Source organism: Pleurodeles waltl, chromosome 4_1 (genome assembly GCF_031143425.1).
Source record: "Pleurodeles waltl isolate 20211129_DDA chromosome 4_1, aPleWal1.hap1.20221129, whole genome shotgun sequence".
Taxonomy (NCBI): Eukaryota; Metazoa; Chordata; class Amphibia; order Caudata; family Salamandridae; genus Pleurodeles; species Pleurodeles waltl.
In genome coordinates this window covers 534,678,913-534,823,091 of record NC_090442.1, presented here as the reverse complement: position 1 = coordinate 534,823,091, position 144,179 = coordinate 534,678,913, and the positions used below count along the sequence as shown (strand labels likewise).

The window sequence follows — 144,179 nt, the reverse complement described above, 5'->3', positions numbered from 1 at the left end:
CCCAACAAGATATAATTATTTGATCTCTGATATGCAATACACTTTACAACTGCTATTTTATCAGATAATTGTAGTGCATTTAATAAACTGTGCATTCCCTTTGAATATGTGATCCTGAAGAGGTCATAAAACCTCTCTGGTGCCATAACTGCTCGAAGCCATGTACAACATCATATCCATATTGGCTATCTGAATACCGGCACTTTGAGCTGTTCAGATACACAGCATGCTCTTGTAAGGGCAACCAATTCAACTACTTGGGCAGAAATGATCCCTTGAAGCCATGAAGCTTCGACTACTCCTGAGATGGTGCAGACTGCATAACCATCTCTCAGAGTACCTTATTGTCTTTTAAATAGGAGCCATCAACAAATACAACTTGATCATTCTCTTCTAAAGGAATATCCTGAATATCAGGTCTGGGTTTGCTGCATAGTTCAGTGACATCGAGACAGTCATGTTCCATTTCAATTACATCATTTGGGTCATCAATATTAACAGGTAACAAAGTAGCAGGATTTAAAGCTGAGCACCTTTTGATAGACAAATTGGAAGAAACAAGAATTAGTAACTCATAATGGGTAAGATAGACATTAGTCAAATATTGGGTTTTGATTCGGGTTAAAAGGACCTCAACTGAATGAGGGATATAAATAGTTAAAGGGTGTCCCATCACAATGCCTTTGCATTGACCAAGATTTACACCAGTGGCAGTCAAATTCTTTAAACAGCTGGGCAAAGCTGCAGCGACAGGATCCAATGTAGCGGAAAAAATGCCACAGGTTTGTTGTTTCCTCCATGCAACTGTGTCAAAAAAGAAAGAGCACAACCATCACATTCATGACAAAACAGTGAAAGCTTTTTGTGCAATCAGACATTCCCAAAGCCGGGGCTCTGCACAAACTCTCCGTCAACTCAGTAAAAAGTTCATGCATTTTCATCAAACGGGACTAGGTCTGTAATTTGTTTGTGTGTTAATTTCTGCAGTGGTTTGGAAATTACTGAAAAATTTGGGATTCATTGGTGACAGTAGCTCACAATGCCCAAAAAGATTCTGACATCTCTCTGTTTGACTGGGGGATTCATCTGTATAATAGTTGCAAATCCCTCTCAGGACACTTTCCTTGCACTTTTCTCAATCTGGTGACCCAAATATTTTACTTCCGTTTGGCACTACTGCAATTTGGTAGGTGAAACTTTATGTCCGTTCTCACCCAAATGATTCAGCAATGCTGTGATAGCTTGTCTACAGGCTTCACATATATTGGATGCAAACATCAAATCATCAATGTATTGTACTAAAGCAGAATGAAATGGCATATTTAAGATGATTCTAAGTTTTTTTTTTTACAGGATTTTATTAAAGATGGATGGTGATTTTGAGAGTGGTTGTGGAGTACGGCACCAGGAATACACACAACTGCCACATTTTAAGGAAAATAAGAACTGGCTTTCCTTGTGCACTGAGACACATGCTTGGGAAAAATCAATAACAGAAAACCACTCTGCTTCACCTGGGATCTGAAATAAAATTACTTTGGCTCCACGGGACAAAAGGATACCACTATTTTATTCACCTTTCTGAAATCCCGGACTTTGCAGTATTTTCCACTTGGCTCTCGCAATCCCATAATAGCAGAATTACACGGACTGACCATTACTTCTATTAGAACTCACTGTTCAACAAAGTCTAATTCCATCAATTACTTCAGGGGTCATGTTGTTTTGTGGCATTCTGGAAAAGACTGCATTTGGTTTTATGGTTACTTTGACTGGCTCAGAATCTCGTATGAGTCCAATATCTTTTCCGGAGAGATCCCAAGTTCTCAACATTACTGGGTCTTGTAATTCATCAGGCAAGTCTCTTACTGTCATAACAGGAAACAGTGAAATTAGAGGATACAGCTCATCAAACGGGCTGGAAGTTTCATCTTCACTGTTTGTTTGAATAGCTATCTCTCCGTGAGTACATGTGATGGAGCATTTTAATTCACATAACAAGTCTCTTCCTAACAAACTCACAGGACTTGAATCGCAGACTACAAATTGGTATAAATCCTCAAACGTTCCTATTTTAACCAGGATGTACTCTATAATGGGGGTTTCCAGATGCTGATTTGCTACTACTACTACTTGAACTTTCCTTCCAGAAAGGGGCATATTAGGAGCTTCTGCATATCCAACAGTGGAACAGGTTGCTCCAGTGTCAACCAGTAATGAAACATCATGACCCATCACGTTTGAATTCTCATAAGGACCATTCTGGTCTACATCCAGTGAGGCAGCCAACACACATTCTTCGTCTTTTGTACTCTCACTCAGAGACTCTTCACTCACTTCATCATCATTGAAATTCATTAGTGGATATTGTGTGATTACCTGATTTACATTTGAAATTGTTCTTTGGTTTGAGTTCTGCGAGGAACGATTACCTGTTGCTGTGCCATCAGAGCCTGTGGTATCTGCATTTGCAGTGGAGCCTGAATTTGCTGTTGGGGAAATTGTACTTGTTGTGGGGGAACTTGCGTTTGTACTGCTCCTGTAGGAACATTCATGTTTTGATTTTGGGGGCAGTGAACCCTTTCATTTTGAAAATGACTGTCAACCATCTGCGCAAACCACCACCTTGCACCAAATTATTTACACTATTATATGGACACTTCTGTTTCCAATGTCCGACATTCCTGCAAGCATGACAAGGAAACATTCTTGTCATGTTTTGAACACTGCCACATTGACATTCTGATCTACTCAAATTCCATGACCTCTACCTTTTAACTGTGGCACCATATTGCCCTGCTGTTGCACTCCCTGCATTCCTCCTCTATTCACCATTCCTTGTGATCCCTGCATACCTGGTGCTTGGGCACATTTAATTTACATCACCATCGCCTTCTCCTTTAATCTCTTCTGCTTTAATTCAATTTCATCACTACATTATTTTGCGTACTGTAGTACTTCATCAATCAGTTTTCTCTGCCAGAAAATCTAATTATTCCGAATCATATTGATGATTTCAGGTTTCAATCCTTGTACAAATCTGAACACAAAATGAATCATATTTCTCAGTTCAATAATCTCTGTACCACTGTATTGTTTAAATGCTTGCAACAATCTCTCATAGTAAGCACGAACAGACTCTTGACTACTGAGCTGTCCTGTCAACTCTCTGCCAATCAACATCTTTGGGGGAGACTCTAGTTTTCAAAAATTCAATCACCTTATAATAACTTTTCATTACCTCTTCAGATGGCGCAACTGTTACCTTATCACTTGGAGGCTCACAAGTTGGCCAATCAACACTCCGCTTACATTCGACCCACAAATCTGCTGGAACCACAATTTCAAATAATGTGTTCAAATCTCCTGACAAAAACTTTGCAAGCTTAACAAAAACCCTCTTTTTGTTGGTATCATTCTACTGGCTTCTCCTTTAACTTCAAATAATCATCTGAATATGTCACTTCTGCTCCATGGGACATGAATAAAGTTCCCTCATGGAATTTCTCTCATTGGCATCATTTTTACCGCTCCCTCAGCCTGCTGTACACCATTTAAAGGTGCAGGCGACTTTTTCTTCTGGTCTCTTTTCTTTACCCATCTGCCTTTCCATTTATCCAATGTGCCCCTTACTTGGATGCTTTCAATCAATTCTTTAATGTGAATCCCATGTTTGCAATGTCTCTAGAATCAAATTCTAATCTGTAACTTCTTTTTAACTGTTTAGATTTATTCATCTGAATTTCTTATTTCTCTGCCAAATCAGCCAATTTTCCATAGATCTGTCCCGCACGATGGTAACATCCTTGGACCTAATGCGCAATTTGTTTTCGTTGTACAAATCCAATCTGTCCAACTCAAGTGTTCCCTCAATCATTTCATTCAATTCCAACTTAAGTCTAGCCAAGATTAAAGCATTTTCTCCCTTTGGAGTATTTCCTGAAACTGATACTCCACTGTCTAACCATTCAGTTAGTTGTTGAGCGGTCAATTCTTGTAGACTAACATTGTTACTACTATCTCGAGGTATAAGCAATGGAATATTACATGGAACTCTCATAGCTTGGTTCTGAGCCAGCACAGATGAACCTATTGAGCATGGGGGAAATATTAGATGAATCAGCAAACCTACTTCATCAGCTATTTGATAAGAACCAACAGGATTCATAGGGGTCATGGCTGGCATAGTAGTGCTCAGTCTTTCTATTTCTGCAATTATTCCAAAAGGAGAATGTACTTCAGATACCGGATTTGGAATTTGTGCACTACCTTCATTATTACCCTGGGCATATAAAGGGACAAATGGACCTATTGTCACAGGAACTGTCAATGCATCTGGTCCTGACAAATTTGTTTGACTTGATGGAAACGTCATTCCTGCACCATGACCAGTTATTACTGTACCAAACACCTGATTTGATTTATTTGGAACAACATTCTATGGTGTCGTTACTGGGGAATACATTGGTATTGTCTGCCTCTGATTCATAATTGGTGCAGATGTCTTTACAGTAGGCGTCGACTCCATTTGTGTCATTCCTGAATTCTGAATTGGCTGTGGCATAGCTGGAACTGTGACATTCTGGGCTGTATTAACAATTGGAACTGTCGAATAAACCACTAGTACCTGTGCTACAGTAGCAGTAGTCACATTTGGAACTATTTGAACCTGGCTTTGCGCAACTGGAGCTGTGGCAATGCCAGAGGCTACATTTGGATTTACTGATTCAACTGCATTATTCGGTGGTGGACGATTCTGCGAAACCAGAGTTATAAATTCATCATGTGAATCACTTTTAGTGGCTGTTGCCCTTTTGTGTTCATCTAACTTCTGCTCTAGATATTCTGCAGGTTTCTTCTTGGCTTTAGATCTAACATGTCCATTACTTTCCTGTATTATTGATAGGAATAATTTCACTCCATGTAATGTATCTGCTCTCCAGATTTCTGTTCCTCATCCAATCTAGCTTCTGCCAACGTCCTTTCTGTTTTCCTTATTTTCCTCTCGAATTTCTGAGCCTTTTTCTGCCTTGCAACTAATTACCAAATGGCAAGTGCTTGGTCTTGGAAGGGGTTTCAATTCATACAACACCCTCCTCAGATTCTCTAATACCCTTACATTGAAAGTTCTGTAACAGGGACAAGCTAAGTTACCTTCCTTCTCAGGTATTTTGCACCACTGTTTTACCCAAAGACATGCTGAAACTCCTCTTTCCTCCATTACTTCAAATGCTGGTGTAGCCTCCGGTGGAATAGACTCACCCTTTCTAACTGGAATAAAAACATCTCCTTTCAAAGCCCTGCTTAAAGCTTTGAAAAACTTAATTTTTACACAAATTTAATTCACAAACACAAATGATAGGACTCCATGAAGTACTTTCAATCCCCACAATCCTCTTCACAAGCTTCCTCAGCTTATAGCAGCACAGTCTTGTCCACCAATCCATGCGCTGCTCTTCTCATTAAACAACCAATCCCAATGCGGACCAAAAGACATCACACTCACTTCACTCTGCATCTTCAACTCACTTGAGAACTGTTTCATAAACCTCTCACGTATACAGCCAGATGCAAATATTGTGAGCACAAAACCAAACCTGTCTGCTCACTGCGGGTAGGAATCAAATGCTTTGAAACTATACGTTTACACTTCAGACTGTGGCTTTCACACATCAGCAAGTAAGATTTGACCCACAAGTCTCACTCTGGTTGATATGGATTCTCCCTGTGCACTCAGGATTCACCTAACACCAACCAACAACTCACAAACTCAAGGAATCTACTGGTATTGTCGCCAGCGCTCAATCGACCAACACCTCACTGCAGACAATAAATTAACCAAGTGTATGGAGACACTTGTGCGGTACTCTAGAGTCTTAGGCCACCAGGACCCATAAACAACAACAACCACGTAGGCGAGTCCGTCAGCTCAAGGTACTCACAACCCTAACTGAACTGTCATGGTTGTGTGTGTCATTCTCTGTGTACTCACCTGTGGTGTTCTAAGACAGAGTGGTCTGGGTGGACTGCAAGCAGCATCATTTGCATGTAACAGAATGCTTGTGATGTCTGCAGGCTACTTATGAGCCTGTTATCCAGAATCACGTCAAGTGGAACATTGACAGGGGTACCTGCTAGTTTGTTCGGAAGCTATTATATATCTGGCACACAATTACAGCCGGAGGCTTTGTCAAATTTTTTAATTGGATTTTTTTTTCTTGTGCATTTCTGGTGTCCTCATTGTGTCAATCATCCGTGTCATTTTTTCACCTTCGCATGGCGTTCTACACATCTTTCAAAATTATGTGCGTCGTTTGGGAGTTGGCGGTCTACATTTTATTAGCTACTTGGTTTTTCAGAAAAATGACTGGAAATCATTCTTTTCGGAACAAACTTTCTGTTGCTTATCAATGCAGCTCAAAGATCATGAGTGACTTGTCTCGCTTTACGCTCATTGTAAGAAATTGAATTATTATTTGTGATTGGTGAATACCCACCTAAAGGAATAATCACAACCCCTGTAAGGGTGAACATTCAAATGAACCACAGCCCAACCTACTGGTATTTGATACAGGCCAGACTGGATTAACTTGGGACAATGTGTAAAGTATTTAAGCAGTACCAAAACAGTAATAAAGTCAAAATGCAAAACAATAAAGATCTTAAACCGAATGAGACAAAATGAGTGAAAATTATTAAACCTTTTGATTCCAACAATGACAAAAATCTGATAAGGGGAACTGAAGATATGGAATTTTAAAGTTCTAGGTAGGAAAAGTGCCAAGAAGCACAAAGTGTCAGGCAATGGTTGCGGTAGACCGGGACCTAGGCGCAATTTGATGCTGACCATGATGGAGCGTGGGTCAGATGCACCAACCATGTTCGTCCCTGTCAAACATTTTACCTTCTAACTTTAGTCCATTAAGTGTTGATCCACTGTTGACGTATGCTTCTAAAGCTGCCAGGACCACAGGGGAGGCACTTAGAGACTCAAAGGGTGTCAGATGAGGCCAATAACAGGGTCCAGGCCAGGTCCAGTTGCCACTGCTAAGGTCTATTGTAGCTTGTTGTATACCTGTAGCTTGAACCGGGGGTCGGTCTGATGACCCTTCGAAATCCACTTATTTGTCCTGGGTACAAGAGGAAGCAGGTCCAGTCCTTCAGACTCTACTCAGGTCACAGACAGCAGGTCCAGTCTTCTTCTGATCTTCCACAGGTCTATGGACTGTTTTGCAGTGAGTGCTTAGAGATGTCACATTTATGCCTTCTACGAAGTATTAGGGGGGAATGACTCCTGGGCACACCCTAACCAATGGGATAAAAGTTCCTGGGGATAACAATACCCAGTTTGGGCATTTTCAAGATGGTGAAAGATTTCAGCCATGCTAAACGTGGGCTCTGGGGGCTGGGGCTATGGAAATTCTAGTGCCCTACCACATCTAAAACTAAAGTCCAATTTGGGGCAGCCACTGTACCCATGGTGAGTCCACTCACCTAAAAAGCAGGTTTTGTGCAGGCCCCCCGACCTCCTCAGACACCCATCAACACTACCTGTAGGTTGCAAGGGAACCTTGGCAGGTGTCCCAAATGGGAAGGGGGTTTGACATAGAAGAGAAGAGAATGGCATACCACTATGCCTTGCTGCCTGGTCCTGCCCGGCACCCAGGTTCGTCGGGAGGGCAGGTGTAGGAAAGTGCCTCTTTTGACATGGTCACCCCCACTTTTCACCTGGTTTCTGGTGTAATTTTGACTGAAAGAGCACTGGGTTCCTGCCAACCAGGTTCCCAGTGCCAGATACCAGGTCCCCAGTGCCAGATCTCTTACCCCCAAAACAGCACAGTCATTTTTCCCAATTGGCAAAACCTAGAGACTGGGGTACTAGGACTGATATATAGCGTACAATTCTGCATATTGACTACTCTTCCATTTTCCTGTAGTGGATAACAACTTCTTGGTGACTAGGTGATATGACACTGCCTTCAAAATGTCTTTTGGCCACCTCCACCTACTTGGCTGAACCATCAGTAAACCATATATGCTTCCTATCCTCAGAGGACAAGGATTCAAAGGGCTCACCTCACAGGTCACCCTTATCTGTGGTACCTCCTGCATCCTCTCATTATCTTGCACAGGGTTTTATGGCACCTGCTAATGCAGGGCTACTGTCCCTGCTGGTCCCACTCTGGCCCGGCCCTGTATGTACCATTTCCAATGTATGATTCTAGCTTCTTGCGCATGTCCTATGCGGTGCGTTTTAGGTGAACTCATTACCCACTGCATTATTGGAATCTCAGGTCTCAGAATCACATTATGACTTAGGGTTATTTGCTCAGTATCCACTAGAGTCCAGTAACAAGCAAGTAATTGTTTCTCAAAGTGAGTATATTGCTCTCAAGCATCGAGTAGCTTTTTAGTCCAGAAACACAGGGGCACCCTCGTTCTTCCTTGTTTTTGCCACATGCTCAATTTGCATATTGCCCCTTAACACTTACATATAACTCAACCTCACCTTCCTACTGGCCATAAGTCTAAAGCCTGTTGAATTGCCTCCTTTGCCAAGTCAAACACACATTGCTGCTGCTCTCCTCATTCAAACTTGTGATTCTTTCTTGTCACTTTGTACAAAGGGGAAAAAATTGGACTCAAGTGAGGGATATGCTGCCTCCAAAAACCAAACAATCCAATAAATCGCTGAGTCTCCTGCTTAGTGCAGGGAGTGGCAAATTCTAAGATCTTTTGTTTTGCCGGCGGCAACACTTCTCTATGTCCCTGATTCCAATGAATTCCTAGAAACTTCACATTTTGAGAGGGTCCTTGTGTCTTATATGGATTAATCGTCGACCCTTTGCACTGCAAGAGTTCCACAACCCTGTCCAACTGAGTCTGCACTTGTTCTTGTGTCTCTCCCTGAATCATCACATCATCAATATAATGGGACAACTGCACCCCTGGAATTACAGATACTTCATACAGGTGTTCTGCCACCAGCTGGTGACAGATGGTGGCGCTACGTACATACCATTGGGGAAGCCTTAGCATTCGGAGTTGTCTGATGCAGTGGGAGGAACTAAATTGCTCCGGACTCTAAGGGGCCAATGGAATAGAAAAGAAAGTATTGGCAATATCAATGGTTGTATACCAAGTCCATTTAGGTTTTTGTACTCTCGCAAAGTGATGGTGTCGGGGACCGCAGCAGTAAAGGGGGTTTATATTTATTCAATTCTCGGTTATCAATAGTCATTCTGTAGCGCCCATCAGGTTCGCCCATGGGCCAAAGAGGATTATTCCATTCAGTGGTGACTGGAGGTACCATACCTGCCTCCATTAACTCCTGGGTAGTCTCACATATTTCCTCATGCCCTCCTGGAATTCACTATTGTTTCAAATGAACAAGTGTGGTTGCTGGGGGCACCTTCAGATGACCCACCCGCACTGGTGCCACTGAAATGGATCTCCTTGATCCAAATTGATAACAATCATCATCCAAGTATAAAGTCATCCCCTTCAGAATGCCAATTCCCTGTATATACTCGAGGAGGGGCACAATGAACAGTATATTCTCTTTTGGTGTTCTCCCTATTTTCATTTGAACAGTAGTCTGCATGGTGTTGGTTGTATTCCACCCAACCCTGTGATGTAGTGCTGACCGGTAAACTTTTGGATTTCCATAAAGAGGACCCTGCTCCGGTGTCGACTAATGCCCGAACCCTTTGAACATTTTTATGCTTCCAGTGAATTTCTAAATGAACAGGGGTCTGTTATCTTTACAAGCCCATCCCTGTACCAAAGCATGGCCCGTTTCCTAATCTGATTTAAACCTGTCAATGTTTGCCCAAGTCAGGTCTGGATCTATGCTCTCATATCTGCGAGGAGATTCCTCTCCTTCCCTGTTCTCAGCAGTTACCAAACGCTGTCCAAATCTTCTTCCTCTTTACCTCGAAGGAAAAATGTTCTCCCTCTCTTTTCTTTCTTTCTGTCTCTGTGGGTGGCCTGGATTCACTGGTTTATTATCGTGCGTGTTAACTTTCCTGCTTCCTTCTTTTCTGTCCAACCCTTGGTTATGGTACATCTCCTGCAAGTTTTTGGTATCTTTCCCATCAATCTGCTCCTTGTTGACACCATCCTTCAGTATGCCATAAACAGGTCTTTCCTCGATTATCTGTGCAACCCTCAGACCTCGAGGCTCTCTCAGGTTTTGTCCAGTCTCCAAGCTCTCCTAACTTGCGAACTGGCTCCTGCATGTCTTTCAATGTCTGCCCTGTCTGATTAATTAGGAGATTCATTATTACCTGTTTATAAACTGGAGGAGCAAGGTGAATAATTTGATTTCATGATGACAGAGGGCGGTACATCTAACAGATGGTGAGCATCACGCAGGAAAATAGCAGTTTTTATTCCCTTCTCCTTAATTCTCTGCATTGCATCCCTTAAAGTGTATCAGGGCTTGTCATTTTGTGGTTAATCTGATTCTGTAGGATACTTAGGTTACACCCCATGACTGCTAGCTGCAATAGGGTGATCTGTTGGTTAGCGTGAAAACCCCTGAACTGCCTTTGAAGTTAGCAAACTTCAAAGCAAAGTCTCAAGTGTTTGCAAGATCCTTCCTTGTCCAGGCCAGGCCTTGTGTGAGGGAAGGCACAGTCCTTTCAGGTGTAAGTAACCACTCCTCCCTCCACTCTAGCTCAGATGGCTCCTCAGGACATGCAGGCTACACCCCAGCTCCCTTTGTGTCTCGGTCTAGAGGAGGTGTGTAAACAGCCCAACTTTCAAACTGACCCAGACGGGGGAATCCACAAACAGGCAGACTCACAGAATGGTTTAAGCAAGAAGGTGGCTACTTTCTAAAAGTGGCATTTTCAAACTAACAATCTAAAAAGCAACTTCACTAAAAGATGTATTTTAAAATTGTGAGTTCAGAGACCCTAAACTCCATATTTCTATCTGCTTTCAAAGGGAATATGCGCTTTAAAGGTATTTAAAGGCAGCCCCCATGTTGACCTGTGAGAGAGATAGGCCGTGCAACAGTGAAACCCAAATGTGGCAGTATTTTACTGTTAGGACATGTAAAACACACTAGTATATGACCTACCTTTTAAACACACTGCACCTTTCCCGTGGGGCTACCTAGGGCCTACCTTAGGGATGCCTTACTTGTATGAAAAAGGAAGGGTTAGGCCTGGCAAGTGGGTACACTTGCCAAGTCGAACTGGCAGTTTAAAACTGCACACACAGACACTGCAGCAGCAGGTCTGAGCCATGTTTACAGGGCTACTAATGTGGGTCACACAACCAGTGCTGCAGGCCCACTAGTAGCATTTGATTTACAAGCCCGGGGCACCTCTAGTGCACTTACCAGTAAATCAAATATGCCAATCATGGATAAACCAATCAACAACACAATTTACATGGGGAGCACGCATTTTTAGCACTGATTAGCAGTGGTAAAATACAGAGACAATAAACCAGCAAAAACAGAGTCCAGTATACCATAAAAACAGGAGAAAAAAAAACGCCAAAAAGCTGCAAGGTCTAACAAGCTCCTATATCTAACATTACTCCAGAGGCTTCTGTGTCAAATAATCGCACCATCCATCTAAGTAATGTTTCCCCAGATCTCTGCTTGAACCTGTTTGTAATATCATTAGCTTCTTGTTGGGTGTAATCTTCTAAGGAGCGCATCTTAATTCCTCCTAGGTTCTGTGGAGTGTCCTGTATCTTCTGTCTAAATATTGGCAGTGAGCGAACCACTTTCTGTTCATGTGGCTCAAGTTGGCCCCCACCTTTTTTAACAGACTCATCACTAGAACCTGAAGAAAAAAAGAAAAAAAAACACAAATCGGTGGAATCCCAGACGTTTGCATCCCAGATTTCGGGATCTCAATTTAAACCTACTGTAGCAATAGCTAAATGAACCTTCTTGTGATTTACTTTACCCCTCCGTTTCTGATACCTGTATAGATCGACTGACAGCTGCCTTCTCAGCGACAGATAAGTATCTACCTTATCTTGCAATTAACTTATTCTGACATGACAGCATGGTTACATTATTTTTGGCTGCCCCTCTAATTGCTGGTTTTCTTGTTCCAGCCACATGTATTTTTCATGCATTTTCCATAAGCAGATAACAGGATCCAACCCGTCTGCCCAAAGTAGATAAATCAGATCCCCGTTCCAGAGGTACTTTCTATAAAAAAGTAAAACATTTTTTGGCTCAGCATCGCTAATCCATCCGTCCCAGCTCTCACATAAACCTCCCCACAACACCATTTATTCGCAAGAACATTATAAGGTGCTTTCTCCCACCCCAGAATCTCATTTGGAACCTGGGAAACTACCTTTGACTTTTTGCCAAACATTTTTCACTTTTAAATATTTCACATTCTCATCCTTATACACTCTTATTAATGTTGCATCCCCTATGTTGTGTTCCCTTGTCTGGTGAGAAAAGCAAAAACTCGCGTGAGAAAATACCCGTGCCACCAATGTGATGGCATTTGAATCTAAGCACACAATGGAATCAGTGGTCAAGATGGAATTGGTAGTTAAATACAGATAACATTACACAGATTGCAATTTCTAACTCATAAAAGTTTAATTTGCATCCATAAATCAAGTTACTCACACATAATAACACAGCGTTGTGTAAAGCTGCTTCCAGGGGTGGAAAGTGAGGTTCCAGTGCAAGAAATAGATATTGAGCTGACATAGGAAAAAATGTTGCCCCACGGGGGTTCATATTTTACATGTGGGAAAAAGAAAGCATGTGCAAAATCCATGTTATTAAACTTTTTTATGTTATCCTACGCAATGTACATTTACGCTTGTTCAAATTCTTACATGTTTTTAAACACACTCGATATGTTTGGTTGATCCTTCTATTTTCTCTCATTTCGCCACTGTGGCTGTCTTGTTTTGTCAATTGTGTTTGCCAGACAGCAACTCTGGTGATGGGGAGGTGAAAGTGGTATTCTATTGAAATTAGCATGGCATTTTTAAATAAGGATGCTAAATGGCAACGTTTTCATTTCTGGCTGCAGATAGAGGAAGAAGGTAAATTGAAGTGCTTTAGGTATGTGCAGGGCCACTGGACTTATGTGGCAGGCAAAGACCACATTATAAGGCAGGGTTGACGAATTTATGTGGTAAGAAAAGTCCAGTTATGAATTTACAATGCCAGTAAAATGCTTGTTTTCCATTCCTCTGTGCCTGTAAACGAAGTATTCTGTAAGATGACTCTGTGTTACACTGCACAAGAAAGTTGTAGGCACATACTTGCAGTTATTATGGCGGGATTTCCCTTTTTACACTGTCTCACTTGATTTTTCTTTTGATGTCTACAGAATCGAGTGATGCACTCACTTGGCTTCACTGGAAGAACCTTCTCTACATCATCCCCGTTATCATGATATTCCGAGTGTTTTACATGTCCTTTTTTATACTGTACCCTACTATGCTATTATTTCAGTTGATTTTATTAACGTACATTAGCAATTTCTACCTTGACTGATTTTTATTTCTCTGAAAATATGGGTGGGTCATTTTGACCTATTCATACAGTTCTGAAGATGGTCTTGTCTATTTATAAACACAGACTGAAACATCAATGCTCACAGTGCATCTTTTTGGGACTAAATAAATGCCACATTTGCAACAGCTGAAGAAACTTTTGGACACCATGTGCCTTTGAGCGGAGTAGTGCATATGTTTCTGAGCATTTCTGTGAGATTACTGAATATGTTGCTAGACATATACATGTCCATGCTTCTAAACACTTTTTAGTATTTAATTAAAATTTTGCATACATAGATTTATTAACACATTATCACTTAGTTTATTCACAAGCATACTATTAATTGGCCTAAAAAAAATGTGCCCCCTGGTAAGTGACCCTTGCCTAAAGGGTCACTCCTCTTGCCTGTAACTGACATAAAAATCAACAAAGGGTTTACGGTGCTAAAATCCCCATCTTCCCAGCTTTCAAGAACAGGCAGACTTAAATCAGAAAAACAAATTTTTGCATTTTACTAGGACATACCCCATTTTTACTTTTTTTTGTGCTTTTAGCCTCCCTCCAGTTAGTGACAGAAATGTGTTTGAAACCAATAGTGGATCCCCAGCAGCTAAACATTTTGAAATGTTACCAAGTCACTATTACCGGGAATCCTTTGCAAACCTCACAATTTAGCAAAAAAAAAAAAAACATTCCTCACATTTCAGTGATGAAAAGTTCTTGAAACTGAGGGGAGCCAAAACCTTCCTCCTACCCACTGTTCCCCCAAGTCTCCCAATATAAATGGTACCTCACTTATGTGGGTAGGACTAATCCCAGCGACAGGAAATGCCCCAGTCTAGTTTTCAAAAATGTCTGGGTTTGGTAGGTTTCCCTAGATGACCGCCACGCCGGGGACCAAAAACACAGGTGGCCCCCCACCCCTGCAAAAACAGGTAGTTTTGTATTAGATCATTTTGATGTGTCCACGTTGTGTTTTGGCCCCTTCCCTTTCGTTGGCACTTGGACCACCCACACAAGTGAGGTAGCTCTTTTATCAGGAGCCGGAGGGAGGGCAGTGTCTGGTTTATTTTTTGCTTCTTGAAGAACATGGTACAGAAATGCAAAACAATGTGTGATGTCAGTCACATTCTGAAGTTTACAGGGCATTGTAGCTAAGAAACTTGTTGGGATCCACAAGAGGCACACCACCCTGTACTCCACTGGGTGTCTAGTTTTCGAAATAATCTAGAGTTGGTACTTTTTCCCTGGAGAAGAAGCAAGCACACTACCAAGACTCTTACTTCTGTGATGTTCCAAACATTCAAACTGTGAAAAGACATGCACTTAGGTTATGCTAAAAAGACTCCTTACCCACCAACCTAGTTGGTAGCATACTACATCACTGGGGTCCCACCTGAGACGCCTAGCATGTCACAGGTGTGCTTCGATGCCCAATTACAGTGAAGCAGGTTTTTTCATTTTGGCATGAGGGTGGGTGATGGTTCAATATATCAAATTTTATTAATAAGAGATTTCACAAAAATGAAATGCACTGGTAATAACTGAGAGGCCAAAAAACTGACCCAACGACTCACAGCCCGTGAGCTGTAAAGCAACGTCAAGGCACCAACCGCTTAAGTCCATTCACACATCTTTCATACGAACATGCACAAGAACATTCACGTCTCCAGCCGCGGGCCTAGCACATTACAACACTCACATTAGACAGCGCCATTCAAGGACCTATCACTTTCATACGCCTACATGCCTCACACAGCAATCACACCAGCTGATGGAGTCTGTGGACTGGCATTTGGCTAGCAATGTGTTGTAGTGGCCAACAGCAAGTCACTATTTAAACCAGCAGGCAAGCGCCACTCCACGCACACCACCAGCCAAGCACCACTCCACGCACACCGCCAGCCAAGCACCACTCCACGCACACCGCCAGCCAAGCACCACTCCACGCACACTGCCAGCCAAGCACCCCTCCACGCACACCGCCAGCCAAGCACCCCTCCAGCCAAGCACCCCTCCACGCACACCACCAGCCAAGCACCCCTCCACGCACACCACCAGCCAAGCACCCCTCCACGCACACCACCAGCCAAGCACCCCTCCACGCACACCACCAGCCAAGCACCCCTCCACGCACACCACCAGCCAAGCACCACTCCACGCACACCACCAGCCAAGCACCACTCCACGCACACTATCACTTTTTTTTAAACAAAAAAGAAAACACTAAATACAAAACTACAAACAAAAATCTCGAACTAAATACATGACAGTAATGCCAACCGTGAAACTTAACAAAAACATATAAAACAATATAGAACAGGCAGTTTACGCTCTTGGTAGTTCCCAATAATTTGTTTGGGTGTGGTAACTTCTGAAACAGCCGGCCACACTCAGCCCAGGATTAGAAGGACAATCGGGGCAGTATATACGAGTCTCCCTCCGGATACCTCTTCAGGTACAGACTCTATATTTCTTAATGGGAAAGTCTTTTTTGGGAGTGGGAGGAATGTGATCAGGAAAGTGGTGATCTTTCAATCTAGCCTAATCCCCACCACTGCTTCTCTTGCCCGTTCCACCACAACAAGGCTCTCTTATCACAGACTCCTGAAAGGTATTTTTGTTTCAGGGGAACAATCCTTGAACAGAACAGAAGCATTAAAAGTTGCTAAATGGAAGAGCTGTATAGCCAACTTTTGTATACCAAACGCAAGACTTAAAAACAGCAGTGTAAGGTTCCAACTGCTGATCTACTCTATCTACACCAGCCATGGGCTTAATGTAGCCTAAAATGCATGCAGGTTTGCGCACTTCAGCAGCCTGACCCCAAACAGTCACAGAAGAAGTACGATCATCATGGATGGTAGTCAGCATGTACACAACCCTCCTGTATGCAACTTTCACAGCTAGCAGGTCATCATTACGCAAGGCACTGCACGGTCCCTTCTCAATGTAATAAAAAAAATTAATGTTTTTTTTTTTTATTATTATTTTTTTTAACACAAGCTCCCTTGGATAAGCCTTTATGGTTAGAGCAGATTGTGCCACAAGCAACAGTTTTCACTCTGAACACTTGCACTCCAGTATTGAAGTTATCTAGGTACAAATGGGGACCTTTGTTAAACAGCTGTCTACCAAGTTCCCACACAATTTTCTCACTAACTCTAAACAAGAGCGGACAACCAGGCTTTTCAATACTGGAATCCCTACCAGTGTAGACCCAGAAATTATAAACATATCCTGTACTACTTTCAGACAGCATATACATCCTAATTCCATACCGTGCCCTCTTGCCAGGAATGTACTGCCTAAAAACCAAACGGCCCTTTAACAGGACCAAAGACTCGTACACAGCTATTTCTTTCCCTGGAACATAGAACTCTGAAAACCGATCTACAAAATGATCAAGGACAGGCCAAATCTTAAAAAGACGATCAGAATGAGGGTGATCTTGTGGCAAGTCTAAAGCATTGTCAACAAAATGCAACATCCGAAGAAGAAGCAAATACAAATTACGACTCATGGTTGCAGGAAATATAATGGCTGCCATCAAGGGACTAGTAGACCAATATGAAGAGAGTGACTGCTTCCTTATCAACCCCATCAAAACCCGCAAGCTTTTGCAACTCTTTCCAGATTTGTAGGAATCCACTGGGTGGCTCTAGAGTGTGGCCTAGGTTTTGGCACTGTTATCCCTCAAATACTGCTCAGCATACAAATTAGTCTGCTCAACAATCTGTTCCAAAATCACATCGTCCACGAACAACTGAAAGAAATTCATAGGCAAAAAGTTTTCCGTATTCACTCTACACCCCGGGAGGCCAATAAGAGCAGGCAACGCTGGCTGCTCAGTGTTTGGGGCAACCCAGAATTCAGGTCTTTCAATGAGAAGCCTTTCAGCCCCAGGATGCTGCACTATTGGCACATCAGTGTCCTCCTCTAAAACAGGTACTTTGTCCGCCTCTAGGACAGAACATTCACTGGCAGAATCTTACACTTCCTCCTCTGCCTCAGATGCAGAGTCAGTCTCAGTCAGTCAGTCTGCTGAGCGGTCACCCAGCGGCTAGCCATGATCCTTTCTAAGAAAAGTATCTTAGCTAAAGCGCTAACAACAACCAGCACTGTGTAAAATAAGTAATAAACAAAGTGTGGCTTTATCACAAAGAGTTATGTACTCAAAAACTATACCACTCACTTGCCTGAAAAAGCTAGACTCACCAGCAACTACTCTGCACAGACATAGCAATCACCAATGATATCCCACTAAAAAGAAAAAAGAAAAGAAAATTATATATAAGACAACGCAAACATCGTGCACAAATCGAAGAACAATTTCACACACAATCCTGCATTTAGTAAAACCATTTACAAAAATGTCATTCATACATGGCAAGAATACTCATCTGGAGTAAATGTTTTTTTCTTACCTAAAACATGCAACTAAACAAACTGCAGGTCAACAACTGCCAAAACCGCAAGGAGGCACAGAAAAGGAAGCACAAGCTCTGAACTAGAACAAAAATGAGAAATAAACAGTTACAAATACAAATTCAAACTTTGCCAGTTGACAAACACCCGCCACCAAACATTTAGAAAATGTCCCTGGTGTCTAGTGGTTTCTGCCCCCCTTTGGGGCAGATGAGCCTAGAAAAACTAGGCTGATCTGTCCCCAAAGGGGGGGTGGGGGAAGGGTGGGGCAGAAATGGCCATCAGTCATGTGCCCCCTTTGAGGGCAGATGGGCCTAAAAAAGATATTATATATGGAAAATGTCACTTACCCAGTGTACATCTGTTCGTGGCATGAGACGCTGCAGATTCAGATGCTGTGCATATCCCGCCATCTAGTGTTGGGCTCGGATTGTTACAAGTTGTTTTTCTTCGAAGAAGTCTTTTCGAGTCACGAGATCGTGGGACTCCTCCCATTTTGGCTCCATTGCGCATGGGCGTCGACTCCATCTTAGATTGTTTTCCCCGCAGAGGGTGAGGTAGGAGTTGTGTATTAAGTAATAATGCCCATGCAATGGAGTAAGTATGTATGTACATAATGTGACAAAGTATTATATTTACAAATGTACAAGTTTAATTTTAATCAACTTACACCGGCTACAGGCTCCCGGGGAGGTGGGAGGGCGCATGTGAATCTGCAGCGTCTCATGCCACGAACAGATGTACACTGGGTAAGTGACATTTTCCGTTCGATGGCATGTGTAGCTGCAGATACACGTGCTGTGCATAGACTAGTAAGCAGTTATCTCCCCAAAAGCGGTGGTTTAGCCTGTAGGAGTTGAAGTTGTTTGAAATAAAGTTCTTAGTACTGCTTGCCCTACTGTGGCTTGTTGTGTTGTTAACACATCCACGCAGTAATGTTTAGTGAATATATGAGGCGTAGACCATGTGGCTGCCTTACAGATTTCTTTCATTGGTATGTTTCCTAGAAAGGCCATTGTGGCGCCTTTCTTTCTAGTGGAGTGTGCCTTTGGTGTAATAGGCAGTTCTCTCTTAGCTTTAACATAACAGGTTTGAATACATTTCACTATCCATCTGGCAATGCCTTGTTTGGATATTGGATTTTCTGTATGAGGTTTTTGGTAAGCTACAAACAATTGTTTTGTGAAACTGTTTGGTTTTATCAATGTAGTACATTAGAGCTCTTTGTATGTCTAATGTATGTAATGCTCTTTCGGCTACAGAGTCTGGTTGTGGAAAAAACACTGGGAGTTCCACAGTTTGGTTTAAGTGGAACGGTGATATAACTTTTGGCAAAAATGTGGGGTTTGTACGTAGAACCACTTTATGTTTGTGTATTTGTATAAAGGGTTCCTGTATGGTAAAGGCTTGTATTTCACGTACTCTTCTGAGAGATGTGATAGCTATTAGGAAGGCTACTTTCCAAGTTAAGTAGTGCATTTCACAAGAGTGCATGGGTTCGAATGGTGGACCCATGAGTCTTGTTAATACAATATTGAGGTTCCACGAAGGAACTGGTGGTGTTCTCGTGGAATGATCCTTTTTAGACCCTCCATAAAAGCTTTTATGACTGGGATCCTAAATAGTGAAGTTGAATGTGTAATTTGCAGATAAGCTGAAATTGCTGTGAGATGTATTTTAATGGATGAAAAAGCTAATTTAGATTTTTGTAAGTGTAGTAAGTAGCTTACAATGTGTGTAGCGGACGCGTGTAATGGTTGAATTTGATTATTATGACAGTAATAAACAAATCGTTTCCATTTATTTGCGTAGCAATGTCTTCTAGTAGGTTTTCTAGCCTGTTTGATGACCTCCATACATTCCTGCGTGATGTTTAGATGTCCGAATTCTAAGACTTCAGGAGCCAGATTGCTAGATTGAGCGATGCTGGATTCAGGTGTCTGATCTGTTTGTGTTGAGTTAACAGATCTGGTCTGTTTGGTAGTTTGATATGAGGCACTACTGACAGGTCTAGTAGTGTTGTGTACCAAGGTTGTCGTGCCCAAGTTGGTGCTATTAGTATTAGTTTGAGTTTGTTTTGACTCAGTTTGTTTACTAGATACGGAATGAGTGGGAAAGGGGGAAAAGAGTAAGCAAATATCCCTGACCAACTCATCCATAACGCATTGCCCTTGGAGTGAGGCTGTGGCTACCTGGATGCAAAGTTATGGCATTTTGCATTTTCTTTTGTTGCGAATAGGTCTATTTGCGGTGTTCCCCAGTTTTCGAAGTAGGTTTGTAGTATCTGGGGATGAATCTCCCATTCGTGTATCTGTTGTTGATCTCGACTGAGATTGTCTGCCAACTGGATTTGAATTCCTGGGATGTATTGCGCTATTAGGTGAATGTGATTGTGATTCGCCCAATGCCAAATTTTTTGTGCTAAGAGACACAGTTGTGATGAGTGTGTGCCTCCCTGTTTAAGTAATACATTGTTGTCATGTTGTCTGTTTTGACAAGAATGTGTTTGTGGGCTATTAGCGGTTGAAATGCTTTCGACGCTAGAAACACTGCTAGTAGTTCTAGCTGATTTATGTGAAGTTGTTTCTGCTGAGTGTCCCATTGTCCCTGGATGCTGTGTTGGTTGAGGTGTGCTCCCCACTCTACCATGGAAGCATCTGTTGTGATCACGTATTGTGGCACTGGGTCCAGGAAAGGCCGCCCTTGATTTAAATTTATATGATTCCACCATTGTAGCAAGGTGTGTGTTTGGCGGTCTATCAACACTAGATCTTGAAGTTGACCCTGTGCTTGTGTCCATTGTGTTGCTAGGCACTGTTGCAAGGGCCGCATGTGTAATCTTGCGTTTGGGACAATGGCTATGCATGAGGACATCATGCCTAGTAGTTTCATCACTAATTTTACCTGATACTTTTGGTTTGGGTGCATGCTTAATATTACGTTTTGGAATGCTTGTACCCTTTGTGGACTTGGAGTGGCAATCCCTTTTTTTGTGTTGATTGTTGCTCCTAAGTATTGTTGTATTTGACATGGCTGTAGGTGTGATTTTTGGTAGTTTAGTGAGAAACCTAGTTTGTGAAGGGTTTCTATGATGTATTTTGTGTGTTGAAAACACTGTTCTTGTGTGTTGGTCTTGATTAACCAATCGTCTAGATACGGGAATACGTGTATGTGCGGTCTTCTGATATGTGCCGCAACTACTGCAAGGCATTTTGTAAATACCCTTGGTGCTGTTGTTATCCCGAATGCTAACACTTTGAACTGGTAATGCACTCCTTGAATTACAAACTTTAAGTATTTCCTGTGTGAAGGATGTATGGGTATATGGAAGTACGCATCCTTGAGATCTAATCTCGTCATGTAGTCTTGTTGTTTGAGCAAGGGGATTACGTCTTGAAGTGTCACCATGTGAAAGTGATCTGATTTGATGTAAAGATTGTGTTCTGAGATCTAATATGGGTCTTAGAGTTTTGTCCTTTTTGGGTATGAGAAAGTACAGGGAGTAAACCCCTGTTCCTTTCTGATGATTGTGTACTAGTTCTATTGCATCTTTTTGTAACAACGCTTGGACCTCTAGCTGTAATGGATCCATATGTTGTTTGGACGTGTGTTTTTGGAGGCACATTTGGTGGTAATTGTAGGAATTCTATGCAATAACCATGTTGGATGATGGCTAGGACCCAAGAGTCTTATTTCCTCCCAATTTTGGTAAAAATCTGTTAGTCTCCCCCCCCACTTGTGTTATGTGTTGCGGATTTGTGACACTGAAGTCACGGTTTGTTTTGATGGGTCTTTGGAACTTCCCTCTAATTTTAGGGAACTGTCCACCTCTGTATTGTCCCCGAAAGCCTCTTCCGATACTGGCTCAAGTATGTGGGCCTGGTTTGTGAGGTTGTGGGTTCTGTGGTTTGGCCCCGAAACCCCCCTCTAAATTGTGCCTTCCTAAAAGTGCCTCTGCTCTGGGGGGAGTAGAGCGCGCCCATGGCCTTGGATGTATCTGTATCCTTTTTCAGCTTCTCGATAGCGGTGTCCACTTCCGGCCCAAACAACTGCTGTCCATTAAAAGGCATATTAAGCACAGCCTGTTGGATTTCGGGCTTGAATCCTGAGGTGCGTAGCCATGCGTGTCTCCGAATTGTGACAGCTGTATTTACAGTTCTTGCAGCTGTCTGCTGCGTCCATTGCCAATCGTATCTGGTTATTCGAGATACTTTGTCCCTCTTCCACAAATTGTTGTGCACGCTTTTGGAATTCTTTGGGCAGATGTTCAATAAAGTGTTGCATTTCATCCCAGTGTGCTCTGTCATATCTTGACAGTAAAGTCTGTGAATTGGCAATGCGCCATTGATTGGCTGCCACTCTTTTCCCCGCTGCGTCGAACTTGCGACTTTGTCAGGTGGTGGTGCATCTCCGGAGGTGTGTGAATTCACCCTTTTACGTGCTGCGCCTACTACTACTACTGAGTCAGGTGTCAGCTACTGCGTGATGTACATAGGGTCCGTTGGGGGAGGCTTGTACTTTTTCTCCACCCTGGGAGTGATGGCCCTGCCTTTTACGTGTTCTTGAAATACTTGCTTTGCGTGTTTCAACATTCCCGGTAACATCGGAAGACTCTGGTACTGACTATGTGTGGACGACAGAGTATTAAATAAAAAGTCATCTTCAATCGGTTCAGCGTGCAATGTCACGTTGTGAAAAGCAGCTGCTCTGGACACCACCTGTGTGTAGGCAGTACTGTCTTCAGGTGGTGATGGTCTTGCTGGGTAACATTCGGGACTATTATCTAACACGGGCGCATCATAAAGATCCCATGCATCTGGGTCATCTTGGCTCATGGCTGTGTGTGTTGGAGACTGCATCATAGGTGGGCTAGCACTTGGTGATGGTTGCGGTGAGTGTTGTGGTGATGGTGGCGGAGTTACTTGTTTTGCCACCTTTGCCTGTGGTTGTTTATCTTTATCTTGGAAAGCAAGTTTCCTCTTCATACTTATAGGAGGGGGAGTTCTTATCTTCCCAGTCTCCTTTTGGATATCGAGCCTTCTCTGTGTATAATCTGGCTCCCCTGCTTCTAGCTCTTGTCCGAATTTATGGCTTTGCATTTGTGTGGAAAGCCCTTATTCCTCGGTGTAGAAACTTGTTTTCGGCTCCGAAGCCGGATGTTTCGGTATCAAAACCTTTTCAACAGTCTTTTTCGGCTCCGAAGCCACTTTTTTGAGTTTCGGTGATCCGATCTCTCGGTGCCGACTCATCTCGGTGCCGGTATCTCGATGTCGAGATTGTTCTGAACCAGTGTCTCGGGCAGAGTATGTTCTGTGCCGGTAACTCGACCGAAGTCGGATGACTTAGACACATGTGTGCCCTTTTTCGGTGCCGATGTACGGTCACCGATTTTTTGGGTTAAGCCATGGCCTGCCGGCGGTGGCGTCCCCTGGGCTTTTATGATTTTTACGTGAGTTTTGGCCGGGGCTGTTTTACTCACGGTTTTCGGCGTCTGTTCTGTTTCGGCCTCGTCAGAGTCCGCAATGGAGAAGGTTTCTTCTTCCTCCAAGCCATGGCATCGTGACGGTGCCGACGCCATTTGAAGATTTCTTGCTCTCCGGTCCCTCAGCGTTTTCCTCGACCGAAACGCTCAACAGGCCTCACAGGTTTCCTCTTTGTGTTCGGGAGACAAACACAAATTAGAGACCAAATGTTGATCTGTGTAAGGATACTTGTTGTGGCATTCGGGGCAGAAGCGGAATGGGGTCCGTTCCATTAGTCTTGTAGACGCACGTGGTCGGGCCGACCAGGCCCCGCCCGGGAATCGAAACCCCAAAGGGCCACCGGAGCTCTTCAAAATTCGGTGTCGATCTGCATTAACTAACCCGATACCGAACGCAAACAATACCGTCAAATTTTCCGTATATCCAACTAACTTTCCGAACCGAAACACGGAGCGAAGAGGAACACGTCCGAACCCGATGGCGGAAAGAAAACAATCTAAGATGGAGTCGACGCCCATGCGCAATGGAGCCGAAATGGGAGGAGTCCCTCGATTTCGTGACTCGAAAAGACTTCTTCGAAGAAAAACAACTTGTAACACTCCGAGCCCAACACTAGATGGTGGGATATGCACAGCATGTGTATCTGCAGCTACAGATGCCATCGACATATATATATACACATACACACACACACACACACACACACCGATCTGCCCCCAAAGAGGGCGTAAACAGGCAACAGTTGGTGTGCCCCCTTTGGGGGGGTGACCCTTGCCCAAGGGGTTGGCCCTCCAACAGAAAAAAATAAAAATAAATTAAAATAAAGAACATTTTTGTGGCTTCTGACCCCCTTGGGTGCAGATGGGCCTAAAAATAAATAGGCCGATCTTCCTCAAAGGGAGGCATAAATGGCAGTTCTGTACTCCCTTTGGGTCGCCCCCAACAAACAAAAAACACACACATCCATGACACCTAGTGGGTTTCGATCCCCATACGGGGCCAGATCGGTTGAATAAAAGGCCGTTCTATCCCCAGGAGGGGCCCAAAACATAGAAAAATAAATAGCCTCCAGGCCAGCGACCCTTGCTCAAGGGGTCGCTAAGCGAATTGAAATTGCACAAATCCCAGGTGTTCAGTGGGTTTCGACCCTGCCCACGGGGGTGAGGTTGATTAAATCGGCAAAAAAAATTGAAAACGAACTTTCCCCCCATTTTCTTGCCTAAGGAGTCGCTCCTCTAAATCACCAAAATATATCCCTGGTGTCCAGCGGGTGGATTCCTGCTCCACGATAGCGGGCTTACATACTTTTATATTGGTATGTCAAGGTTACCTCAGAGAGATCAAAGGTTTTATTCAGATCTGACAATGGAAGGAGTAAATTAAAAAAAAAAAAAATAATGATTTGCTAATAACTTTAGCATAATTTGACTGATATGCATTGGAGTTGGGTTCAACTTATAAACTGCATGTGCAGCTGTAAGATGGCCGCATGGGTGGTTGGCTGCTTACTGGCAAAGGGTTGGGTGCAGAGCTTGCCCAACGACCAGGCTCTTAGATCAACCCACCACAACCCTTGACTGAAGACCATGTTCTGCTGGGCTTAACTACCTATGAAGGGTGGTGAAGACCATGGTCTACTAGGCTTAACCACCTGTGAAGGGGGCGGCTGTTACTAGAGTTGGGTAATCTATCATCAACACACTTCAAACAAAAAAATAATGCAAAAAAAAAAAAAAAAAAAAAACAAAGTACAGTTATAGTTAGCTTTGACCATAACACCATAATGCATGAAAAGTTCACGTATGAAACAAGTTACAGCATTGTATCTGGTGATAGAGTTATTGTTTGCAAGGCAGGAGTGCAGGCTATGGTTTATGGTGCCAACCATAACTGGGGAACGTCAGTTTTTAAAAAATTCATTTTGTAACTATATCTTGCACAGTGGTGGTCACCAGTGTGCAGTTTTACGCAAGTCAGTCTCCATAAGAGCGTTTTCCGATTTACTTAGGACTTTGACGTAGTTTGACGAATCTTCCCAAAAACATTCATCAATCTCAGCTCCTTTCTGAAAAGTTTCTGGGTGATCATTCAGGGGGGTCCCAAAACACTGGTTTCCCCATACAGTTTACATTCCGAAAATTAGATGATCTTACAGAGAAAATGGCTGCAAAGAATTACACCGAATTTGGCAGAAAGCTTGATCATTACTCAGAAGCTTGCTTTTTTTGTGTCTTGGTGTAAATGCTGTTGAGCTGTTTGAGAAATTAAGGTAAAAACAAATAGCAATATCTAGTGCAACGGAAGTAGTGTTGGGAACAAGAGAAGTCTAGTATGGTCCGTGGGAATCTGGCTGGAGCTGCTTAACCACCCTCCCCACACCCCTCCACCAAAAAAAAAAAAAAAAAAAAAGGAGGAATACTTTTTTTTTTTTTTTGGGGAGGGGGTACAGTTTGGCTGCAGGCCCAGTGGCTACCTCCTGTTGCACACACACAACTGAGCTAGCCCCACAAGTATAGTAATAAGATACTACTTTACATAAGAAAAGAAAGAAAGGAAAAAAAAAAAAAAAAAAAAAAAAAAAATGAAAAAAAAAAAGAAGAGGTTAAGGTGAATTTATCTTTTTTTGGCACAAAATGCAGTGATGTAAAAAAAAAAAATACAAAAAAAAACGCAGCAACAAACTCAACAACAAATATTTAAATATTTCACAGGGATATGTGTAATATGGGGAAATATTTCTGTTTTTGGTGAAATATGGGTTTCATCATCGTACTGACAGTCCCCAAACTACACTGCAGATATTTATAATTGTCAGGCACACTTGTATTATGTAGCAATCGAAGACTAAATTGTGTGGCAGTTATGTAAATAATGTCCCATAAAGTAGCATTATGTGGCAGTATTATTTTGATCTATTTCAGCAAGAAACTGTTTTGCTGAATTCTACAAATTAGGCGTCAAACTATGTAAGAAGATCGATGTTCACCAAATCAGCTATCTTGTCAGTCAATATATTTTGGCTCAAAAATTAAAACAATACTAGCAGTGGAAGAGAATTCTGCAAGGAGAGATGAAAGCAGGAAACACAGTGATTGACAAAGGCAGCCTCTAAGGGGAGACAAGTGTGTCGCCCCCCTCAATCAGCCCACACACTCTCCTGGGCCCAGTCTGAAAAATCTTTGGGCTTATGGCTCTGATCAGGATCTTAGCCGACTCCTTCCACCTATGCCAGAATCATTCATGCCTGTGACGGACTCCATGTTGTCCCCTTATCATGCCTCACAGACTTTGTTGTCCAGACTAACACTGGATTTTGTCCGATCTGTAGGACAGGTAATGTTATGTTACATATTTTCTAGTTTGGTGAGTGATTTTCTATTGTCTTGCAAGGGACTCTTGCTCTTGTGTTGAAGTGCCATAGGGTCATATGTACGAACACTTTCTCCCATAGACACAGAATGGGTAAAAACCGTTGATGCATCTGGCCCTTAGTTCTCACACATCTGTGCACCTGAAGTGCTCCTTGCCGCAGCGTACATTTTGGCCATTCACTGCATACAGGTGTGTAGTTTTCACACAGGGCCAGTCCTTAGGAACGTGCTATTTTTTATAACCTTCAATACAACAGGCCACAGACAATCTGTAATCCGTTTCACAATGTGAACTTTATAGCTGCACAAGTCGTTGTTAAATGGTTGATCTAATAGCTCAAGTCTCTACTTATTTGTGCCATGCATATTTAAATATTAGCAAGTATCCATAAGCAAACACCATAGCGGTCTTAAAGAGTGCTGCACGGCCAAATAGGAGATACTTTTCTGACTGGGTAGAGCAAGTGACTACTCTGCATACCTAGTATTAACTATAAAACTAGGAATTTATCTAGAAGTCTAACCAAAACATCCCAGATGTAAGATCGTAGTTTCATCCCTATGTATAAAGGCACAATCTTAAAATATAATATAGATAAGTCCCATAAAACCTGGCTAAACCCTTACAACGAAAACAAGTCAAAACTAGAAATTGTAAACTGACAAAATGCTAGTGTCACTTGGTTTTAATTAGTTGATCTTCCAGAGTTTATTATTCTACTTAATTTGTAACGTCTTGAAGAACATTTTTTTTTTAAATCCAACAACATGATATATTTAATACAATTTTGTTTCTTTATATACTACTTGCTACTAGAGTTTCTTGACCCTCTCCGGCATGTTAAATAACACCGTCTAATGTTATTTTGCTTAAGGCTATTCAATTCATCAACACAAGACGGCTAAGAGGTTTACTCACCCCTGTGGGGGTTCAAACTGGCAGTTGTAGTTCAGCGAGATCTCTGCATCAAGTGTTTATCTCACTGAGTTGGGATATTGGGATTATTAAAGGCGAGTGCCATGAACCTTCCAAAGGCCTAAAGACCTAAACTGGTTGAACTTCCCCCCACTTCGCTCACTTCAAAAGCGATAGAGTGCAGAAAAGAATAAAAACTATTAATGCACATTGTGGCAAGGCCTGACCATGCCCAAACTTCAACCAATGATGAAGGCAAATATTATGTAACAGAACGTAATCCTTCTCATGAATACTTCAATAGCAAAACAAAGAAGCATCCTAGAATACCCTGGTTAACTATCTCATGTTGCAATGCAACTACTATATAGGGATGACTTTTCTTCAAATAGCAATCGTTTTCATTTCAACTCTTTAGCACTGCAAATGGCACTTGCAAAAATACAAGTCAGTCTCACTAGCCCTGGAAGATTTACATTTTGGATGTAGATACACAGGAAAACTGAACCAGAAAGCACTGTTTATCACTTATTGGCATAACATTGAAGGAATTGAATAAAACAAGAAACTTTTTTTTATTTTTTCAAAATTTATTGTACATTATTAATCCACTTGTGTTTCATGAAATGAACACAATGGGTGCCATTTTGACATATTCATCCATAGGATTCATATGGAGTACTATATGCTCTGAAAAGTGCAGAATGATTTAACATACATAAAACAGCACAAAAAGTGAACACAAGACAAAAAAAAAAAAAAAAAAAACATTCATTTTGTTTTCTCTAAAAATATTGCACGTTTTTTCTTAATGGGAACACAGATTACTGGCAGCTTTAAAAGAATGAGGTATTAGTTGAGGTTCAAACGGAGGCTGCAAAGACAAATGGGACACAGGATTTAAAGAACAATAATATAAGATGGAAACATGGATCCAGGAAAGATGAAAAGGTTTCTGCCGTTTACAAAGAATGCTTGGACAATTGTGTGTAAAAAACAAAGCATTCTGTGGCTATATTACAGGTTTTAGAAAAATAGGAAGAAATATTGAGATCCAAGTCTATAATATACAAGTTATCTATATAGTTATTATGGCTAACATTGAAAGTGTTGAGAATATTTCAAATGTATGTGTCATGTAGTTAACTGTTGCTCAAAATATCTACTGTAATTACAAAACTGACAATGCATAAAAGAATACACCCCAACAGTGAAGAGGAGCAACCTATTAAAATCTTAAATCCAGGCAAAAACGTTAGTGTGTAGGTACCACCACACCAGACGCACAGCCAGAACACTATATTCTAGAAAATAACAGATCACCTTGTATTAAATGATGCACGCTGTATCGTATATGAAACATAACTCGTTTCACACTAATTTAATTGTGCCAAAGGATATCTCGTTAGGTAAGCAACTTGAACAACGTCAAGTCCCATGAATATCAACCGGCATGGGGAAGAAGAGTGACGCTTTGCTAGTTTTCAAAACATAAAAACAATAGCATTAAGCTACTGGGTTTCAAACCCATTTTATACAATATTTCAAATTACTGTTTTACAGTTTTGCTTTGCAGTGGCTGTTGATCTGATGGCTTCAAGAAAAAGACTTAGATCTTTTGCATTTAAATAACCCACAAGGTATTATTCTATCAAAAGCATCCACCTTTATATGATACATGCATACTTAAAAAAAAAAGCTACAAAAGTATTAAACCAGTACAGTCATTACAAATTTACCAAAATGAGAAAGCATGAAGCTTATCGGCTGGAGTTCTATTGTTAGGCGGATATGAAAAAAAAAAAAAAAAAAAAAAAAAAAAAACACACACAACATTGATATGATAGCAGCCATTCACCGTGAGGACAGCTGCAACATTTCACCAAGCAGCACAAATTAAATTATATATCTGAAAGCAAAATATAATATAAGCAAAATGTGACTCGGGCAGAAGTAAATTTAGTTTACCAGGTACATCTTATTCCCAGCTATATTCTACTAGTATTAGATAACCAACATCTGACATGGTTGCATCATTCTCCTAGTCAACTTAAAACAATGAAGAATGCTTTCAATACCACAGGCAAACACTGTTCTTTTATGCTCAATTCAGTTTTGCAGCCTTTCAAAAAAATAATTTAAAAAAAATAAAAAAATTAAAAAAAATGATTTGACTGGACACCGCACTCGGCTGCATTGTTTTATACTATTTTGAATTAGTTTAAGTGCCTAAGGGTTAAACATCTAGCAATTAACATGAGCGCATAGAGAACCATCAGCTTTCTCTGCATCACCACCTGAGGATAAAAGGAAGCTACAGCTACTGTCCTGAACAGTCTGTGTAGGTAGTGACCATGTTTCCTCGGCGCTGAGTCACTGTCCGGCAGTGCTTGCTTGACCCATGGAAACTGTTCTCAGTCCGCACTGTGTGTCTCCGTGCGCCATCAAACCCATCAAATGTAAACATTTTCTCCATGTTCTCGAACATATCGTCAAATAGTCCACCACCAAAAGAAAAATCTTGAAAGCGGTGTCGTTGCTTGCTATGAGCTTCCCGATGACTCCGGAAATGGTTGTCAAAATGTTTCTTGGAGTGTGTGTTTAGGTTGTCACCAAAAATGTCAAAGTCTTTAAACATTTCATCAAAGTTAAAATTAAATGAGTGCTGGAATGTGCTTCCCTTGCCTCCTTTTCCACTTGTAAAAGTTTCATGGCCAAATTGGTCATACTCTCTTCTTCTCTTATCATCGGAAAGGGTTTCATAGGCTGCAGAAAGAAACATGAACAATCAGTTTAAAGAGAGGAATTCTCATTAGATTTAACAAGCATGTGCAATACATTAAACCTTTCTAAGTCAAACACTTAGAATCTACAACCCCTTGTTGAAAAGTGTTGCGTTACTTAGTTATTAGAATATTGAGTGGGTGACATGGTATGGTTCTGTGACGAGTAGGGCTTGAGAGAATGTAGAGTGCGAGAGGAGATGAGCGCCGGTTACCGTTCAGACGTATTTCCTGTTTGTGCTATTATCTTTAATAAAGAAGATTAATTCAACATTCGTGGTGGATTTAACACCTCGAGGTGGAAGGAAGGAGTACACAACAATTTGGTGACTAACGGGAAGAAGCGAATAAGGACAGAAATCACATTTCATGAAGCCATGGCAGATTTGAGAATAAATGCAGCATTCAGAACATGAGAAAAGGACATTTACACCTACTTTGTGGAGAGCAGTAGTTCAACGGTTGTAATGCGCGTTGTTTAAAGTTAGCGGATGCATATCTCGAGTATACCGTGAGCATCAGAACTCTCATTTCATGGGAGAGAATGTGCGTGCACATTATCTCGCGTGTAGCCTCTAGGAGGACAAGTGCGGTTACACGACGTACCGCGCACGTCAAACGAGTGTCCTAATTTGGAGGCCATTTTTGGAGTATTAGAGGACATGGCAAATAGAGTGTGCAGGAGGATAAACGGAGTAAATTGAAACAGGTAACAGATTTTATTAAAATAAAGAAATAAAAATTAAAAGTGAAGTGGTAACCATAAAAAACACTTTCAGAACTTTTAAGACTAGAGATTTAATAACTAATATGGCACAACAGAATTTTACAACTAACCCCACCTCCCCCCCAAACAATTTGGGTGGCAGGGTCTGAACCACCAATTATATATGGACAGAATGGAAGGAGTAATTTATTAATTATATAGAGGCGGTGGATGGAAAGGTCAACATGAAAGCAGAACAAAAAGGAAAGAATATTACATTCTCTAGGACCATTAGGACTTAAAACTTACTAGGATGTCCAAGGCAGTAATAAGTGGTGATGTTAATGTATTTGAAGCAGCTTTGAAAGATTTGGACACTTACTTTACACCCAAGGTGTGCATGGGCATTTTAAAAGTATACATTTTCCAACTGAATCAAAATAAAGATGAAACTGTGGTAACTATGTAGCAGAATTGAAGAAGTTGGCCATTGATTGGAAATTTACATGACGAGTTTTTAAAGGATCAGTTGGTCATGCACTCAAATAATGTCACCATAAAAGAAAGGGTATTGATCAATGGAGATGCCTTATTAGAGGAGGTGTTGGTGATTATTCGAAAAGCTGAAATATCGGGGAGATGTGCGTCGGAGTTGAAGCATTCAGAAAAGGATCCAGAAAGTATGTACAAGGTACAAAGTGGAAAATACAGGCCACAAAGATGAGCAAAAACGTGTATCAAAAGAAAGAAAAAAAAAAAAAAAAATTATATATATATATATATATATATATATATATATATATATTTTTTTTTTTTTAAATGGGAGAGGACACAAGGGTGTGGAATTGTCCGTAGGACAGGTTGCTTCTGAAACCTACTTGTCCCGTAAAAATAATCTACTTGTCTCTGTGGTGTCATGTAGTGAGGCCACAAATTATGGCAGCAATCTCATTATGTAAGTGGTCTGGTAATAGCCTCTCCGATTATGCCACGGCTACTAGTATAGTAGGGCTTGAATACTTGCAATGTCATTCCCTACTATAGCAATTTCCTTATTTTGCCACTTTTCTGCAGATCTACATACTGGGGCTGGAGGAAGCAGTAAGCAATAGTTCCAGGGATGGAATGTCTGCAAACCTACTAACTTGCATGATTTAATGATTTTCACCAGCTATTCTCTAATCTTTTCCCATACCGAGAAAGGTTGGACATTTCTTGTGAATTCATGAAAGCCACTAATTCAAATACATATACCATGGGTGTATATTTGTGACTTTCTTTAAAAATTGGGTCCCTAATTAGGTCTGGCATTAACAAAGACATTTTGTTTTTATTAACCTTCTATTTCTCTAGTTATCGGCTGGGTTTACTGTGAGTGATCGCATTCTGCTCTTCCACAAGGAGCATATTGGCATACAAATTAGTTTTGTTCAGTACCAGGAACTACTGTGGCAATCCTTGGCATAATAAAACTTTAGGGGGCTCCCTGCAAAGAAACATGGAGGACCCCCCTCCAGACTCACTCTGGGCACATGCTGTGCTGACGGGGCCCCTGGATGGGGGCTGCAGGCCGTTGTTACACCACTGATGGCAATCTGTGCTTCTGGAGACCAAAAACATTTTTTTCTCCTTCTTGCCAGTGTTTGTTACAATGGCGAGGGCCCGGCAGCTCTCACACAAAGTGGTACAAAAACCATGTCAAAACAAGACACTCATTGACAAAACCAAAAAGACTCACAAAAAATGTTGGATCGATTCGTTTTGCCAGAGCTTGTTTATTCTTGTGCTTCCCATAACCTTGTTGAAAATGGCTACACTGATTTTTACATTAGGAATATTTTGGGGAAATACTAGCAATCATCAATACATTTTACTAAATGAAGCTTCAAAGAATTATCACCTAAAATTTCATAGTAGTGAAACTTTTTTCCGACTTACATTTTTTCCCCACCCAACATTTCTTTTTGAAATCATAGAATCATCACTCTTGCTTACATTCTAGCATTCTAGGAACATTATACTTATCCTCATATTGTCAAACGTTTCAAAATGTGCGCACACTTTTTTTTCCTGGAACCACTCTTAGTAGAGCAGTGGGACCTTAAAACATTTATTTAGAGCGCTCACCCTAATAATGGAGGCTTTTCATTAGTAAACCATAAATACAAGTTCGAACAGCACTAACATACAGGCACTCGTTACTTCAACTGCAGACAGTTCCCTTCTTTGTAAACTGGTAGCCAAAATATTTGTGCTGCATGGGTTTGGGCCTACTTGTCCTAAGGACAAAATAAACATGAAAACTTGTTGCTCTTGACCCCAAACAATATGTCCTGGGCGTCAGGAATTCCACATCCTTGGGACAAAAGAAGTTATAGGTGTGATAGCAGAGAACATCTTGCGTACAGTAAAAGTTGTCCTGCGGTGTAACAAAGATGCAGTAATTGTGGGACATTTTGCTAAAGTGTGTAGAAGAAAGAACCAAGTCAATTGCATCATGGAAAAGAACAGTCCAGATGTGAGTGAAACAGAAGGGGAAAGTTTGAAAGGAGATTATGTTAAAAGTGTACAAATACATTTATATTAAACATAAGGGAAGGAAAGTCCTTAAATAAACCACTGTGTGATTTGACAACTGGAGGAGTATCTTTTAACATGTGTGCTGACTCTGGATCACCATTTACTACTGTGAGTGAGGATGTCTGGAACAAAGATTTCAGGGGAAGAATTGGCTCACATTTAATACCGTCGGATATAACTCCAGAGAGTTTAGCCGGCGAACAGCTTGACATTTTAGGATACAGTTGGTTAGATTTCTCTTTCAAAGACAAAAAGGCAAGAGAGAGCTCTATATAGCTAAAAACAGTCCATCAATTCTTGGACGGGTGGATCAAGGGAATTTACATATCATTTTAGACCCTAATGGTTCGGAAAAAATGCTGATACTGGACGATGATACTTGCTGGCTAAAGAGATGATGAGCAAGTTTCCGAAGGTGTTTAAAACAAGCTTTAAGTCTATTAAAAAGTTTTGAGCACAGTACTGTGTTAAGAAAAAATAATGCAGTACCAGAAATACGTAAAGCAAGGATGACTCCTACAACAATCGATCAGAGAAGAAGTTGGAGAAGTTAGTGGAACGTGACGTGATAGAACCTATTAAAAGATCAGAATGGATTTCGCCTATAGTGGTTGCGCATAAAAGCAATGGAAACATTCACCTTTGTGTTGACTTACACCATGTGAACAGCAACATTATCATAAATCAGTTCCCTCTTCCAAATATCACGGAGATGGTGGCATCACTTAAAGGAGCTTATCATCAAATAGCTCTTACACCAGAATACAGAGGTTTTACAGCATTCATCACACCGTTTGGTTACTATCAATTTAAAAGCATGCTGTTTGTATTGGCAACGGCGGCTGTGGTGTTTCAACGGTTGATGAACAATTTATTTAAAAAAAAAAAAAAAAAAAAATTGGTGTGAGATTTTTCCAACATGATATTTTGGTGTTTGGAAGGGACAGAGAGGAGCATGATGAGAAGTTGAGAGCAGTGTTGGAGACGCTCGACCGTGTGGGGTTGACCATAGAATTGAGTAAGTGTAAATTTGCTGAAAAGAGTGTGTGTTATTTGGGTCATGTCATTAGTGAAGAAGGAATTAGACCAAAACCTTCTTTGGTGGAAACAATTATGGGCACTTCAGCACTAGTAGATAAAGAGGAGGTAAGATCATTCTTGGGAATGGAGTATTCTGCAAAATATATTCTTCATTTTCTTAGACAGGACGTATAATATTCGTCAATTGTTAAAGAAAAATGTCAAATTTGTGTGGAACATGAAATGGAATTCAACATGTTAAAGAATTGTTAACTAAGGCACCTGCTTTGAGTGGGTTTGATCCAAATATGAAGTGTACAATTACAACAGACTCAAGTAATAAAGGGTTAAGTGCGGTGCTATCTCAGGGAGCATCTAGGGGCGGAGAGAGAATTATCATTTTGCTTCATGTACATTGTCACCAACGGAGACAAAATATCCCATTATTGAGAAGGAAGCATTGGCATGTGCGCGGGCATTGGACCATTTTCATGTGTTTATTTGGGGGTACGTCAGTAACTATAAAATGTGACCACAAGCCATTGGTCAAATTATTGACTACGGAAGGATGTGTGAATGCTTCACCAAGAATGGTGAGGTTATCTATAAGGCTGAAAGACTATGCATACAACATAGTTTAGATGCCAGGTAAAGAGAATGCACTGGCGGACTGTAAGGTTTTCCGATGCCATTGGAGGAGTGTGAGGATGATCCTTGGAATGATTTTAAGGTTGCTTCGATTCATGATTCTGGGGAGCCAGCAACAAAGAGAAAGGAATGGGAGGTGGAATAGGAAAAATGTCATATCACAAGGTCTGGTAAGATATTTGTGAGGGTTGGCCTAGGAAAGAACACATTTCAGAAGAATTAAACCCATTTTGGGAGTTAAGACTGGAATTGTCCATTGATAATGGAGTAGTTTTAAGAGGCAGGAGAGTAGTTCCACCACAGGGAATACGTGGTAAGATTTTGAGTTTATGTCATGCCGGACATTTTGGTGTTGTAAGGACCAGGGCAGTAGTAAAAGGGGTGTTCTGGTGGCCAGGAATGGACAAGGCAGTTGAGAGATTTGTAAGGTAATTTGAGTTTTGTTCTAGTGCTGACAAATTTGTACGTACTTTGGAACCTACTATGAGTAAGGGTCTTATTCCAGAACAACCTTGGCAACGTGTGGCATATGTAATTGTGTTGATAGATTTATTTACCAAAAGACCGGTGATTGAAATAGTGGGAAAAAAAAGTAGACAGTGACAGTATTAAAATTTGTGGACGGAGTTTGTTTCAGAAGGGATTCCATCTTTGGTGTTAAGTGATAATGGGGCGCAATTATCTTCAAATATGGCGAATAAATATTTTGAGATAATTGGGGGGGGGGGGGGGGGGGCATAAAACCTCTTCACTCTATAATCCTAGTGGTAATGGAACGGTGGAGAGATTGAACCGGGTAGTGAAGAATATTATTCAAGCGGCAGTTTTAAAGTTTTTCACCATAAGTTGGTTCGGCGAGTGCCGTATCTTCGGACACGTGTTTCTGGCTATTTGGCCGTCATCAGCGAAGAGCAACGTGTAGCTGGCGGGGTTGCTTGAAATGCCGCCTTGAAAGTATTCACAGGTTTAAGTACCACTCAAGAAAGCGCACAGGTGCTTCACCCGAGCTAGTCAGCTCAGAGGTGAAAAACTTTCAAAACTCTATTCAAATTTGTGCTAATGACTGCATTTACCATGATGCCTTGGGGTCACAAATGCTGGAATGGAAGACAGGGTGCTCCCCATTTTGACTGCTGTAATTAAGGCTCCCGTGAGCCTCTGAGCTGACGAGCTCGGGTGAAGCACCTGTGCGCCTTCTTGAGTGGTACTTAAACCTGTGAATACTTTCAAGGCGGCATTTCAAGCAACCCCGCCAGCTACACGTTGCTCTTCGCTGATGACGGCCAAATAGCCAGAAACACGTGTCCGAAGATACGGCACTCGCCGCACCAACTTATGGTGAAAAACATTCAAAACTCTATTCAAATTCGTGCTAATGACTGCATTTACCATGATGCCTTGGGGTCACAAATGCTGGAATGGAAGACAGGGTGCTCCCCATTTTGACTGTCAAAAATGAATACTAACAAACCCGCCGATCTAAGAACAATCATCTTAAAATCCAGAAAAAGGTCACTGTTGGACTTTTTGCCATACGCAGGGTCATCCCCAGTCTTTTTTGCCTCCTTCCTCCTGGTTTTTCTGACCTCTCGCTGTTGGCTCTAGGACTCTGAGCACTTCATCACTGCTGACCAGTGCTAAAGTGCAGGTGCTCTCCCATCTAAAGTTGGTATGATTGGCTTATACCTAATTGACATATTTAATTTACCTATAAGTCCCTTGTACAGTGGTATCTCTATACCCAGGTCCTGTAAATTAAATACTACTAGTGGGCCTGCAGCGCTGCTTGCGCCACCCACTGAAGTAGACTTTCAAACCTGTCTCAGGCCTGCTAGCGCAGGGCCTGTGTGCGCAGTTTTCTGCCACAGGGAACTGGCATCTAAATTTACTTGCCAGGCCCAGAACTCCCTTTTTACTACATGTAAGTCACCCCTAAGGTACGCCGTAGCTAGCCCTATGGGCAGGGTGCCATGTATGTAGAAAGGCAGGACATGTGCAAGTTGAGTGGCCTGTCCTGGTAGTGACAAACAGCCTAATTGGTGTCTCACTGCTGTGAGTGCTGCCTTCTCATAGGATTGCATTAGAAATGCCCTGCCTTATGTGTAAGGGGTATTGTCTGATTTATGAGGGGTAGCGTAGGCATGTTTGGTATGGTTGTGATGGTGATAATAAATGCTTACTGGTGTGGGTGTATTTTTTATTACTATCACAGAAATGCCACTTCTAGAAAGTGCGCATTTAACTGTGCTCATGACTCTGGTGTTTTGCAGCTTTACTCCAATCCACGTCTGGGCAGAGTGACAGTTGGGGCTTTGTGCATTCTTTTCAGACAGCCTGTACACAGGGAGGGTGGAGGTGTCACAGAGGTGCATCTGCATACTGAATAGTCTTCCTGGGCTGAGAGAAGGGAGAGGCGGGGCACACCTGCATTTGTAAAGACTGTGCCCTGGCCTCACACAATAGGGTTGTTAACCCCCCACTGATGTTTGGAGCCTGTGCTGAAAGGAGAGAGGGGGCACTCCCAGAACCAGTTGTAACTGGCTGGAACCTCCTCTCCCTACCATTGTAAAACACTGTAAGAACTGACTATAAGTACAGGGGAATTTCCCCCACAATTTGAACACTCTTGGAACTTGAACCTGGACACAAGACGCTGCTGAATGGACTCACCAGGAAACTGCCTTGGACTGCTGCTGCGCTAACCTGTGACCTGCCTGGTCACTAGGAGGAACTGCCATCATCTGCACCCCTTGTGCTGGCCTGTAGCTGGACCCACCAGCCTTGTGCTCCTTCCTACTTCATTGTTCCCAGGGGCAGGGTGCCGTGGCCCCTGACCCCTGTAACTTTTCCCTGCACGAGGAGTGCTGCTTTGATATCCCCTTTGCGCTGAGAGAGCGCTCTTCTGTGCCCTCAGGCACTTTGAGGCACCTGTTTCATGCTGGAATCACCGCCACAACCCAGGCTATAAGTATGGCCTTAGCGCTTTGAAAAGCACTTCCTGGATGGCCCCCAGTAATCACAGTCCCCGAAGGGGCCCGTCAATAGTCTAGAGGAGGTGCGTGCAGCCCTCTTCTCCTCAAAAGGATGTCAGAGGCCCCCCATTTTGCGCATAGGAGCGCCGGGGGCCCCATTGTGCATCTTCTAGGCACTGGAGGTGCCTTCATCAAGCCAGGTACTGTTAAAGGAACAATATATAGAACATAAGTTCTTACTAGAGACTTCTTCTGATTTATATGTTGCATACCTGTTTTTGATGGTGTTTCATAGGCATATGCAAATGTTCCTTTTATGGGCATGACTTGCTAATATATGTTTCCCTAACTTGCCATATTTTTTCTAATGTTCCTACTATGGGCGTTTATGATATTCTTATGACAAGTGTTCTAATGTGATAACGTGTTTCCTGACTACTGCTTATGTTGCAGAATACGGAGTAACCTGTGTGTTATGTGTGACTACTGCTAGTTTGCAGAGTAACTAATGTGTAACGTTCCGACAACTGCTAAGGTAGCAGGATAGTACTGATATGTGCTTGGTCTGATAATTGCCTTGTGTACAATACAGTATATTTTCATATAATCTGGTGTTGTGTTTCCTTTGTGGTGGGGATATTGCGTCACGTGTGTTGTGTGTGTTGTGCAAACGCTTTACACATTGCCTCCGGGTTAAGCCTGACTGCTTGTGCCAAGCCACCAAGGGGGTGAGCAGGGGTTATCTTGGACGTGTAACTCCCTTGCCCTGACTAGAGTGGGTAAGTTCTGCCTGGCTGAGGTGCATAACCTAGCCAACCAGAAACCCCATTTCCAACATTGGAAGCAGCGACAAAACTCTGCACATAAGAAAAAATAAAATATAAGAATGAGGAAAGTGTCCTCTCGAGTTTGTACAATGACCTGATACCCATTTTAGTAAAACCTTTTCTCTGCAAATAAGAATGCTGGAGATTCCATCCCCTGTAGCATAATTAGCACATTAGAACATAAGAAAATGTGCAGCTCAAACAAACGGAAAGTTACTAAGAAAACGTGCCGCAAGTGGTGGTGCATAGAGGAAGTCACTTTACTGAGGGTAACTAGTTATCTTTCAGATGCTGATTATTGTATTCAGTATTAAACCGGTGCTAATAATGTGAAAAGTTTGGCAAGACAGTTCTGATGTCACCAATTAATGTACTACGGAATGATTTTTGCATGCATCACATAATAAATCCTATTATACTTAAACGTAATTCAAAGCACGTGCTAACAACGACTGCTTGTCATGAAACTGTATTTTTTTAAAAGTATCTCTTTATTGATTTAAATTACAATCCAGCGGTAAACCACCATAGTAGGCAGAAACCTGAGCATAAAGAGACGTTCAATGGAGCACAAACAAGCATACAGGCCTGAAACAACCCTTTCTTCAGTTAAACAGGCTCCAATTGACATCTAAAAGATCATTAACAGAACCATTACAATAGTATGGCAACTAAAACATCACAAAGTATCAGTTACACCTGCCATCAGTGACCTTCACTGTGCCTGCAACTCAGATTTTCAGACTGAGAGATTTGGGCTTAGTCGGCACCCTGTCGGCAGGGGTCACATCAACTATCACACCATCCCATCGCAGCTCCAAGGAGCTAAAGGTCAAACTCTTACTCACCCATATACCCCGCCAAACACTCCCTCCATTGGAGGTGCACTGCCCCAAATGCAGGGTTGGCTTGGTGATGTTTAAATCACTGACAACGTTCCTGCGTGCTGCCCCCAAGGCCAGGTTCAAGAAGCAGCCACCCACTTTCCTTTTAGGGCCTCCTTTTTATAGCCCAAACAGGCCTATTTTAACCGTGCACCAGTAAATCAACCGTCCGAATGTCCACAGCAGACTTGTACAACCAGGTGCCTGCCCGCACTCATCATTAAAAGAGTCTGCAGGAGCTCATACGCAGGAGGCTCTGACTCAAGGGCCTCAAACATGTGGCTAAAGTCTCAAGTGAGAGCACCGTACGTCAGGAATTGAGTACCTGGGAGGTTGTCCTCCGTGCCTCTAGGACTGCACGCCTAATTTAATGGCAAACTCCACCCAGCATCTGAGTGCTAAGTGGAGGAGGCATGACTTACTGGGTGGGTGAAGCCGCACCCCCAACAGTAGGGCTAGAAGTGCTCCTTTCCTGTTTAGATCGTCAAATTCCTCCAGTTCAGCCAAGCTAAGCCCAGCCACTGCAACTGAGCAGCATAGTAACATAATGAAAATGTCACTTACCCAGTGTACATCTGTTCGTGGCATCAGTCGCAGTAGATTCGCATGTTCTGCAATAGCTCGCCATCTGGTGTTGGGCCGGAGTGTTACAAGTTGTTTTTCTTCGAAGAAGTCTTTCGAGTCACGGGACCGAGTGACTCCTCCTTTTGTCTCCATTGCGCATGGGCGTCGACTCCATCCTCGATTGTTTTTCCCCGCAGAGGGTGAGGTAGGAGTTGAATTGTAGTAATAGTGCCCATGCAATGGAGTGACTAAGTATGCACTTATTTAAGGTTGAGATGATACATATATAAATAATTGAAGGTAACTTCCAAACTGCTACAGGTTCCCGGGGAGGCGGGTGGGCACATGCGAATCTACTGCGACTGATGCCACGAACAGATGTACACTGGGTAAGTGACATTTTCAGTTCGATGGCATCTGTCGCTGTAGATACGCATGTTCTGCAATAGACTAGTAAGCAGTTATTTCCCCAAAAGCGGTGGATCAGCCTGTAGGAGTGGAAGTAGTCTGAAATAATGTCCTTAATACAGCTTGACCTACTGTGGCTTGTTGTGCGGATAACACGTCTACACAGTAGTGCTTGGTGAATGTGTGAGGCGTAGACCATGTGGCTGCCTTACATATTTCTTGCATTGGGATGTTTCCTAGAAAGGCCATGGTAGCACCTTTCTTTCTGGTTGAGTGTGCCCTTGGTGTAATGGGCAGCTGTCGTTTAGCTTTAAGGTAGCAGATTTGGATGCATTTAACTATCCATCTGGCTATACCTTGTTTTGAAATTGGGTTTCCTGCATGAGGTTTTTGAAATGCAATAAAGAGTTGTTTAGTCTTTCTGATGTTCTTTGTTCTGTCGATGTAATACATTAATGCTCTTTTGACATCTAATGTATGTAGTGCCCTTTCAGCTACGGTATCTGGCTGTGGAAAGAACACCGGAAGTTCCACTGTTTGATTTAGATGGAACGGTGAAATAACCTTTGGCAAAAATTTAGGATTGGTCCTTAGGACGACTTTATTTTTGTGTAGTTGTATAAAAGGTTCCTGTATAGTAAACGCCTGAATCTCGCTTACTCTTCTCAGGGAAGTAATGGCGATGAGAAATGCCACCTTCCAGGTTAGGAACTGTATGTCGCAGGAGTGCATGGGTTCAAAAGGTGGACCCATAAGTCTAGTTAGGACAACATTTAGGTTCCATGAAGGAACAGGTAGTGTTCTTGGTGGTATAATTCTCCTAAGGCCCTCCATGAATGCTTTAATGACTGGTATTTTATATAGGGAAGTTGAATAGGTAGTCTGCAGGTATGCAGATATTGCTGCAAGGTGAATCTTAATGGAAGAGAAAGCTAGGTTAGATTTTTGTAAGTGAAGCAAGTAACCCACTACATGTTCTGGAGTTGTGTGTAATGGTTGTATTTGACTAATATGGCAGTAGCAAACAAACCTCTTCCATTTACTTGCATAGCAGTGCCTGGTGGATGGCCTTCTTGCTTGTTTTATGACTTCCATACATTCTTGGGTAAGTTGTAAGTGCCCGAATTCTAGGATTTCAGGAGCCAGATTGCTAGATTCAGCGATGCTGGATCTGGGTGTCTGATCTTTTGGTTGTGCTGTGTCAACAGATCTGGCCTGTTGGGCAATTTGATGCAGGGTACCACTGATAGGTCTAGCAGCGTTGTGTACCAGGGTTGCCTTGCCCAAGTTGGTGCTATCAATATGAGTTTGAGTTTGCTTTGACTGAGTTTGTTTACCAGGTAAGGAAGGAGAGGGAGAGGAGGAAAAGCGTAAGCAAATATCCCTGACCAGTTCATCCATAGGGCATTGCCTTGGGATTGCTTGTGTGGGTATCTGGATGCGAAGTTTTGGCATTTTGCGTTCTCCCTTGTCGCAAACAAGTCTATCTGAGGTGTTCCCCAGAGTTTGAAATAAGTGTTCAGTATTTGGGGGTGAATTTCCCATTCGTGGACCCGTTGGTGATCTCGAGAGAGATTGTCTGCGAGTTGATTTTGTATCCCTGGTATAAACTGTGCAATTAGGCGAATTTGGTTGTGAATTGCCCAATGCCAAATTTTTTGTGCTAACAGGCTTAACTGCGTGGAGTGCGTCCCTCCCTGCTTGTTTAGATAATACATTGTTGTCATGTTGTCTGTTTTGACGAGAATGTATTTGTGAACTATTATTGGTTGGAAAGCTTTTAGTGCTTGAAAAACTGCAAGAAGTTCTAGGTGATTGATATGCAGTTTTGTTTGATGTACGTTCCATTGTCCTTGTATGCTGTGTTGATCGAGGTGTGCTCCCCACCCTGTCATGGAAGCATCTGTTGTTATTACGTATTGTGGCACTGGGTCTTGGAAAGGCCGCCCCTTGTTTAAATTTATGTTGTTCCACCACAGAAGCGAGAGGTAAGTTTGGCGGTCTATTAACACCAGATCTAGAAGGTGACCCTGTGCTTGAGACCACTGTGATGCTAGGCATTGTTGTAAGGGCCTCATGTGCAGTCTTGCGTTTGGGACAATGGCTATGCATGATGACATCATGCCTAGGAGTTGTAATACCATCTTTGCTTGTATCTTTTGTGTTGGATACATGCGTTGTATGATGGTGTTGAAATTTTGAATTCTTTGTGGACTTGGAGTGGCTACTCCTTTTGATGTGTCTATTATGGCTCCCAGGTATTGTTGTACCTTGCGTGGCCGAATTTTGGATTTTGTGAAATTGACGGTGAACCCTAGTTTGAAGAGGGTTTGTATGATATGATTTGTGTGATTTGAGCACTCTATTAACGAATGGGCCTTGATTAGCCAGTCGTCTAGATATGGGAACACATGTATTTGCTGCCTTCTGATGTGTGCAGCGACTACCGCTAGACATTTGGTAAAGACTCTTGGTGCGGTTGTTAATCCGAAAGGCAGTACCTTGAATTGGTAATGTATTCCTTTGAATACAAACCTTAGGTATTTCCTGTGCGATGGGTGAATTGGTATATGGAAATAAGCATCCTTGAGGTCTAAAGTTGCCATGTAGTCGTGCAGCTTTAGCAATGGCAATACTTCTTGTAGTGTGACCATGTGGAAGTGGTCTGATTTGATGAAAGTGTTGACTACTCTGAGGTCTAGGATTGGTCTCAGTGTTTTGTCCTTCTTTGGTATCAGAAAGTACAGTGAGTAAACTCCTGTGTTTATTTGTGTGTTTGGCACTAATTCGATTGCATTCTTTTGCAATAGTGCCTGCACTTCTATCTCTAGGAGATTGGAATGGTGTGTTGTTAAATTTTGTGCTTTTGGTGGTATGTTTGGAGGGAACTGTAGAAATTCTATGCAGTAACCATGTTGGATAATTGCTAGAACCCAAGTGTCTGTAGTGATTTTCTCCCATGCTCTGTAATAATGACCTATTCGTCCCCCCACTGGTGTTGTGTGGAGGGGGTGAGTGACATGTGAGTCACTGTTTAGTAGTAGGGGTTTTGGGGCTTTGGAATCTTCCTCTATTTCTAGGGAATTGCCCTCCTCTATATTGTCCCCGAAAACCTCCTCTATACTGTCCTTGGTAACTGGACGGTGTGGCTTGTGAGGTGCTGGCTTGTGTGCTTTGACCCCGAAACCCCCCTCGAAAGGGCGTTTTACGGAATGAGCTGTAATTCCCTCTGCTCTGCGGGGAGTAGAGTGCGCCCATGGCTTTGGCAGTGTCCGTATCTTTTTTGAGTTTCTCAATCGCTGTGTCCACTTCTGGACCGAACAGTTCTTTTTCATTAAAAGGCATATTGAGAACTGCTTGTTGAATCTCTGGTTTAAATCCAGACGTTCGGAGCCATGCATGCCTTCTGATAGTTACAGATGTATTAATTGTCCGTGCAGCTGTATCTGCAGCGTCCATGGAGGAGCGGATCTGGTTGTTGGAGATGGCTTGTCCCTCCTCAACCACTTGTTTTGCCCTATTTTGGAAGTCTTTGGGCAGATGTTCGATGAGATGTTGCATCTCGTCCCAGTGGGCTCTGTCATAGCGCGCAAGTAGTGCCTGGGAGTTCGCGATGCGCCACTGGTTTGCAGCTTGTGCTGCGACTCTCTTACCAGCTGCATCAAACTTGCGGCTTTCTTTATCTGGGGGTGGTGCATCTCCAGATGTGTGAGAGTTGGCCCTTTTCCTAGCTGCTCCTACAACAACAGAGTCTGGTGGCAGCTGTGTTGTGATGAAAGCTGGGTCCGTAGGAGGCGCCTTGTACTTTTTTTCCACCCTTGGTGTGATTGCCCTACTTTTGACCGGGTCCTTAAATATGTCTTTTGCGTGCCAGAGCATACCAGGGAGCATAGGCAGGCTTTGGTAGGAGCTGTGGGTGGAGGAGAGTGTGTTGAACAAGAAATCATCCTCGACCTGTTCTGAGTGGAGGCTTACGTTGTGAAATTGTGCTGCTCTAGCCACCACCTGAGAGTACGCGGTGCTGTCTTCTGGTGGAGATGGTTTTGTAGGGTATGCCTCTGGGCTGTTATCTGACACTGGGGCGTCGTATAGGTCCCATGCGTCCTGGTCTTGGTCACCCTGGCTCATGGTGGTGTGAGCTGGGGAGTGTGATGGCGTTTGTGCTGGTGAAACGTTAATCACGGGCGGAGGAGAGGGTGGTGGTGTAACTCTTTTCACCACTTTTGGTTGTGGTGCTTGTTCCGTCTGGAACTCCAACCTTCTCTTTCTCCTAATGGGGGGAAGGGTGCTTATTTTTCCTGTCCCCTGCTGAATGAAAATACGTTTTTGCGTATGGTCCGCATCAGTTGCTTGTAGCTCTTCCTCAAACCTATGCTTCTGCATTTGGGAGGTTAGCGAGTGCTCTTCTGTATAAGAGCCTGAAGCTGGGTCGCTTGCAGTTTGTTTCGGCATCGAAACTTTGTCTGCGTGTTTTTTCGGCTCCGAGGTGACTTTTTTCCTTTTCGGGGCCGAAACCTCTCGGCGTCGATCTGTTTCGGTGCCGCTGTCTCGGCGTCGAGCCGTGTCCACACCGGCATCTCGGTGTCGAGGCTTGTCTCCAGCACTTTCTCGGTCCCGAGAAGGCTGCGTGCCGGTGTCTCGACCGGAGTCGGACGATCTCGGCACTGTTTGGGCCTTTTTCGGTGCCGACGGTCGGTCACCGATTTTATGGGTTGAGCCATGGCCTGGTGGCAGTGGCGTCCCCTGGGCCTTGTAAATGTTTCTTTGTGTGGTTTTCGACGTCTTACTCACGGTTTGTGTATCGTCGAATCCTTCGGAGTCTGAGTCTTGGATCGAGAAGGTACCTTCCTCTTCCTGTTCCTCGAACTCCCGTCGGGCTGTCGGTGCGGACGCCATTTGAAGTCTTCTGGCTCGACGGTCTCGGAGTGTTTTTCGGGACCGGAACGCACGACAGGCCTCGCAGGTGTCTTCGCTGTGCTCAGGTGACAGGCACAGGTTGCAGACCAAGTGTTGGTCTGTGTAGGGGTATTTATTGTGGCATTTGGGGCAGAAACGGAACGGGGTCCGTTCCATCGGCGTTCTTCAGCACGCGGTCGGGCCGACCAGGCCCCGACGGAGGATCGAAAAACTACCCCGAAGGGCACCGGAGCTCTTCGATCTTCGATGCGGTGTTGAATCTAAGTATGCCGATCCCGAACGCAACAATACCGACGAAAATCTTCCGAAATTAACTATTTTTTCTGTTCCGAAACTCGGAGCGACAGGAACACGTCCGAACCCGATGGCGGAAAAAAAACAATTGAGGATGGAGTCGACGCCCATGCGCAATGGAGACAAAAGGAGGAGTCACTCGGTCCCGTGACTCGAAAGACTTCTTCGAAGAAAAACAACTTGTAACACTCCGGCCCAACACCAGATGGCGAGCTATTGCAGAACATGCGTATCTACAGCGACAGATGCCATCGAACTTCATATTTTGAGACCTCTAGAACCCCAGCGCCATAGGTCTCCGGAATATAAGCAGACACACACTGGAGTATTTCCTCACCCTGATCAGTTCCCTAATAAGGGCATCCAGGGATCAAAACCAAGCCCGCACTATCCAGATCTGGAGATTCACAAAACAACTAATGGACTTGAGAGAGAGCATGACCATCTTGGTCAGGGGGGAGGTGTTAGGCCAGGGGATAAAGCGGTTTGATCCTCCCATATAGGTGGGGATGAAGCTGACTAGCCACGACCTTACTAAGGATTTTATATTCCAAGTTTAACATGGATGGGGTGGGGTTTGGTGAGGGAGTGACAGAACAAGCACCACCTACAGTGCCTCACTCGAGGGCTTGGGGAAGTATATGATAAAGGCCTCCCTGAAAGTGTCAAGAAGGGAATCCTGCTCCAAATCACAGGCCTGCATCACTGCCAGCTTCGGGACCAGCTGTGAGGCAAAAGTGTGATACACTTCAGCCAGGAGGCCATCTGTCCTGGGTGATTTGCCATGAGTCATACGCTTTATGTCTTCTGACGTCAGGCTCAGAAACAGGGGCTCCCAGAAAAGGGACAGGGTCCCCTTGGTGGTCGGGTATCAGGCTCATACAACGCCCAATAGTAGCTTGTGAATACCCCATGAATTTCTGCCTGGGAGTGAAACATTTCCCCCATTGGTCCCACTAACTGCGTAATCGGCTAACCCCTGTCCTCAGAGCAGATCAACCATGCTTTTGCCATGAAATTGTTTTGTGCAAATTAATAACACAAAATTACAGACTCTGTCCTAAAAACAGCAATTATTTCATGAGGGTACGAGATGGATTCAAATCTATGCAGCATTTGTATTTGCCGTGCTGACCTATAATAGTGCCAGCTCCTGGCTTCTGAAGAGACCTGTTCTTTTACAAGTAAAGCATTAAGCACTGGGCACAGGGTTTGAGTCTAAAACCCATCAGTTGCTACAGAGATATTCAACGGCTGAGGCACATGTTTTCTACGAAGAGAGGACCAGAATGATCAGGCTGGGCTAGCTATATTTTTGGGACCTTTTCAGCCATGAAAGAAGGACTGTTGTTGTAGATAGTTTTATGGACCAAAACTAAGGGTTTAAACAGGATTCTACCTCCCCCAAAAAACTGGTCAGAGGAACTGGAGCAGGAAGGGGAGAAAAGCTTGCAGACACCCCAATCTCATAGCAGCATTCTGGCATAATTAGAGCCAAACTATTACTGTCTGGTGACTTCACTTACTTATATGCAGCCAATTTCAACCTTTTGAAAACCTACTGTGTATAATACAAATACTCGGGACAGTCTGTTGCTTACCATTGTTTGGCTTTCATTTCTATCAAATTCGCCTGCTTCTTATTAAGAGGCTTTCTTTCCTTCAGTAAGAGATAGGCCAGGGTACAAAGATGTGAGAAGTAAGCAAGGCATGTGGTTAAAACCAAAGGAAGGTTTTCATAAGTGCAACAGGTGCAAGACCTATCCATATGGTACTAATGCAACCACAGTGAAAACCCACTTTGGGAAAGAAATGAGAATCTCCAAGCATCCCACCTGTAGAACTGACTACGCAGTTTATCTGTTGAAGTGAGGATGTAATGCGATTTATACAGAAAGTAACACCTTACAGGCCCATAAGAGGACCCTGCAACATCTAAGAGCTATTAAAAATGAGGATAATACTTACCCTGTGATGAGGTATGTTCGGAAAGTACATCAAGCTGACATTGAGCATTTAAAATACATGGTGATTGATACCACTGTAAACCCAGGGGAGTGGGAGAGAATAGAGGGAAGGTGCTGTACAGGTTGGAAGCACGCTACATTTTAAGGTTTTACGCTCTAGGACCAAGAGGTTTGAATATGGATGCAGAATTACATTAGTTTATCTAATATGTAAAGTCTACGGTCTCCCTCAAAGGTTTTTAAAATGTTATGTTCATCTGTTGAATGTTTTTCCTTTCACTTGAATTTCAGTAATGGAAGGACGAGCTCAAAATAAAATGGAACACGGAAGACTACGATTAGAATAGCTAGATCTTCTAAATATGGGCGCTGAAGTGCAAGTATGCAAACGAGCATGATATTTGGGTGAGAGTATGTAGTCCACTAGGGTGTAAACAGGTAAATCATTTGAGAGATATATTAGTAAGGTTAGACTGTTATATTTAACCTACTGGGACGGAATGTGTATTTTAAAGTGGATGGTAATTTGCCAAGAGGGGCACTGGACCAGCGTCTTTAAAGTAATGTTGCACATTTCATTTTATATGAAAAGTAACAAGAGTTTTATATAAAAAAAATTCACATAAAACATGAAGTATTGTTTTACTGGGGGTTTTATGTTGATAATAATTGTAGGTTATATTGTTTTGGCATGGACGAATTAAGATGGCCGTTGTGAAAGTGAGAAAATGGAGGCTCGCGCAGCAATAGTCCATTATTTCGGTATGTTAACCCCTTCTGTGCCTTGGACGAGGTGATCTCCCCACCAACACACCCCGGTCGTGGATGGAAGGGGACTCCCTTCCACCTCCCAACCCCCCCCCCCTCCTGTGACATCAGCGCGGATCGCGCGCTGATTGTCACAGAGGCCTCCTCCTTCGCGCTGGAAGCTCAGCTTGCAGCGCGCTCGGAGGAGAAATGCAAAGCATTTCTCTTCCGATCACGTGGAGGAGGCCGGATGAATTTCCTTCCCTTTGAAGTCTCTCTCAGCGTTTCAAAAGCCGTATTGTAAAGCAATCCGGCTTTTGAAAAGCCCACTAGACACCAGGGATTTTATTTTTATTTGGAAATTGACATAAGGGAGCGACCCCTTGGGCAAGGGTCGCTTCCCTAGGGGGCAAATTACATTTAGGCCATTTCTGCCCCCCTCAGGGGCAGATTGGCCTATTTTAATTAGGCCAATCTGCCCTCAAGGGGGACAGAAACCACTAGACACCAGGGAGTTTTTAATTTCCTTCGTGAATTTCACGCAAGGGGAGCGACCCCTTAGGGGCAAATTTATTTTAGGCCATTTCTGTCCCCTTCCCCCGGAGCCGGCTGAGCTAGAGGCCAAAACCTACAGGTAGGCACTTTGCAAAAAACACCTGTTTTCTGTGAAAAAATGTGATGTGTCCACGTTGTGTTTTGAGGCATTTCCTGTTGCGGGCGCTAGGCCTACCCACACAAGTGAGGTATCATTTTTATCGGGAGACTTGTGGGAACGCTGGGTGGAAGGAAATTTGTGGCTCCTCTCAGATTCCAGAACTTTCTGTCACCGAAATGTGAGGAAAAAGTGTTTTTTCAGCCAAATTGAGGTTTGCAAAGGATTCTGGGTAACAGACCCTGGCCAGAGCCCCACAAGTCATCCCATCTTGGACCTCCCTAGGTCTCTTGTTTTAAAAAATGCACAGGTTTGGTTGGTTTCCCTAGGTGCCGGCTGAGCTAGAGGCCAAAATCTACAGGTAGGCACTTTGCAAAAAACACCGCTGTTTTCTGTCAAGAAATTTGATGTGTCCACGTTGTGTTTTGGGGCATTTCCTGTCGCGGGCGCTAGGCCTACCCACACAAGTGAGGTATCATTTTTATCGGGAGACTTGGGGGGGAACATAGAATAGCAAAACAAGGGCTATTGCCCCTTGTCTGTCTCTACATTTTTTTCCTTCCAAATATAAGAGAGAGTGAAAAAAAGACGTCTATTTGAGAAATGCCCTGTAATTCACATGCTAGTATGGGCACCGCGGAATTCAGAGATGTGCAAATAACCACTGCTCCTTAACACCTTATCTTGTGCCCATTATGGAAATACAAAGGTTTTCTTAATAGCTATTTTTCCACTCTTTATATTACTGCAAATTAATTGCTGTATACCCGGTACAGATTGAAAACCCACTGCAGGGTGCAGCTCATTTATTGCCTCTGGGTACCTAGGGTTCTTGATGAACCTACAAGCCCTATATATCCCCGCAACCAGAAGAGTCCAGCAGACGTAACGGTATATTGCTTTCAAAAATCTGACATTGCAGGAAAAAGTTACAGAGTAAAACGTAGAGAAAAATTGCTGTTTTTTCACCGCAATTTCAATATTTGTTTTTTTCAGTTGTTATTTTCTGTAGGAAACCCTTGTAGGATCTACACAAATTACCCCTTGCTGAATTCAGAATTTTTACTACTTTTCAGAAATGTTTAGGTTTCTGGGATCCAGCATTGGTTTCACGCCCATTTCTGTCACTGACTGGAAGGAGGCTGAAAGCACACAAAAAAAAAAAAATCTTAAAAATGGGGTATGTCCCAGTAAAATGCCAAAATTGTGTTGAAAATGTGGGTTTTCTGATTCAAGTCTGCCTGTTCCTGAAAGCTGGGAAGCTGGTGATTTTAGCACTGCAACCCCTTTGTTGATGCCATTTTCAGGGGGAAAAAAAACACAAGCCTTCTTCTGCAGCCCCCTTTTCCCATTTTTATTATTTTTTTTAAATCGAACTTTTCACTGTATTTGGGCTAATTTCTTGGCCTCCTTCAGGGGAAGGCAAAAAGTCTGGGTACCTCTAGAATCCCTAGGATGTTGGGAAAAAAAAATATATATATATATATATATATATATATATATATATATATATATATATATATATATATATATATATATATATATATATATAAATAAAAAGAGGATGCAAATTTGGCATGGGTAGCTTATGTGGACAAAAAGTTATGAGGGCCTAAGCGAGAACTATTCCAAATAGGCAAAAAAAGGCCTGGCACAGGAGGGGAAAAGGCATGGCAGTGAAGGGGTTAAAAGGAAATTGTAATGTGGAAATAGCAACCACGACCAAGGTCCCAGGAGGACCACAACGCATAGGTTGTAATCAGCCCTTTAAACATTTTATTTGCATAAACTGCCGGGAGTGCTGGTGCGTTCTTACAGGAAGCTTGTTACTTGTAAGAGAGGATTGCAGGTTGTCACGCTATACTGGGCACCAGCAGCGTTCGGGGGCACCCCATCACAGCTGACCAGAGTCATACTGAGAAAAATATATATGTATATACACATACATACATACACACACACACACACACACACAAAAATCATGACTACAAAATAAATTTGTAAAATACATTAATGAAGAGATCAATATTGCTATCATTTTAAAACAGAATAAAAACAAAGCAAGTGTCTTAGGTATTACAAAATTGACTTATGATAAGCGGCGTTGGTTAGAAAATCCTAAAGGAGCAGCTGCGGTGATAACAGACAACCCGGACCAAACAGAGAAACCTGAAAGTTGCAATGGAGAATGGAAAAAGTTTGGTTGAAACAATGATTCTACTATTGTGTTCTCCAAAGAGACCTGTGTTAATGCTCCAATGTCAAAGGAAGATTGTAGAACACTTTTGAAAAAGTTGTCATGCCTAAGACAGTAACAGTGATGCTGAATGGGGCATCACTATCAAGTCCATCTATCATGACACCAAACCATGACCAATTAGTATATTCCTCTTAATAGTAAACTATAAGCTGAAATTAATGGAGAAAATGTCACTTTAACAGTGTGTACATTTTAATATAACAATGTAATTAGCCCACTCCCAAAAAAAGTGCTCAGTCGGATGCTTTCAAAATAGCAATTACTCAGTCACACCTGCTCAATTTCAGACAACTTCAACACCACAATCTATCAATTAAAAAAAAAAAAAAAAAAAAAAAAAAAAGGATGAATTCGACACTTTAGAGCCCAGGGTCCACTACACTAGTAAGTTGTTGCTTTTGGACACTTACCTTCTGCAATTTCTCTAAATTTTGATTCAGCATCAGGACTCTTGTTTTTGTCAGGGTGGTATTTCATGGCCAATTTGTGAAAGGCTTTCTTTATTTGGCGCTCAGAAGCATTTTTAGGCACCCCCAAGATGTCATAGTAACTTCTGTTGGCCAAGATAAGTTCCGATATCATCAATATACAAATGGCAAAAGTACACACCGAATGTGCCGGAGCCATGGTTGCCATATCCCTAGGAGAGAAACCAAAGTAAGATTACTTTCCCTGCTCCAAGGCCAACTATAAAATGTATCTATAAAACAGAACAGCTCTTCAACAGTTGACGCCCTCATACAAAATATAGTAAAAAAATCACAAATATTTCGCAAAGCAAGCAGGGAACCTAAGATTGTTTTCTAAGGATACTGCACATTATTTGGTTGCATTTCTCATACAGGGAAACCTAGAGCCTGGAAACATTGTTAGGATTTCTAAATACTGGAGACCCACTATATTTAATATATTAAGGTGTGTGCTCTGCACATGCTCTAAAATAATAATTGTACACGCTACGGAATTCTGGCCGAACAACAGTCCTGTGGGCACAAACTGTTTAAAGAAATTCAGAAAGGGGAGGAAACGAGATTAGTTAAACTGGTGGCACATAATTTTTTTTTTTTTTTAGTTTGTGCGGAGTCTGAAAGACCATGACCTTTCTCATTAGATATCAAAGAGGCTTAGATGAAAATACGTTAGCGTACATTTCATAAAACTGGAACAAGTGGGCACAATTGTCCTTTTCAGACATTGGGGATACTGGACAAGTAGGGGTATACAACAAATTGGAGATCTTCACGGACAACAAAGAAAAAAGTGTGCATGTATTTACTGAATACATTGTATAGTGAATACTACATTGCATATTATCCTGAGTGCCACATTTAAGTCAAAAGGTCAGATTGACAAGGGTGCCCGAAATACAGTACGCCTGTCATTAATGTGCTTCGGTCTTAGCTTATAACTGCTGATGCTTCTGAATCTCTTGTTATAGTAATTAAAAGTCCAATATGCCTCCTAAGCTAAGGAAGCCCTTGTACTACAGCACACCCATACATTTTCTGAGCAAACACGGAGGACATAATTGATGTGTACCAGAAGAAAAGGCGGGTTAGATTAATAAAATACAGCCTTGGTTAATGACAGGCAGACCCACCTAACACATTAAGGTATCAGAGTACATAAAAGAATGACATACCACTATTCATATTTAGTGTACAAGTCAGCACCCTACATCAGATAACCTTATGCACAAAAATCATCCACAGTGGATACAAATATACCATATTTATACTGGGCATATCTGGGGTAATTTATTAATTCACTGCAATAATTTACAGGGTACTCCTGTAAGCAACCCTTGTGCCACAGGCTGCGAGGCACACGCTCTGCAGCGTCTTTGTTTAGCGTCCAAGTTCAGTACTGCTGTTCAGTGCACATGCAGGCTCATGTTCATTTGAAACATGAAATGTTATGGCATGCTCCTCCTTACCGAGCCAGAAAGAAGCGCCAAGTATAACCTAATTGAGTGAGTCCAGGACACATTGGGGTTTACTAAATATGGCGTTCGGGCCCCATACTAGTTTGACGTTCACAAATAATGCTTTTTCGGCAACTTCTGGACGTCCTCTTGTCTGATTAATTCACAGCATGCAGACGAGCCAGTACAGACATTACCAACATACAAATTGTAGACGTAGCTCAAACGAAGTCACGGAAAACAATTTATGGTTTGTTTGAATGGGAAAAAAAACGGAGTGCGGATTAGCCTGGTTGGAGTTCGTCACTGCACAACCCCTGATGTAACATGCACAACTTAAATATTGCAGGGGCTAATGTTTGCTCCACGCCCCCACAAATACTGGGAGCACTCATGTGAAATGCTTTGCTTCAAGAGACACCTATTGAAAAGAACCTGGTTCTACTGCTTTTAGTGTGGGAGGGTCCACATCACAGGTCTCCTTAAATACACAAATCCCTTAAGAGGGCCCACAGCGGATAACCAGCCATGTTGGGTGTGTTCATTTGAGGTAGAATACGTTTTTGACGTAAATAAAAGAAAAGAGAATACTGAATTGATGTCCTACTTATGGCACAATCGAAGAGAGAATTTGCAGAGCGCAGGCTATGTGAACTGATAGGTCGAATACCAGCAGCATTTTCTGCAAATATTGGTTCGTAAAGTTAGACTCTAAATTGCGTGCATAGAAAACATCGGGGTTTGAAAAGTGCGATCCACACCACATGCAGTCCGTTTTTTTCTGTACATTTACCAAAGGGGCTCATTGAAGTAAAGATGATGAAATACCCAGGTTAAAAATACTATCAGGTGTAAATATAGGTCTGGTCGAGTGTCAGGGTAGCCGAACAGAGGTAGATAGGATCCGTCTTTAAGGTACTAAAAACACTAGCTGTGGCCAGTCTGTCTGTCTTTCGGAGGGACAGTCCTTCACATGGGCAGAAGGATTCTGCCCTCTGAGTTTGATTAATACAATACACATCCTCTACATTCCTAGCAGATTTCTCCTCTGCACTTGGAGGACTCTAAAAAATAAACACACACACATTTAAAAAACGTATACTTTACCCTACAACTAGCCTTTATAGCGTGTTAAGGGGATATGCATTGGCAATATTACATTCCACAGAATGTCACAACTAACCACTACATGGAACGAAAATGTGTGCTGTGCAGAGGACTGGAGTGGTGTTCATATTAAATGTCATTGTATATATCGTTTCAAATTATTATCATCAAGAGGAGTAATGGAGAACAGAGTTTCAATTTTATAGACACACACCCATCAAACAAATTAGTCAATCTCGAGGAATTTATGAGTCACCCTGAAATACAGTTTGCCATGTGCTAAGTCATTATTTTACAAAATCCAGCCTAGAAATGCAGTGATCTTTAGCACCTTTTAATTGTACCAGGCATCCATCTGTTAGTGAAGATTCTGTGTTGGATTCCCATAGTCCTAAAATTAATATTCTCATTCTTCCAGCCCGAAGTGTGCCGCTAATATATGTTTTTCATCTTGATTATTTTATGTCGAGCTGCTGGTGCAGGGGATGTGGTGCGGACAACCTATTTACGTGCAATGCAGTATGGAAACCCCAAAGTTGAGCCCTGCGATTTAGAACTTTCTGTATTGGATCCCTTATGGTCATGCATTTTACTTAATGTGGGCAAAATTCACAAGTTGCAACTTTCACATTTAAAACAGCTCAATCACCAAGCTGAAGAGGCTGACCAGAATAACTTGGTCCTAAAATAAATATATATATATATATATATATATATATATATTTTTTTTTTTTTTAAAATACGCGCTTCTAGCTGCTGTTTTATTTGAAACTGTGCCGTATACGGTATTAGAATGAGAGGGAAAAGGATTAGACACAACATTTGTATTCTGAGAGCGGAGCAGTCACCAAGCGCGAACCACTTGCATTTAGCGATTTTCAATGTAGTTTGAGGGCACAGATATTTTGACAGCTAAAAACTGTTTTAGGCTGCAGCTTTGGGCATAGAAGTGAAAGCACATAACTTCTATGAAATTAGGAGAAAGGTAGAATATAAAAGGGTGCCAAGTTGGTAAGTACAAACATAAATATTTTCATTGGAAGTAGTCTCCAATCAGACAACGTCACAGCTAAGCACAAGTTAATCGCCTCTTTGTACAAATCACGTGGAGACAACGTGTATACTTCGAACTTTTTTTAAATATTGCGTGGACATTAGAGACCTTTAGAACGACCACAGGCTTTTCGCCTCTTTCTTTACTGGTGTTATCAGTGCACTCACAAACAGGCGGACCGTATCAACTCAATTCAGGCGAGCATTACAATAAAAGGAGGTTCCGACACACATACAGCTATTTCCATTGTCTTCACATTCAAGAATTGAGGTTCTTCATTAACTAGCGTCAAGTCTACTTCACAGAATGAATGTGTACCTTTACATTGCAAGAGATCACATTCTTGCCATCAGACACTACCGAAGTATTGATGAGACACTACGAGTCTACCCTGGCCCATCCAAAGAGCTTCCGCTGTGCACTAGCTCCAAACTGACCTCTTTCAAGAGTTATGGTCACTCTGCATGTCATCCTTACTTTACTGCTTAACAGCGGGCAACTTTCGGGCCAGCAATCACTTCCACGTTCCTCATCCTCCGTCCTGCAACAATGCAGGTGCCACATTAAAGATAATAAAGTAATTATTAAGAGGAAAAAAAAAAAAAAAAAAAAAAAAAAAAAAAAGAGTCTTACAAACCCAGCTATATATTATCTTGATAAAACTTACTTTTTTATCTATTCTCAAGCTACCTCTCACTAGTTCTAAAATGGCCACAAAACAAAAGAAAATAGCATAAAGTCTCAAAAGAAAAAAAGTGTGACAAGTGACACTGTGTAACAGTTCAGTGTTAACTATAGCTATCCATAAATGGCATGACTAATGGTCCTCATTAAAATGTAATTATGAGTCACTGAAATTCTTTTACTGTTCTTTAACAAAGTGCACTCCCTGTGACAGAGTCAGATTAAGTTGCAAGGGTGGCGACTAGGAAGAGGTCTGCCCCCGCCATTTCAGTTCAAAATAAGAACATATCCTCTTCGTCTCAATGGATTTAGCAGCATACAGTGGATCAACATGTTTTTCCTTTTCTCCAATGTCTTACTTTTTTGTTGATTCTGCCCACTTACAATCACCCCATCCCTCCTTGCTCTGCTTTTCACCTCCTCAGCCTATAACCTACTCTTGCTATTTCACCACCCTCTGATACCCAGATTATCTGTATTTTATTTTCTGTTTACTTTTCTCTCCCCAAGCATCTTACCATATATTTTATTCTGCAGCACTTACATCCATCTTGCGCCTCAATATTCTACTCCTTTCCGCTCATCTTTCAACCCAGCCTCTCACATTCGCTTGCTGGTTCTCCCCCCTTTACATCAATCTCTCTTTTCCCCCAACCTTTTCTTGCTGGCTCTGCCCCTATTATATCCACATCTTCCCTCTATATGCTGCCCAATTCCACTTTTCTTCCTCTAGCCTCTAACCCTATTTCAGTTATTCTCATCCTTTACAACCATCTCTCCCCTTCCAAATTCACTCTCTTTTAAAGTTTTTTTAAATACATTTTTGCATGGATTCTGCACCTCCTAACATTACTTGTTTGCATACTATTATAGGCGGGCAAGCCACTGAAAACTCAAGCCAGAAGCCTGGCTCTGGTCAGCTCAAGATCCTCCTGAAACCATGCGCCCAGAGCGAGCCGAGCTTTCACAGGAGGCAATGAGGCCTAGTGGCTAAGTCTGTCTACCATGCATCAAGGGGACACAGGCTTCAAACCCAGTCTGTGCTCAACATCCTGCAAATCCAGGCATATCTCTGTGTTGGAAAAAATGGCTGCACTCTGTATATGTTGTGAAGAACCCTCATTACCATGGCCAACATTTGTACTGTGTAAAACTAACAAAAATACAATGTGGACCCTGTCACTCAGACTCTAGTCTCATCCTCCAAGAATTAAAGATGAAGTGTTAAGTTCTAATGCCATAAAGCAATTTAGTGGCCGAATTGCACAGTGAGAAACTGGAAAATGTAGGATCAATCCCAGCTTCCCTGCTTGACCAAGTTGTGTGACCCTAGGCAAATGCTTCAATTCACCAACCTCTATTTTGTTCATTATTAGACATCAGAGCACATTCAAATACGTGCAGTCAGGGTGTGTGCTGCACAACACCTTGTGTTTGTTGTAAGACTATATTTTTGCTGTATGTTTAATAGGAATGTAGCCCACATATAGGGTTCACATGAACCCTAACATGTCTCTTAGTCAGGGCCACTAGAAATATTTGATACTATGGTTGCAGCATTTTCCACATAATTATGTATTTGCTCATTTGCATAAACCATCTGCTGCGCACACTGCAGTTTTTGACAAAAAAAATATTTTGTTTCTAAATTGAAAGGCCCTTCTCAAAGGGTCATCTTTTCTGCTGCCTATTGCTCTATTTGGGTGAATGACAAAATAATGAGGTAATACCATCACAAATTGTGGTGCATTAAGCCGTATAATTTGCCTTTTCTTGTCCCATAAATCAGGCAATACTGCCACCTAATTTGGACCGTTCTGGCTCAGATGTCCACCTCTGCATATGCCTAACGCCTGTCCTGGGCCGTAGCGCAACAATGTTGGATGGCTCAAAGACCTAGCGATGCCGACATCTTCAGAAACCCATGGGTCAAGTTGTCAAAATGTTACCCTTATTCTATCCGTATTCAATAAAACGTAGTGTGTAATGAAACACCCATTTCGACTAAAGAAATATCGCTGTAAGCGCAATAAAAACATCCCCCGTGTTGCAATAAAAGATTACCTCACCACAGCCTCTCAATCACCATGGGCCAGAAAAAAGCTCGCAACGACGTGTGGTTTAAACAGCTAGGAAGAGACCAGAGCACACCTGTCACTGTCGGGGGGTTAAACTATGTTCCATTTAAACTTTCCTTTAGACACTGCCGACCAATCATGAAAACTCCCCGAAATACAGTCACTTTGGCCCGATTGGACAGTATCGCTTCATAGCACGGGCGCTCTACTTTAAGTGCCCGACCTCATAACAAAGCCATCTCGTCAAGCGTCTGCAGCGTGGGGGGGGGGGGGGGGGGAGCACACAACCCGAACACCACTTACCTGCCCCTTGAAGGCTTCCAGACCTCTCTCCGCGTTCCTGCAACTGCCGTCCCAGCCCGCAGCAACACTACCTTTCTTCAGCGCTCCTCCACGCCCCTGCCACCTTACCCGCGTCACAGTCGGGCCTCAACTACACGAAGCGCACACCCATTGGTCCACGCCAGCCAGCTGACTCGCGGGATACGCGCACGTGGACGACTGCTTTCTTTTCCACAAGACCTGACGTCACTTCCTCGTTTCGCAGATATGAGAAGCACAGCAGTAAAAGAGAAAAGGGACACAGCGCATGTTTATCCCCCGTCTTCTCAATTTACTTTATCACGGTTTCGAACACCAAGAGCAAAACTGCTTCTACCCCCGCGGTCTTCTTCAGACAAGAGTGTATTAGTTATCCGTTTAGTAGAAAGCATTTCATATTGTGCTGATGACGGCTAGGAGCGAATTGGAGACGCCTATACCCATCTTAGAAATTAGGTTTAACTGCCGTATTAAAGAATTGACCTCTTTATACAAACATGGTGACCTGTGAACATTCATGCACAAGTGCTTTGTGACAGCGTCCCTTCTTGTATATCGTCAATACATTTCTCTACGGCAGCGGTTTCGTTTTCATCAGACCCGTATTAAATGCCGAACATCCTCGCTCCAAGATGTCCGTCAGTGCGAGCGTGGTCGACGAAAGAGGTCAGGGGTCACGCCAGCTATGCGACCACTGTGTCGTTTCCGTAGCCTACTGGTGCCCGTGGGGCGGCTACACCAGATAACGCACTTAACCGCACCATGCCCCGCTACTGTGCCGCCTTCAGTTGCAGAAATCGAGGAAGCCCGGCAGGCCGAGTAGAGCGCAGGCTCAGTTTCTATCCGTAAGTGCGCGATGCACCTGCGGGGGCGGTGCTGGGGAGGTTTCACTGCCTTCACAACGCAGCCCCCAGCTGATATTTTCACAGTGTTACGCACCAGGTCGGACTTTGACAAGTAACGCTGATATCCAGTAGATAACATTCTCGACTTGCATTATTTGCGTAGTTTGAGTAGTAACACATCTGTTGTTTATTTTAACTGTAATTATTTTTATTTTTATTGCTTTTTAAGGTTATATTTTTTAACTATTGCAACTAAATAATTGCAAAGATTGCATTATTTGTAAGGCCATATGGGTCTGGCCTTTGAAAGACTGGCGTTTGTAATAATCCAGTGGCTCTGTCTAACCTGGAATGTGGTGGGGCCTAGGATGGGCATCATGTCCACTTGCACGATTACCCGTTCTCTGTGGTAGCCATTCCTGAAGTAACAAACATTTGCTTAGCCAAGAAATATGGCCTTGGCAAACTTATGCAATGGTTATTTGTTATTGTAAACATATGCACATAAAAAAGGAAATTGCCTAGCCTAATGATGGTAGCCATATGCATGCAATAAAACTTTTAAAGTTAATAAAAAAGCTATTGCATATCATTGAAAGAAATAGGCATTAACAGAATAAAGTACTGATCCACCAGCCCTGGCACCGAAGTGCACGTAGACGGATGTGTGCACGTGACTTCCGAAAATGCTGCCACTTTCTTGTACGAGAGCCAATGGCTAAAGTGGGAACAGCAATTGCCCCAAACTCTATGCTGTAGTAAGTGGAAACAAAATGTGTATGTGAATTGACCAGGCTACTGGATGCAGGGGGGCTGATCCGAAGCCCCTTTATGTATATGTAGACATATATATATATATATACATATATATATAATTGATTTCCATTTTCCTATTAAATGGGGCTGGCAAAACAGTATATGTATGTATATGTATATATATATATATATATATTATTGATTTCCCTTTTCCTATTAAATGGGACTGGCAAAACAGTTGAAACTCTCTGTAGGCCGGACCTAATTAGGTGTATTTGTCACTCGCAAATAGTAACATTACTGTAATCCCGACAGCGTTTTTCCAGCAATGTTTTGTGGCACAGTGCAATACTCTCACAGATGTGCTTGGGTCACTTCGTACATCAAAACTTGCACTATCATTGTCATATGAAGAATTTCTTTCAAAACAACATGCGCAAGTCAACTTGACCATTATTATTGGAATAGTACAAGAAGGATGTCATATGCACAACACTACTGTATTTCAAGAAATTCTGCATCAACTGTGACTAAAACTGGACATCATTGTCCTTAATGTGGTTTGGACAGCATTCACAGTAAAACACTTGTCTAAAAACTCAATTACTCTCTTGGTGTAAGGGGCAGATATAAAATGTAATTCCTTCCAATACAAACATATCTTCTGCTTGGGCCCCTATGGCAACGCAGCTGGTATCGTGGTATTGGTTCACTACTTGGAAAGCTTATCCACCATGCAACCTGCACAACATAAACAACACTGAATACACCCCCCACTTTATTGTTCATTTCAGGTCATCCCTTTTTAAGTTTTTCCGTGGTACCCGTAGTACAATATGTGCCTCATGGGCTATCATCAAAAGCTTTGCTTTGCCACTTTGTACTGACTTATCCCCTCCCAATATCCGATTCTATTCCATTGTAAGTTCTTATGTAAAGTTTGAAAATGCTTGCAGTGACTTGCTTTCTTTGACCATATATTGGCATTCTGTTGATCAACTTTCATCCTAATCAAGATTTTACCTTCTGACTTAAGGCCTGATTACGACCTTGGCGTCATATTTGTGACAGAGTATCCCACCCGCTGTTTTACAAGTTCCATAGGATATAATTAAACTTGTAATATGGCGGACGGGATATCCATCACATTATGGAGTATCCCATTTGCTAAGGTCATAATCGGGCCCTTAGTTTTTTTTATGGAGTTGAAAATCCTCCAGTGGAGCGAGCCTGAAGCTGTATCCAAGAAAGGTGCATTGAAATCATACACCTTTGCTAGCGAGGTTTCCTTGATGGCTCTGTAGATATTTGAAGTCCAAAAATATTTTAAGTGCCAACGTTTCAGGGTTTCTACAGCAGCTTGTCTGGGTCATCTCTAAGGTTCCCAGAACCTCAGTAAAATAACATAAGGGCCAGGATTCACTCCAGCAGAAGCCACCAGCAAGGGCCAGTCCAGGTCCAGTTGGTACAGGCCAACTGGGCACTTCAGAAAAAAGGCAGCTAGCAAACCATGTTCCCTTAGCCACATAGAAGGTCAGCCCTTGGAGTCAACTTATTTGTCCTGGGAACAAGTTCCATCCTTCAAGGCACCTCTCAAGTCACAGACAGCAGGTTCAATTCTCTTTTAATCTTACTCAGGTCCAGAAAGAGTTCTGAGGAGGGTTACTTAGGGTGTCTCATTTATGGTTAGCACTAGCCAGTGGGTGGGAGTGACCTCCACACCCCTTAACTAATGGGGGAAAAAGTTACTGGGGGCAGTCCTGCCCACTTTTGCAGCACTTCCTGGTCGCCCTAGGAAAAAAAAATCCCACAGTGCCCTCACTCCTAAAATCCATGATGGGTAAACTCTTTCTCGCTTGTGTAGAGCACTTGTGTCCACCCAGGCATGTAGCCAGGGAAATGAAGAGTCCATTTCTTTGTGTCCATTCTAGACCAGTTCTGGAGGTAGATTCTCTTCCACTGGGTTTGGTGCCAGCCCAACTAGCATGAGACTTAGGGACAAAGGCTTTCCTTTCTTCTGGTCTCCCCTTACACTAAACAATGAATGGGCAGGCTTCACCTCTTTCCCCTTTTCAAGTTAATGAAATTCCTGGACCAACTCCAACTATCAGTCATGCTGATTGGGATCAAACGTCTCACACCCAATCCATCCTGTCACCAGGTCTAAGAATCTGCAAGCAGTGTTCACACATCATTAAGCTCAAGCGCTGGCTTGGAAGCTGCTTGCAGGTAATGCAAATTAGACTCCAGGAACTTCAGACAGGGAAAAGGTAACTTGCTAAAGTTATTTCTCCTAAATATTTATTAAAACAAACATAATTGATCACAGCGCAGGACATCTACGTGACCCTGCTTTTACAAATTTAGTTGGCATTCATGTTGACTGTCCACTCCCCATTGCTGGTCGACCTCTTATTGCCAGACAAGTTTATCTTTGCGAGTGGGAAACCCCCCCCACCCCCATCCTCGCTGATTTTCTGAACTACTCTTTGGCTCATGGAGTAGTGCCCAGGGTAAAGAAGCATGCTAATGTACTTCCACTGCTACAAAAAGCCAATTTGGGAACATCTGACCGGGCTAACTATCCTCCTGTTTCTCTTTTACCATTTTATACAAAGATGCTTGAAAAGCACGTCAATGCCCAAGTCTATTTATTTTTAGAGGCACACAAGGTATATGTAGTGCTTCACTACTTATCTCGTTTTTAGCACTTACATAACATACCAAGAATGCACTTCTGAGTTCAAAGAAGACTTTTATTGTTGTTAATTCTTCCCCAACCGCAATTTTTATGAATGACGAATTATTAGATTTCAAGCACACGTTAATGCAAACAAAATATATCAGTTTGCAATATACACAGCAGGTTATATTTATAAGATATTGAATGCAAAGCAAAACAAATACTTCACCGTGTGAGAAACTATTTACAGCTTCATCTTTCTAGGCTCTGCAAGCTGATGACTCCCTGTCAGCTGCGAGAAAGAGATTTATCTGCCCACGCGGGATGCTGGCAACTGGCGCCAAGCTCCAGCACGAAGTCAGGCAGATTCAAATCTAATTCTCTGAAGCCTGTGACATTCGTTACAAAGGTGTGCCCCCTCCTCTCAGACTCGGGAAAACTACGCAAGCCTTCGGAGACTGGCCAGATCTCCGAGACTGCTGCTCTTCCTAAGCTCAAGCAGAGAGAAAAACAACCAATGTACCCTCTCTTATCAGGTCTAGTCTACTGTGAGAAGAAAACAGCTTTGTTCATCTTGTGCAAAAACACTGCTTGGAAAAATACAGCTTGGATTCTCAACTGCAATGTCTAACTCCACGTTAAGGCAATAGGCAGCTAACCTAGATATCAAATGCAATGTCTAGTGTCATATCAAAGCCAATAGGCAGCTGAGCTGAATCCAAAATGCAATGTATAATATCATGTCAAAGCCAATAGGCAGCTGAGCTGAGTATAAAATGTAATATCTAATAGCATGTCAAAGCCAATAGGCAGCTGAGCTGAATACAAAATGCAATGTATAAGATCATGTCAAAGCCAATAGGCAGCTGAGCTGAATATAAAATGCAATGCATAATATCATGTCAAAGCCAATAGGCAGTTGAGCTGAATACAAAATGCAATATCTAATATCATGTCAAAGCCAATAGGCAACTAAACTGAATACATCATGTCAAAGCCAATAGGCAGAATACAGAATGTAATGGCTAATGCAATGTCAAAGCCAATAGGCGGCTAGAATGGATACAGCATGTCAAAGCCAATAGGCAGAATACAGAATGTAATGGCTAATGCAATGTCAAAGCCAGTAGGCGGCTCAACTGAACAAAACATACAATGTGCTACTGGTGAACATTGAGCAACTAATATGCGCAGTAGTGAAACACAAAGTCATTGGTCAAACTCCATTAATGGCATAACATTCCGCCCTTTGACCAATTAATTTTTGTTTCACATATCTCTTGTTTCAAACAAAAACAAAAAACAAAAAACATCGGCACAAAAAAAAAACATTATCAGCAAGTCACATTTGAATGATCAAAGCAATCCCTGTAAAGCAATGAAAGTGGATTAACACATTGATCTCATAACCTTTCACATCAGATACATCTACATAGAAAAGACTGAGCAATTTTTATACTCTGCATGAGATTATAGTGTCTCTAATTCAACAGTGTTAGCAATTTGATGTAGCATGAGTACTACTCATGTAAAGGTGCACGGTCCACCTGAAAGGTTTGCTGGAAGATAAGCAAAAGTCAGAGTTCCATACGAGGAGGGAAAAAAAAAAAAACACAGCTTAGTTCCAGTGGAAGAATGCAATCAAACAAGTTAAACTTGAACTGAAGGCGCAGTTTGCGCAAAATGGATCCATGGTGCTGGCACTTTACTCAGCCAGGTTCAGGTTGGGGGTTCGGTCCCTTCCCCGACCCCACACGCACACACCGGAAGGGGGACCACACAGCACACTCAGGGACAGTGGCGAAACGTGGTAGGATCTGCAAAAGAAACAAGTATGACTTTTCTTGCAAATAACATTTGTCATTTAAACTGCACCCTTCCTCTTTCTTTCCCTGTTTTATAATCAGCAGGACGTTTTTGGGGCCCTTTGTTATAATTTCTGCAGGTTCTGGAGGATCACTTGGGGCTTCAGCCCACACATCAGCACTGAGGTTTTTATCTGCTGCGCCACAGCTTCCCTTTTCTTGCACTGTCAGAAGGGCTGGGGCAGACTCCTTCTTTACCAAACCTCCATTCACTGCATTTTTGCCAATTTGGGCCATTCTGTCTCCAATTTGTATGAATGAATCAGATTCTTTTCTAGTTATCAGCATCATTTTGATTTTTCCTTGGTAATTTGCAGCAATCACTCTCCCTAATACCTGATCAATTTGCCATTTCTGTCCTGGTAACTTTCCTCTCCCCAACTGCTCTATGACTGCTTGCATGACAGATTGCTTTTGTGCGTGCTGCACAGTTGTTATCAAATCTAGGGGAATGTGCATCTCTCTCATCTCTGCCCACCTGTAAGTGGCTTTTTCTCCCAGCTGTTCACATTTCTGGGGCACCCACTTAGCCATCCCCACTAAGGCAGAATTCTGGGTGTACACTTCTCTCTCTGAATTTTTCTCATTAACATCTGCAAGGTAATTGAACCAGTTAGGTGCAAGCCATGTGGAAAAACAAACAGCTAAAACATTAGCAATGAACCAAAAATCAGTATAAAAATGACACATCTCACGTAGCTCTTGCTTTAAAATCTGACACACATTGTACAACACTCTTCCTTCTCCTGTGCCATAAAACAACATTTCAGTCAATAAATCATTAGTCAAACATGCTTTTTATCCTCAGTGGACACGATTTCAAATGGTGCACACAATTTCACTAGTGACTCTTTTACCTGTGGTACTCTAGCCCTGTCTTGCAAGTACCAGATCCATTGTATGATTCTAGCTAGGGGCACTATTTTCTTCCCTTGTTCTTGAGTTACATGTACATCAGTTTTTACCTCCTGCACTGCGCAGAAACCTAAAGTCTGCATTATTTCATTTGCCAAATCACAAGCGCGCAGCTGCATATTATTTTTCACAGTGACCATATACCAAAGTGTTAGGATTTCACTCAAATGAGGGCTATTCTGTTTCCAAAAATCAAACAAGCTAATGAAACTCGGTGTCTCTTGCTTAGTGCAAACAGTAAACAACCCTAAAATCTTTCTTTTTACTTCATTCTGCAACGATAACTCGTAAATCACATTCTGAGCTCTATCGTTCTCGTCGGTGTTATCAGTTAAGGAATGCGCTTTCACTGCCAAAAACCCTGGCTCACACAAAGGCTCAGAGCAGCTCGGAGCTGTCTTAACCCCCTCATTACTGGAATGGGAAAAGAAAGATTCTTCTAAAACAGCATTTTTATAACTTTCAGCATTATCTTGAATTAATGTATTCTGGCTAATTTGCTCACGTAAATTCTCATTTTCATGTTCCAACTGCCTACATTTCTCCTGCATTTCTCTGTAAGCAGATAAAGGTATCCAAACCTTTCTGTCATCATTACTTCCAAAAGGCACATTTTCTAAATATGCTTTATCACAACAAATATTTCTCAAAGCACTATCAGGCAGTTTAGCTACACATGCATTTTCAAACATGGTCTGCCGTGCTTCTGTGATTCTCCAAACAGAAAACAATTTCTGTAATTCTCCAAACAACAAAAACAATTACACTTTTAAAGTGTTCACGTAGAAATCTATCAATTCGTCAAACCCTTAACCGCCTCTTAACGACCCCTTAACCGCCTCTTACCGACCCCACTCCTGGTACCAAATGTAGTGCTTCACTACTTATCTCGTTTTTAGCACTTACATAACATACCAAGAATGCACTTCTGCGTTCAAAGAAGACTTTTATTGTTGTTAATTCTTCCCCAACTGAAATTTTTATGAATGACGAATTATTAGATTTCAAGCACACGTTAATGCAAACAAAATATCAGTTTGCAATATACACAGCAGGTTATATTTATAAGATATTGAATGCAAAGCAAAACAAATACTTCACCGTGTGAGAAACTATTTACAGCTTCATCTTTCTAGGCTCTGCAAGCTGATGACTCCCTGTCAGCTGCGAGAAAGAGATTTATCTGCCCACGCGGGATGCTGGCAACTGGCGCCAAGCTCCAGCACGAAGTCAGGCAGATTCAAATCTAATTCTCTGAAGCCTGTGACATTCGTTACAAAGGTGTGCCCCCTCCTCTCAGACTCGGGAAAACTACGCAAGCCTTCGGAGACTGGCCAGATCTCCGAGACTGCTGCTCTTCCTAAGCTCAAGCAGAGAGAAAAACAACCAATGTACCCTCTCTTATCAGGTCTAGTCTACTGTGAGAAGAAAACAGCTTTGTTCATCTTGTGCAAAAACACTGCTTGGAAAAATACAGCTTGGATTCTCAACTGCAATGTCTAACTCCACGTTAAGGCAATAGGCAGCTAACCTAGATATCAAATGCAATGTCTAGTGTCATATCAAAGCCAATAGGCAGCTGAGCTGAATACAAAATGCAATGTATAATATCATGTCAAAGCCAATAGGCAGCTGAGCTGAGTATAAAATGTAATATCTAATAGCATGTCAAAGCCAATAGGCAGCTGAACTGAATACAAAATGCAATGTATAAGATCATGTCAAAGCCAATAGGCAGCTGAGCTGAATATAAAATGCAATGTATAATATCATGTCAAAGCCAAAAGGCAGTTGAGCTGAATACAAAATGCACTATCTAATATCATGTCAAAGCCAATAGGCAACTAAACTGAATACATCATGTCAAAGCCAATAGGCAGAATACAGAATGTAATGGCTAATGCAATGTCAAAGCCAATAGGCGGCTAGACTGGATACAGCATGTCAAAGCCAATAGGCAGAATACAGAATGTAATGGCTAATGCAATGTCAAAGCCAGTAGGCGGCTCAACTGAACAAAACATACAATGTGCTACTGGTGAACATTGAGCAACTAATATGCGCAGTAGTGAAACACAAAGTCATTGGTCAAACTCCATTAATGGCATAACAGTATTACATCCTTCCCAGTCTAGTTTTTGCACAGAACATAGCACTGCATCTGCACTGCTAAGCATTACAGAAATCCTGAGAGAAGAACTGGACAAAACAAGAACTGCTGCTCTGATCTTGTTGGATCTTAGTGCCATTTTTGGCACCACCTCTCATCAGGTGCTGCTTGAGAGACTTACCATGGCCGGGATTCAAGATCTAGCCCTATCATAATTTGAGTCTTTTTGGGAAGATTGCCCTTTCCAGGTCATCACCAAACCTTTTATATCGGCTGTGTTCAATCTACCCCATAGAGTTACTCAAGGCTCTTCTTTGAGCCTCACTTTGATCAATATTTATGTGCGACCCCCTGGCAAACATAACATAGTGGAAATGTTTCACTTATTTCTTTACTCCTACGTGGATGACACACAGTTTATATTCTTGCATTCCGCAACAGATGACAGCACCTCCTCCAATATGGCTCTCTGACTTAAGGAAGTGGTGGATTGGGTGCACCTTAACAGCCTGAAATTAAACATCAGTAAAACAGAGGTGCTCATCTTAGGCAATCAACCCCAGCTGTGAGGCCACACTGTTTGCTGGAAGAGCTTGGCATTTGCCCCACCCCTCGTGAGTTTATCAAACATTTAGGCTTATGGCTGGATGACAAACCGACCATAAATCAACAAATCACTAAGGTAGCTGAGTTCTGCTTTGGACTAGTTAGGTGTCTTAGAAAGATCCTGTAGTATCTATTTCTGACCGTATCTATCTCAAAAGACCGTAGTACAGGCCTTAATAATTTCAAGATTAGACTATGGCAATATGATATTCTTGGGGGCCACCCAGTCTCAGCCACAGTGGCTGTGGACTGTTGAGACTGTGGCGACTCGTCTAATATGTCACATCCCCGTAATAACTCAGTCTCCCAAAACCTACGTCACTTGCATTGGCTCCCTATATTGCAGAGCATAAAGAACAAGACACTGTGCTATGTCTATAGAGCCATGCATCTGACTGGCCCTTTATATGTACGCCAACTATTACACCCTTATGTTCTTATGCGTATTTTCGATCTGGCAAATCCTATCTGGCCACCATTTCCAGAATTAAAAAGGCAAGGAGGCTGTTCATTTGCTTACTTGGGCCTAAAGCTATGGAGTGACCTGCCAGCCTAACTACACCTATGAAACTCATATGCACTGTTTCGAAATCTCTAGGACCTGTTTGTTCTGAATCTTTTAACGGATTTACTGGTTCCCAGATCCACTAGCGCTGGGAACTCCACTGTGCTCTTTATAAATTCGATTTGATTGAGATGAGCTTGCTGCTTAGATGGCGAGAAAGAGGGCTAGCACAGTGGCAAAACAGGCACAGTAGAGGGGAGAGCGAAAAAAATAACAGAAAGATACACATGTATCTGTACTCTGCATTTGTGTCCATGTGTGGCGAAGGTGCCATTAGGGAGCACCACAGTCATGTGCTGACTCGGCTAACATTGCAAGGCGACATAAACCATTTGCATGGAACATGTGACTATGGCCTCTATTGCCTTGAATGATCTCTTCGTTTGCCATGCATTTAAAAGGAAACACCTTCTTTGCAGTAGAAGGATTTGCAATGGAATACTAGAATCGTTGCGAGGAATCAATTCACTCCTTCCTGCTGACTAGGTCTAGCCAAGTGGCCATTTCTTGAAAGACACAATGCATACGTTTCTCCCTAAACTCCTCTACCACAAAATATAAAAAGACCCTTGGGTGGAGTAACTGTATCAGAAGTCGTACTTCTTGAGATTTCTGTGTAAGCTCAATCTGCAGCAGGCTCCCTGCTCAGGTCTATCATCACACAAGGCTGTAATTATCCACCTACAAAACACACAATTACATACGAATTTGACAAATTTGTGGCCGCTCCTTCCAAAAAGGGAGACTGCCCGAGGTGTGATTTATCACATATTATTTGTAAAATTGGAAAGTGATCATGGTCTGGAAACGCCAGAGGGAAACAATAATTGCCATCAAATAAGGCCCTCTCGGCAGTTTGCAGCCATTTTACATTGAAATGGCGCTGACCATAGAACAGTGAACTACGACCATCGAACAGTGAAATACGCAGGAACCTCAGAATTGAAATAAATGCCCTATCTTACAAAGAGTGTGTGTTTTACAGTCTTAGTGTTTCGTTACGTAATTCAAGTATTCGTGAATTTTTGAAAGAGCAGCTTCCTAACTTTTGTTTCATTTTGGGGGATAACGGTTACAATTACGCCTGGAGGATGTGCAGAATTAGCTTCTGGGTTTAAGTTCTAAAGGCATGTGTTACAATAGGGGCATGTTCTCGACGCTCTTAGCTCTTGTTGCTGTTAAAGTAATGCACATTTCATCGGTTATTCCCATTATATTAAATCACATAATTCAGTGGCATTGTAAACATTATATACAGTGCTTAATTTGTGCTTTTTGTTTCCGGTGCTGAGCACCGGCACTTGTTTTTGAGGCCCGGAGCTTATTATTCTTCCTAAAGCATTTGCTGCGAGCAAAAGCCTCATATGGGAAAGACGGAGGAACAGAAAAGCGAAAAAGCGTCACAATGGGAGAGACTCTTGATTCTCCTCTACCCCGCAAGCTTTCACTTGATAGAGCCGACAGCCGTGCAATCTTATGCAATAATTGCGGTTACTGTGTAATTGAGAAGCCACACTGACTGCCACCTGCCACTTTCAGATTTACACGTTCAGACACAGCTTTTAATCCGACTGTGTTGAGGCAAACCCTTTCTTAAATATAGACTTCCTTCTCCTCTGCACGAGTGTAATAGTCGACCCGAACCACCTATTGTGAATTATTGATTTGATTTGCACTTTAAGAGGGCTGGCTCTGTAAATATTCACTCCTCGTTTGTGCGAAGTGTTCTTAAGTAATTTACTGTTTCATACAGAAGTGAATAGCAAGTGGCGCTGTTACCCCAACTCAGTGGTACTCATTTTCTCAAACTCTGAAACATAGAAGGCTGAGCCGGTCATTCGGGAATTTGAAACAGTGATCTGCACGTTAAACATCTCCGCAGGGGCGTAAGGCAGGCTCCTCTCTTGCAAAGATGGCCCCAACCACTCGGTGGGGTCTTGGGGGTGAGCGTATTGAGCTCATGACCAATTATTGGGAGATATGGGAGACTCACGAGCCCCTCATCACATTCTGTGGTGCGGGCAAGGGGGCGTTGTTATCATCCTGTGCTACGCCACTGAAATTCAGCAGAGCTCATCGAATATGCTGTATTTTATACAGCCGGGGCCGCCCTTATTTACTGATATCGAGGACTATTATTGTGCTTCTGAATAATGAAATGCATCTAGAAATATTTTCTTTAACTAGTAACATCTTGCATCAGTGGCGTAACACAAAATAATGCCCCATTCAAAATGTGATGAGGCCCCGGAGTCTCTCTTATCTTACAGATATTCATTGGTTTGTGTCTGCATAGGGGCCCTGCCCCCCTGCACTGCAGCGCGTCTCTTTTACGCTGCTGTGCTTTTTTTTGCTTTAAACTTTACGTTTGAGCGCCACGACGACATCGCTCCCCTTTATTGTCTCCTGATCTTTGTTTGCACCCGTAATCCTTTGTTTTATTTATTTGCCGACCTTGGATCTGACAGTGGCCAATATTCTGTTTTGTCAATGGTGCTAACAGCAATTTTAGTCTGATGACGGTCTGCATTTTTATTTCCTGTTTCTTGGAGTGTATCAGATTAGTTTTTTAGGACTTCTTTACTAGTGTCTGAACTTCAACCGCAGAAAAATTTGAGAGAAGTTTCAAACATTTGGCTCATTATCATGGAATAAGGTGCCCGTTTAGAACATTAAATGTGCACTACTTGTATCACTAAATATTTAGCACAGCAGTGTAAACGAGGCCCACAATTAACTGCGTTTTTAGGTCTGGTTTGACTGCCATGCTTTACCTATGGTTACACATTCTTTAACACATAGAGTGGGATTTGGCTCCACTCAGACGAGTATCAGTCTCTTATCTCATCCTATTGGGCATTTGGTTTGTTATCCTGCCTTCTAGGAAGTGCTTCCTTTGGATGCATGCAGGAATATTTCACATCTGAAAAGTACATTCAACTATCACCATGTTTGGCACATTGAAATATTTATTTCCTGTACATAAAGCATTCATTTTTCCTCCTTTTTCCCCAGTATTGACAAAGTCAATAGCACAGACTTAAATGTGATAAAAATCATATTTTGTAAGCAATGTATGCAGCCAGACTTTTTTTAATCATCTGTGTTCAAATGTGTTGACACATAAAATCCAGACCAATTGGCTTTGCCAGTACTTATTTAGGTGTGGGTGGCAGTGTAGCTGTCCGCAAGACCTGTCGTTTCTAGTTCTTCATAATATGCATAGAGTGAGGATTTGTCTCTGTTTAGAGGAGTTTTACACTCTCACTTCTTCCTATTAGCTGTTAGTGTATCATTCTGCCTCCTACTGGAGTGCTTGCATTAAAACACATGAGGCTATATTTTCTATATCAAAAGTACATTGAATAATCACACAATAATTTCTTTATCAAATAGATGCATTGTATATAGAAAACAGTTAATTTATATTTCGTTTTTTTCTCTGCAGCCAGCGTTTTTTTTTTTTTAACATTTATTTTAGTCAGGACCCCAAGTGCAAGCTAGACCTAATGGCTTCACCAGTGCTTGTTCCCAGCTTCTGTTTTCAGCTGCAGTTCACATGTGCAGCTGCATATAAAACTTTGCATTACAAAGCAGGAAAGGTAGATATTATTTGCCTATATTTTCATTCAGGTTCCAAGTCGATGAACCCAAGCAAATGTGCTCTTCAGACACCTAGTAAATATGCCAGAGTTGTGTGTTGAAGTTTTGTTGTATGATGCGCCACGTCATCAGAAAGTCCTTGCAAGCAGGAGAACGTGTTCATGTAAACTCAATGTGATGGTCACAAGATCCCACAGAACCGTCACTCACTACTGTTTGTGAAAGTTTAGATTTTAAGAGGTATTTTTGAATGTGGAAGGTAGGAAATTCAATAAATAGGTAAAATGCTTTCAAAATTGCCCACAGCTTTTTAAATTTAAACTTTTGCTCAACCCAATTTTTTTTTTATCAGATACGCATACAACTTATCTGGGATATGATGAGCACATGTTTAATTGAGAAACGTATTGCGCTGAGGATAATATACATTTGGAACCAGACATAAAGACTGTTCAATCCCCTTTCAAAGTGCCACAGGGCACGCAGTGGTTACTGGGCCCAACAGTGGTGGTGGAGGCCTTTTATTCCTGTTGTTCCAGGGCCCGTCCTACTGTGGATCCCTCTCAGCTGGGCCAAGTACTCCTTCTGTACTTGACTCTCAATGGTAGCTGTGGGCAAGCAGTTCTGGCTCCCTCAGGGGTGATATAGATACAGGTCAGAGAACATGACTCATAAATCAAAGTGAGAACTGTACGAACAATAAATCAACGTCAAGCTGAATGTTTGTTTTCACAAAAAAAGTGGTACTTTATTTCTAACTTTACACATGCAACGAAGTACGACATTGGGGTCGGGGCTCTAGTAGTTGTCAGGGGAATTGCTATCCCACTCTCCTTGGTGTAATGTGTTCAGGAGTTATGCCCCATTCACTGGTGTCTGCATCAGGGAATGTGAACTAGTAGGTCATATTCAAGAGGAGTTTGACTCTTTAGAAGTTTAGTCAAAAGTGCCGATGGTGCCACAGGACTCTTAGCAGCAAGTCCCTGTGGCCCACCTGGCCCAGTTCATGTCTTACCCACTCATGCAGCATGCAAGAGTTCAGCAATGTAGAGGATGCCTTAAACATGCACCTGCAAGTCCTTCTGAGTTCAGAAAAGTTGGGCTGTGAACGTCCCATGGGGTACCACTCGGCAGTGCAGGCTCTCTTTCCTGAATGAAGCTGATAGAGGACTTTTAGATGTCGAAGCAGCCCCCTGGTCATGAAGATACAGTAAGTTGACTTTGCTCAACAGGGGGAAGGAAACACTTTCCTGAGCTTTCCACTGGGGCCATTGAGAGTGTGACGTTGCCACGGTGTCTCCGGCAATCCTCAGTGGTGAAACAGGGGCAGTTCCCTCATAGTGCTGGACCAACTCGCGGATTGTAGCCTCAGTCTCCCCTTCAACCGTAGCCTTAATCCTTTGGCAATGTAGGTACTAGCAGCCCCTCCTGGTATACGGGGTTGCAGCGGTACATGGTTATGTGGGTTCAGGCTCTTCAAGCATAAGCGTCCTGGCCCAGACTGTCACTAGTCTTGGCACTCCTTGAAGTAGTAACTTTACCACTGGCCCCCTCTGGCATATGGAGTCACCACAGCACAGCTGTACATATGTAGTAGACATGCACAGTGCTCAACACAGAGCTCTGTCTACAGCAGTTCTCTCCTGGCACATAGGGGTCACTGAAACAATCCTGCAACCTGATTAGTGCACAGCCGAATCCTCACACCTTGCACAGGAAGTCCTGACAGTAGGGCTCTCCAATGAACCTTGCTCTGTGCAATGCTCCCTTCCTCTCAGCGCACAATGGTCTTGGCAAGTAGACAGGCGCTGGTGCTCCAAGTCCAGGACAGGTGATCTTGGTTTCCCTCAGTTATGTCCCCTCAGCCAGCAAGGGACTACCACGCCTTGGCCCCAGTTCTGGTCACAGTCCCAAGAAAGACTTATTTCGAATTACCATTAGTGAATGCAACTTCATGTTGAAGTGATTTCCTAACTCCCAGAGGTGTTGGCTAGATGAGGCACAAGCACACTCTGAGTATAATGCAGATGCTTTATAAGATGGTTGAGTAGGCCCAGGCTTTGTTGGGCGTAGCCCCCACCACAGGGACACCCCCAAACCTCTTGTCTTCAACCCTTCTGTTTTTTTTCTGAAATTGTTTTTTGGTGGGCATAGGACTCTGCATGCTTTACCACTGGTAACAAGTGCAAGCATGCTGTGCTCTCTATTTTAAACACTGTAAAATTGCCTTACACCCAATTTGCACATTTAATTTACTTATAAGTCCCTAGTAAAATGGTACTACCTGTACACAGGGCCTGTAAATTAAATGCAACTAGTGGGGCTGCAGCATTTATTTTTCCACCCACTTAAGTAATCTTTTTAAACTTATTTCAGGCCTTCCATTGACAGCCTGAAAGAATAAACCTTTTGCCAGGTCCAAACTTTAGTTTTTAACATAAGTCACCTCAAGAGTACACCCTAAACAGCCTCACAACAGAGAGGCTTGATGTTGGCAGGATGAGCCATCTAGGCAGGATGGGGAGGGGGGGGGGTGCAGAGCTGTCACCTACAACACTTGCACTTCAAAGGTGCTTCCTCAGCACACTTACAAAGGGCTGTGCACTAGGTTAGTGTGCCCCCAGTCAATCTGGGACATGGGCAGGGAGGTAGAAAATTCCAGACAAATCGATTGGTGGGAGGGAAACTCCAGAAGCTTCTCCCACTTCAAAGGGGGCATCAGGTATGAAAATATGCCCTTCAGATGAACTCTTCAGTTCACTTCTGGACCTGCGGAAGGACTCTCATAGGCCTGTTGTCGTTGGCCTGCTATGTACTTTAGAATTAAATTGTTTTTTATTGATTTTCATAGGCTGAGCAAAAACAAACATGGATTACAAAACCACTCTCGTACATCCACTGGCCAGTGAAGAATTAAACCATACTGAAACAATCAACTACGGGAAGGGTGTAGGGGAGGAGGGGCGGTGGGAGGTAACCTATGTCCCTGGCTGTCCTAAGGGAGCAATGGGGTAAAGAGAAAGGAAATGGTGCTCGTGCATTTCAGCATCTCTCAGATCATTTGCAGGTGATGGGAAAGGGTGGGGACCACCTTCAGTAAATAATTAAATTGGGTCTGGGATCAATCTGTGAAGCTCAGCAATCTGAGGTATGCCGGGCAAGTTAGTTCGCAGAAGTTCTGGGCAAGGAATCTGAAACGGGGCCATATGTTTTCTGAAATCCGGGGAGGACATGTTCAACAAAGGCTGTCACTACCAGCCTGTGTGTGTGGGTGTGGTCTCTGTGCCCCATCTTGATAAAAGGACCTGTTTCGCTATGCATAGCACCAAAGTAATCTTCCTCCCTTTTAAGGTCTGTAAGGAGTAAGTTAAAGCATTAGAGTGCGTGGCAATTCAGTGTCAAACATCTGGTCTATGTTTCTCAGGACATCTGTCCAGTAACAGTGTAATTTGGGGCAGTGCAATAATAGATGGGTCAGTGTGCCTGTGTGGTTACAATGGTGCCAGCAGCGGTTGTTGTGTTTTCACTTTGCTGTGTGTGAAGGCGTGTAATACTAATAATGGACCAGATTTAGGAGCGTCTCCCTCCCAGAGGTGCTACAAGTGCAGGTGTGGGCTTGCTGCAGGATATCTGCATCTGACCATTCCTTATCAGAGAACTGTTGTTTGTGTTCCAGTCCTCACCGGGTACGAGCAGAAGAGCCTGTGTTAGTGGATATGTGTTAAGGAAGGCATAAATATCAGAGAGGATGCATTTAGCAATGTGCCTCGGGAGAAGCCACTTCTCAAAGGTCATGAGGTGTCTATCTGCGTGTGGATGCACAAGGGATGTGTGACCCAGTCTCCCCGTGGTCATTGGCAAGTAAGAATGTTTCTTGGCCATGCGAGGGCGACGGCCCTCCCAAATGTATTTTTCCAGAAGCTGCAGGAGTTTCTGCAATTCATGAGGGGGTGACTTGGAGGGGGAGCGTTTTGCATAAGATACAAAATCTTAGGAGGGCTACCATCCACCCAAGCCATGATATAGGGCCTCCAGGACTGAATGGTGGATCAGGCGGTCTGCAGTAAAGTTGTATAATTACGCTCAGCATTCTTGACTAAAGTGGGGAACAGTTGAAATTCTAGTTATGGGACTCCTTGAGTCACTCAAGTGAATGAAAAGAGAGTCGCAAGTTGTGACTTTCCGATCTGTGGGATTTTGAGGTTAAGGGCTTGGGACTTCTGTGCATTTATCTTGAACCCAGACACCTTGCCAAACAACTCAATCTCTGTCTATGGCGGGTATAAGGACTGACAGGGTTGAATGATTGCCAGCAACACAACATCTGCATAGAGTGCTATTTTGTGGCCTTAGCCCCCCCATTTGAATGCCTTCGATGTTAGGGTGTTGCCGAATCATCTCAGCAAACGGCTCTATGTACAGGGTGAATAAAAGTGGTAATAGCGGACACCCTTGGTGTTCTGCGAGAGAGGGGGAATGTACAGTACTTGAGCCCATTAACTCTGACAGAGGCAGTGGGGCCTGCATAACTGATCCCAGTTGCGAAATCAGGGGTCCAGACATACTCTTTCTATGACAAGGCTAAGGAACAGCCAGTGAACCTTGTCAAAAGCTTTTTTAGCATTGATCGATATTAAGATGGCTGGCACATAAAAACAGGTGGTCTTATCGATAAGGTATAGGAGGCCTTTAGTGTTGTTGCTGGAAGCATATCTCGGGATGAGCCCAGTGTGGGCTGGGTCTATCAATCCAGGCATGTACGGCCCCAACCGACAAGCAAGTATGCTGGTAAAAGTTTTTGCATCTACATTAATTAGAGTAATTGTGTGGTATGATATGCAGAGTGTAGGGTCCTTTCTGGGTTTAGGTATTTCTACAATGATTGCTGGTTTCATGGTGTCCGTGAGAGTTCCCTGCGTGCTAAAGAAGTTGTAGTACCTGGCTAGAACTGAAGCTCGTTGCGCTGAAAATATCTTATAAGAAGCAGCGGTAAAGCCGTCCTGACCTGGTGCTTTATCCAACAGGAGTTTCCCTATAGCTCCCAATACTTCTTCTATTGTGATATCTCTATGAAGAAGATGAGCATCCCTTTCGGGCAGTTGGGCCAGGGGTGTCTGTGTAATGTAGTTTGAGGCCTCCGCAGGGGATAGAGCCTCTACAGAGTGTAAGTTGGCATAAAAGCATTCAAATTCTGCTGCAATCCCTGTTTGATCATGTACCCCGTTGTCTTGTGGGTCTCGGATTTCTGAAATCCGTTGGCACTGTGTCTGTGTATGAAGGTGGTGGGCGAGAAGCCTCTTGGTGTTGTTGCCCCCGTGTAATATTTCTGCTTGGTGCAGAGCAGCGTGTGTTCTACTGCATCCATATCTAATGCTTAGTTGTTTCCTGATTAGTTCGAGTTGTCGCTGTGTCTTATGTGAGTCTGTCTGTGGGAAGTTTCTAAAGTTCGCACTTGGTCCTCCAGTGCTGTATGCTTGTTCTGCCTATCTTTGTTTATTTTGGTGGCTAATGCTAAAAGAGCCCCTCAAACAACTGCCTTTAGGGTGTCCCATAGTAGTGCAATTTATGTGTCTGAGTTATCTTTAGTGGTAAGGTAGGCCTGTATTGTTCTGCAGATTTCCTGAACCGTGAGTTCATATGCTAGTAACTTAGGGTTAAGGCACCATAGACGTGAGCATTGATGGGTAGGTGCAGAGTAATGGAAATGGGAGCGTGGTCTGATACAGCTGTGATACCTATCTCGGCATTAGTGACTAAAGGGAGGAGAGGAGCAGTAGTCAGGAAGTAATCTATTGTGGCAAATGTTTGACGTGCTGCAGAGAAGAAAGTGTAGTCTTTCGTGGTGGGGTTACGTGACCTCCAGACGTCTTTTAGGACTGCATCAGTGAACTATTGGAGGCCCTGTGGTGTGAACGTTCCGGTCTAGCCTGCCCTTTGGAGTAAACGATCCAGGAGAGCATCTCAAGCTAAGGTAATATCTCCAATTAAAACTGCAGCATCAGGAGAGATGTGAACCTTCCCAGCAGCCCTTTGTATGTAGGATTCCTGGTGGTCGTTGAGGGCGTAAATGCAGGCCACTGTAAGATTTCGAGTATGGAGGGAAATCCGGAATGTGAGAAGACGGTCAGTTATTTCAGAATGCACTTGAAGTACTTGCCCCTGATAATGGTTGCCAGAAGAATCCCGCCTCCCGCTTCCTTCCCGGGTCTGGAGGAAAAATATTGCCTGTCAAACTATTTGGATTTCATCTGGCCCCAGTCTTTTTGGAGAAGGTGAGTCTCCTGAAGAAGACGTATATCGCATTGGGAGTCCTTAAACATTGCCAGTAGGGCGAGGCGTTTTTCCGGGGCATTGAGATCCTGCACATTAAGACTTGATACTTGAAGCATAGCCTTGTGGGAAGAGTTACGCACGGATTGTCTCCTTCCATCACAATATCAGTGGTGGGACCTGCCAAAGGGGATAGAGTTGGTGAAGCGTTGTGGTGAGAGTCGTGAACCAGTAGAAGGCAGGAGCACCGTGAGGAGTATAAAGTTAACAAATGGGGGTAGCCTACCGCTTCAACTCCTGGAGACCAAAATGTTGTGTAGAATGGGATCCATGTTGCTGGCTGGTATCCACCATAAAGGATAGGTGATGGGCGGGAGCCCCGATGCCCCCGGAGTTAGAGGGTGAGTCATATGTAAGGCCCAAGGAACGGCACCATGCTGCGTGCAATGGATTTAGGCTCTTCTATAGGTACTGGTGGATTGGCCTCTTGTTAGGGTGAGCTATCGTCACTTGTCATCAGGGCAGTGGAGGGCGCGCTGCCTGTCAATGTCTGTTTCCGTCCAGGTCTGGAGACTGTTCCTTTGCCGAAGAAGGACTGACCACTCCCTGTGGCTTTTATTTGTGGAGGGATTGCTGTTTTCTTCCCTGTCGGAGGCTTGGATCTTCTCCGCAGCGGGCTGGTTGATGAAGAGTGTGTGCTATGATGCTGTGATGTCGGGGTACCAGAGCTTTCCTGTTCGAAGTCCAGAATCGAATTGGCATCACCCAGGGTATGGATAACATGAGCTGAACGTAAGCCGGAAGGGATGGCCCCACTTGTTCTTGACTTCTTTCTCCCTGAGAAAAGTTGTGGCTGGTTTTAGAGCTCTACGTCTTTGGTGCGTGATGTGAGAGGGGTCCAGGTAGAGCCATACCGTTAAGCTCTCAAATGTGTGGGAGCCCTGGTCTCAATTAACCACGCTGGGATGCCATGGTCGTGGGGGTGGTTCACTCGCAACAATCACTCAGGGTGCCTGCAGATAGTAGGTGCTTCCAAAGTCTCCTCACCTCCCTGTTGCGCTTGAAGGAGTAGTATCTGGTTGATAGGGTCACAAGTCCTTTCGGCGAGGTGAGAGGGTGGAGTGCACGCAGGACTACTTGGTCTCTGGGTAGGTCAGTGTCATTGTGTCCCAGAACTTGGCACGCTGAGAGGATTGCTCAGTGGCCTTGAGTAGCTAGCAGCATGTGGCAGCATCGGTTGTAGGCCCACAAGGTACTCCACCGTGTCGTGGTTATAGTGGAGCACAGTGAACGGCAGATCCAAGATCCTTTACCCAGGTTCCTGCCAGCAGGAGTGCATGAAACCCTCCCTGCCCCCCCCCCCCCAAGTGAGGAGCAGGGGCCCCTCAGAACACACACTGTGGGTGCTGTTCCTCACTTTGGCCTGTATAGCCCCAGGACCTGGTGTACGTCAGCCCCCACCAATGCGCAGGTCTGGCCTCCGCACTGCGCCCTCATCACTAGAGCAGTGTCTTACTTCAGGCCCACCGGGGATCTATATGCAGCACTTCAGGGCAGTTGTTGCGGGTTGCACCATTCCCCTCGTTGCGATAAGGGTCCAGGGCGGGTGTCGTAGGGGAGCCTGTGTGCCACCGTCATCTTTCTCGCCAGGCACAATGCTCAACGGGGCCAGGTGGATGGTCTCCCTCCACCCCGGGGGCCCAGGGGTTGGCCAAGCTTCCTGCCCCCACAGTCCAGACACCAATAGATATTCACCCCCTCCAAGCCCGGGTACACATAAGTGCCTCTGTTTATAGCCTCACTGATGTCCTTGTCGGCCACTCCCCGTCATAGATGTGTCGCAGCAGTCTTCGGTCGGCCACCATGCAGCAAAAGTCAAAGTGTGCCAGGCCGCGCTCATTTCCAACTGGATCAACGTCTCTCGGCACCCATGCTCTCCAGTGTCCGCCGTTCCCTTTATGGTCCTGCGGGGCTGTGGGCATCAGCCGCCATCTTGAGAGAGGAGCGTCTGGTTGTGCTCGCTGGTTTGAGGCAATATCCCTCCAGTTTTCTGCAGCTCCCCAGGCACCCTGAGTGCCCCGCCATCCTATGGCATTCGATTCTGGGCTCCGTGGGTGGCAGTTGGGCCCGAGACCACTCGCGGCCTATTGGGTGTCGTGGAGCTCCGTGGATCGACTCCTACATGGATGCCATCTTGGACATACCCCCTTGCTATGTACTTTAAACGACTGACATGCAGTACCAAGAGGACTGCTCTTCTGCCTGTAGCCTGCCTTGTGTCTTCAGAGGACTGCCCTGCTGCTTGAGATCTGCATTTCTTCTTGCACCCAGGACTACCTTGGAGTGACTCCAAGGGCAAATTGGCTGGTCTCCTGATGAGAGCCTCAGGGGCAGAAACGGCTCCAACAATTTTGCATCTGCACCTGGGCCCAGCCTGAGTGAGTCCTGACCCCCCAGGAGGTGCCCCTCCACTTCTGGACTCATGGAAGTGGAGTTAAAGGTGTTGTACCAGCCTAACTGATGGTTCCACCAAATCTGGGGCAAAGCGACACAAAGCCCCACAAAGCAACGCCTAGCACATTGCCCTCCACAGACATAAGGTAGAAGTCTTAGTGGGCCATATTAGGTCCTCTCTCCAGCCTGTGCTCCAGTGTGGTCAGCCTGAACTTGTGACTTTGTCCCTGTCCGGCGCAGCTAGATACCCTTAGTTGGCTCTTTGTGCTTTTTAGCGCTGCTTTATCTGAAATATTTAAAATTACATATCTCCATTTTTACTGATTGGATTTTTGGTGTCAGTTTATGTATTAAGGTTTACTCTATTTTTATAAGTTGGTGAGGGGTTTTCCTTTTGTTGTGTTTTCACTTTATTACAGTTTCTGTGCTGCATAAATACTTTACACATTGCCTCTAGGTTAAGTCTGACTGCTTCTGTGCCAAGTGATCAGAGGGTTAAACACAGGTTACTGTTAGTGGCCTTTGTGGTCCACCCTGACAAGGATTGTGGCTGTTGTTTAAATAGGGCTCACCCCCCCATTCTAGCAACAACCAAATTTCTGACAGGCTTCTATTGATAACAAGTGTGGAGGAGATGGTTGTTACTACAGCACGATGAATGGCTGAATATAACATAATATGAATAGAAAGTGTATACATGCACAGTTCTGTTTCAGTCTAAGCAGCAAGTGACCAGTTTTCTTCATTAAGAAACCATGTACTCTTAATAGTGGAATTCGGTCTAGGGCAGATTCCAGGGGCACTCTGCTACAGGTCGCTAGACTATAGACAAAGCTGTTTCCCAATTATAACTACCTGCAAATGAAAAGTATTGGCATTAACCAAAAACAGATGCATTCAGTAAATGGTGGCAGTGACTTGAGGAACCCACGGTCCCTAGGTTTGTATCACTGGTACAAAGTACAGTTTGGGCGCCTTTGATACAAGAATGAAAGTTACCTCTGCAGACTGTGAGGGGACTCGCAGTCTGCAGAGGTAACTTGCAGGTCTTAGTAGACAAGTTTACAAGATGCTAAATATGTCTCCAGTATTGTCATTGAATAGAAAGTCATTGACTTAAAATCCCATTTAGGATGACATCTAATCTAATTTTGTCTACAAATAATAACAGACAGCACATCACTCGATACTAGTTAATGTCTGATTGTTTTCATTTTTCAAGTCACTATGATAACTTAGGGCCATATGTACCAACGCATTTTCCCATAGACACAGAATGGGTAAAACCCTTTGATACATCTGGCCCTTAGTTTACAAAGGATGTAATTACTTGTTTCCTCCTCCTTGTTAAAAACAAAGTTATGGAGTTTTAGCTACACTAAGAGATACATTTAAGGGGTGCTTTCACGCAGTAGTTAATGGTCCATTTACATTGTTTTCCATCTCTTGGGCCAAATGATTATCCTTGCAGATATATTGTTTTTAAAATGTTCTATCTGACGGATTGTCTGTAAGCTTGGCAGTGTCACCAGAACTAATACTGAGTTGGAAGCTGTGTTCAAAATGTAATGGTGGAGCCAGGTTATGTGGCAGTGCCATTAGGGTCCATTGAGCAGGATAAAAAGAGTGTAGAAAATTCGTACTATAGTGGAGACGAAGAGATCTTAAACGTTCAAGCTGTTACAACAGGGAGGGGTGTGGGGTTAATTCCCACACCCATAGGAGAACTACAGTTAACCCAATTCTGAAAGAAATGAAACCCATGAGAGCCCATGGAGAAGCAATGAAAGGCAGAAGCTGCAGTTCTGCCTCACAAGAGAAGCAGCAAGACGTTTAAGGCTATGGTCATAGGACCTTGCCAGTGGAAGTAATGTATCTCAAGCTCATTGTCCCTTTGTGGCAGGGCCACCTTTTGCGCTGGTAGTGCCCGAAGCGACAATCTTTGTTGGCGCCCCCCCCCCCCCAATGACCACTTCCTTCCTCCATGGATTCTCCTACTACCATCCTTAAACGATGCCCCTCAAGTCACCATAACCGCTCTCTCTCAAATGCATTTAATTATCTTTATAGCACCACACATACCAGTGTAGGGCGCTAGAGCACTTTACATCACACACACATTACACAGAAATAACCATATAGAAATCAGTGTATAGGAAATGGTACATACCACAGAGGACTACAAGGTGTAGGAGCCACAAGTCATCCATACTGGTAGGCATTATAGTTAAAGAGTTCTTGGTCTGAAAAAGCTCAAACTCAGAATTAAAAAGTAAATACATGGTTGAGGGTTCTCCTTAATACAGGGAGTGCAGAATTATTAGGCAAATGAGTATTTTGACCACATCATCCTCCTTATGCATGTTGTCTTACTCCAAGCTGTATAGGCTTGAAAGCCTACTACCAATTAAGCATATTAGGTGATGTGCATCTCTGTAATGAGAAGGGGTGTGGTCTAATGACATCAACACCCTATATCAGGTGTGCATAATTATTAGGCAACTTCCTTTCCTTTGGCAAAATGGGTCAAAAGAAGGACTTGACAGGCTCAGAAAAGTCAAAAATAGTGAGATATCTTGCAGAGGGATGCAGCACTCTTAAAATTGCAAAGCTTCTGAAGCGTGATCATCGAACAATCAAGCGTTTCATTCAAAATAGTCAACAGGGTCGCAAGAAGCGTGTCGAAAAACCAAGGCGCAAAATAACTGCCCATGAACTGAGAAAAGTCAAGCGTGCAGCTGCCACGATGCCACTTGCCACCAGTTTGGCCATATTTCAGAGCTGCAACATCACTGGAGTGCCCAAAAGCACAAGGTGTGCAATACTCAGAGACATGGCCAAGGTAAGAAAGGCTGAAAGACGACCACCACTGAACAAGACACACAAGCTGAAACGTCAAGACTGGGCCAAGAAATATCTCAAGACTGATTTTTCTAAGGTTTTATGGACTGATGAAATGAGAGTGAGTCTTGATGGGCCAGATGGATGGGCCCGTGGCTGGATTGGTAAAGGGCAGAGAGCTCCAGTCCGACTCAGACGCCAGCAAGGTGGAGGTGGAGTACTGGTTTGGGCTGGTATCATCAAAGATGAGCTTGTGGGGCCTTTTCGGGTTGAGGATGGAGTCAAGCTCAACTCCCAGTCCTACTGCCAGTTCCTGGAAGACACCTTCTTCAAGCAGTGGTACAGGAAGAAGTCTGCATCCTTCAAGAAAAACATGATTTTCATGCAGGACAATGCTCCATCACACGCGTCCAAGTACTCCACAGCGTGGCTGGCAAGAAAGGGTATAAAAGAAGGAAATCTAATGACATGGCCTCCTTGTTCACCTGATCTGAACCCCATTGAGAACCTGTGGTCCATCATCAAATGTGAGATTTACAAGGAGGGAAAACAGTACACCTCTCTGAACAGTGTCTGGGAGGCTGTGGTTGCTGCTGCACGCAATGTTGATGGTGAACAGATCAAAACACTGACAGAATCCATGGATGGCAGGCTTTTGAGTGTCCTTGCAAAGAAAGGTGGCTATATTGGTCACTGATTTGTTTTTGTTTTGTTTTTGAATGTCAGAAATGTATATTTTTGAATGTTGAGATGTTATATTGGTTTCACTGGTAATAATAAAGAATTGAAATGGGTATATATTTGTTTTTTGTTAAGTTGCCTAATAATTATGCACAGTAATAGTCACCTGCACACACAGATATCCCCCTAACATAGCTAAAACTAAAAACAAACTACAAACTACTTCCAAAAATATTCAGCTTTGATATTAATGAGTTTTTTGGGTTCATTGAGAACATGGTTGTTGTTCAATAATAAAATTAATCCTCAAAAATACAACTTGCCTAATAATTCTGCACTCCCTGTAATAGGAACTCATTTCTACCCAAATGAACCCTTTTTGCAACATTAGGATAATGAAATACAGGGGAAAAAGTCATAACGCCCCAATCTATACCATGCAGTTTGCAAGCTGCTCTTTGATGATAATTTATAGCTCACTGTTCTATATTAGGATTTTAACTTAGAAACTACAAGTAACAAAAGGTTCTCTCTGACAAAAGCAATAAGCCACTGACCTATATGCATTTTATGCACTTAGTGATCTGCATTGTACACGTTCTTTGCAGCAGGCATATTAACTCTGTATGCTACTTTACAATGAGTCAAAACTTCTACTATACAAAACTCATCTAGCTCCAGGTAGAACATTAATCACCTTAATTATCTTGACATTTTTATTGTTGCCTGCAAATTGCTGGAGGCAAAGAACAGCAGCAGCAGGTGCTTTTCAAACCGTACTATACTTGTAAACAGGGCGTTCCCACCCGAAGTCAACACCGGTGGCACGACTGTATAGACAAATCTTGACAGGCACTGCGTTGACCTTTATTTTGTGCTATATTTCCAGCGTAAGACAAGGGATACGTGTTATTGAGCGTTGGGCCGTTTGTCGGGTGAAAGAGTCGGCTTGCCTGAGACTTTGGATTGCGTTAATGAAGACAGAACTGTTAGTAGATATTCAAAGCAAGAGCACTTACCTAAGCCTAATATTGAAACCCCTGTGCATGCCAGATCTGTATATTCTGACCTAATAGAAGTGCCCAGTATATCCAGCTACTTTAAAACAAGTTAGTATAGAAGTTCTGGTAAAAGGTCCGCACTGGTTGTGGGCCAGAGCATTAACGTAAGTAAGGCTCTCCGCTGATCAATCAGTACTGTTCGTGTCATGTCCAGACTTTTTCGATCTTTGGAGGGCAGCACTTCAAACTAGCTTCACTGGTCTCAAAAATGAAAAGACTGTCCTCTGAAAGGCAGAGTGACGCTTCTTCGTGACCTTTACATGTGACCCCGGAGCTTTTGTTTATTTGACTTTAGCAGTAACAATACAGAAAGCTTTAAACCAGTAAGTATTTATTTACACATTAACGGAAGAAAAAGGAAAAGAAACAAAAAAGGTGTCCTGCACCACTTATCTTTACAGGCGCCTTCTTTTTAAAGACATTTTGCAACAAACATGTAAAAGTATAATGAAGGGTCTTAAAAATTCCAAAAGTGAATATCACTGTATTGAAGGGTCTTTTTTAAGTGGTATTTTTGAAACATGAACTTGGAAACATTCATGCCTCACTGCCCTGACAATAATGCCATCAGTGAGCCAAGACACCAGTCAGTTATCATGTTCATCCTCTATGTGGCCTAGGTTATTATTATACAGGTAACATAATAGTTTAGTAAATTAACCGCAAGAGGAATTGTACAACGCATATCCTGAACTCCTATTTCGGGGTACCTTCATATGCGACAATTATCATACTAATTAATCACTCACCTAGAGACTAGGATCTTAATTTAGAGGGCAGTGTAGAATGAAACTCTCTAAATAACTGTACAAGCCACTATGCACACTATGTACATGCTTCACTTCCCGCTGTGCTCACCTTCTACCACCCCCACCCACTCGCACCCACCAGGCCCTCACCTTGCTGGCATCAAGGCGTCCCTTAATCACACCACAGACCATACATTTTGGTTCCTGGGTAAATGTTTGTGCGTGAGTACCCATGCTCTGTTCCGTTACTTGACAGGCAGGTTGCACACTCGATTGAGATAGGAAGAAGGAAAACTCATGCTGCTTATTCATTAGTGTCTTAGAAGATACCATAACATAACTGTGAAGTGGTGCCGGTCCCTTTTAATACGGCTGGATATTTACCCCACTACAGAAATACAGAGAACTCCATCTAATTCTCATGAGCATGTTTTTCTTGATTTAAAAGTTTTTTTTTTTGCCATTTATTTATCAAAACTCTCTTGTTTTCCTCCCGCCTGGCATGTCTTCCGGCTTGCTTATGTGTGCATGTGCCATCAGTCTCTGAGCTCATCCGTTTATACCACAAGACTCCTGCACAGGCAGTGCCCCTTCTGCCTGGGTTGGGACCACTCTTTTCATGTGTGCTCTCATTAGATGCATGTTTGAAAACGAAATTTTAATTATAGATTGCATCATTGGAATTACACCATTACGGTTTTAACATGGCTTCATAAAATTGAAAGCCTTAGTGAAAGCTACTTTGCCAATCTTTATTCTTAATGACTCCAGCCTTAGGTGATACAATTTCCTTGACTACCTGGTCTCTTTGCGAATAGAGTATGGTTCTCTGTGTCTCTGAGTGCAAATGCTGCAATACCACTCTAGAAGGAACAATTGTGGTGGTCTTGTGGGTCCTGACACAGTAGAATGCTCAAGGTTGTGAAATTTAATAAAATATCTACTTGTGCATGGGACAGGTTGCTTCATAAATCTACTTGTCGTATAAAAAAATCTACTTGTCCCTTTGGTGCCATGTAGTGCGGTGACAAATTATGACAGCAATTGTATTACGTAAGAGCTCTGATAGTAGCCTCTCATTATGCCAGGGCTGCTACTATAGTAGGGCTTAAATACTTGCAATTGCAATCCCTACTATAGCAATTTCCTTATTTTACCACCTTTCCGCATCTCTACATACTGGGACTGGAGAAAGCAGTAAGCAATAGTTCCAGGGCTGGAATGCCTTTGAGTCTGCAAACCTAGTAATCTGCATGTTTTAAGGATTTTCACCAGCTCTTCTCTACTCTTTTCCCATGATGAGAAAGGTTGGAAATGTAGTCCTGACAATGGCAGAAGTAGAAGTTTTTCCAGGGTTAGGAAAAAAAGTGGTTGCAGGGAAAGTGAACTTGTAAACGCTCAATAGATTCTCACATGAGCAAATCTACACATTCATATTTGTTTGTGCTAAAATTCATTTCACAAATATTTTCTAGGAGTAGGATTTCCTGGTCTACTTCTGTAGGTTCTTGTGAATTCATGAAAGCCACTTTCAAAGACGTAGACATATACCATTGGTTCACTTTTGTGACTTTCTTTAAGAATTGGGCCCCTTATTATGTCTGGCGCTAACAAAGACATTTTGTTTTTATTAAACTTCTATTTCTCACTCTATCGGCTGGCCTTACTGTGAGTGATCGCATTCTGTTCTTCCACAAGCAGCATATTGGCACACAAAGCAGTTTTGTTCAGTGCCAGGAACTCCTGTGGCAGTCAGTGGCGTAACCAAGTTGTAGGGGCCCCCCTGCAAAGAACAGGGAGGGGACCCTCCTCCAGGCTCACTCCAGGTAGGTGCTGAGCTGAGGGGGTTGGTGAGCCTTTGTTATTCTGCTTGTTGCAATGTGTGCTTTCTGAGACCAAAAACTTTTTTTTCTTTTTGTCAGTGTTTGTTACAATGGTTAGAGCCTGGCAGTTTCCACAACAATAAAGTGTTACAAAAACCATGTAAAAAAAAGACACTCATTGACAAAACAAAAAAAAACTCATAAAAAATGTCAGCTTTGTTGGCTTTGCCAGTGCTTGTTTATTTTCATGCTTCCCATAATCTTGCTGAAAATGGTTACGCTGATTTTTCCATTAGGAATATGTTTTGAAAATACTAGCATGCATCAACACATTTTACTGAATGACACTTCGAAGAAATAGCACCTAAAATGTCATAGTAGCAAAACGTTTTTTTCCTACTTGCATTTTTTTCTGAATATTTTACTTTGAAAGCAAATAATCATCACTTATGCTTACAAGCTTCTGCAAACATTTGCATCTAACCAGATAGCATTCTGGGAGCATTATTCTTAGCTTCATATTGTTAAACTTTTCAAACGTGTGTACACTTTTTTTTTTTTTTTTTAACTGAAACTACTGTCAGTAGTGCAGTGTGACCTTAAAAAGGTTATTTACAACGCTCACCCTAATAATTAAGGCTTTTCATTAAGAAACCATGAATACAAGTTTGAACAGCATTGACATATGCGCACACATATTACCTCAACTGCAGACAGTTCCCTTCTCTGTAAACTGGCAGCCAAAGGGTATGTGCTGCAGGGGGGTGAGTCTACTTGTCCCAAGGACAAAATAAGCATGACAGCTTGTTGCCCTGGACCCCAAACAATATGTCTAGGGCCACATACCTGGTCTGCCATTTTATGATTTCACTGTTTCTTGGCATTGTCCTGCCATGTCAATCTCAATCCCAAAGTGTTAGAAATGGGCTCTCTAGTTGGCAGTGATTTGCACCCTGTCCAAGTAGGAACCCTCACTCTAGTCAGGGTAAGTGAGTCACACAGCTAAGATAACCCTGGTCACCACCTTGGTAGCTTGGCTCAAGCAGTTAGGCTTATCTAAGAGGCAAAGTATAAAGTATTTGTATGTGTGTGCATATGTATGTATATGTGTGTGTGTGTATATATATAATATACACACACAGACACACCTTAACAGAGTGACAACAGTACAAAAGTACTGCACATCCAGTTTAAGCAACAGCCAATATTTAGCTGAGTAAAAGAAGACCAAAACGACAAACATACACAAGTAAAGATACACATTTTCAAAGTCTTACTAAAGCACTTAGCCCCAGTTGGAGCTATTGGGTTTCTATCATGGCGCCTTGACGGAGTCTTTTCCAACAGTCTGACGCAACTTGCAAGGGAGTGTGGGCCGGTCACAGAGTCGCATGGACCCCAGGAATAGTACCTTGGAAAACATCCTTATGGTTGCATGGGATTTGATGCGATGTCAGTGGGGAGGCGTCAGTTCCTTACGACCCAGAGGGGTAGATGAATCCAGTAGGTCAAGATGTGAGGCATCGACTTTGCGGTGTCGTGATCATACCACATGGCCACAGGTGCTGTGGTGGAATCAGAGTCAGGTGTCGGTGACCTCCCGGACATGGCACTCGGGACACATGCTGTGGTGGTACTTCGGAGGCGCTGCGGCGGCGCTGCGGCGGCGTCGGGCCTGTGTTGCAGGTTATGGTCATTGCACACAGGTTGGACCACGGCTCCAGTGCGGGAAAAGATGCTGAGTCCAAGAGCGGTGCCAGATCTTAAGTCCCTCTGGAGTCGATGTGCTTGGTTTCTTCTGGGTTGCACCAGAGCTCATTTCGAAATACCCTGGAACTGGATTTGGCCCCACTTGGCAAGTCAGGACTCTCAGCAAGAGAGCCCCAACGCTGGCAGGTGACGTCTTTGATGTCCCTGATACTTCTTAATAGGAAGCAAGCTCAGTTCATGCTCTTGGAGAACCTTGGAAAGAAGGCTGTAGAAAGCCAAGTCCAGTCCTTTCACTCCCAGGACAGAAGCAACAGGCAAGCACAACAAAGCAACAGGCAGAGTGACCGTCCCTCCTACAGCATACAGTTCTTCTTCCTGGCAGAATGTCCTCAGTCCAGAAGTGTTTAACTATGTGGTGTCAAAGGTCCAGTACTTATACCCATTTCTGTCTTTGAAGTAGGTAAACCTCAAAGAGAAGTCTGAAACTTCAAAGAGAAGTCTTTCTAGTGCACAACACCCTGCCATTCCCTGCCCTGGCCCAGACACACTCCAGGGGGTTGGAGACTGCTTTGTGTATTCAGGTGCACGTGTCAGCTCCTCCTACCACTCTAGCTCAGGAAGACCCATCAGCCCAGTGATGGGCAGTCGGGATATGCAGGGCACACCTCCGCTCTCTTTGTGTGACTGTCTAGAGTGACACAAACAGCCCAACTGTCATCCTGACCCAGAGGTATGTTCAACAGACAGACAGAGGCACAGAATGGTTAAGCAAAAAAATGCCCACTTTCTAAAAGTGGCGTTTTCAAACTCACAGTTCAAAAACCAACTTCACCAAAAGATGTATTTTTAAATTGTGAGTTCTGAGATCCCAATCTCCATATCTCTATCTGCTCCTAATGGAAATTACACTTAAAAGATATTTTAAGGCAATCTCCATGTTAAGCTATGGGAGAGTTAGGCCTTGCAGTAGTGAAAACCGAAATAAATTACCAGTATTTCACTATCAAGACATGTAAAACACACCTGTACATATCCTACCCTTTAAATACACTGCACCCCCCCATGGGGCTGCCTTGACCCTACCGTAGGGGTGTCTTGTAGGTAATAAAGGGGAAGTTTTGGCTAGACAAGTGGGGGCACTTGCCAGGTCGAAATGACAGTTTAAAACTGCACACACAGAGACTGCAGTGGCAGGAGTACCTACACTGCAGCAACGAGGTGGAACAACCTCCCCCTACACCTCAGACAAAGCCCATTGCTCACCATCTTCAGGAAGAACCTCAAGACGTGGCTCTTCAGATGAGGGCTCCCCTCCCCCAGTGCCTTGAGACCCTCACGGGTGAGTAGCTGCGCTTTACCAATACTGATTGATTGAGGCCTGAGACTTATTAACATGGCTACTCATGTGGGTGGCACAATTAGTGCTGCTGTCCCACTATTAGCATTCGATTTACAGGCTCTGGGCACACACCATGCACTATACTAGGGACATACTAGTAAATCAAATGTGCCAATCGTGGATAAACCAATCTCAAATACATTTTAGACAGAGGGCATATGCACTTTGGGCACCTTACCACTGCTAACCAGTGCTAGAGTCCCAAAGCCAACAAGCCAACAAAAACAGGTCAAAAAATTAGGAGGAAGAAGGCAAAATGTTTGGGGATAACCCCAAAAGGGCCAGTTCCAACTCAAGGCTAACAGGGTGTGTTTATGTCTGGGTAAATTTAAGTCACCCAGGCCTACCATCACCTTCTTGCAATGAGCCAAAGGTATCTCCTATCCCAGAACATCAATGAGTTCGGAGTCCATCATGCCCCCAAAGATCTTGATCGCACTACAAACCCACATTGTATGCAGAAAGATGCGCACCTGCCCTTCATTATCTCCCTCTCCGAAGACACCACAAGCACCAAGACCAACTTCCCCAACTGCATGACAGACGTCGCCAACTGGATGAAGCTCAGCACATAGAGGTACTGATCTCCGGAAACAAAAGCTCCCCATGGCAACACATCTTGGTGCCCCTCAGAACTCAGATGTACTCCAACCCTCAATGACCATGCTATGAACCTAGGCATCATTCTGGGCAGCAAGCAAAAAATGACAACTCAGGTCAGGTCTCAAGACATTGTGTCACTGGTATAGTTCTTGCTGACAGGGGTTTCACTGATGTGGGGTGGTAATCAGTGTGGGTGGGGGTGGATGGGAGGATTGTTCTACTTCTTATGATGTCCCCTACATTAGATGCTGCTCTCTTGTCGCTCATGAGCTCACTTTATATTTGACTGCATTTAGTTAGCCTGAACTGGTCCCATTAGCTACATATCTGTCCTTATGTCCTTTTCTACTCTCACAGTAGATCTGAACTTAATTTAATTTCCTGGAATGTGTGTGGCCTTAATGACTCAATGAAAAAGTGGGATGTCCTTTTCTACCTGACCTGTTGTACCATTCATATTGCTCTCCTACAAGAGGCACATCTAAAATCATCCATAGACATACTGTTTGCCAATCACTGGGCCTCTCACAGAATATTCACCTCATAATTGTCTTATGCAAAGGGTGCAGTTCTGTTGGTTAAAAAAGGCCTGCAAGTCCACCTATTAAATGAAGTTACCGACTCAAAGGGACGGTTTGTTATCCTGCAATTAATAATAGATTGCAAATATCTCACCATAATCAATACCTATGGACCAAATACTGATGACTTGGATTTCTTTTGGACCATTTAGAAACACTGCATTGCTCTCTCCCCTGGAAGTGTACTCTGGGAGAGGGGGGGTGATCTTAACCTTGTCATAGATTGCGATGCTGATTGTTCTAAACTGCACACACCGATCTGCTGCTACCTCATTGTGCGATATTACAGAAACTAACGAACATACAGACCTATGGACGATCCACCATCTCGGAGTAGGCAGGGTTCACATGTATCTACTGTCCATAAATCCTGGGCTAGATTGCTTACTGGCTGTCAACCTCTGATGTCTGCAGCTGGGTCACACAGGTGAAACATCTGCCACAAATCCTTTCTGATCATTCCCCTGTTATACTTACTCTTGCTCTTCCTACTGCCAGGTATAAAGCATTCTCCTGGAACCTTTCCCCTCCGGCAATGCTAGACCCTGTCTTTTGCTCAGAGATCAATCATGATATTGTTGATTTCTTTGAGATGAACAAGAGATTGGTAGACTCGGTGGGCACAATGTTCATCCCGGAGACCTCCAGAGTCTCAGAGGTGTTTGTGGTGAGTTGAAAACAAATAAATATCTCCTTTTTGATGACAACAAAGACTGCTGAAAAGATGCAAGAGGCGGAAGAACAATATTTATCATCAGACTGTGCGTTTGTATGAAACGCAAATTCAAATACTTTGGATTTATCTAAAACCTACTTATAATGCTTCAAGTTAATTCCAGTAATTCTAAAAATGCGATATGAGCAGACCTATACCTAATGGTCCATAACCACTGCTACTTGCGTTTTCTGTTTAATTTTTATTTTATTCACGAAATGTGTATTTCCATCTTTCGTTAATTTTTTTTAACAATGTTTTAGTAACGTAAAAGAACACTGACATTTGTATTTTAGTCTGTGCATTCGTCAATGTTATTAAAATTAATTTACAACCAGTTTTGCACTCAATTTCATCAGCCTCTGTTGAGCTTGGATATTTGCATGATGTGTCTGATCTATCCCAACCGGTTTCAAAACAGAGTACCTGCTTATGAAAATATGTGGCAACGCCCAAAGCAATTCTTCAGAAGAGTCGTCGCACTGGAATCTGCCGTTCTACTACGTGGACCAATTGTAACATTTGAAATGCAGCCTGGTATCTTAATAGGGGCCGTATGACGCTCTGTTTAACTGGTCCGCGCCTTGTCTTGTGACTAAAGTTCAACTTTCATTAAAGTTTAAATAAGTTCACATGTGTGTCTTCTTGGGTTGTATAAGGTATTCTCTAAATAAAAGAATGCATTTAGCCGACTTTACACTGCTTAGTCTATTTCATACCTCGTGTGAGGTCCCTGTCCAGCACCAGCAATTCTTTGATAATTCTGTTTCAAACTGTTTACATTTTGAGAAATAGAAAAATACAACCCTGGAAGATAGTGTGTCCGTAAAGCCACAGCATGGTTTAACTCTTACTACACTTTCATTCAAAATATTTAAGTTACATGTAAAGCATAGCGCTCCTCAATTGTAATTTCAGAGCAGATATACACATCCACTGTTTCCAAGATATCTAACTATGAGGTTTTAGTGTCCTCTTTTATAGATTTCAAAATACAGCAAATAAGAGCAAGTTAAGGACTGGGAGGATGAAAAGATGAACAGGGAGGCGAGTCTTTACTGGATGGCAAGATATATGCGTTACTATTTCTTCTACAGGCTCCCTGTGTATCCAAGGTAGAGCCTTTCACCTTGTAGGCATAAGTTAGGGATTAGTGATAAACACCCCAGATGTGACACGTCCTTACACAGAAATAGATCGTTCTCAACTTCTTGGCATTATTAAATGAATCATTAGCTACGGTACAGTTGGCATTACAATTAACTGTGAAATGTGGCTGAGGTGAACTCTAGACCAATCTAAATATCATCCAAGTCCAATGGCCCGTCTCTCCATTCTTAGAATTATAAATCAGGAACGAGGGTATGTTTTTTTCTCTTTCTGGTATGTGTGTCTGCCCTTCTTGTTGACAGGCTCGTATCTAGTAAGGTCACTTGCGCCTGACCCTTGTCTTTAGCATAGACCTGATGATATCCTATTTCGCCTTCTTAAACTTTTTCAGTGGAAATGCACGTGTCTTTGTGCTTCTTTTACGTCTTTGCATGCTCTTGCATAATCACAGTGGCAAGTGATTTTCTTTGGCTACATTTTGCAGTCAAATAATAGAATTGTATTAATATTGTCTATAAGCATGCCCTGTATACACCCTTGTTTTATTGTGTATACAATCTCTTTTTAATGCACACACATTTGTTTGAGTACCTTTCCCTGGAACTATAAACCCATTTTCCCAGTATTTTCTCATCCACAAGGTTTCAGTGCTCATTTTCCTTTTGACATGAATAATACCTAAGGCCAGCAACACCATCCGATCCAAGAATCGAATATCCTCTTAGTGCTATAAAAGCTCACCATAAAATAACGGGCCAATATTCTATACTAATGGTTTGTGGTAGGGGGTAATCAATACCCAAACCCTGGAACACTAAGGTAACTAATATGAAGATTTTAATTCAGAGTAATAATAATCCATCCTTAAATGGTTATTGACTTTAGCATAGAGTTTCTTTCTCAAACTTGGGTGGCGACACACTGGTGGGTCATAAGTAGGGCTCCTGGATTTATGGTATTGATTTAAAAAAAAAAAAAAACATTTCCATCTATATTTATCCATATTTATTTTTTGGCCATCCTATTGGTATTTATCTATGTTTATTTTGTGTTTTGAGAATAAAGGAAGTCGTAAAATGGTATATTTCCAAATGTATTTAATTGTTGGAGGTGCAGTCTTAAACGTGGATGACTGTTGCATTTTAGCAAATTAGGCAGCCACATATAACACATCACTACACCCACAGGTTCATATTAGAGATATACTACAAAGATATGTTAACATGCTTGTATTTAAGGAGATCTCATCCTGTTTTTTTAACTCCCCATGGTGTCTGACTGCTCAGCTTTTGCCGGGAATTCATAAAAAACAGCATGGTGATTCTCTCACAAGAAGCACAATTTTCAGTTTTTTGTCATTTTTTAAAATAAATACAGACAGGAAACACAACATTTTCTGTCTATATTTACCTGTAAAAATCAGTAAAAACGAAAAACCGAGAGGCTTAGTCAAAAGCTGATTTTTGGTAGATGGAAAGTCCAAGCAATAAATAAAGCTGCTTTTAAATTCTGTATTTATCTTGTCACATTTGCTGCGCTTCAATGACATAGGTCAAATGTCAGGCTGTGTCTTCTGGCAAGTTGCTACTTTTTTAAAAATGGATATCTGTTTTTTCAAACTCATCTTATTTTGCAGTCAGAGAAAGAAAAGTAAAATTACTTATGTGACAATCTTGCTGGGGTACAGGATAAATACTGTAGAATATCATTTTTTGTAACACACACCAAAATGTCAATACTTGTAAATGAACTGTACACACTCCGCTACTAGGAAAGCAAAAATGAATCACTTTTTTGGTAATTCTGAAGTGTAATGGAAACAAAGACTTTAGTAGGATCAAAACAAATCAAGACGCTTTACTTGGTGATGCAGAATTGATAAATATTAACTGAAACACGATTTCCACACATCATTTGTGTGGCATATAGGTTTATCAATAAAACTGAATGTCTGCAATTTTAGTGGCCATTTCAATACAAAATATGCTCTTTGTAAATGAAAGTGCACTGCCACACAGTAGTTTAGTTACACTAAAATTTGTCTACCTCATGTCCATTAAAGTTAGATGGATCGCACAAGTTTATTGTTCTAAAAATTGGGTTATGTTGTAAAAAGTTTATGAAGCTCTGCATTAACATACAGTTTTCACAATCAATATTAGGCCTGTTGTCTTTATCATAGCTTGTTCTTAGCTAACAACCAGGCATTTAGCCTTTATCATTGGCTTGTCACCATAACCAACTCAAGCCCTATGTAATGAGCATAAGCTTTCCGTAAGGCTATCACTCCCATACAGTCATAAAAGTAAAATTGTATACACAATTATAGTTGGCAAAGCAAAATCCTATCTCTTCTAAGAGAACTGAGCAAAGATTATTGTAGTACATATCTTTTCTCCTCACAGTTTGTTCAGGTGGATCAGCAACTCCAAAACCCTTGCCTACCACCTTAATCTGTGAAATTCCATGCATTAAAATAGCTGCCTACAGGGGTTAGTCAGCACAATGTAAGAAAAAACTATCCTTAAAAACCTATGCCTTTAACACATGTTTTTCACAATAAGTAGGTGAGGCCTCCTGGCTTTGTCATATTTTTCATAATAAACAGATCAGTCCTATGAAATCTGGAATGATTTTTCCCAATGAACTGATGAAGCCTCCACCCTTTAACATTGACATTACACTTTATCCAACACCAGCATATACAAGTGCACATGAAGTGGAAACCAACATGCACAGTTATAAAATTACAAATATAGAAAAATACAGCTTGCAAATATCTGCAGCTCACCTCAACAGGGGTGAACAAGAACCATCACAGTGTAAACTCCCCACAGTTTGTCAGAGTGAGTGGCCAAAACCCTTGCTTACTATGGTAATCTGTGAGATTTGTTTTAACAAAATATCTGCCTATTGCCTGTAACATAATCTGATAACAACCTTTAAAGGCTTATTGGCTTCAAAATATGTTTTTTGAAGGCAATAGGCTAGGCCAACTGCCTTTGCCATAATGTTTCATAAACAGCAGACCAGCCCTACAGCACCAGACATAACATTTCTAGTGCACAGAACAGGGATATACCTTGCCAGCATAACCATTTTAGGACTAGTTTTGAGCATAAGCTTTTCCTCAAGACAGACATCCACCACATAGTCATAAAGTTAAAAAGGTATACAAAATGACAGATGGTGGGCAAAATGCTATCTCTCCTATGAAGGTCTAACTGGGATTTTCACAGGGGAAGCTGTCTATATCTATAGTTTGGCACACTCAGTGTTTTGCAGATTTGTAGAGTGCATTATCACTTGGGACTGTATGCTGGCTCTGAGCAGGTGTGAGTTTAGGGGACTGTATGCTGGCTCTGAACAGGTGTGAGTCTAGCTAAACCTTGGCCCTTCAGGGACTAGTTGAAAAGCCAACTCTTCAGCTTCTTGCGAAATTCAAGAAGTGCAGAGGACGCTCTTATGTGTAGCAGCAGGCCGTTCTGCACTTTAGGAGTGACATAGGGGAAGGCTTGACCAGTGGATCTGGTTTTCCGTATGCGTGGGGTGTGTGAAAGTAGGAGTCCGGACGAGCAGAGTTGCAGAAAGGTTTTTGAAAGCAGATGCAATTGTTGAGGTATGCTGGGCCAGTATTATGTATTATCTTGAAAGTGTGGGTGAGGAGTTTGAAATGTGCTCGCTTGTGTATTTAGAGCCAGTGGAGCTTCTTCAGGTGTTATGTGATGTGAGTGCGGTGTGGGAGGTTGAGAGTGATTCTGACAGACAGCCTTCTGGTGAGTTTTGTGTTGATTCCAGCATGGAAGGTGTTCTCGTAGTCCAGCTTGCTTATGACGAGGACATGCCTGATGGTTTTCCGGGTGCTGATTGAGGGCCATTTAAAAATCCTCCTCAGCATCTTCAAGGTATGGAAGCATGAGGCGGTGAGAGCGCTGACTTGGGTAGTCATGTTGAGTTTTCTGTTGATAATGATCCAGAGGGTCTTGGCGGGTGTCGATCCTAACTCTGCTGGCCACCAGGTCGAGCCCCACAGTGCAGTAATCTTCCCAAAGATCACAATTTTGGTCTTGACTGTGTTCATCTTCAGATAGTTGGTCATCATCCAGTGGGTGTTTTCAGACATGCAGGTATAGAATTTGATCCCGGTACTGGGCGTCTTGTCTGTGAGAGAGAAAATGAGTTGCATGTCATTGGCCTAGGAGATGATTTGATGTTTTGAGAGCAGGTGACGCTGGCTAGAAGGATCATGTATATGTTGAAGATGGTCAGGCTGAGGAAGGATCCTTGCAGAAATCTGCAGGTGAGGTCGCGGACTTCCGAGTTGTACAGTGCCAGGCTGTCTAACTTGGTCCTTCCAGTCAGGACAGAGCAAATTAATTAGAGTGCATCTCCTTGGATTCCAATGTTGTGTAGGCGTTGAATGAGGATGGGATGGCAGACCATGTTAAATGCTGCTGAGAGGTCTAGGAGGATGAGAGCCACGATGTCTCCTCCATCCCGAGTCATGCAGATGTCATTCGTGGTGGCAATGACGGCAGTTTTCATGTTGTGGTTTGGTCTGAAGCCAGACTAAGGTGTGTCAAAGAGTTGATGGTTGTTGAGGTATTTCAGTGAGGCGGCTGTTGATGATTTTCTGTGAGAGATTGGCCTGGAACGGTAGCAGAGAGATTGGTCTGTAGTTAGTGAGCATTAACAGGTCCGTGGATGGTTTCTTCTGCAATGGAAGGATTGTTGCATGTTTCGAAGCATCTGGGATGGCTTCAGAAGAGGTGGAGGGATTCAGAATGGGTGTGAACCTGGTGCTGATAGGTTGCAGTCCTCTAGAGTAGGCGTGGTGTGGACCGAGGTCTGATAAGACCTCTGAGTTGATGAGCTTCTTGATATTGGTGGTTTCTTTTGGGGTGGTGATAGGCCATGTAATTAGAATAGTTCTGTGGATAGGATCAGGAGGTGTTTGGCTAGGTCTGTCGGGTGCAGTTGTGGGTTGAAGTTGCTGTAAATGGCAGTGGGTTTGTTGCTGAAGTATTGAGAGGGATATTTGCAGATGTCCTGCAAGGGTGTGATTCCAGTGCTTCACAATGGCAAATATTTCTTAGCATTTGTTGTTGCTGTCATTGATGCAGTCTGCCAGAGTTGTGCGTTTGGTGGACTAGAATATTTGGTGAAAGCATCTCTGGATGAATTTAAAGGTGCCTCTTTCTGCATTGTCTTGCCTTATTCTCTGTTTGTGCTTAGGTTTATGGCAGTGGTGGTTTGGCAGTCTAAGTTTCTCCCTTTGCCAACTGGTGTGGGGTTTACATCTTGTTGTATTGCTGTCATTGAGGTGACCAACACTATTTCCTACTATAGTTATCTGTGAGTTTCCATGTAACAAACTACCTATCTGTAGGCTTTAATATAGAGTAATAACAATCCACACTTAAGTGCCTATCGACTTTAACATACTTTTCACCATACATATGTTGGCCTAATGACTTTATCATTCATAATAAACACATCAGGCCTATAGCCAAGGTCATTGGCTTGCTATTGGGACCAACTCAGTCCTGCACTATTGGGTATAAACTTTACCATAAGACAAAAAGTGTAATACAAACAGTCTTTTTAAAGGAAGCACAGAAATTTGGCTCAATCAAATCCTGTTTTTATGGAACCAACATGTGGGTGGCGCCTAAGTTCATCTAATGTTAGGAATCTGGAAGCTCTTTTTTGTTGATCACATGAGGTCTGGCATACGTTTCACTGTCAAGCCAGACCTAAAATCCATGTAGCTTAGTGTAGCTCTGGTGTCTCAAACACAAAAGCTGCACAAAATCTAACGTTAATGACTTCCCTTTTCCCATTTATGCTGCCACAGGAAAACAAATACTATAAATTAAGTAGTTATCCAAGACACTTCAACAACATTGCAATGTAGTGTATGCCCTTGAAAGTTCAAGCAGCTAGATAACTAATTAAAATGATCACAGTTGCATGGAGGTCAAGCACTATTTTTGTGGAAGCACACAACTTATGTCTAATCAGCAAGTACTTCTGGCTACCAACATGTAGGCGGAGCAAAAGCCCCTATCCCGGTTGTGCTTCTTGAAGCTCATTTTTTAGCTTGATCACACAATGTCAAGTGATAGCTGTCCTATAAATGTGGACATAAACGCAGATAGATCCTGCCCTATTTGCTTCTCTGCAGTTTCTGTGGCCACACTATGTACAGCAAAAGAGGGCTGGTTCCAGGACAGCTGCATTTTTCATGGGCACCCTCAGGACTGTTTCCATGAAGCGTTGGGAGAGTCCTGCTGGGAAGAAATGGTGTTGCAGTCAAAAGAATGGTTGATGAGCTTTATAGCTCTCGAATGTGAACATTTACACCTGCCATCCTGATAGCATAGAAGCAAAGAGACGCCCACACCATTAACGTTAGTGCCTTTAAATAGTGAAGGCTCTGTATGGACTGTAGCACATGTGCTTTGTACAAAATAAATAGAGAGTGTTCATTGTATTTTAGCATTTTTCAGTTATTTTTCGTACAGTGCCTGCTAAACTAATAATGATTTACTTTATTTTGTTAAGCTTTCCAATCCACAATGGGAAACGACTTTGCCTGTGGCTACAGAATATGAAGCGTGGCAGCTGGACGCCTTCTAAACATCACTTTTTGTGCAGTGACCATTTTACTGTGGACTCGTTTGATGTGAGATGGGGAATACGGTATTTGAAGCAAAATGCTGTTCCAACCATTTTTTCTCTTCCACAAGATCTGCAGGTAACCTAGTAATTTCTTTTTGGCAGCTATATTGAAATGCCGGTCACTACATTCTTAAGTATTTGTATGAAAAATGAGCTATGAGGAAAGTAAAAACATCCAGGATTGAAACCTCTTTTATATCTATCCCAAAAGACAGTAAAATAACTTTAGTAGCTAAACAAATGAGTTCCATCTTGAAAATACAAGTTTAAAAAGAATATACGCCAGTGTTTCCTATGTTTAGTTTTAATGTTACAAGTAAAATGTGGTTTTGAATAGAAATGTAATTGTAATATTTGTAACAATCAGATGTTATATTACTTCCACTCCATTCCCTCAAATTTTGATTTTGCTAGTCACTGTTACCACAGACAAAAAGTAGTAGCCACACATTCCTTAATTATTTTATTTTTAGTGTTTCTGTCAGACCTGGCATCCTTGGGGCTGTCTCCCCTAACATTTTGCCTCTACCTCCCAGGTTGTTGCTGTGTGCTGAACTCTGTTTTTGCTGGTTTTGTTACTCTGGGCCCTTTACCTCTACTGACAAGTGCTAAAGTGCAACATGTGTAGTTGGCTTTTCCAATATTGGCATATTTGATTTACTAGTAAGTCCCTAGTAAAGTGCACTAGAGGTGCCTAGGGCCTGTACATCGAATGCTACTAGTGGGCCTGCAGCGTTGATTGTGCCACCCACAGCCCTGTAAAAATGGCTTAGACATGCCACTGCAGTGTCTACATGTGCAGTTTTAAACTACCATTTGAACTTTGCAAGCTCAAACCTTCCCTTTTAAACATGTAAGGCACCTCTAAGTTAGGCCCTAGGTAGCCCCATTGGCAGGGTGCAGTGTATGTTAAAGATTGGACATGGGCTGATGTGTTTTTACATGCCCTAACAGTGAAATACTGCCAAATTTGGTTTTCACTGTTGCAAGGCCTATCTATCTCATAGGTTAACACGGGGGCTGCCTTTAAAAAATCCTTAAAGTGCAGTTCCCCTTTGAGAGCAGATATAAATCTGGAGTTTTGGGTCTCTGAACTCACATTCTGAAAATACATCTTTTAGTGAAGTTGGTTTTTAGATTAGTTTGAAAATGTCACTTTTAGGCAGTGGGCATTTTCATGCTTAACCCATTCTGTGACTCTGCCTGTTTGTGGATTCCTTGCCTGGGTCATACTGATAGTTGGGCTGTTTGTGCATCTCCACTAGACAGTGACACAAAGGGTGCTGGGGTGTAAACTGCATATTCTGATGGGCCATCTGGGCTTACACCTGAAAGGGCTGTGCCTGCCCTCACACAAATCAGTCTCCAACGCCCTGGTGTGTGTCTGGATCCAGGCCTGGGCAAGATAGGATCCTGTAAAACAACAGAGACTTGGGCAACTTCAAAGGCAGAAGTGAGTATAAGAATTGGACTCAAAACCCCAGACTTTAGATCACTTCAAAGATTCAAGAGGAACCTCCGCCAGGTGAAGAGCTGAAGAAGAAATGCTGCCCCTGCCTGTGCTTTGTTGGGCTATCCTGCAGTTTCTGCTTCTGCCTGAGAAAGGGGACAAAGTCTGGACTTTTTGGTATATTCCTGCTTGAGAGGTATCGCCAAGGGCTTGGACTGAGCTGGCCTCCTGTTCTGAAGTCTCGGGCCATCAAAGATTTCCTCTGCCAGCACCTTGACTCTGCTGAGATGCCTGCCTTGCCAAGTGGTGCCTAAACCAGTCCCTGGACCCTTGAAAGGAGAAGCTGGTGGAAAACCAAGAAGAACCAAGTGCACGACTTCAGGTGACCCCAGACTGATGACGCTGCCATATTCCTTGATGCCGCCTTCCCTGGAACCAACGCTGCACCGGATCCAGCGACATCTCGATCCCTGACTCCGTGCACTGTCTTGTTTCCTCATTAGCACAAAGGTCTGCACCTGGGGGTCTGTGTGACTCCATGACCAGCACCATTAGAGTTGGATGGTTGGGAACGATTCCGTCACGACGCCGTGGTATCACCATTCAAAGCATTTGTGTTTCTAATCGCTATATTGAAGTTTAATCTTTTAAAAAATAATAACTTGGCTTGTTTAGGTTGGATTTTTGTCGTTTTGGTCTTGTTTTGCTCAGATAAATATTTGCTATTTTTCTAACCTGATGTTGAGTCTTTTTGTAGTGTTTTCACTGTATTGCTGTGTGGGTTGGTACAAATACTTTACACATTGCACCTGGGTTAAGCCTTTCTGCTCATGCAAAGCTACCAAGGTGTTAAATAATAATCCGAGATGTATTTGCCTCAGACTTTATTTCTGTGTATTCCATTAATATTGCCATGTGCTCGACAAAGCTGACTCTTCATTTAAACTGTGTAAGTTGACTTCCCTGTGAACTCAGTTTTTGTGTAAAACCATTTCCTTCTCTGGGCCTCTCCACTTATCTAACCAAGCTGATTTTCAGGATACCGAGCCACAGCTGTATCCTTCTTATCATTGTGCACGAACAGAACTGTACCTCTTCCCACCGCATTCCAGGGGCCTCCTGCAAGGGATATCCTCGTAAATTATCAAACCAACTGTGATAAGACTGACATTTGACAAATGAACTGTCACTTTGCCGTGTATTAGCAGGATACTCCAGAGTCAGTGGGAGTACAAGCAGGAAAGACTAATCAAATGTATGTACGTCAGCAGGATGCTCTCGGGTTAAAAGGAGAACTGTTTGAAGCTTTTGTGTTCGCCAGATATGGAGGGGTGGCTTCCTGGCTGAAGGGGGGCAGCTTAACTATATAAGATTGTACGCTGCAGAATGAAGCAGCCAGCCTCCGTAGGAAAGTCATTCAGACTGTCCTGGGACACTGTGCTCAGCTCGAGCTATTATCTGTTTTGCTAATAAAACTTTTCTCTTCCTCATCAGTCGTGACTCCGCCTGTTGTGTTCTTTGCTGGTAAGAGACCCTGAAGGCTTAGGGTGTCCCCTCCACCGCTGGGAGAGGTGAGCCTGCCTTTCCCGGTTCTTCAGTTGCCGCCCGAACAGGGACTCCATCAGTGGCACCCGCCGTCTACTCGGAAGGAGGAGGAGGTTCACTGCAGGACTACCAAAGGGGGCGCCCCACAACTGATTTGGGAAGTATCTTTTTCCTCGTGGACCTGCGGTACTCCAGCGGTGCTCCCCCCTCTTTGTCTCAACGGGCGCCGGCGGCTCTGCCCTGACTGGAGTTCCTGACATAGCTGGCCCTGAGTTCGGAGTCCTGACTGAGGAGGAAGACAAGAGTAAGGTAAGGACAGGGTTAACCCCTGTCTCTTCTGTGTCTGTCTGGTAGGTGTCATTCGATCTTTGCAAAGACCGAAGTCAGTGGATGTTTTGTAAAATAATTAACTGTCATAATATATAGATTGCATATTTGCTCCCGTTGTTTCTGTTTTCCATCCACTGATACTAAGTTACAACTGTCTGTTTAAAATAATGCCGGCATTCAGTAAATTAAGGAAATGGTGCTGTTTTTGTTGTCAAGCGGACTCCCGCTTGGAGGAGTCTTGTCCGGCTCCTCCAATTGGAACTCCTTGCCATGAAATGTATGTAAAACACGGGGTGGGAAGTATAATATGGACTGACATATGGCGTAAAAAGACTAGGCATAGTGCTGAATTACAGTGGCCACTGCATGGGACTTTTGATGAACTGAAAATTGATTTTTTAGAAGAAAGATTATTTGCAACCAAAAGTAGGCCTGGTATGTTTGATTCACTCAGGTTATGGCAGAAAGAGGGTAGACAAAAACGAATTAAAGCAGCAAAGGATGCTAAGAGACATAATGCAAAATCAGATGCTGAGAAAGCCCAAGAATATGACCGGCAGAATGCAGAGCAGGGATGGGCCCAGATAGATAGAAGACACCAGTTAGATACAGACAGGATATATGTGGTTCAACAAACACCTGAAAAAAAGAAAAGAGACTCCGAAAAGGATCCTCTCATGCAAGATGTCCTAGACTGCCCCCCTGTTTATACCCCGACAATATATCCAGCTTTACCCCCAATTGCTCAGATGCCCCAGCCATTAGGTTCACCAGTGAATGCAGTAACATTTGCCCTACCACCACAATCTGAACACCAGAGACCCCCAGCATCAGCTCCAGTGACCCCCAGGTCAGACTCCCCAAGCGCTTCAGCCCCCTTGCTACAAATAAAAGACGAGAGCTCAGACGATGATGGCCTCACAATATCACCTCCCCCAGGACGTCCACGACGCAATAAACTGACAGAAGAAAGGAAAATTAACACAATGTTGCATAAATATATCTTAACACAGCCAAGCCTGGAGACTATTTGGCAGAATTTTGCTCAGTTTCAAGCAGTACAACAGGCAGACATGATACAACGTATGTGTGAGATACTAATGGAAAAATGGGACGAAAATTTAGATAGCAATCCCCCCTTGCAAGTACTCAGAATAAAACAGGAGGTAGCCACAGGCTATCATCAGGGAAAGGACCTTAAGGACTACCTCCGTCAGCTGTTAAGTTATAGGAAGAAATACCACCACAAGAGGGATAAAGAAACAGGTTCAGCCAGTCCTTCACGTATTCCTTCCACTCACACAACACAGCACCCCTTAAGGGAAGTCCCACCCAGCTACGTTCCAGCCACAGGAGAGGGTGCCGCGGTAGTGCCCGCTCACTGGAAACAACAATTTGTGTACCAGCAATGGGATAGAACAGAGGTCCTAGCGCTAAAAGCCCACTTGCCTGACCCACGCAAGAATCCTGCCGGCTTCTATAAAGAATTTTCCCAAATAATAAGTCCACAAATATTGACTCTCATGGACATTAAAATGTTGTTTGGTACCCTTGTACCACAGGATATCTGGAAGACTATCATACAGAAAGACTATCCTGTTGAGCTAGGCGGTACCTGGGATCAACTGGACCACGAGGACAAAGACAGGAAGCCTGGTGACAAGCCGGGAGCCTTAATAGTAGCTCTCCCTGACAGACTTCTTACGCTTATACAGAAGTCCTTGCCCCCGCGATTAGTAGACTGGGATAGAATAGATACATGTAAACAAAAGAAAGATGAACACATAGCTGACTTTTTCTCTCGGTTTGAAAGGGCATACACTGACTTTAGTGGACAAGACACCTCTACCGAAGGTGGTATGCGGCTGTTTGTAGATAAATTTGTAAATTGCATATCACCTGAGGTGGCCTCAAAAATTCGGTTGACTGAGAGTACCTGGTCGACAAGCACTCCCATTGAGATACTTAATATGGCCCAATATTACGAGAATAGGGTTCATGAAGAGAAGGACAGAAAAGACAAACAAACAAAAGAGTTAAAAACTAAAATTCTAGTACAGCAGGCGTACCCCCAGAATAGGTCAATTCCCCGTGGACCTCAGTACCAAAATAATGGTCCCAACAGTTATCAGCCCCGCTATTCCCTGAGCTACAATCAGTGTGCCTATTGTAAAGAGGAAGGTCATTGGAAAAATGATTGCCCAAATAAAAACGGGTTTGCGCCCCAGACAAGAGGTAGAGGAGCGCCCCGTGGAGCACCCCGAGGTAGAGGACGGGGAGGTCCCCCACAGCAGGGACCTAATAGAGCCCATCAACAGCAAAATATAGCAGCCGCTGAAAATTACTTTGACAATAGTTCTGCCCAACGCCAGTATTATAATGATAATTATGATCCGGAAGAAGGTCAGGGCTTCTATTCCTGCTAGGACAGCTTAGGACAAGGGAGGATAGGACCCGTCCCAATCCCAGTTAAACAGAATGGCCCACATGTAGAAGTACAACTAGATGGTACTTCTAAGAATTTTTTAATTGACACTGGAGCCACTAAGAGTTCTGTTATGAAGGATGCGGTCCCTGGGGTCCCTTTGTCCAGCAATACTAACGTGTCTGTAGGATTCTCAGGCGTCCCAGTGATTAACCCCGTATCCAAGCCACTGGAACTCACAATTGGTCCCTACACTGTTGATTCTCCTCTAATACTTACCTCTGGTTGTAGTGAAAATTTGCTAGGTCTCGATTTACTGAAAAGATTACACGCCACTATATATTGTTCCCCTGATGGCGTGTACGTCACCATGGGTCCTCACGTGACACCCACCCAGTTCATAGCGTTACCACTCCCGCCTGAGCTAGAGATGCTCCCCGCTACACTTTGGGCTTCAAACAATGAAGATGTGGGCTGCCTTGATATCCCCCCTTTCTCCATCAAGTTAAAAGAGCATGCACTACTTCCCCGTCTGCCACAGTACAAGTTACCACATCACACTGAACAGGCCCTCAAGGACATTATATTGCAGCTGATTGATAAAGGGGTTGTTGAAGAGACCAGAGGTAATACATGTAACAGCCCCATACTCCCAGTACTCAAAAAGTCCGCTGATTCTTCCCATCAGCCCGGCCTACGCTTTGTGCTTGACCTTCGAGCAGTTAATAAAGTAGTGGAGCCTCAATTCCCTGTTGTACCCGACATTACCACCCTCCTAACAATGATACCCTCCACTGCTACCTGGTTCTCTGTAATTGATCTCAAGAATGCATTCTTTAGCATACCCATTCACCCGGACAGCAGACATATTTTTGGATTCTCCCTGGGCGGTCGCAGTTTCCGGTTCTGTCGCGCACCTCAGGGGTACACGGAATCACCCAGTGTTTTTAGCCAGGTGCTCAAGGGACAGTTGGATTCCTTTCAATTCCCCGCTGGTTCCGCCCTGGTACAATATGTTGATGATCTCCTTATTGCTTCTGACTCCCAAGAAAATTGCAAAAAAGACACAGTTGCACTTCTCACTCATCTATCCCAACACCATCACAAAGTATCCCTCACTAAATTACAGTATTGTCAACAGCAGGTTACCTATCTTGGTCACCTGCTGTCGAAGGAGGGACGTACACTTACCCCGGCCCGGGTACAAGCCATACGCAATATACCTGTCCCCACAACACAGAGGGAGGTCAGGGGATTCATTGGCATCACATCTTTTTGCCGCCAATGGATACCTAATTTTTCTCTCCTTATCAAGCCTTTCTTAGCACTCACCCACAAAGACTGCCCGGACACCGTTGTCTGGAATACTGAATGCCAGTCCAGCTTTGAAGATTTGAAGGACGCTCTCTGTTCAGCCCCTGTGTTAGGCACGCCTGACTATCATAAGCCCTTTACATTGTTTGTAAGTGAACATAACGGTTGCTCTCTCTCAGTCCTGACACAAGAACATGGTGGCAAACAGCGACCATGTGCTTATTTTTCAGCCCTTCTGGATCCTGTTGCCAGGGCTCTTCCAAGCTGCCTACGGGCTGTAGCTGCAGCCGCAGTAGCAGTGCGCCAATCAGCTGGAATAGTTATGGATACTTCATTATTATTGTTGGTCCCACATGCCGTTGATGCCCTACTTAACAAAACTAAGACACAACACCTTACAAATGCCCGCCTGACCAGTTATGAGTTAACACTTCTTGCCAGTCACATCACCATCAAAAGATGCACTACCTTGAATCCCGCAACGTTATTACCCCTGACTGAAAGTTCTGAAGATACACATACTGATATACATGACTGCATTATCAGGACAGAGGAGGAAACGAAAGGAAGGGTAGATCTGCAAGACACGCCTCTAAGTAACCCCCAAGGCACCTTGTACATTGATGGTTCATGTCTCAAATTACCTGATGGCACCACATCAGCTGCATATGCTATCACAACACTAACGGCAGTAGTTGAAGCACGTCGGATACCACATAATTCAGCACAAGCGGCTGAGTTAGTGGCACTGATTAGAGCCTGTGAAATAAGCACAGATTTAGATGTCAATATCTACACTGACAGTCAATACGCGTTTGGAGTGGCACACAATTTTGGCAGATTGTGGGCGGAAAGAGGCTTTCTCACATCACACGGCACCCACATACAACATGGGGGGTTAATACACAGACTGCTCTCCGTTCTAGCCCTGCCACGGACCATGGCCATTGTGAAATGCAGCGCACACAGAAAGATCACTGATCACGTAGGGAAAGGGAACGCCTTTGCAGATCAGGTAGCGAAGGAAACAGCACGTCAGAAGAAAAGCAAGATGTATGTAGCGGGACCAGCCAGATGGGTCCCAGATAACGGGATGTTTGAGGACACGGTAGAGAGTGTGAAAAGCATACAGGCAGAAGCGACGGAAGTTGAATTGGCATCATGGAAGGAGACACACGCGAGGTTTAATGAAGAAACAGGGTGTTGGACAGACTTGTCAGAAGCCCAGAGATGGATGCTTCCTGATGGGTATGTCCTTCCTGTAGTGACAATGGCTCATGGTCCAGCACACATCAGTCCAGCAGGGATATGCAAACTTCTTGCCCCCGTCTGGTACAACAAAAACATTCCAAAGGCAGCTGAGAAGTTGGTTAAACACTGTATGATTTGCATGCAACACAATCCTGGCAAGGGCATTAAAGTACCTCCCGGCCATTTCGCGCCCCCTGATTATCCATTTGAAGCTATACAGATGGATTACATCGAAATGGAAAGATGTAACAATTTGAAGTATGTATTGGTGGTCGTCTGCATGTTTAGCAAATGGGTAGAAGCCTATCCTACAAGGGATAACACAGCCCTTACAACTGCTAAGGTACTCTTGAAAGAGTTCTTTCCCCGGTTTGGAATGCCTCGAATTGCATGGTCAGACAATGGCAGCCATTTTACAGGTCAGGTGATGAAAAAGGTGTGTGAAGGATTGGGAATTAGACAGAAATTCCATGCTGCCAACCATCCACAAGCTGCAGGACTAGTTGAGAAATATAATGGTTCACTCAAATTGAAGTTGTCCAAAATATGTGCTGACAAAGGCATATCGTGGCCTGATGCTCTCCCCCTGGCCCTGTTGTCACTTCGGGCTACACCACATTCCATGTCAGGTCTCTCGCCATATGAAGTGGTCATGGGGAGACCGGCTAATGTGTGGGGAGTTCCAAGGCCAAAGAAATACTCAGATTTACCATACCCTGTATTGATGGATTACCTCAATGAACTCACTAACTCTTTACGTCTCATTCATCAGCAGGTGAAGGATATTCTGCCACCATTACCTCTTACTCCAGGCCACTGTATCGAGCCTGGTGACTGGGTCCTCACCAAGAATTTCCAGCGCAAAAAGAGTCTCGAGCCCCGGTGGAAAGGCCCCCGCCAAGTACTCCTTGCTACCAGGACTGCTGTGAAAGTCGAGGGAGCAAAGAATTGGATCCACGCTTCACACTGCAAAAGGGTACCTTTGCCCTTACCATACGATCAGTGGGTGAAAGAGGGTCAAGGTGACGACGAATGCGAGAAAGTACCCACTTTTGTTCCTTTCAGTGACGCGCAGATAGAGTGGACAGCCACCCAGGAGGAGAGTGATTCGGTCCTTCGGGGAGCGACACCTGAAGGTGTTCCAGTTGTTCCCTTGTTTCCGGATCAGACTGAGCCTGGTTCTGCGAGATATGACCTCCGCAAACGTCACCAACATTGAATAGATGATTCATCGTTTACCTGTTGCATCCAGCCAAACATTCGCTGCAGGGCCGTGATTTTGTCCGGTGTGGCGGACCAGAGAGTGTCAATAGGACTGCTGGAATCACCCACCGGTGGAGCAACCACCAGTCACGGGCAGCACCTAGGGGAGGCTGAGTGGCACGCAGGTACTGAATAACTAAATTTGATATTGATCACTGCCAGTGAGAAGAGCAGACTTGAGAAAGGAAAAGGACTATGTATTCAGATTACGAGAAGAGCGTACAGAGACAGAAACTGAGAAAAATTAAACATTTAAAAAAATTGTTTGGTCCACGTACAACGTGTCTGGCGATAATTGTAGTGCTTCTTGTCATATTAGCGTGCATTGGCTGGACCATCCACACTGCTACAGAGAAAAGACAGCCTCCTACGCCAACGTCTGCGCCCATGCATACACATGTATCTCTACCACCTGAGATACATGCCAGGAGACAAGAATATGACAATAATACGTTCATCCAGATGCTACATCAACATCAACTTGTTACAAACTTGACAGACTGTTGGGTTTGTGGTCATTTTCCTCACATGGCTGCTCATGCATTTCAGTTTCCAGTCTTTCCTGTAACGGCTGCCTACACTTGTTCCTTAATGTCCAATGTTTCAATACAGACCCCCCTACCCGGTTCTAGGCCTGTGAGACGACCCGGTATCATAACGAACAACACACTCTTTGAAGACTTTATCCTTCAGTTTCAAGCCAAGATACACATCGCGTGCAATTGTACGGATTCTCCAACAATGCGTAGGATCATGACCTTGCCCCGCTATCCACTCATGGAATATACATTTGGTCCGGTCTCCATGAAACCAAAAACAATATCTATCAGACCTCGGCAGGCCCCGCTCTGTATCTGCGGACAAGGACGCATACCTGTCGGAGTCAGTGTCTGTAATGCGACCATCACGTACAACACCTCCACCCCTTACCTCAATGCACCTACAGGACTATACTTTGTATGTGGGAGTAAGGCCTACACCTGGCTGCCACCTGGTTGAAGCGGCATTTGCTATATTGCCTTCCTTCTCCCACCAACGTTCAACAAGCCACCTACGTATCATCGACAAAAAAGAGATACTGTAGACCAAACAGACACTTCCGCACAGCTGTTCATGGATATAACAAAAGGACTGCTACCCTTTTGGGGGCCCTCGGTGAACAGTCTGCAAATACGACGACTAACGCGAGTCTTGGAGGCTACGATAAATGAAACAGCTGGAGCACTTGCCAATAACACCGCAGAACTCCAAGCTACCAGGATGGTAGCTCTTCAGAACAGAATGGTGCTTGACGTCATACTAGCAGATAGGGGTGGAGCTTGTCGCATCATAGGGGCCAGCTGCTGCGTTTACATACCAGATAATTCACCCTCAGTATTTGCAGCCATTTCAAGATTGCATAAAATAGCATCGGTTATACATGAGGACAACGGTACGCCTTGGTCTTGGACTTCAGGTCTGTGGCAGGTGTTGGTCTCCTGGGGTTGGAAGGTTTTGATATTCCTGGCTATCATAGCTGCCACATTCTTCACATGCTGTCTATGCGTACAATGTGGTCCTGCATTGTGTGGGGTTTGTGCTTCGATGTTAACACCCAAACCCACCAATATCAAAGAGAATACTGAGCGACTAATGCTTCAACAACAAATTGATGAGCTTCTAAAGATAGAAGTGAACTGAACAGAAATTTGCCTCGCAATGGCAAAAGGAGGGATTGTTAAATAATAATCCGAGATGTATTTGCCTCAGACTTTATTTCTGTGTATTCCATTAATATTGCCATGTGCTCGACAAAGCTGACTCTTCATTTAAACTGTGTAAGTTGACTTCCCTGTGAACTCAGTTTTTGTGTAAAACCATTTCCTTCTCTGGGCCTCTCCACTTATCTAACCAAGCTGATTTTCAGGATACCGAGCCACAGCTGTATCCTTCTTATCATTGTGCACGAACAGAACTGTACCTCTTCCCACCGCATTCCAGGGGCCTCCTGCAAGGGATATCCTCGTAAATTATCAAACCAACTGTGATAAGACTGACATTTGACAAATGAACTGTCACTTTGCCGTGTATTAGCAGGATACTCCCGAGACAGTGGGAGTACAAGCAGGAAAGACTAATCAAATGTATGTACGTCAGCAGGATGCTCTCGGGTTAAAAGGAGAACTGTTTGAAGCTTTTGTGTTCGCCAGATATGGAGGGGTGGCTTCCTGGCTGAAGGGGGGCAGCTTAACTATATAAGATTGTACGCTGCAGAATGAAGCAGCCAGCCTCCGTAGGAAAGTCATTCAGACTGTCCTGGGACACTGTGCTCAGCTCGAGCTATTATCTGTTTTGCTAATAAAACTTTTCTCTTCCTCATCAGTCGTGACTCCGCCTGTTGTGTTCTTTGCTGGTAAGAGACCCTGAAGGCTTAGGGTGTCCCCTCCACCGCTGGGAGAGGTGAGCCTGCCTTTCCCGGTTCTTCAAAGGGGCTGAGCAGGGGTTAATCGGGTGTAATTTTCCTTTGCCCTGACTAGAGTGAGGGTGCTTGCTTGGACAGAGGGCAACCTGACTGCCAACCAAAGACCTAATTTCTAACAGTTTCCTTCCTCGCAATATCTCTCTTTACTGTTCTTACTTCTTTCCACACCACATCCTCCTCCCTGTATGCGCTGTCGCCATCTCTCCCACTTTGTTTTGCCCACTGTACATCTCACCTGCCTTCAACGGTCTTCTTCTCTATCTCACCAAGTTATTTATCTTCCTTGTCTTATGCACGTCAGTTACTAGGTCCAATGTTATCCTCCTCCTTGTTGCTCCACTTTCATTCACCTTCCTCTCCCTCTCTGATGCATCATCTTTTTTTTCCATCTTTCGTCCATTATCTTTACTAATTTTCCTGGTGTCCCTTGTTGCAAGCATCGGCTTTCCCTGGTGGTCAGTAGGTGTGGGGGTTGATTTCAGGGCGAGATGAGTTGTAATGATCCTGACTTGAAAGACCTCTTGGGCCCTGTTCTAGCCTCGGCCTTTCCAGTGGCTGCACCCGTATGAGTGACCTGCTTGCTTCCCGGATTCAAAGTAGCACTTTTTTACCTGTACTTTGTCCTACCAGGCTGGAAATATAAGGGACCAGTAAAATAGTGCATAGACCGTATACAGGTGAGGCAATAGCAGACGACCTGCTCTACTTCACTGTAGGAGTGAACATGGAAATAGTGTGGACGAAGTAGGAAGTGGAGTTACCTTACTATATGACCAGCATTCAACCTTTATTTGACGAAAATCCAAAGCAAAAGTGGCAGAATTCATCGGTTTGTGTGAGCACCTGTTTGTCCAAAATCCAACCTGATGAAAAAACTAATAAAACAAAAATGGCACATGTGGGTTACTTTAAAAATCTTTGTGTACAGTCATACACAGCATTAATGCTAATTTCCCCTAAAAACTGTAAACAAAACAAGGAAAAAGTGAGTGTAGCATTTTTTGAACTCCATAATTAAAGAATGTAATGTTGTTGGGTGACTTCCCTTATGCAAACCCTACAGTGGGATTGTGTGTGCGTGCATGTTGTAGTGTGAATTTCACGCCCCGGAGAGGGATTTCATTATTACATTCATTGTGTCATCCTTGTCTGACATATGATGATCTGTAATACAAGTTAGGTGGCAGCAGTGTACCATGCAGCAGGGGTTAGACTAACACATTTTAGGATGGTGTCCGCATTACCCCCCAGAAATGCATTGTCCGATTACAGCCCCCCTCCAGCCTCCCTTGTGCAAAGATTGAAGAGCTGGATGGCAGTTTAAATTTTTCTTGCTGCCGCCTGGCCATAAGAGGATGTCATGCCTATTCTGTTATTCACAAGGGGCTACTTAAATGGTGCGGTAGAAGAAAGTCCTTCAGCAATAAAAAAAAAGTTCCAGAGTTACACTCCAGAAACAACCAAATATTGCTCTACGTTTCTGTTTTGTAATTCAAAGGTTCCTTTTGTTACACGATACTCCTGTGCTGCAGTAGTGTGCTCTCTGCTCTGAGATGCATCAGGAGAAACTGAAAATATTGTTGCATGCTAACCTGCATATTCACCTTCTGAGCACAAGAAAAGGGAAAACATGGCAATAGTTTATCCCTACTGTTTGACAAAGTGGCTGCGTTTTTCTAGAATTCTAGTACCAATGAGCTCACTAATGCCTTACTGAGTGGAGTTTATTTACATTGGACACCTTATGTATAACAGTAGGTGGTGGTTTTGACCGTCAGGCAACATTTCCTTTTTAGGTCGAAGCCTAACAACATCTTGGAGACATTAAAAAAAACTTCCATGTGAATGCATTCTGCTCCTTGCTTACCATTGGCTTTGTGGTTTGTAACTCACATTTTCTTGCTTCTATTTGCTGGCTTTTTCTGTTTTCGGCTTTTCAGCTTCAGTTCGCCTTTCCTGTTGCCATATTCTATTTACGGTATCCTTCCACCAGTACTCGATTTCTGTAAACAGTCCTTTAAATCTTGTTCTTATCTTGTCACATTTGCTGTCCATTCAAAGACAGTGATCAATTGTCAGGCTATGTCTTCTGAGTGGGCTTGATGTTGCTTTTCTTTCCGTGTCTTCAAAGTGAGAGGATTTATGTGACCAAAGGCTGTACAAACTTATTTTTTCCTGGCACACAACAAAATATAAATGTCTATAAATGTACTGTACGGATATTTAAGAATTAGGGAAGCACAAATGAAACACATTTTTTTGGTAATTCTGAAGTGTAATGGAAACAAATATTTTAAAACCATAAAAAAGCAATACAATAGGTAGTGGCAGTTCCGCACATTATCGTTTATGCACTGTATACTTATATCAGTAACACTAGGGGGATAATTATGAACCTGGCGGTCTTTTGACCGCCAGGGTCAATGTGGCGGTGTCACCGCCGTATACCACCACATTAGGAGTGTGGCGAGTTGGCTGCTGCCAACCCGCCACATCACCACTCATACCGCCATGCCGGAGATATTCATCCTCGACCCAGAGGACCACAGAGTACCGCCGGCGGCATTATGAGCCAGCCTAATGCCATGGTTTCCGCGGCATTAGCATTAGAAAACCTTGGGAGTAGGGCCTACCAGTGACAGGGAACTCCTTCCCTGTCACCGGTAGGCAGCTCCCACCCTCGAGAAAGCACCTAACCCCCCCACTCCCATCCAAACTCACCCCCCACCCCATATTAACATCCCCCATTCATTCACAGACACCCCCCCATACACCCGCAGATATGACACCCATTGATGCACACGCAGACACGCACCCACCACACAACTGCCCCCACACCCCCAGCCATACATGCACACAGCCACACACACATCACCGCCTCCCCACCCCTCCTATAGTCACAGAGCCCCTCACCCCACAACCCCCCTTCCCCGCATACACGCACACAGACCCACACTCAGCATGCATACACCCATTCACCTACACTTCCATGCATGCATTCACTCCTACATACCAACACGCATTTAGGCACGCATTCATACAGACATACTCACAAGCATTCATACACGCATTCCCAGAGACATCTAAACACCCATTCAGGCACGCATACAAACTGACATGCAGACGCGCACTCGCTTCAACTTTCATACATGCATTCACTCACACGCATACAACCACGCATACACCACAACATTCTCACACACACAGGCAGACACCACACACTCACGCAAAACACCCCCTCCCTCCAACCCCCCTCCGCTTTCGTACCCCAACTTACCTTGTCCGGCGAGGAGGTCATCCAGCGGGGAACTGGAAGGGGCGCTGCCACCGCCAGGGGCGCCCCGCCAGCAGGACACCGCCATGGCCTTAATACGGCTGTCAGCGTCCTACTGGTAGGGCAGTGCTAGCAGCGCCAGGGTGCCACCATTCGCCAGCATGGCTATTGTAGAATTTCCCGCCCTTATTGTGGCGGATATCCTGCAGTGTCCATAATACGGCTGGCGGAAGACCGCCAGCCCTGGTGATCTTGTTCTGGCACCCTTGGCATCAGCGGTATTCTGAGAATACCGTTGATGTCATAATGAGGGCCTATATGTTTGTGCAAGCGTAATGGTAATTTCAATTGAGGACGTGTTGTCTGTAATGGCAGTACGGTACTATGCCATGCATACTCCACTTATCTCCACTCTACTCTGCAACATTCCACACTACTGCACTCTACTCTCCACCACTCCACTTCATGCCACTTCACTCTGTGCCTCTCTACTCTACTCTCCACCTCTGTTCTCTATGCCAATTCACTCTACTCCACTCTACTTTACTATGCACCACTGAACTCTTCACCACTGCACTTTATACCAAACCAGTCTAGGCCATTCCACTCTACTCTGTACCACTCCAATCTACGCCACTCCACTCTACTATCTAACACTGTACTCTGCTTCTAAACTCTATGCCAGTGCACTCTACTCTGTACCGTTCCACTATATGCCTGTACACTGTATGCCAATCCACTGTATGCCACTCTAATCTACTCTTCACCACTGCACTCAATGCCACTGCCCTCTATACCACTGCATTCTACCCTGCACCACACCACTCTAATTCACACCACTCCCACACTACGCCACGTCACTCTACTCTGTGACATTCTACTCTGCACCACTCAACTCTACACCACTGCAATCTACACTGTACCACATCACTCTGCGTCACCCTACTTTACTTTGCACCACTCTACTCTACTGTATGCCACTGCATTTTACTGTAACCACTGCACTGTACGCCACTGCGCTCCAGCCAATACCCTCTACACCACTTTACTCAAAACCAGTGCAATCTACGCCACTGTATTCTACTCTGCACCACATAACTCTATGCCACTGTACTCTACACCATTCTACTCTGTCACTGCACTCTATGCCACTCTATTCTACTCTGCATCACTGTACTCTACACCATTGTACTCTACGTCACTCTATTCTGCTCTGCACAACTGAACTCTCTGCCAGTGCTCTCTACGCCACACTATTCTGCACCGCTCCACACTACTGCACTCTGCAACACTTTACTCTGCAACACTGCACTCTCTGCCACAGAACTTTCTGCCACTCTACTCTGCACCACTGCACCCTTTGCTATTGCACTCTACTCTGCACCACTCTACTGCACTCTGCCAGTGTGCTCTATACCAATGTACTCTATGCCACTACACTCTACACCACTCTACTATGCATCACTATACTCTGCACCACTGTACACCACAACACTCTACTACAATCTGTCCCACTTTATGACACTACTCCACTCTACAATGCTTTACACAACTCCCTCTACCTCTCTCCATGTCACTTCAATCCACTCTATTCTACGACACACTTATCCATTCTATTCTACTTCACTGTAAGCCACTTCATTCTATGACACACTGTGCCACTCCACACTACAACACTCTACTGAACACCACTCTACTCTGTCACTCTAACTCACTGTACTCCACTTCATGCCATTCCACTATGCTACACTACTCTATGCAACTCCATTCTGCAACAATATACTCTGCTCTACTTCTCTGCACTCTACACAACAACCTCTACATCACTCCACTCCAATCTATGCCACCCCACTCTGTGACACCCTACTCCACTCTGACATGCTAGTCCACTAAACTCTATGACACTCTACACCCTTCCACTGTACGACACGCTACTCCCTTAACAACACTTCACAACACTACGCTACTCCACAACACTAAGCTGTACTTTGCCACAACACAAAACACAACTCTACTCATGACACTTCACTTTAAAAGACTGACTTTTAGGCATGCTGAACAGCAGCCACGCTGGTGTGCAACATGGCTAAAACATGGCTAAAACATATTGGAAAAGGCAATAGCTCGTGCAGAGGCGAGTCATCTTGGCTTTGCCAATGCTTGTTTAACATACATGTTGGCTATTTTTGTAGCTTTTCTCCCTGACTTGCCCGAAATGCATTGAGAAGCGTGTAACTTCACTATATGTAATGGGAGAAATATGTAACCTATATGAAGAGTGCAATATGAACAATCACCATAATAGATGTATTATGAAGAAGGATTTATAAAGGAAAGAGCCAAACTTGACATATTTTTGCATTTAAATAAAGAATGCTGGTTGGAGAAATTGTTTTGTTGGAACTGCTTTACAAAGACAGAAATTAACTATTGGGGCTTTTTCCCTTTTCTTGTGAGCAGTAGGTCGGTGTACCAATTGGCATGCAGCAATATTTGTAGCTTCTTATGTAGAAGAAAGATGAACTAATCTTAGTTATCGGGAGTAAAGGCAGCCCCTCTGAAGTTTAACTGTTCAGCATGCACCTGGTCTCCCTACCTGTAGTTGGTTTTGCTGTGTGGTGTTTTTAGTTTTCCAGCCTAGCCTTCTACGCTCAAGGAAGCCAGGTTCCTTCATTACTTTGTGATGACAGGCAGAAAAGCATAATGAGGGAGGCAGTCACACATGGCAACGCAGAAGGGGTGGGGCGGCGCGCGCAGGGAGGGGGATAAATACAAATTAAATTAAAAATAATACAAAAACACTTGCCTCCTCCGTTGCCGCCGCGCCGCTTCTCTGTCCATAGTCGCTCCAGGCTGCAGGCACAGGCTCCCAGCCTGCCCTGCTGTCAGTCCTGACGCTGCTCAAAGCAGCGTCAGGATTGGCTATGAGTGCCCAGCCAGGGCTCTCCCAGGAAGACTGGGAGCCTGTGCAGGCTCACTCCAGCCCAACAACTGTGGGCTGGAGAGAGCCTATTGTGCATGTGTGTTTGGCCGGCCCGAGACTGCTCATCCCCCCCGTGGCCTGCCCCTTTTACCAAAAACCGATTAAAAAAAACTGTGTTTTATCATTTTTTGGTAAAAGGTTTGCAGCTGCCGCTGCTGGTGGGGGGTGATGCTCCTCCATCCTAATGGAGGAGCCTCCCCTGGAGGCAGTGTGTCAGTGGTTCCGGCTTATCGGCATTGTGTCACTCCTAGAGCCCTCAGAAGCCGCCTTTGACTTTTTAGAGCATGGAGAAAGTGGATATTTGCCTAGGGCCACCATGTTTCAAGCAGCCACTTGAGAGTTTGCACACATCTTCTGCAACGAAGGCATCATAAAATACTGAAGGGAAAGAGATAAAAACCTTCCCTGTCCTCAGTGTAGAGAAATGTTGTAAATTAAAAAAATATCAGCTTTTCACACAACTTGGCTAAAATGCTAAAACGGTTTCATCTGTCTCATGAGGACATTTCCTTCGAGAAAGGCAAAGAGAAACTGAGTCTGTATGAGAACAGGATAAGAGCATAATATGCTGGATCTACTGAGAGTCAAAGCAAGGATTAAAAAAAAAAAAAAAAGTCACTCGGCGGGTCTCATCGATGAAGCTGCTGAGTAGTACAAGGTATGTGCATGGGTGTTTATGAATCGCAAACCTCATTCTGGCTTCTGCAGACTGCCCAGGAAGGCACCCTAGAAAGAATCAAACATTCAATTTGGATGGGACGCTCCTGTTTTTTTTCAAGCTAAAATGAATCTTGCATTACCTCCCCCCTCCACTTAATAGTTCATCAATTCAAATGCAAGGTTAATGTTGAAATTACTCACCCAGTACATTTTGCCTTGTTACAGTCTTTACAGCATAATGGGAGTCTGTGGAAACATGTTTTCTTAATTTATATTTCAGAATGAGAAGCAAAAATTGCCCAGGGTTAACTTATTTTCCAGTGAGAAAGATTGGTATTTATGTCTTAATTCAAACACTTGAAGGGTGATGGGAGGAGCGCTTGCAGTTTGTGTAACCACGGGCAATGGTTCGGGGTAGCATTCCAACCCATCATTCTTTTGCCCACCATGCCTCCTCGGCTTGGACCTACCAATATGCAAATCAGCCTTACCCTTGCTCCAATAGGAACATTCTAGCCCGAACTGCAGGGCCAGGTCCATACTGAACCAGAACATAAGCAACCCAAGACTGTTTTTCCCTGATTGGGGCTCTTCAGTCAGGTGTAGCTTGCTTCCAATCGCACAGTGAACACTGGACCCACATCTGGGCATTCCTTTGCTACTTAGGGCTGTATACCAAACACACAAAAGATAATAGGAGGAATGCTTGCAATTTGTCTTACCGCTGGCAATCGCTCAGGGTAGCATTACAAACCATCGTTGGTTTGTCCACCAGGCCACCTCTGTTGTGTGTTTTATTTATGTCTTATTTGTCACAAATTATGTTTGGCAATTTTCTGCTTTATGCAGGTGTAAAAGCCAAACTGCCAGAATCTCAAGAAATAATCTGCTCCTGTGCCATTGTCTAAAGCCAGCGTTAACTATGTGGTGAAATTTGAAAGTGCAGGGCATAAAGCATAAATGGAGCATTGGTCTCACAACAAAACAAGAACAAGGAAATAATTTTCTATAACTATTTCGTTGGCCTTTCATGTTTAGGTAACTACATACAAAATAACCACACTCCAGAATGAAAGATGATAAATCAGACATGTTAAAGAAATTGATGGGAAGTGCATTCTTTTATGTTAACGTTATGAAACCTCAGTTGGTTAATGCAATCACTGCAAAGATTTTGTGTGTAACCAGAAAGGAACAGACTTGAGCCCTGATTGACACTGTAGGGAATAATGACATCTCTATTATATTGGTATGATGTCCCAGACTGCGACTGATAGTGCTATGAATGCATGTTGGGACGGGAAAGTCCCCTTCATAGTGATAGATGTCCAGCCGAGGGCCCAGTTGTACTGATGTCTAGATCCCTAATACTGATATTTGTTATCATAGGCTATTTGAAATGGCCCTTTCTGCTGGGTTATCCCCTGACGTTTTTCCTTCCTCCTCTTTGTTTTTCTGACTCCTTTTTGCTGAATTTTAGGATTCTGGGCATTTTACACTGCTGACCAGTGGTAAAGCCCAGGTGCTCTGTACTCTAAAACATAGTGACATTGGCTTATCCACAATTGGCATATCTAATTTACTTGCAAGCCCCTAGTAAAGTGCAGTATTTGTGCCCAGAACCTGTAAATTAAATGCTACTAGTGGTCCTGCAGCACTGATTATGACACCCACTACATTAGCCTTTCAAACAAGTCTCAGGCTTGCCACGGCAGAGCCTATGTGTGCAGTTTTCAATTGCCATTTCGACCTGGCAAGTGTACCCACTTGCCAGGCCCCAACCTTCCTTTTTATTACATGTAAGTCACTCCTGAGGTAGACCCTAGTTAGCCCCAAGTGCAAGTTGCATTGTATTGATAAAGTTGGGCATGTACTTTTATGTTTAACATGTCCAGATAGTGAAAAAGTACTAAATGTGTTTGTCACTATTGCAAGGCCTATCTCTCCCATAATATTGGGGTTACCTTAAAATATCTTTTAAGTGTAACTTCCAGTTGGGACAAGACAGATATATAGAGCTTTGTGTCCCTGGACTCACAATTTTAAATCACAACTTATGCTGAAGTTGGATTTTAAATTATAAGCTGTAAAATGCCACTTTTAAAAAGTTGTCAAGTTCTTACTTTTGCCATTTTGTGCCTCTACCTGTCTCTGAATAGACATCTGGGCTTTGTGCACGCCCCCTAAGCAGTTCACATAAAGTGAGTTGGGGTGTGTGAAATTTGTATCCTGATAGCCCATCATCAGGCTGATGGGCCATTAACTGGCTTGACTGGGGCGCAGAGCTTAGCACTGCTGCGTCACTTACACCTAAATACGGCTGTGCCTCTCCCCACACAAAGGGCTGCATAACTCCTTGTAGAGTGTCTGGAGCCACAGGGAGGGCAGGGCAGAGACCTTGTAGACCCCGAAGGAATGTCTGGAAGTTTCTCCCACCTTCCAGAACCATGGCACCAAAGTATAAATTCTGGACCCCAAACAACACCAAATCAGATCGCTACTGGAACCAAGGATACTATGCCAGTAAGAAGGACTGATGTGCTACCAGGAGGGACTGCCACTCTGCAACTGCATTGCTGTGTTGGCCTACTGCTTACTGTGGTGTAGGAGGGGCTTCCATCTTGCTGCTTGCTCTGCTGTGTTGTCCTGCTGCTTCTGTCCTGCAGTGAGAAGGGCTGGACTTGTTCTCTACATCCTTGCACCCAAGAGTCTCCAAGGGCTTGTTGGCTTGTTCCCTGTTCTTCTGCAGACTCAGGGGCATCAAGAACCGCTTTCATCTCTCCTGGTGCTGCTGGACTCTGCCATCTGTGAGTTCTACCATTGCCGGAGGTGCCCCCCTCCAGTCCTGGGCCTCAGAAGTGGGTTATACAGCTACAAACTTCAAAAAGTGATGCATCGCCCCAAGTGCGGTAGAAAAATAGACGCATCGCGTATCTGACGGTGGCGCAGGGGCTACCTGTCGACGGAGCCTAATGACGCACATCCCGAGGGGCACAGAATATTGACGCGTCGTGTCCTCACCATTGATGCATTGATCCAACAAAGATATTGTTCAGCGGACCCTGCGTGGGTTTTGTTGCCGGCGTACCCTCCATCGCGGTCAGCTGGGATTTTGAATTTGCACCAGCCCCTCACTACCTGAAGTAACCTTTTTACCATTATAGACTTCTAAGCACTGTTTTCACATTTATCTTAAAAAATTCATATTGCGACCTCTATTGATTGGACTTTTGGCATTTTGGTCTTGTTTTACTCCGATAACTATTCTCCAATTGTCTAAACTAGTGTTGAGTCTTTTTGTAGTGTCTTTCACTTTGTTACTGTAATTAAGTGTTGCCTAAATACTTTGCACATTGCCCCTTCAGTTAAGCCTAACTGCTCTGTGTAAAGCTACTAGGGGGTGAGCACAGGTTAATTTAGGATGTGTATCTGACTTACCCTGACTAGGATTGTGGTCGCTACTTGGACAGGGTGCGTACCTCTGCCAATTAGAGACCCAGTTTCTAACATAGGATAATACAGATCATGCATATGTGCCATGACATAGGCCTATCTCCCGGATTGCAGTCTTGTTTGACAGGAAGGGGCACCCAGATCGCTACCTGCATAGTGGTGGAAGGCTACCATCTTCTCCAGGAGTTGCGCAGCACAAGTTTGATGGTGGCAGCATACTGTGTATTGATTAGGAGTGAACAAGTCATTTTTAACCTGTGTTACTGGAGCAAGGTCTGTAGGCTGACTCACTTTTTGAAGTTCTGTTGCTCTGTGCTTATCTCACCCTTGGGCTGGCTTTGGCTGGATGTGAAGTGCTGCACAACGCAGTAGTGGTACTCTGTGCTGTGTGTCTGAGAAGGATACAATATAGGTATAGCCCAGTGCTGTGCAGTGTGTGCATGACGAGTGCATGTACTGGGTGAATGTATACCTGCAAAAAGTGTATTACATGAAGGATGTATTGCCGTGCATTGAATGCATGGTGAATGCATGTACTGGGTGTATATATACCTGCGAGGAGTACAGTACATGAAAAGTGTAGTGTTGTGCAGCAAACGCATGGACAATGTGTGTGCTGGGTGTATGTGTGCCTGCAAGTAGCACAATACAGAAAGGCTACAGTGCTGTGCAGTGCACGCAGAGTGAATGTGTCTCCTGAGTGTATCTGTCCCTGTGGTGGCATAATACTTGAGGGTACCAGTCCTGGACAGTGTGTGCGCTGTATGCATGCACTGCGTGCAAGTGTGCCTGTAATGGTATATTACATGGAGGACTCTGAAGTCTATTTTGGTAAACCCAGGCCTGCATGGTGAAGACATAAGAAGGTAGAGGATTTCCAAAAGATAAGACTTACCTATTACTGCATTCCTGTGAGGTAAGTGAGAGCAGAGAGTTAGACCCCCCTGTACACCTCAGAGGGTGCTCTTTGATTCAGTGAAAAATCACAAGGAAGGGGACTGGACACATGTCAGGAAGGAGATGGGGGCTGATACGGGATTCTTAAGGAGTAGGGCTGGGAGCCTGATATTAATCTTTTGATGCACCTCAGTGTGGCTGACATCAATCAATCAATCAATCAATCACAGACATTTATAGAGCGCGCTACTTACCCGTTAGGGTTCCAAGGCGCTGTGGGAGGGGGATACTGCTACTGCTCGAAGAGCCAGGTCTTGAGGAGTCTTCTGAAAGCGAGTAGGTCTTGAGTCTGTCGGAGGTAGGTAGGGATCGTGTTCCAGGTCATGGCGGCGAGGTAGGTGAAGGATCTGCCGCCGGAGGAGGTTCGTTGGATGCGGGGGACGGTGGCGAGGGTGAGGCTCGCGGATCGCCGTTTGCGGGTCGGGGTGTAGAAGTTGAGTCTGTCGTTGAGGTAGGAGGGGCCGGCGTTGTGGAGTGCTTTGTGTGTGTCGGTGAGGAGCTTGAAGGTGACCCTTTTGTCGACGGGGAGCCAGTGGAGTCCTTTGAGGTGAGGGGTGATGTGGCTGTGGCGGGGTGCGTTGGTGATGAGTCGGGTTGAGGCGTTTTGGATGCGTTGGAGTCGCTGGAGGTGTTTTGCTGGGATTCCTCCATAGAGTGTGTTGCCGTAGTCCAGTCTGCTGCTGACGAGGGCGTGGGTCACTGTCTTCCTGGTGTCGGTCGGCATCCAGGTGTGCATTCTAGTCATTCCCATGGCCTGTGTTGTGGGAGATTTGGAGTCTCTCCAGCCATGACATGAGGCTTTTTTAAGAGAAAGTGGGAAAGGAGCAGTATGTACTTCAAAACAAGCAGGGCCCCAGCAGAAAACTTCAAAGACCCAGGCCCTAATCACATTTTGTGCCTTGAGATGGACCACATATAGGGGATTTTGTGACTTCAAAAGTGGGCATCTACCAAGCAGCCAGATGGGCTGTGTGCGGAGGGCAAGCTCTGCCTGTGACCAGAACTTGGGGCCAAGGCCTGCTAGTGTCCGTGCTGGGTGAGGGGACATCACCCAGGGAAACCAAGCCCTCCCACCCTGGAGCCTTCAGCTCCCACGCCTGCCTGCTTGCCAAGACCAGTGTACACTGTGAGGAAGAGGCGAGCCTTGTAGTGAGCAAGGTCCAGTGAGGAGGGCCATGTTGAGTGGACTTTCGGTGTAGGGTGTTAGTAGAACAACTGCTACACGATCAGGTTGTTGTCCGTGTGCAGAACTGAGTCTGCGAATCCTGTATGCCAGGAGAAGGCTGCCATGAAGAGAGCTGTGGAAAGGTTTGCTGTGCAGTACAGGTGGAAGCCTACATGGCACCACTGCAGCCACCTCGGGTGCAAGGAGGGGCTCCTGTGGAAAAGGCTGCCTTGCGGAAAAGGGCTGAAGCCTGCACAACACTGTTACAGCCAACCTGTATGCCAAGAGGGGCACCATGGTAAAGACAGCTGTGTGGTAAAGGCCAAAGCATTACGCGGCAGCTGTGTGGCAACCCCGTATGCCAGGAGAGGATGCCAGGAGTACTTGTGCCAAATAGATCAGGCCAGCGCCCCTAAGCTGTGGGCAGTGATGACCCGCATGTCACCAGGAGCCACAAGGACTATGATTGACCTGACCCCACAGAATGAGTGCGGATGCTGAGGGAGCATCAAAACCTCAGGTCAGGAACAAGAGCATCAGAATCACCCCCCTTTTTGAAAGCGTGGAAACGTTCCCCACAAGAAGAGTACAGGAGCACCTCCTTTTGCTGCTGGATGATGACCGCAAAGGAGAGAGAGAGAGAGCCTTTGTCTGCCAAGTGTAGCAGTTAAATCCATATGCAGCCAACTTAGCTGATCGAAACCTGAGCCCACAGAAGGGGGCACATTCCAAAAAGCTGCAAGCTTCCCTCCTGCCTTGGTGGCTAAGACTTGTTTCGGGCCCACAGGGCACCGGGGGACTCGCTGCTGAAAGCATTGAAGCTCCAAGACAATTTTACCTTGCCTTTAAGGATCAGAGTGGACTCTTGAGATATAGCCTAATTGAGCATTCCCTGGATGTAGCATCCGTGAATGGGAAATAAAATCTATTGCACTGCGAGGAGAGTGGGACAAGGTCTTCCGACTGAAACACTAGAGCCCGACCTCAAGGGGGAAATTTGCAATTGTCTGTGAGTCGTCCTTTGAATGAGAAGTATTAGAAATAAAATACTTATTTTTTCCAGGAAAGTGAGTTTTTAGCTGGACATTGATTTATTGCTGTTTCTAAGCACTCCTGGAGTTGTAAGCCCGTGTCCACTGATCTCTATCCACACCTCCCACCAGAGAACCTTAGACTGCTTGTTCACATTCACCACGGAGAGTCAAGAGCAGAAGAGGTACTTGTCCCAACTGCCCAGGATCCATAATAGGTCTGGCTTCCAGGCATCAGTACTAAAAGGCCTCAACCCCCACGGTTGGGCCCAGTAGCCCCTGCATCCCTCGTGGTACTCTGAATGAGTTTCTAAAAATGTACATTGTTTTAAAATATTATTACACACAGTGTAAGATAGGCTGCTGCAAAACATGCAGAGATTTAGTGTTCTATAGCATGTTTTCATCTACTTCATGTGTTGTGCAGCAAGTTCAAGATAATTTTAGAGCTTCTCATTGCTCAAAAGGGTGTAATTTGTAATTTCTGATATTCATCTGTCTCTATGCACTTCATTGCTTGGTCGTACTCGCGAGAAAGTGTCACTCTAAGTGTTACACATTTGGCAGTTGAATGTCGCTCATAAGTGCACTGAAACCATGGAAATGTAACACACATGCAGTCTGAAAACATGGCAGCTATGCTCTTAGGTATAAACCATGAGGTCTAACGAAGTTTGTTGTGCTTCTGATCATAAAGACTAATATACAGGGTTTCCATTATCTGGGAATAAATGTCACACCCAATAAGGAACTCTTCACACAAGAAAATCTAGAAAAGGTCCTGAAAGCTTACCCCGACGCAGTCGATACATGGAGAAAGTTACCACTCTCCCACCTGGGCTGAGAAGCCCTCTATAAAATGATCTTCTTACCTAAATTCTTAAGTATACTACAGAACACCCCATACACGATTTTGGATACTTTCTTCGGCAAGGAAGATAATGTCAGAAGAATACTGCTCTGTGACCGAGGGACCCCCAGAATTACCCTTTCCTTGCTGACCAGACAACAGACAGATGGAGACATTGCTCTCCCAAACCTCCAACTCTATTATTGGGCCTCACAACTATTGACAGTTAATGACTGGGTCTTTTCGCCACATCTGGAACCCTCATTAAATGTGGATCACTCTGTTATGAACCCAGAGGGATACTAACGGTGGCTATATGGAGGAAAAGGCCTCCTCCCCTCCCTTGCAACACTGACGCAAACAGTAATTGCCATGTGGAAAAGGGCAACACGAGTACTTGGTTGGTGGTGTCGAATGACTCTACGGATCCCACTTTGGGACTCAGACTTACTGACCGACTTGGGAGGTATTGAGGGTCATCGGAAATGAGATCTGTTGGGGATCTCCCAGTTGGGGGATTTCTCGAGGGAGGGAGAGCAGATGTCTTTTAAAGATATGCAAGTGTAGTATGACCTGTCCAGGAGCCAAATCCTCTGATGACAACAACTGCGCTATTTACTCATGAAAAGCAGAGGCATGCAGAGGTTGAAGATGAGTCCCTAGTAGAATGTAGAGTGTTGGATTCCCCTCTGACTAGTCACACCATATCCAGCATATACTCCACCTTATTGCAAAATAGTCTCCCCTCAATGGACCTGTCACGGGAAAAATGGGAGTGGGCAGATGACTGGACCCTGGCATGCAGACTCCCTAGAGATGTTGCGATTTGAGCAGATTTCCGCCTGATCCTGCTAAAAATTCTCCACAGGGCATACTATACCCGTACATGCCTTTTTCACATGGGTTGGACACGAGACAACTAATGTCTCAGAGGATGCAATATGAAAGGCACACTGATACACATACTGTGGGACTTTCCAACACAGGAGCAATACTGGGTGGGGGTGGGGTAGAGACTCTCAGATTGTAGGTGAGGAAGTAAAACTCAGGCCACCCATCAGCCACACTGGGACTATGGAGCGATCAAACACTGGACTGATATGCCCTAATGTTCTGTAATCTAGCTCTGATAGTGGCCTGCAGAGATATACTGAAAAGATGGGGGGCACTCACCCCACCCCGGGAATGGAAGGAAAGAATAAACTGGTGAATGGGATCATGAAAAACTGGTGTACCGGGCAAGGGTTTGCCCTCGTAAATTTGACAAAATATGGGACCCATGGAGAGAATGGAGGGAGGATGCGTAGGGATGAAGGACTACATAGCCCAATAGGATGGAATAGAGATCAGATGCCCCTAACGTGATGGAAGCAGAATCTCAAGTCTTTGGGTCTGTTAACAGGGGAACAACAATGTTTGAATGGCTGACGCCTGGCCTAGACCGAAAATACATGATGGAAAAGATTGTACTGAATGTGTATTTGACCTACATGCCCTTAAATGTTATGGGGAGTTCCAAAATGTTTTAAACTGCTTCAAAATCAATAGAGAGAAGTTATTAAAAAAAGACTGTTTATCTTTGCAAATTACGACAGTTGTCCATTGTAAGTCACCATTTTCTATCACCATTAGGCCAGAATTATATAAATCCAAGAATGTCAATGGAATGTCAAAGGATAGCTCGAATGTGTTCAGAAATACCCTCTAAATGCAAAGGATTAGCCAATGGCAGGCTAGGGGGATCCAAACATTTATCATTGAGCCCCTCACATGCCAAAGATGGGCCCTTCAACCCCAGGCATAGCCAAACTGTTGTCAAAAAGGGCCGTAGTATATCATGGATGGGCCTCTATTAAGACATTAATAGAAAGAATGTTGATCAAGTGGTATATTATTATTTGGTACTTCTAAGGCGCAAATTCACCAATAATGGGATATGTTTTTCTAGGGATAGACGCGTCCTCTCCCTTTCTCTTTCACACATGGTTTGTTGACCCTGGCTCCCTCCTCTGCACCCATTCTCTCTTGACTCCAGTATCCTCCAGGGCAAGAGAGCAGTCTGGTGGTGGCGTGAGTAGGGGATTGCAGCATGTCGTGTCAAGTCCCAGGGTGGTTGGCATTCTCGGGGCTCAGAAGATGAAGAGGTACAGCCAGCAGTTCTGTTTCCCATGCTCTGTGGAGGCCTAACACCTACACGAAAAAGTCTAGGGGTTTCAGGGGAGTGGCCAGAGGCATCTCAGAACAAGAAGAGGTGAGGTGGTTACAACAGGGATGAATGCAGGCAATAGAGGATACTTCTTACTGTCCCCTTCCCGATCCTGCCTCCTTCTGTCATTAACTCATCCTCTGAAAGCTCTGTCAATTAGGGGAGACACCCACCTAGATGCTAAGCTGATGTTGGGGTTCATGGCAAGATGATGTCTCGGCCTGAGCCTGAAACAAACTGGCACATTTGACACTATGTGCCCTAGCCTCACAGACGCTGTACATACGAGAGTGGAGTGCAATTGCGGGTGCTTACCCTTAAATGCCCATAGTGTGGAGTCCACACATCAATTAAGGTGTTCTTGAATTTGAACAAGTAGCTGGGAGAGCAATATGACTTTTATAATTGTCAGTAGTACCACCTTCCAATCATGGCAACTAAATTATATCCCACAAGAGCATTTATGGTGTTAATGCTGTAATTACACAAAAATAATTCCTTATAATAAGCACGTTTAGGAAATGTTCGATTTTCGTTCTTAAACTATTTTTGTACTTTTCATTCGCTGATCATTTCATTTTTATTCTTTTAGGAACAGGACTCTTTAAACCAAGGACTCAAAACGGTAAAGCTTGAGGTCGGAGAAGAAAGTCCTGCAGCTGCTGAATCTTGGACAGGTTCAGATGCTTGTGCACAAGTAGAGAACTTTGATATGGTTGTCCAAGGTGAGACGGAAGGAGGAATAGCAAACAGAGTCAATACAGAACAAGTAGCACTTACAGTAAAGACGTCAATGGATGTGTGTCTTCATGAAACAAGCCCCCTTATGAAATCAAGACCTTCCCCGGACCAAGACGTTGCTTTACGAGAATATCCAGAAAATTTTATAAATGCTGTAGCTGAAACTAAAAAGTCTGAACTGGAAATTGAAAGTGAACTGAGCACCCTTTCCTCCACTGAAAATAACCTGCCAGATTCTGAAGAGAGTTTGTCGACCCTACAGCAGTGCAATATCAATTCTTTGCAGATGGATCTCTTCACACAGACTACGGAGCCAATCTTAACAAACAAAGAATCAATCATCACGATTTTGCTACCCCTTCACTGCTCTGCAGATCCCTCTCTGATCACATATCCATTAATATCTGCTGAACACCACTTCATAGCGGTTGAAAACCAAGACGTTGATGACTCTGCAAACAATGATATAGACTCTGATGCTGAAGTGTTACAAATCGAGCATTCATACTGCAGACAAGACTTTGACAGGGAAGATTTGTGGGAGAAAATTTCAAAGCTGAATGCTAAGATAGCTTTTCTTGAAGGTCAGGAAAATAATACAGTATCCAGGTTAAGGTCACTAGAAGCTCTTATTGGAAAGCTAAGGGAAGAGAACTTGTTTTCTGATGAAAAGCTTAAGATCGTAGATAAGTGCTGCCCTGCATATGAAGTTAGGAAGACTTAAGCATGTTTTTTTAACCGTTATGTAGTTTTATCGATTTATTTCATGTCGAAACGTGAGATCACCATTTTAGATCTTCCTTACTTGTTTGTTAAATTGTGCACAATGCCTTGATGCGTTTTAGTCTTATGCTCTCAATAAGTCAAAAGACAACTGTTTACATTCTAATGTTTTATTGACATCCACTTAAAAAAACGTTGCATATTTTGATTGGAAATGTGACTTGTGTACTCTGGGTCAGCTTTTCCACTGTTTGCCGCTTCTGACCCTCTCTAGATCAGCACTCAGAACACAGGAGAATAGCCTAAAATGCCACCGATTGCAATTTTAGACTCCTCCCATGTCACAGGTTTTAGCTCATTGCTGGTTCACTGTTCCTCGGGCCTCTTAAACCTCCAAAGAGACGTGAGACACTTTCCTTAACAGACTATTTCACGAAACGTGCCAGCTTTTTGTGCAATGAAAAAGTATTTACAAATGATATGAGGGAAAACAGTTGTTATCGGACACGGTTAAACAGTAGGATTCAGGTATAGCTAGTTTTACTTTGCAGTAGAGTTCCTGTAATATAATTTTTCATTGCTGGGATCTATATTTGCCTTGAATGCGCTTTGTTTTAAGGTCTGATTTCATGCCTTGGCTGGAAACTCTATCTGTAACAACATAGTTAAGCCACCTTAGTCATTGCTTACAGACTGTCTCGTCCATATCTTGGAACAGCAACAGCCCACAATAGTTATCTCTCATTGTCCTGCTGTTGACTACTTGGTGTGCTTTTCCTCCTCTAACAGGGGTATTTCTGTTGTAATGCATGGTGTGCGTTGTTTTTAGTAGCAGTAGTAGGTAGATACTATTTGTTAAATGCAGTAGTCATTTTTACAAAAAGGTTTTTGCAAACTAAAATCAAAACAATACGCTTGATTAATACAGGCTTACTTGAAGTGTGATCTAAATTGGTACATATATGGACAAAAGTTATTTTCAGGTGTTATTAGCTTAAGAAAGCATGTTTTTCCTGCTGGTTGGGATAAATGGTAAGTGATGAGTACCCCTACCCTGAGTGACTCATTTCTAACAGAGTCTTGTACACTGTCTTTATTATTGTGTTCACATGCGATCTGCAGACCTAAGCCCAACATTGATATTGAGCCCCAAAGCCTGCTTTGAGGTCATGGAGGCGTGCCAACAGCTTATCCTTGACTGTGTAGGACTTTACAGTCTTTATCCCTAGCCATGTGCAGTGAGTGATGGTGGCAGCGTAGTGTGTTTTTAGTGGTCAGTAACTTAATAGGGCCTTTTACCAGTTCAGGGATATGAGCACGATGCACACAAGCCTTCTCAAATACAATTCCACTACCATGTCATGAACACACTCGGTGCTGATTTATCTGTGTGAATGTCAAGTATGTGTACATATGTGGTGTAATAATGTAGTAGGAGTCTAGACTTTTTGGGAGTGTATTTGTGCTATAACCAGTGGGATCCATTTTGGAAGCCCTATTTGACATGGCACAAAACTGCTGTTGTAAAACAACCACCAGCCATTTGAACTGTACTGCTTATATTCCTATTGAAAGTATTACTTATGTCACAGAAGTGTAAAGGGATGGAGACATGACTGCCTTTACAAATTCTGGCTGACTTTTTAGCAAGGGATCACTCATCAGTCCTTTAGTTAATGGTGGAGGAATGGGGTTAGTCGGCAGAGACAGAAGACCAGTGAGAGCAGTGTTTCTGGGGAGATCCTGGGTCTTTTGCTTGCCTTAGAGTGGCTAATCCTGGAAAGCTGATGAAAGCCAGGTGTAGACCTTCACAATTATTGTGCTCATGTTGTGGGTGCTCCTACATGCAGCCAACATCATCACCACCTGCAGTGAGGAGCCATAACCTTAGACAAATAACATTACTGTGCTGCACAGGGAAAACTAAATATTAAAAAGAAACGATGCCAGATCGATCTCCAAACACAGACAGTGGCCCCACATACCTTTTCTGAAAATACTGTATAAATATGGGTCCCAAACTTAACCACTTTTATACGAGCAACTTCGCAGTCCGAGGAGAAGCCCTAGTGAGTGTGATAATTCACCCTGTGCCCTGTCCAATGGCACACTGAAACGTTGTTATCATGAGTGTGCATCACATCAGGTAATTCCATATGTCTATGAGACACTAACAGTGAAATTTTGGCTAACCGAGTTTAGTGACAATTTATTTAACATTGCTATCTTCACACAAGAAGTGAATAGTAAGTTGCTATGGACTGACCTACTAATTACAGAACACTCGGAAAATGTTCCTCTCCAACAAAGTGAACCTGCACCTGAGCTTTAATCAAGATTACTTCCATGTTTTCATTTTGTAGAGAACCTCTAACCCTGTAATTCCTCCCTACAGAGTTGCCTACTCCATATTACTGTATTAAGTTGTACTGTGATTAAAAGACTTATTTTTCTGAAAAGACAAGTATATGGCTGGACATTCCATTACAGCGCCCATTGTGTTATGTTTGAGTTCGGAGTTTCCCCCCCACACTACCTCTCTGAAATGCCCTGGCCTGCTTGTCTTTGCTTGTCCTTGCTAGCCAGAGAATCAAGTGTGAAAAGGGTGTACTTGGCCCAGTTTACAGAGGCATTGTATAACGAGCCCCAGGGCACCAGTGGAAAACGTGCTCAGCCACTGTGATTGGGGCGCAGTAGCCCCTGTCTGTAATCTCCCAATTAGGATTCATACTTCAAGTGATTTGTTCATTATTGTGTTAGTTTTATGTATTGGGGATGTGTCATTAGCTGTATCTACTGGCACAGCAATGTGGTAGACATTTTTTGATGGTAGTATTTCTTTATTGTGAAGGCCTCATAAATGAGAGAGAAAATTATTCCTGCCTTTTTTCATTCAAGTTGTTAATATTAATTCACATGTTCTCAGGGTCTACTTGCCACATTTAATAGTTTTAAAAAGTGCCATAGGAAGAGCTAAAGTCTAAGTTTCATGCCTTTATTGAACGTTTTGATACAGGTAAATACAAATATGTGCTTTCCTCACCTTCCACAACTGAGTGGTGGTACTCATCACCATCTGTGGAGTGAAATCCAGGGACTCTCATTTCCCAACCTCAGTCAATCAATCAATGATTTACAAGCACAGCATATCACCTGTTAGGGTCTCGAGGAACTGGAGATGCTAACTGCTTCTTGGTGCTCTGTTCATTGAAATAGCCAGGTCTTGAGTCTGCCGAAGTGATGGGGCGGTCCTGAGGTGTAGGGGAGGTCCTTCTAAGCTTTGGGCCGCCAGGTGTTAGAAGGAGCAACCTCCGCTGTTACTTCGGCGGGTCATGGGGTGTCTGCGAGGAAGAGGGAGGCAGATCGTAAGTGTCTGGTTGGTTGGTGGAAGGTCCTGTGTTTGTTAATGTATGCTTGTCCTTTGTTGTGAAGGGCTTTGTACCCATGGGTCAGCATCTTGATCTGGCATCTCTTCTGGGTGGGAAGCCAGTGTAGTTTCTTGAGGTGGAGTTTGATGAGGATGAGTCTTGCTGCTGAGTTTTGTATTGTCTGTCGTCTCTTCAGGAGGTGTGAGGTGACTCCTATGTAGAGTGTGTTCCTGTAGTCCAGCCTGCTGGTGACAAGGGTTTGCGTGATGGTCCTTTAGGTGTTGATTGGGAGCTACCTGAAGATCTTATGAAGCATGCAAGGGTGTGAAAGCAGTACTTTCATCTGTTTCTACATAGATAGCGTCCTGGCCAAGATGATGCAGAGGTTGTGGGCGAGATCCAGTCATGTGGATTAATCACTTCCTGCCTAAACCAGTTCATAAAAGAAACCATCCTGTGAATGATGTCATTATAGTTCTCAAAACCAGCGAACAAAACAAAGGCCCGTTGTGGAAGGTCTTTTGTTGTTGAATTGTTAGAGATGAAGGACTGGGTAAAGAGAACAAGTTTTATGTCTACATTGTGTGGCCCTTTTATGCTATGATTACTCTGTATAGAGCTGCCATTGTACCAGGCTTCAAGGTTAAAAAACGGAGGTAACATAAACAATTAAACATAGCATCCTTTTTAAAAGATGTAGAAATTGTTTGCTGGTAGAGTTGTGAAGGTAATGTTCCTTAAAGCTCCTAATATTTCTTTCAAACCATAATTTGCTGATGTTTTGTCTACCCATGCCTGGTTAAACCTGCAAGTTCAATATATATTTAATCTGTAGAATAAGGCATGCTGTATACTTTTTGTCTGACATACTATTCACTGTTATTTACTTAGCTGGCAGTCTAGATTTTCTTGTTTATAGAGATTCTACTTTTATTTAGTTACAAATGTGCTTCAGTAATTAATTTCCAGAATTGTTCCTTTGCTCTATTCGTGAGAGCTTGTTGAGCATGCTAGTCAAAAACGTATTTACCTGCATTCATATTCCCAATCCATTTGATTCATATAACTAATATTATATTGTGTACATAAAATTGCCATAACATTCAGTTGATATTGAGCGGTGGTTAATTCCTGTTTGATGATCAAGGTTTACTTGTATCTTTGAATTAGCGCTAGGCTCATTTTCCCAGGGAATACTAAGGTCTAGTCAATGTTTCTTGATAGCCACAAGGAATATATAGAAACAACATTTGCATATGCTATAGTTCAGGTTGAAATTATTTGCATTTTTTGTGGTCATTCTTAAAATTGGACTGTACTTTACTGTTGGGTGGGTCAGTGACCCCAGTCCTTCTTTAAGTACTTTCTTTTCTGAGCTGTGGCCCTGCTTGTCTGCTTCCCTTTATTCTATGTTGTTAGGGCATCACAAACTACTGAACAATTAATCACACAATGTACTGAGTTAAAATTCTTGTGAAAACAGCAACCTTAGATTTCGATAAACTCTGTTTGATTCTTTTGTAACACACTGCTTTCATCGTTCTGAGCATGGGCATGATCTTGCTACTCTCAATTGACAAACCTTCCATGACTTCATACAAGTAGATTCCATTTGCACGAAAGTTATTAAGGTTCCTGTTTATGTTCACAACATGTGAGAACCACAGTATACTGGAAGCATACTCAAACATATCAAATTGAAAGTACTGTGAGATAAATAGGGTTGCTGTTTCAGGGGAGTGAAACCCTACTCAAGCAACAGCCACCATCCTCATCATAGTGAACCACAAAATTCAATAAATTAATCTGTGCTTGACTCTCTGGTAGCTTGGCACAAAAGCAGCCAGGCTTAACTTAGATGCAATGTGCAGAGTACTTATGCAGCACACAAACAGTAATAAAGTGAAAACACAACACCAGAAAAATCCCACACCGATTTAGAACGAGCATTTGCAATGCAATAGGTCTCACATTTTCTTGGCAAAATTCAGAACTTGGGTTTTCTTGCCACATAAATCGGTCAACTCTGTCTCATAATTTCGTCTTTTCCTGCCATGTTTTGGTGGTCACTGGCGGCTACTGACATCAGAAATCACGAGTCCTCAAGGAGAGGAAATGATGATTGCACTACCTCTAGTTATGTAAACATCTGAACAGAAATTGGAAAATAAGGCAGGAAACTTTTTCTGATTATTTTGGGCAGCCTGAAAAGATTTATGGCCTCAAAAAGAGAGATAACCAAGGCCCTGTGCGCAGTGTTTTGAATGCTGGCGGGAAGGGGCCCTGGAAAGAGAGACTTTGAAATGTCATGTGAGGCTAAGCAAGTTTCACATCATTGCTTCTAGCTTTAGCTACATTCTACCAGAAGGGGCATATTGTGGCTTTTGTGAGCAGTGAGCCAAATGACCGGGTGTTTCTTTTGTAAAATAAGCTTATTTTAGGAGCTAGCGGTAAACAAGGACAGCACTGGAATAAAGCCAAAACAAATGTCAGCGACATGGGAGTAGATGCCCTGTTTTTTGGCTTCTTCTGCACACCCTCGCCGCTGCGTCCCCGCCCCCCTCCCTCCACCTCGAATCTCCTTTTCCTTCCCACCTCAGAGCCCTGCGGCCCGCTCCCCCTGCTCTCCCATTTGACGATCCCTCCCTCCTCCCAGCTGCCACTCCCTCCCACCTCCCCTCTTATGGCAGCTGCAGCACGGTGAAAGAAGCGACCCTTGACCCTGCTTCTGGCAGGCAGGTCGCTCCCTACACCGCTGCTCCGCTCAGGTGCCATTCTTAATTTGCCCCGTTTTTTGGCTTCTGCTGCACACCCTCGCCACTGCATCCCCGCCCCTCTCCCTCCACCTCGAATCTCCTTTTCCTTCCCGCCTCAGAGCCCTGCGGCTCCGCCCCCCCTGCTCTCCCATTTGACGATCCGTCCCTCCTCCCAGCTGCCACTCCCTCCCACCTCCCCTCTTATGGCAGCCGCAGCGCGTTGAAAGAGGCGACCCTTGACCCTGCTTCTGGCAGGCAGGTCGCTCCCTACACCGCAGCTCCACTCAGGTGCCATTCTTAATTTGCCCCGTTTTTTTTTTGGCTTCTGCTGCACACCCTCGCCACTGCGTCCCTGCCCCCCTCCCTCCACCTTGAATCTCCTTTTCCTTCTCGCCTCAGAGCCCTGCGTCCCCGCCCCCCCGCTCTCCCATTTGATGATCCCTCCCTCCTCCCAGCTGCCACTCCCTCCCACCTCCTCTCTTAAGGCAGCCGCAGTGCAGACGTGCACAGCGTGCGCGCCAAAGGCAAGCCTGTCTGCGCCCGTCCGTGCCAAGACCGCGCCCAGCGCCAGACCCCTGGCCGACACGCCCCCTGTACCACCAATCACCACTACACTGCCAATGACCTCCACGCCCTCAATCCAGGACGCTCCTCTATCTGCTTCCAGTCCACTCTGATGCACACCAAAGGGCCCTTCTCCTACAAAGACTGCAATTTCACCTGCACCCTAAGCTCCAACTCAAAGCCTCAGACAGCCGCCTAAGATGCATCTTGCCCGACACCCGCTCCGTCCACAAGCACGCAATCAAACTCTGGGACCTACTGACCACATCCTCGCCTGACGTCGCATTTCTCACCGAAACTTGGATGAATTTGGCCTCGGAACCAGACATAGCCATAGCCATAGCCATAGCCATACCAGAAAGCTACAAGATCACCAGAAGAGACCGCATCAACAAACCAGGAGGAGGAATCGCCATAGTCCATAAAAACACCATGAGTCTCCACCAGCTCCCACAACACCATCAGATCCGCTGAGCACCTCCATTTCAAAATCCACATCAACGCCAACACCACCCTCAGACGAACACTGGTCTACAGACCCCCAGGCCCCAGACCGTAGTTCTGTGATGACATTGCCGACGACGCCTCAACAGACTACATCCTCCTCGGCGCCCTGAACTTCCACCTAGAAAACAACAACGATATCAACACCACCAACCTAATCGACAACCTAGTCACGTCGCCCACCCACACGGCAGGACACACACTCACCCCCATCTTCTCAGCCAGCAACCACATCTCCTTCAGCCACACCACCGACCTCCTCTGGACCGACCATCGGTGCATCCATTTCTCCTTTCAGAAGCCGGTCACTCACCACCTCACCACTAACCCCCCCGCTGCTACTTGAACAGAATCTAAACAGAACAGCTGATCTCCACCCTCACCCAGGCACCTCCACCCAGGACCCCAGCAAATCTGCCACCTACCTGCATAAATGGATAGAAGACTGCGGCAACACTCTCGCACCACTCAAACAACCCTCAGACACCCACCACAGACCCAAGGCCAGCTGGTTCACCCCCGACCTGCAGGCCTCCAAACGGGAATGTCAAAGAATGGAGAAGACCTGGCGCCTTGCACCCACCGAATCCAACCACACCGCCCTCAAGACTGCCATCTGCAAACATCACCAGCTGATCCGCACTACCAAAAAAACCAACTACAAAAGCCGAATAGACACCAACGCCCACAACAACAAAGAGCTCATCGGCATCATCAAAGAACTCTCCAACCCCAGGACCTGCTCCCACAAACCCTCGCCATCACAGGAACTCTCCAACTCCCTCGCCACTCAATTCCGTCAAAAGATCGAAGACATCCACAACAGCTTAGAACCCCAGACCCATCAGCCAACCACAGACAACCACGAACCCAACGCATCAAACAACACCAACCCTCTATGCTCCTGGACCCACGTCAGCAATGAAGACACCATCAACGCCATAGCCTCCACCACTCCGGCTCCCCCTCGGACCACTGCCCACACCAGATCTTCAACAAAGCCAGCAACATCATCGCACCCCACCTCTGCGCAATCATCAACAGCTCCTTCGAGACAGCCACCTTCCTGGAGAGATGGAAACACGCCGACGTCAACGCCCTGTTGAAGAAACCCAAAGCAGATCCAGATGACCCCAATAACTACCGGCCAATCTCCCTCCTCCCCTTCCCAGCGAAGGTCATTGAAAAAATCGTGAACAGCCAACTATCCCGCTACCTGGAAGACAGCAAAGCGCTCGATACCTCCCAATCCAGATTTCGCAAGAACCACAGCACGGAGACCTCACTCATTGCTGCCACAGATGACATCAGGACCATGCTCGACAAAGTCGAAACCACACCGCTCATCCTCCTGGACCTTTCTGCAGCTTTCGACACAGTTTGTCACCACACCCTTTGAACACGCCTCCACAACACCGGGATCCGCGGCAAGACCCTCGACTGGATCTCCTCTTTCCTCTCCGGCAGAACCCAGAGAGTCCGCCTTCCGCCCTACCTATCCGAATCCCTCAGAGCGTCCCTCAGGGATCCTCCCTGAGCCCAACACTTTTCAACGTTTACATGGCTCCCCTAGCCAACATTGCACGATCCCACCACATCAACATAGTATCCTACACAGATAACACCCAGCTGATCATCTCCCTCACGAAAGACCCCACAACAGCAACCTCCACACGGGACATCACGCCATCTCCAACTGGATGGAATCAAGCCGCCTCAAGCTAAACACAGGCAAAACAGAGGTCCTCATCCTCGGCAGCAACCTCTCCGCCTGGAACGACTCCTGGTGCCCTACTTCCATCAGAGCCGCCCCCACCTCTACCCCTACCACCCAAGTACGGAACCTGGGCATCATCCTTGACTCAGCACTCCGCATGACTCAGCAGGTCAACGCAGTCTTCTCTTCCTGTTACAACACCCTCCGCATGCTCCGCAAGATCTTCAAGTGGATTCTCGCCGAAACCAGAAAAACAGTCACCCACGTCCTAGTCAGCAGCCGACTGGACTTCGGCAACGCACTCTATGCAGGTACCACAGTCAAACTACAAAAGAAAATGCAACGTATCCAAAACGCCTCCGCCCGACTCATCCTTGACGTCCCACGCCGCAACCACATCTCTGCCAACCTCAGAGAGCAACACTGGCTACCCGTATCGAAGAGGATTACCTTCAAACTACTCACCCACGCACACAAAGCCCTCCACAACACAGGTCCAGACTACCTCAATGACAGACTCACCTTCCACACCCCCGTCCGCTAGCTCTGCTCCGGCAGCCTTGCCCTCGCCTCCGTCCCCTGCTTTCACCGCACCACCACCGGAGGAAGATCCTTCTCTTACCTCGCAGCTAAGACCTGGAACTCCCTACTGCTCCAACAAATACGCCAGACCCAAGACCTCCTGGCCTTCAGAAAACGCCTGAAGACATGGCTATTCGACAATAGCTCCCCCCCCCCCAGCGCCTTGAGACCCGGACGGGTGAGTAGTGCGCTTTATAAATTGATTGATTGAGATGGGAGGAACGGAGTGCTGCAATAAAACGCAAGCAACTACCAGCCTAAAACACCCACAGTCAAAGGGGAGCACCAAAGAAATTACAAAAATAGTCTGTCACAGCAACAGATAAAGAAACCAAAGTGGAATAATGCAGTAGTTGGTTACTGCTCTGAAACGGAAAAAAAAAGGAGGGAGAAAAAGGCAGAACTGACCAAACAACCAACAAATGAAATCGCTTTAAGCCATAAGAAGTATACTGAAAGTATACACGAGTTTGAACGCATACGCTCAACTTAACAATAGAGTAAAATGTAATAAATCATTTAACATCAAACAACAAAAATCCAATCAGTAGAACCTGAGATAAGCAATTTCAAAGATCCCAGGTAGGCACTCACGGTTATCTGGTCATGTGAAACCCGATGAAAGTCATAAGTTCAGGCTGACTGCTATGGAGCACAGGCCACATACAGACATCAGGTTAGTCCTGTTGAAAAAGTTACCTTCTAAAGTCCAGCATGAAGAGTTTTGTTTGTGGTAAAGGAGGCTGCGAGGATCAGGGAGAGCGTCTCAAATGGTCGTCACAGTAGCGTGAGGCCCAGGATAGGTGCTGTGGATGGTCATCGCTGTAGCTTGAAGAAGTTGCTGGAGATTTACATTGGTGGTCACTGCTGGATGATGATGCTGTAACACGAAGCGCAGATTCCCCCGTTGACCGGTCGTCGCTGGCAGTCGGTGTAGCGCGAAGAGTTGGGTTCACCAGAACTTTGGGTTGGCAGTCAGAGTGGATGTCAAGATATTGGCGCTTGCGGTCCCAAAACTTCATGATTTTTCCTTTTTGAGTGAGAGGAGTTCACTCTGATAATAGCCAATGGTCCAGTACCTGAGGACTCACCTCTTTGGGATCAGGAACTCACTATTGAAAAAGCCAGCAGTGCTCAGGCAGTTCCAGTTGCAGGTCCAGGCAGCAGTTCAACTGGGCAGATGCAGGGAGGCCTCTGGAGCTTGTTATGTACCTTTAGGTCAAAACAGGAGGACAGTTAACTGGCCTTTGGAGTCACTCAGCATGGGGGAAAGGGAGCAGGTCTAGTCTTCTTTCACAGTAAGCAGGGCAAGCAGCAGGCTGTTCTGCTGTAGTATCCACAGGTCGAGGAGTGTACTGAAGAGTAGGTCCAAGGGTCCCATTTTTATATCTGGTGCCCCCTTTGAAGTGGGGGAATTGTTTGGAGTTTTCCCCCTACACAAGTGTCTGGATATTCTGCCTCTCTGTCCTGGTCCCAGTCTGTCTGGGGGCACAACAGAATTGTGTGCGAGCTAAGCCAGTGCCTTTGAAGTGCTAGTGTGGTAGTTGACAGCTGAGCCCGTATGATGTTAGGAAGGCCCATCATGCCAACACCCAGTCCATCTATTGTGATACTGTCTGGGAGGAGTACACAAAGACCAACTGCCAACTACACTAAGTCATGGTGGTCTTTGGCCTGTAGCCAACCAAGATGGCTGCCTGATCTGCAAGCTGCACTGCCCAGACCACATTATCCAGCAGCATCGATTTGCTCATCAAACTGGTTGCCAGCATTTCACCTAAGGGCACGGGCAAAACAATTCTCCCTTTAACGGAGCTGCTATCGAGACAATTTGGTGCCCAACAGCAGAGGCTCTGCAAGGACTGCTACTGCGCCCATGTGGATGGGGCTTACACCTGTGCTTGCTAGCCGGGCCTAAGGAGCTGGCTGCTTCCTTAAACAGACATGGGGCTGGTAGACTGTGGTGTGGGACCCGATGAGTCGTGAAGGGTCTTGGTCCTTGGGGATGGTCTTCCTTGGGGGTGAGCTGTCCATGCCTGGCTTGGTGGTCCAGTTGTGCCCTTACATGGCCTGGGACCCAAGGGAAGTTGTGGTGGGTGCCTATAGCATGATTACTGGCTGAGGCGAGGGATGCGCTGGGTGCCCTAGCATGCTGCCGGGGGCCAGGCACTCGTGTGACTTAGCACCCACTTGGGCCTTGGCTGCATCAGGTGGGCTGGGGTGGTCCCTTGGGGCGCTTGCCAAGGCGGGAGCGTGCTAACTGGCACTTTTGTGGACCTGTCGGTCGGGGGCAAAAGTTCAGAGGCCCCTAAGGCTGAGAGGGGGTCTTTGTGTTTGCAGGGAGATTGGGGCCCCCTTGTGCCCTTCTTGAAGAGAGGTCTCTCCCGTTCATTGCGCCAACGGCACCTGAGGCTCATACTGATCCAGCAGTTTGCAGTGCTGGGAGCCCTGTCCCTCAGGTCCCCCCAAAAGGTGTGACTACAGCTGGATGGTGCTGTATAGTGGACCATGTCTAGAACTGACTGCTAAAGAAACCCTGTGGGTGAAATGACCTCCCTGTGATTGTCTACCATAGAGCCCCGTAGACTCTAGAGACAGTGGATTGTGAAGCCTTTGGGCTGCCTTGGTGCAGAGGGTCGGAGAAAGGGGGAGCCCTGGTGAGTGAAGTCGGTCACGGCCTCTGCACCTGGACAGATTGCTGGATTTCTCTTGTAGACCCTGCTCTTTTTGACCGGGAGCAGCAGTACCTTGTGATGCTGCACTGGGAGTTCCTGCTCTAGTATGCACCTGCAACAATTGGAGAAACTGCACCAGTTGGTTTTCAGAGCAGTTTATGCTCAGTGCCTGCTATCACTACTCTTTAATATTCAGT

The 144,179-nt window shown here is 43.9% G+C and overlaps 2 protein-coding genes across 2 annotated transcripts; one reads left to right on the top strand and one right to left on the bottom strand.

The window, feature by feature from the left end:
* Positions 1–29,511: 29,511 nt before the first annotated feature.
* DNAJB9 (DnaJ heat shock protein family (Hsp40) member B9) lies at positions 29,512–59,282 on the bottom strand. The gene is made up of 3 exons (XM_069228887.1): positions 59,088–59,282; positions 52,348–52,577; positions 29,512–30,474 (listed from the first exon to the last, which is right to left on the bottom strand). The coding sequence occupies exons 2-3, from the start codon at positions 52,571–52,573 to the stop codon at positions 30,029–30,031; spliced, it is 672 nt and encodes a 223-aa protein (XP_069084988.1). The 5' UTR covers positions 52,574–52,577; positions 59,088–59,282; the 3' UTR covers positions 29,512–30,028.
* A 330-nt stretch (positions 59,283–59,612) lies between these two features.
* Positions 59,613–134,280, top strand: THAP5 (THAP domain containing 5). The gene is made up of 3 exons (XM_069228886.1): positions 59,613–59,950; positions 101,618–101,810; positions 130,945–134,280. Exons 1-3 carry the CDS (start codon positions 59,868–59,870, stop codon positions 131,815–131,817), a joined length of 1,149 nt encoding a protein of 382 aa, XP_069084987.1. The 5' UTR covers positions 59,613–59,867; the 3' UTR covers positions 131,818–134,280.
* The last annotated feature ends 9,899 nt before the right edge of the window (positions 134,281–144,179 follow it).

Bases quoted from the DNA above. Each gene is read 5' to 3' on its own strand.
- DNAJB9 (XM_069228887.1), bottom strand. From the start codon at position 52,573: ATGGCAACCATGGCTCCGGCACATTCGGTGTGTACTTTTGCCATTTGT. The intron at 30,475-52,347 runs GTAAGTGTCCAA...TTCTTTCTGCAG, and splicing joins ATTTAGAGAAATTGCAGAAG to CCTATGAAACCCTTTCCGAT.
- THAP5 (XM_069228886.1), top strand. From the start codon at position 59,868: ATGCCCCGCTACTGTGCCGCCTTCAGTTGCAGAAATCGAGGAAGCCCG. The intron at 59,951-101,617 runs GTAAGTGCGCGA...TATTTTGTTAAG, and splicing joins CGCAGGCTCAGTTTCTATCC to CTTTCCAATCCACAATGGGA. The intron at 101,811-130,944 runs GTAACCTAGTAA...TTATTCTTTTAG, and splicing joins CTCTTCCACAAGATCTGCAG to GAACAGGACTCTTTAAACCA.